We start from the raw sequence: 121,896 nt of genomic DNA on the forward strand, positions 1-121,896 counted from the left end.
AAAGAACTGCTAAAAGAATACAACTGCATCAGTAAATTTTCAACCATGGGTATTTTCAAAGACAGCCAACATTCAAATTTGTAATACCCTATTGCTTCAGGGCACAAATATGGTTATGTGAAAAGTTAAATTTGTCCTATTTTACATATGAATGGAATGGAAGGTGATTATTACCAGCAATTACCAGCTTAGCACCAGGAATTAGTATCTCTCAGAAGTGGAGGTAGTTATGCCTTCTCTAAGGAATGGAAGGAAGAATATATATATATTTATTAATCAATTTGATTTTTGATTAATCTGAGCATGGGATTGGCACAAGGTCACCTGGTTAGGTTAGTGTTTGAGAAGGAGAATTGGACATTTGTGAAGCAAATCAATTTGATTTTTGATTAATCAGAGGATAGGATTGGCACAAGAACACCTGGGAGTCCCTCGGGCTTGGCTACCATTATGCCTTGCTGTGATGGATGATAGGGTGAAGGGTGCTGGAGTCCAGCTACAGCTGGGGATGCAAAGGGAAATAATAGAATTTTAGATTCAAAAGGTATCAATGTGTTTATATAAATCTGAACATGGCCACATCCAGTCTTCAGAGCAGTGGGGAAAGAAAACATGTCCAAGTCTCCTTCTCAACCACTAAACTAACCAGGTGACCTTGTGCCAATTCTATGCTCAGATTAACAAATAAATAAATAAATAAATGATTTGCTTCATTTGCAATGAAGCCAAAGTGTGAGAATTCTTTGGAGAACATTCTAAGAATAATTGGATGTTCAGCAGGATAATCTTGGAATTTCTCACTTCACATATTTGCCATGAGAATAATTCAAGAATACTTTGTGGCATATTCGTCCAAAATCTAGGAAGAAACAAGTTATTCTATCCCCTGCTGCTGCAATCCTCACTGCAGATCACATGGTATCAGGAAAGCTTGGTACACTGTTGCACCACATTTTCTTCATGGAATATTAAACTGCATGCTGTCCCAACTTCTCCCTGCCTACTATGCCTCCTTTTACTCTCATTAGTGCTGCTCTTGTATTTCAAGGGAAAATGCCATTTACAGCATTACTAAAAGTTCTAGAATCAAGTAAATTTGCAAGGCTACCAGCTGTGCCCTGATCTCTCACAGTTCTATATAAACTACTTGCATAGATTTGCATATAAACTACTTGCATATAACTTAGGACATATGAGAGACACTTTCCAAAGTGGGTGCCTCTCTTATATTTATTAGGGGGATAGAAACCGTCCCTATTTAGTCTAGCATACTATCCCTCCAGTGGCTGTTGCTGGTGTGTACCTTGTGTTTCCTTTTAGACAGTGAGCCTCTTTGGGATAGAGAGCCATTTCCTTGTTCCTTTTGCTATGTAAACCATTTTGAAAATTTTTAGTGTTGAAAAATGCTATAAATATTTATCTTCATCATATATGTCACCTTAAGTGGTGCAATGGGGAAATGCTTGACTAACAAACAGAAGGTTGCCGGTTCTAATCCCCACTGGTATGTTTCGCAGACTATGGGAAACACCTATATTGGGCAGCAGCGATATAGGAAGATGCTGAAAGGCATCATCTCATACTGCATGGGAGGAGGCAATGGTAAGCCCCTCCTGTATTCTACCAAAAGACAACCACAGGGCTCTGTGGGCACCAGGAGTCGAAATCGACTTGATGGCACTCTATCTATCTATCTACACACACACACGCGCGCGCACCCACACACACACACCAAAGTTATATGTGGCAAGTCCCACCCTCGCCACAGCCACAACCAATGAAAATGTGGGGGGTGGAGCTTGCATGTACAACCTTCGTCCAAGGTGGGAATGGTGGCGGAGATGGTGACAACAGGGCACAACGCTGGTGGAGGATGGCCTGTGAAAGCTCCTTCCATGGGCCCACATTTCGGGGCTCTCTAAGTAGTAGTAGTCATCGTCATCGTCGTATAATATAACTTAGTCTCCTACATGTTTAGGACACTCTTCTTTTATTTCTTAATAAAAGAAGTCAATCAGCCAGTACAGAGTAGTGATTATCCAGGTTCAAATGTCTGCTCAGAAGTGAAGCTCATTATTGGTCGACCTTATCTATCTTACAGGGTTGATGTGAGAGTGAAACACTGGTCTGATCTCCAGTAAGTGAGATACAAAATGAATTCATACATACATACATACATGCATACATAATCACATACAAAACCAAGAACCTTTGTTTCCTGAACTCTGTCAGCATTGCATCCACCCACTTCAGTCCACTTAACTATTAATGGATCTCTTGCTTCTCTTTCCGAATGCAGAATGTTGAGGTCATTTGTGACATCCTGTCCACCCGACAGCCTCTCCACTATTCTGTTTTTCTCATTCACAATGAATCACTTCCTTAATATCTCATCGTCTAAGTCTTTCATCCTGTTGTATAGCTCATCTTCGTCTGCTCCTGACCACGAAAGATACAAGTTAAGGCCTACCTTATGGCCTTCCTATATCCTCTATTTATAGAGCATTTTAATAGTATTATTTAAGAAGCAAAGCAATTACAATGTATCTGTAAACATCTACACTTTGGGGGGGGAAACGGACTGAACACCGCTTTGACTGAAATTTTTTTGGAGTGTAAATAATCTTCTTCCTACAAGTGGGGGGATATTTCCGAGAAGCTTAAAAGAACTTAACTCTCACCTAAACAATTTAGGCTCAGAGTATTTAAGAGAATGCCTTCTTCACTATGAGCCCCATCACCCCATGGGATCGCCCAGAGAGGTCTGTCTGCAGTTGTCACCAGCTCGTCTGTTTCTTCTCTATTGCTGCCCCGAGACTCTGGAATATATTCCCTCCTGAAATAAGTGCCTCCCCATCACTGAAAACTTTAAAAAAGTCTCTAAAGACACATATATTCAATCAAGCTTTGTAACGAGACTTTTTAAGTTTTACGGTTTTAATTTCTGTTTTAATTTGTTTTATGTTGCTGTAAACTGCCCAGAGATGGAAGTTTGATTGGTGTACAAATACAATAAACAAACAAACAGATATTGGCTGACATCCTAACAAAATGTGTGCCTTTGGAGGCTCTACAGGGATGCATTAGAGGCCCACACACAACTCCCCCAGTACTCCTCTGTGTGCACTGTTGCACCTGAGGGCAAAACTTCCCAATTCTGCCAGTGTTCTGGAACTGGTCTGTAAGAGAGGGAACATGTTACTGAGAGTTAGGGGTGTGTCCGAACCGGTCTGGAGGCCATTCTAAAGGCCTCTGAACGGCCGGACCGGTTCGGACCTGGCCGGTTCGGGTCCGGGTGGGGGGTCTTCCTTTAAGGGTGGGAGGGCTTGCTTACCCCTCCTGCCTCTTTGCCCCTGCTAGAGGCCATATTGTACCTCGTAAATGGGGTGCTGGAAACCAGCCGCCCCCGCCGCCCCCCCGCGAGTGGATTAGGGCCAAAAATTAGTAAAGTACTGCCGCCGTCCCACCCTCGGCGGGGGCGGCTGGTTTCCAGCGGCCCATTTATGAGGTACAATATGGCCTCTGGTGGGGGCAAAGAGGCGGGAGGGGTAAGCAAGCCCTCCCGCCCTAAAAGAAAGGCCCCCCTTCGGTGCTGGTCCGGACTGCTCCAGACCATGCACATCCCTACTGAGAGTCAGCAATATATTTTCTTTCGTACAGAGCAGTTCCAGAACATGGGCCAAATGGGGAATTTTAGTCCTTGGGCACAACAGCATGTGTGGAAGAGGACTGAGATTCTTCCATATGTGCATGAGCCTCTGTCACATCCCCACAGAGCCTCCTAATGTGCATACTTTGTTAGTTAGAATGCCAGCCACTGATTTCATACAGGCTTGCACATCATGTGACCTACAAAGTCAAACACATCCCATCAGTCTCTTTTGAAGTCTTCTTGGGACTGCATAAATGGAGCAGGGAGTCCCAACCATCTGGCAGGCCACAAGGTGTAGCAGGTGATCTGCCTGCAGTTTGGAAGTTCATAGGGTGTGCTGAACTGACTTCAACAGCATAGTACTCTCATAAGTTGTTTTAGGAGTTTTAACCTTGGCCGACATCCAGACTCTGCATGCATGCAGCCAAAAGAACCATGGGTGTATCAGATGCACTCTCAGTTCTGGAATGGAGCCGCTCACATGTGAGGGAGGGCAGTTTTAGCCAATCTGCCCTTCCCCCAGAAGTGCTCTGTGCAATGCACAAACATGTCCCTGCAAATCATGAAGCCCTCAAAGACATATATATGCATTGCACAGAGCACTTCTGAGGGAAGAGGAGGCTGGCAAAAATCACATCCCATGCACATGAACCACTGTGCTTCAGAAGACAGAGTGCATCTGTCTTCTGAATACATGCAGTATTGGGATGTTGGCCCTTGAATTTGTAGTAACTAAAATGAGTAGAAAATGCAAATATTGCACACCAGTATAAAAATGAAATGAAATTTGTGTATGACAGTGAAAGTACCTTAAATAATCTAGCAATGATCCAGTATACACATGGTGTTTCCATCTTTTTTTAAAAAAGAAAGGCTTTACCATAATAAGACTATGTTGGGCTTCATTACTATCAGTTAAGGTTTTGCTGTCTTGAACAGATCAGCCCTCTGCTGTGAACCTGACCCAAGGGCAACTTGGAAGTCTCTTTACTGGAAAAACGGGTAGTCATTCAGACAGTCAACATGAGAAGTTGTAATCACTTTCATTTGCTCTATGAGAATGTTTTTCTCAAAGCTGACTAAAGCTGAAGTTAGCCAATCCTCTTGAATAATGATGTCACCCATTTTTGCTTGCTTCAAAATCACTATTAATAAAATAGGGGATTATTGCAGGAACTTAGCAGGCAAGAGTGACATCAACAGCAGCTGAGCAAACTGACTGAATTTGGTAGTGTATATGTGCATGGATTTTCCCCTCCTTGAATGATGACCTTGAAACTGGGAGGATCTCTTTTTTGAATGGAAGCCACCATTTTAATTCTTCTGATTAATTTTACAGTCCAATGATGTTTTTGTTGGCCATGAGACAATTCTGGCCCCTCCTTCATTAAAAATACTGCTCAAGAATTATTCTATGTCCTCTTCTGACATATTGTTTTTGCCTCTTAATCCCTTCTCATTTGCTTATATATTTTCTCCACTGCTAATTCACATTTGCCTTTACTAGAAGAACTGAATGTATCTTTGGAGTGTGGATTATTATAACAACGCTAACAAAAAAGTTAAACACAGAGTGCAGAATGACTCAAAGCTAATCTCCAGAAGAATGCTGGTTTTAATTACATTTTCTTTTTTCAAACTGATAGCGCCTTATAGAAATCCTGCCTGCTATTTAACCTTTGCAAACTTGACCTTCCAAAAATGAGAGCTGGCCACCTGGAAATATTTACCAATTCAACTAAAATGCATTTATGGACACACTGCCAGCACATTGAATTTTTAGCCCTGTCAAGAAACAGGACTTCCATTGTGTAGACCTGAACTTAACTCTGAGGTGTCTGACAGGTCAAATACTTTGGACTCTTGCTATCAGGTTAATGCCTGTACATGAGACAGGCACCAGTGACAGTGATAAAGAAAAAGACACCCTCAACTTCCATTGCTCCTCATTTCAATCTTGCTGTGAGGCAGTCAGTTAGGTACCATACTTCTAGCCAATAGAATGTGAGTGCTTTAAGAAGAGGTTCCCAGGCCAACCCCAATTTCATGAGATGGTTTTTCTAAATAAATGAAAAGCCAAATGGGGCACTTGCATTCTAAACTTTCAACATATTGAAAGCTTCAATAAATATCTCCATTGAAACTATGACAGTGGCAGCCTCCAGGGACTTTTTCACACCTGGCTTTTAGCTTGCATCTCCTCTGGAATGGAAGGTGTGCATTCACATATCAGCCAAATTTACTCAGCAGTCCTTGTGAGCTGTCAGGGAGCACTTCACACACAATTCGAGTTTTTCACTGTGCATATAAATCGAGTGTAGCTCAATTTATATCGGGGTAAAAAAGATCCACTTTTTGCATCGGTTTGGTTAATCCATTCATTGATCTAGGCCAGCTTTTGAGTGGTGCTTTCGTTACTTTTATTCTCCTGGAGTAGAGGCGGGGCTAACAAACAGCTAGCAGCAAGAGTCGTGATGGCAGATTGCACTTGCCTCTCTGTAAATAATAGATGTCTCATTAAACTGTTAATATTGCTGATTCAACTCCACTTCCTTGTCCTTGCATACCACAACTCTTTCCTCTGGATTCTACAGTACTGTGTCTCAGCTCTGGTATTCAGTAGCGGCCCATAACAAGCTGGAGGGGCAGAAAGCAAGTCCCAGCTTCTTGGCTATCGGCAGTCATTCCCTCACTGCTTTCTGGCCCCACCCCAGCTGTAACTGAACTATGTGGCCTGGTCCTTTGTCCAGTAGGGAAGGGAAATCCCCAATCCTGATCATTCACCCAGTTGGAGATTTCTTTCCTCTACTGGACAATATCCAGCCTGCAGATCTCAATTACAGCCAGGATAGGGCCAGAAGGCAGAGAAAGCAGCTGCCAGTACCCAAGCAGCTGGGGGCTTGTTTTCTGCCCCTCCAGTTTGTTAGTACAGGCTGATACTGCTGGTATTTCTTGCAAGGTAGGGGTGGTACTATTTATTTATTTATTTATTTATTTATTTTTACATTTATATTCCGCTCTTCCTCCAAGGAGCCCAGAGCGGTGTACTACATACTTGTGTTTCTCCTCATGACAACCCTGTGAAGTAGGTTAGGCTGGGAGAGAAGTGACTGGCCCAGAGTCACCCAGCTAGTCTCATGGCTGAATGGGGACTTGAACTCGGGTCTCCCCAGTCCTAGTCCAGCACTTTAACCCACTACACCACGCTGGCTCCACCACTAGAGGTGTGTCGATCCCTCTTCTCCAAGAAACTTCTCTGACCTCATTGAAAACCTTCCTTATTCGTGTTTCACTTGAGCTGAATCCACCCTCCAAATTCCCCATGAATCTCATAGTAATAATAAACATTTATATAGTGCTTTTAATGGATTTCACATATATTATCACAGAAATCCTTACAATAAGCCTATAAGGGAGAACATACTGCAGGTGCACCAAAAGCCAACTAGTTCCAATTTTAGTATATGTGTTCCAAAGCGAGCACAAGCCAACTAGTGAATACATGACATGGCAAGATTTGAACTTTGCACCAATGGCTGCTTCTCATCTGGGGCAGCTTGTGGGATGATTTTCATTGTGAAAATGGTGGCAGGGGGAAAAGATTAACTCCCCGACCAGTGCTGTGGCCCCGATATATATCACCTATGAATACTTTTTTTTAAAAAAATGTAGAAGATAGAAATATGTTAACACATTTAATACGTTGTCTAGTTTGACCATTAGTCACAACACTATATTAGCTCTCTAGTGTATGCTAAGTACTAAAGTATTAAATGGCATGGTTTAAGTGAAATTCCATGGCAACTACTGGAACTTTTAATTTAATTTAATTGATGCCAATTCCAATTAATTCTGAGTGGATGAGTATTAACCCTTGTCAAGAGGAGTGGTGGATAACACTGCAAGGCTTTATGACTCAAAGAAAGATGACTCCAATTAAATATTTAAGGATATAGTTGCAATCTAATACTGAAATGCTTAATCAGTTTAATCGTACTAAATCACAAGTGGAGCTGCTGAAATATATGGAACAGTTTATCTAGTACAGTTTATTCCTAGATGGGACAGATATTCTTAATTAAAATAATGGTCTTACCTAAGATCTTATTTTTATTTAGAATGTATTCCTTTGTTGTGAATGTTCTATTATTATGAAATGGCAGAAGATGATATCTGAGTTTATTTGAGGTGGGGGGATGACTGAGAGTTGCCAATCAGCCCTGGTAAAACAGAGGACATCTCCAAACTGTCAGCAGTATCTGACTGGTTTAACCCTAATACAACCATGGTAGAAGAGGTAAACTTTGTTATGGTTTAAAGATTTCTGTTTTTGCAAACAGAAATATTTAAAATAATTATAATGTAATGTAATATAATAAATGATTCCAACTCTTACAAAATGTAATGGATTGCAGGATCCAGAAGAACAAGCAACATCTTTCCATGATGTACAGGCATTTAACTCCTTAATAAGCATTGTGGATTTTGGAGACATTGTATTTTGCTACCTATCAGATTGCTGATTTAAATCACAGAAATCAAGTGACTTGGTAAGTTTTGCTAAATAAAGAAACTAAGCAGCTGAGTGAGGGGGAAAATGCTGGACTTGTGCATTAACATCATACCAATAAGGGAAGTAAAAAGTCACAGCAAATTCCTCCTTGGCCACTGATATTAACGATTACTTTTAAAACTGAATATAACAGCTACTCTGCAGTCATTATGCTGCATATAGGAATATTATCTTTTGGTTGTTACCGAAACTGACATTCATCCCAACATATTCTTACTAAGTAATATTTATCATTTATTTATTCATTTTTAAAGCATAAGTGTTACCATTCTATAGGGATGTGCATTTTGTTTTGGATACAAAACGTTTTGTGCCCCAAACAGGCCATTTCGGCTGTTTTGTAACTGAAACAAAACACCCAATGCTCAAAACAGAACATTTTGTAGCCAAAACAAAACATCCCTGTTTTGGATACAAAATGTTTGTTGTTTCGGCTGTTTCGGAACTCCATTTTGAAATCACGAAAAGTCTTTCTCCTTCAGTCTTCATTTTGAGTTTTGACATCTGTTTGAATTTCTGGCCCTTCCAGCCTGCAGACTGGCCAGCAAAAGCATGGACTGATCTGCTGGCAATTGCCTCCTTATTCCTTTTAAGCAAATTTAAAGGTAAATTTTACCCTCATTGGCCAGTGGGGCAGTGTGCATTTCATTGTTGATGTTTCACACCATTGTGTGTAGATCAAGTGCATGGGGGGGGTGTGTGTGGATGTGCATGACCTTTGGAAATCTGCCTGGTTCTTTGCAAAGCTCTGCTGTTGTTGATGTGTGATGTTCATGTTATCTGGGGTGGATTCAGGGCAGAAAGGGGGCTTTGGGGGCAGAAGAGTGGGCCAGGTGGTATCGCCCCAATGGGTGCCTGCTGCCACCAGATTCCAAAGGAATTGGGGAAAAGGCTGATTTTTAAAGATTTTCTGAAGTTTACATGTCTTTGGGGCAGATTGGGGGCCTGAGGGGCAAAACAGTGGGTTGGGTTAAAGTGCCCCAAGGGGTGCCTGCCACAACCCAGATTCCAAAGGAATAGGGCAAAGGACTGATTTCTTAGGAATTGTTGGAGTTTACACATCTTTAAGGTTCCCCCCCATAGGGAATGGAGGTTTCAGCAGACCCATAAGTCCACAGGGGGGGCCCACTGGGGTGGCCGGGAGCGAGTGGTGTTGTAGTGCACATTTTGTTGTTTCTGGGGTGTTCTGAATGTATATTATCTGGTAGCATATGAGATTTTCAACGACAAACCATGAATCTACTCTCATATGCTACCAGAGAATCTACACTCAAAACATCTCAGAAACAACAGAACCCAGTACCCTATGGGTTACCAACCCATGGGGGTGGTTGGCACTCTTGATGCTCTACACCACCACTTGCTCTGGGCAACCCCAGTGCCCCCCCCCCAAGTGCAGTTATGGGGCTGCTGAAACCTCCATCATTCCCTATGGGGAAGAATGTGTAAACTCCATTAAATATTTACAAATCAGCCCTCTGCCCAATTCCCTCAAAATAATTCTGGCAGCTTCCTTACCCCCACTGGGCACTACCACCCACCCAACTCTGCTCTGGGCCACCCCTTTCCCCTCAACATGAAGCTATACTTTTGCCGAAACCAACATTATTCCCTATGGGGAAAATCTTAAACTTCAAAAATTCACCAAAAACCAGCCCTTTGCCCAGTTCCTCTGAAATGTGGGTGGTAGCTTCCACCCATTGGGCACTACCACCCCCACCCACTAGTTTTGCCCTTGGGCCATTTTTTAAAATCCAAAACAACAAAGGACAAAATTGGGGTGTTTCAGATTGGCTGATTTCAAGCAAAGAACAAAATGGGGGTGTTTTGGATTCGGGCCAAATACAAAACAGAAAAAAACCAAAATGCACAGCTCTACCATTCTAGCACTTGCAGACTCTTAAATGAGGTTACAATAGAAATCTAGCAAAAAATGTCTTAGAAATTTACATAACAACATAACAAAAGAAAGGCAGCAGAAGTAGAAGATTAAAATCAGATGATCAGTTCATCTGAAAAGTCCTCTGAAATAGAAAACTTAATATTGTCCTAAAAGCCATGAGAGAATAGGTCTGGTCAACCATTCTAGGTAATAAATCCCTAGATTAACTGAGCACCTCAGAAGGCTGATGATGTAAGCATATGGAAAAGGTAAGGTAAGGGGAAGGCAATCCCAAAAGTATCCAGTGTTTTGAATCCAGTAATTCAAGGTGTTCCATATACATCATTTATATAAGCCTTACAACAACTCTACTAGATAGGCTAGTGTTGATATTTCCACATTGCAGATTTGTGGAATGTGGCCACATGCCCTCAGCTTGTCTGGGTGCTGGGCTCCTTGCCCCGGCCTCATAATGAGGTATGAAGCAAGATAGGGCCTCCCATTGGCCAGTGGGTCTGAGGGGGTGTGGTTAGCATGGCCATTGCTTTGGCTGTGCTCCAGCCCCTTCATTTGGCAAGGAGAGAAGAGCTGGTCTTGTGGTAGCAAGAATGACTTGTCTCCTTAGCTAAGCAGGGTCCGCCCTGGTTGCATATGAATGGGAGACTTGATGTGTGAACACTGTAAGATATTCCCCTCAGGGGATGGAACCACTCTGGTTTCATGTTCCCTCCTTGGCTTCTCCATAGGCTTCTCTGATAGGGCTGAGAGAGATTCCTGCCTGAAACCTTGGAGAAGCCACTGCCAGTCTGCAGCAAGTCTTTAGCTTCTACACTGTAGGGGGTGGAGTTCCAATTCTCCTTCTTTAATTGAATGTTAATCAATAAAGACTTCTGCCCTGACAATAAACCACCATGAGCCATTTTTGGAAGGGCAGTATAGATATCAAATTAATAATAATAATAATAATAATAATAATAATAATAATAGTTGTCTCGTGTCTTCATTGGGTCTGGGAACAATGAGGCTGTGCTTGAGAGATTGTGCCATGTCCATGCCCCACCCCCTACAAACAGACAAACATCTGCCACACAATACAGACAAACATCTGCCACACAATACACCAGATATAACTGTAGTCGAGAAGAAAGAAAAACAAGTTAAAATAATCGACCTAGCAATACCAGGGGATAGCAGAATAGAAGAAAAAGAAATAGAAAAAAATCACCAAATACAAAGATCTACAAATTGAAATAGAAAGGCTGTGGCAGAAAAAGACCAAAATAAACCCAGTGGTAATTGGCGCCCTGGGTGCAGTTCCAAAAGACCTTGAAGAGCAACTCAACACCATAGGGGCCACAGAAATCACCATCAGCCAATTACAAAAAGCAACTTTACTGGGAACAGCCTATATTTTGCGACAATATCTATAATAACCAACAGTAGCAATAGCAATAGCACTTACATTTATATACCGCTTTATAGCCGCAGCTCTCTAAGCGGTTTACAATGATTTAGCATATTGCCCCCAACATTCTGGGTACTCGATGTCTGGATGAAACAAACCAGTCAATAACACCTGTCTGACTGTGTAAACAAGAAATAATAATAATAATTGTATACTGAAATAATGTGGCCCATTTTACCCTATTGTAGTTGTCTCGTGTCTTCATTGGGTCTGGAAACAATGAGGCTGTGCTGGAGAGATTGTGCCATGTCCATGCCCCACCCCCTAATTATTTTAAGGCTGAGAAGAGAAATTAGAGACTTCTTGGATCATGGCTCAGTTATAGCACACCACACCAATGCTTTGAGCTTGCTTCTTTCAGCTCCAGCTAGCATTCTAAGCCACCTAAGAATAAGAATAATGCCTGCTTTCCCATCATATAATGAAAACTATCTTTCCAGAAGAGCAAAAATTATGCTCCTTCTGTATCTGAACTTCAGAAGTCTGCAATTGCCCTAGAGGATGAGACACATTTCTCAAATACTATGAGAACACAGTCTCAAATACCAAAAATAATAAAATAAAATAAAATATTTTCTAACTTTTCATCTTAACCAGAGTTTGATGTACATTTTTTTTTAAAAAAAAACCTAATGGTTGAGGAAATGTTTCCAATTGTCTGTGATCAAAGCTAACCAGTAATAATAACTATATTAATACTCAGCACTTACAAAGCACTTTAATCTTCAAAGCACTAACCAAGAATGACTGGCTGACTGAGATTAGTAATGAGGTACTCTGCTATGAACCTTACTTAGCCACATCTAGATCAGCAGTTCAAATCCAACTAGGGTCAAGAGTGACGAAAATGATGCATCCATGAGAATTTATGGGTGACCGTTTTGCGAACTGAGTCACCATCGCTTGCAATGAGCAGGTATCCAAATTATGAAGCCATAGTTGGCAACTCTGTTGGTTGTCTCAGAAAAGTGAATCAGCAGAGTGTGAACAAAGTTAACCTCTTAATGATTCAAAAATGGGAAAAGAGAGTTAACTTGATGTTCATTTAACTAGGGCATCCTTAAATTGACAGATAAGATAAATTGCTTTGTAAATGAATGTTGACACCAATCATACAAGATATATTGTCCCATTAAAAAGAGGGAGAACTCCCAAACAAAATTAATCAAGGAAAATCTGTTTTGTAAAGAACCCCTGAACATTGCATTTGCTGAATTTATTCCATGCAAGAGATACTGTACTTCCTGGATTCTTGGTCACTGTCCCTGCATGGACAGTTTCAAAGGAGCAATTAAAAGATTTGTGCATGGATACACTGATGAGTCCTGTTTGTGCACAAAAACTTTATTCTGAGCTACCTTATATCACCCCTCTCAGCAGGCCACCCCAGGAGTCATCATGAGGGCATAACACCAATAAGCAGACAATGAATAAAGAAAATAACTGTTTGTAAGTTCATGCTCAGAGCACAAAGGTTATTGAAGAAGAACCAATATACTATGCAAGAGACCATCATGGCTACACAGCCACCCTCCATTTTTCTAAGGAAACCTTAAAGCCCTAACATTTTAAAGCTATTTGTGCCTCTCAGTTAAGCATATTATTATTTTTGTACCTGCAAAGAAACTGCACCTACAATTTATGTTGAACACAACTGAAAATTTGGAAATAACTCTTTTTAAGAATCAATTTTAATGCCCAAATAGATACAGTATTTAAAATACAAATAGACCCACCCAGTCCAAAACTTTGCACTCAGGCCAAAAGAGTTTGTGATATTCACTCAGATCAGGTTCTTTTGCTAGACAGCTATTGAAATGCTACCATTTTTTCCGGCAATGATAAACAAGAGTAAAATGACACCCATAATATATGGAGTTCCTTTAGAAAGTCATAGAGATGGACACATGCCAAATCTCATAGCCAAACATCTTTGGACTTTGGGAAGGTTCATATGCAGATCTGGAATTGAACTTTGCAGCTGTCCCCTATATCTGTAATGGCAGTGCAAAACACCTGGGCCTAAACATTCCTGAACTTTAGAGGAATTTGGTTCTGCATTCAGATCTGCAGCTCACAAGACCTCTCTAGTTCCTGTTAATGAGGCTGTAGGGACACACAGTGCAGAAATACATTTTAACTAACATTTTGAGATCCTTTCCCTTCTCCTAGAAATCCTCTTAGCATTCCTTGCTCCACTGAACAAATTCCATTGTGTACATTCAGTAAAATCACTCTGTTTGGGCCAAAATGAGAATTCCAGAGCCAGATGCTAATCTATGTTACTGTATTCTGTATATCCACTGACTATCGTGAACCTACTCTGGATTCAAGCACTTGTAACAGTGATGGGAAGCCGTAACACAATTTACTCTGCCCTCTTTTAATGCCTCTGAACACTCTCTTAATCTGAACAGAACATACCTGGGTAAGTTCTATGTGTGTGATTAGGGGTCCTAGCTTTTCCTGAGCTGAAAGAGTGTATTAATGTACATCTTCTATGCACATATGCTTTCAGACTTCCAGTTGAATATGTTGCTGTCAGGAACAGAAATAGCAAGTGAAATCTTGATTCACACCTTCCCAGGCTTTCATTGACTAAATGAAAATAGCTTATTTTATTAGTTTTTAATTTTTATACTGCTTTTCATTCAGGTTCCAAATTAGCTCACAACACTATAGAACATGAGAAAAGTACAAAACAATAAAAAGTATGCTTTACAGCATTAAAAATTACCAGACATAAGAGAGTTAAAACAAGTTAGAAACAATTACTCAATTGGTAATGGTGGGGAATGCCTGCCAGGAAAAGTAGATTTGTAGAAGGCTCTGCAAAGTCAGTAGAAAGAGGGCCAACCAGATTTCTTAGGGCAGGGCATTCCACAGGGAGTGGGCCAACACAGAGAAGACACTATCCCATGTGGCTGCCAGATGGACCTCAGGTGGAGGAAGCACAAAAAGGATACTTTCCCTTGAAGTTCTCATAGGCTGGGCAGAGTCAAATGGGAGAAGTCAGCCCTTCAGGTACCTTATGCCTTTGCTGAAATTAGTGTAGTCCAAATAAATTTTAGTACATGTTTCAATAGGAGCAAAATTAGGCCAGTGTCCAAAAATACTCCCCCAAATAACTATGGCTAAAACTAGATTCATAGATTCCATCTGTCACAGGTTTCAGTGCTATCATCAACTTCAAAGAGGACAATTATCGCTAATTGTGATGGAGAAGAAAAAAGAACAGAAGAACAAGCAACATCTTTCCATGATGTATGGGTCCCTAACTCCTCGATAAGCATGGCACCAGACCAGGAGAACACAGAAGAGGTGCTGTGAATTCAAATGACTGGCAATACAGAGAGGAAGAAGAAAATGGATAAATTGGAATGAGAGACAATAGACATTTGATACACAGCACCAGGTCCTCAGAAAGACTGGCTCAGCAAACACTGGCAGTCAAGAGAGGCCCTGGAAGATGGGTGATACCCCCAAGGTTCAGCCAGTATTATAAAAGGAACCAAAAAGCTCCAGATTGTAGGGGAGAGTTCAGGATGGGACACAGCAAGACTAGAGGAGTCCTAACTGAACTGGTCTATCAAACCAACTATCAGATCTTCATTTTGAGATGGGAGAATTGGGCATTTCTGACATTCAGGGGATCAAAAGGAAACAGAAAAGTTTGAATAGTCAGGAGACAACAGTGGAATCCTTGCCCAACATCTTCATGTGACAGTGAGATGCATTCAGCTAACACTGCCCTTGTGTTTAGAATGTTGCCCATGTGCAACAATTTCCCCTGATCCTGCCTTCCCTCTGCTGCCACAGACGGAGAACATGGGGATGGAGGAGGAGCAGCAGAGGGAAGAGGGGTTTGAGATAATTAGTTGTATGTGGGCAACATTCTAGAGAGAGGACAGCTTTAGTCTGGATGCTGCTTAGTGTTCCTCAGTTTAGTGATGACTAGCTTAGATTCTTGGTGAGGAATATAGCACTTGTACCCTGCTCTTCCTCTGAAGTGTTTAAATGTATGATGTTTCTTTGTTACATTAAAAATGTCTTCTAAAGAGTTTCCAGTCTCCAATAATAAACTTTCTACCAAAACAGCAACTATCAGAATCTGCAGGATGACAGCCTCCCAGGAAATTTCACCAATTCAATGTGACCATTAGTCATGGTCTCTGGACATTTTTGAAGCAAATGTTAATTTGATCATTTTCTATTCTCTGATGGGTTTTCAAGGATAAAGAACAAGCAGAGTACTGTAATTTATTTTCCTTTTATGAGAATAAAACAGTTAACGTGAACACCTTAAGTTCTTTACATTCTACCCATGATTCATACATAATCCTATAAACTTTATACACTTTTAAAAATCCCTTTGTAAATAGATTTCATACCTCCCCCTCAGGACATCTTAAGCTCTATGACTGTAAACCACATTTGTGTCATTCCATTTAAATCAAATGCCATCTTCCATGTCACCTGCTTTATACATTCATATCTCCTAACTTCTCTTTCTTAGTGAAAAGAAAACAACAATATAAGGTAACAGAGAATGTTCTTTTAGAGGTATAACCTGTGTCCAGTAAGAGTCAATGTAGTGTGCTGCCTGAATGCCACACTTGGATGTAGTAGTACATTTAGATGTAAACCCCTGCGTAGTCATTTTGCTCAATGAATAATCCTGGGCCGGTCACTATCTCTTAGCCTAACATAGTCACATGGTTGTTGCTAGAAAAAAACATCATGTATGCTTCTCTAAGGACAGTTCTGGAGAAACTGGGTGGGATAAATAAATCTACAAAGTGAAGAGTCAGTAATGCTGCTCCTTTTCAAGCTGGAGCTAGCACCTCCCTCCTCACTGAGGCTATAGGACCACCAACTTTTTGTGCAAGGAAGAGGAGGAGCAGAGAGAGCCAGCTAGGTGAAGAGTCACTATTATCATCTCCATCAGCTGTTTTTATGATGTCTGTAAACTGCCTTGGGGTTACCAGACAAAGGCGAGTTTGTGTTCACATAACTTTTGGTGAGTCTGTACGTGGAGAACATGTTGGTAAAATATCAGCAACCGAGAGAGTGTGCTCCACATGGCATCTGAACTTGCCCAAGTTCAGTTCCCGAGCTTCTCTCTGTCTGACAGTCTGCCAACCTCTGCCCAACATCTGTAACCTAGTTATGAAGCTGGGCAGAAAATGTTGGGCAGTGAGCACGGGAACTGGGGCAGGTCTGGACGTCACAACCACTGGGAAGCATGCACTTTCAGTTGTTGACATTTTACTAACATGTTCCCCATTTACAGACTTGATGGCGGTTGTGTGAAGCTGCCCAAAAAGCAATATGTAATTTTAAAAAATAAAAATAACAGTTAGTGGTGATTGTCATTTCTTTAGCATTATCAGTGTACAAAGCACTTTACAGAGTAACGTACAGGGTAGGAAAATGACAAACCTCTCCCTTGAGAAGCTTTAAATGTACATGTTCATCACTTTCATTTGTTGTCAGAGGTTAAATACAAAGAAAACACATTGGAGTAAGTGGACAGCCAACTTGATCTCCAGGATATGTGCCCACAGACTTTACAAACCAAGGAAAGAAGAGGAAATCTGTTCTTTACCTCACCTCTGAACCAAGGCCTTATCCCTAAATGAACCTTTTTTTAACAACTTGCTAATTATGGCTGAAAACATGACCCTTGTAAGTCATCACGTAAGCATCACTTGCCACAGGACTAGCAAGACAAGCCCTAATTGGTCAATTTACATAAAAGTGAAAACACAGAACTTCTGACATTAAGTTTCTGGCTCATCTTTTTCATCGCAATTACTGTAAAAAAATAAGATACAATGGCGCGACATTCTAGTTGATTCCCATAATTATCCCTGCCAATGTATTTTCTAGTGACCTCTCTTCAAAGCGAAACTCGAAAAATACACACACGCACATGCCCTTGTCTTTTTTCATTTCAGGGTTCCAAAACATTCACCAACCCCTGCTGGGTGATTAGTGCAATGGCAATGGATCACTTTGCTGTTGAATAAAGGATAAAAAGAGATTGTTACCAAAAGCAAGACCACTTGTTGGCATATCTGCAATTCTAATTTGTGAATGTATTTAGTAAAGAACAGGAATATGCTTGAAAAATATTGGGTCGGGGGCAAAGCAAAGATGGAGTGGGCCCTGGGACAAGAAGTGGATGTGTGTCTGCCCCTCCTTTTTCTCTCTACCCTGTGTGAAAAACAAAACTTTCATTCTCTCTCTCTCTCTCTCTCTCTCTCTCTCTCTCTCTCTCACACACACACACACACACACACACACACACACCTCTCTCTCACGCACACACACTTTCCCACACACATCCCCCTGGCTCAGAAACATTTTTTAAACATATATATCTTCTACAATCACCTCATATTCATATTCTTACACCTTCAACAGTGAAGAGCAAAGAGTGAGCTGTCACCCTGCTGGTGGTCCCCCTCCCTCAGGGGCTCAGATATATTTGTCCCCTTTGTTCATTTATAGCTACTGTCCTGCTGTAAATCCAGTTGTATGTTTGTGTGTGGTTTCAATATTTGGACAATGGTGTTTGAATTACGAATCTCATGAACTATTATTATTTGGATTTCTACACTAACAAATGAATATCCCTATCTGTCAGTTTCAGGAATGGCCGTCTTTTCTAGCAGCAAGAGGTAAAAATAGAGGCAGCTCATTAGTATGGACATTTGACTTAATAGCAGCTGATGTTGAGGCTTGTTTAAGTGGGTCCTTCCGGCTCACTGCCAGCAGGTGCTGCTGTAGGTACAGGAGAAGAAGACAATGAAATCCATGAGAGAAAGATGATGAGAGAAAGACGGGGGTGGAGGGGGAAAAAAAACCCTGAAGAGAGAAAGAGAAGTGAACATGAAAAAAATTAGTCATCAGATTTAGCACTCATTAGGCATTTGGAAAAAGCTGTATTCCAGCTCCCTGAGAGAATAAAGAGCATGCTCTGAAATAAAAAATAATGTTTTTGTCTACCGTTAATCTCCCTCCAAAACCCATCATATATCTTGTTTCTGGGATTGCCTTAAAATCCCAAGGGTATACAACTGCAAGCATAGAAAGCTATCAAAACTCCAACTTGCCTAATCCCCTATCACAAAGCAGGACCATCTACCTTCCCCAACAAACTGGCTTGTGCAATCCAGACCACAGAGTATCATACACAGAGAGCAGGTATAGAACACAAGTAATTGACCAAGTGAAATGAGGCCTTTGGTTTAACTCAGGGTTCAGCATTCCCTCTGTAAGTTAGTTGATTTGTTTGCACAACACAAGATTGCACTGCAACACAATAACGCCCTTGAATCAGAATGAAAATAAATAAATAAATGTGATTTAGTGCACTCATTCAGGGTCCAATTCCATCTTTCAAATTCAAATACCTGTTTGACCCTCATACCTGTTTCATGAGGGATGAAAAATGCAAAATAAAGCATGATTGCTTCCTTGAAAATTGAAACATTGTCTGACATAGCCTGCAGCTTTATGAGGGCAGAGCAAGAGCTGTGCTCTTGCCAGTAGCCAGTTAACTATCTGCACACAAGGCTTGCTTTGCAACACAGAGTGCAGGGAGAGGGATGAAAAAGTGACTCTACACTTTTCCACTCTGCAGAAGACCTTTTTTGTGTTCAGGAATATGTCTGTGAGGGATGTGAACAAAAAGGTTTTTTTCAGGGATGGGAGAGAGAAGTGAAAATCACTTTTCCCTCTCCATCCCCATGTACTGTATTGCAAGGCAAGCCTCACACGCAGTTAGTTTACTGGCTTCTTGTGAGGACAGAGCTCTTACTCTATCCTCAAAAGGCTGAAAGGTATGAGAGATAGTATTCATAGTTGCAACTAACCAGTTTTTCAACTGCAAGTCCAATTTCACTCTCTCAGCCTTTTCAAAGTAGACCAAGAAGTTGCAATAACTGCTGTGGAGATTGAGAGCTCACACGTTTATGATAGAATTCTCTGTTCACACTTAAACACTGGCTTAGCCTTTACACACATTTTCAGAGATGAGGGAAGAGAAAATGAGAAGAGTAAGATAATATATCTTCAATTGGTGTGCATGTTCAGCATTTTAAACACACAACCATAGTCTGGAGCTTGTGTTCCAGACTGGTGTTGTTCAACCACGAGCATGTTTTCACTTGTTCAACAGCTGCACAACCTGCAGCATGTCTCTTTGCTTAAAAAGGAACTTTTTCATAAAAGCGATATTCTGCAATAGTGCCATTCCGCAAAGCACCGAGTTTTCACACAACTGTGCAATCTTCTTGCACTTGTGCACTTTTGCTCATTATGGAAGTGCTTCATGAGTCAGGATGTCAGCCAGTAAACAGTGAAAGAAGCAGTATACAATGAAGCACTGGTGTTGCTAAAGCTGTACTGGTGATAGGGGGGGTTGTTACTCTCCTTTTCCCTCTGCAGCCCATTGTGATTCCTGGAAATATGCACTGGAGGCCTGCATGACCCTCAGGGACATATGTACATTGTCCACCAGTGAGACAGTGCTACATGGAGGCTATTGCAAATGTGCACTAATTGTCAAAGTTAGACATCCATTGTGTTCTAAGTAAGTAACTCATTGTTGCAATGAACTTTTTAAACCATTGGGCAGTGGTTTTCAAACTGTGTTTTGAGGAACACAGTTTGAACAGCTTGGGGGCCTTGAAGGATATCAGGAGTTCCCCAATGAAAATTCAGCAATGACAGACAAGCTTCCCTGAGAACTTGCTCACCACTACCAATCTTCCACTGGAACAAGGCACAATTATAGTGGGATGCTTAAGGTTTACTCTCAATTAATGTAGAACAATAGCAAAACCCAACAGGACTAGCTATCTCCTGTGTGAACTTTGTATGCCCTTGAACACTTCCCAGAATCCTCTGCAACATATCTGTGGCAGATGTGCTGTCATTCCTCAGCAGACAACTCAATGTGGAATCTGAAGCTTAAAAATTTGAAAACTGCAGGCCTGGTTTACACAATAATTTCAGTCTAGGTTTAATGTGAGTTACTGGCATTAACATGATTGTGTGAACCCACACCAAGGTGGTTTATGGTCTGAAATGAATCTGAGTCTCACCTTGGCATGGGTTCACACAATCATGCTAATGTTGGTAACCCACATTAAACCTAGATTCATTTGAATGTGTGAACCAGGCCATAGTATTGTGGGAAAGAGCAAATTCAAAACCCACAGATTTTGTTGAAGAAAGAAGAAATTTATGTGCTGGGACAGTTCCCTCAATTTATTTTAAATTTTTAGAAGTTAAGAATTTATCTTGAGAATAAGATCTCATCTGTGAAGAAAATATCATCTTTCCTAGATGAAAAGATAATTTTTTAATCTTCATGAAAAAGGAAGAAACTTCCTTCTTTGTTAGCCTCTGAATTCTACTTCAAGCCACTCAGTTTTCCTGTATAAAGCATGTGGTGCTCTAAGATGCTTGTTATATGGGTATTTAACCTTGAAAACAAGACAACCTGTGTGGTCATATGTTTCCCATTAGCTCCCCAATTTTGCTCATTACACCAAACTTGTCATGAGAACATGGCTCATGATTCATCCCGCCCCCCCAACCACACCCAGATCTCTTCAGACAGTAGTCTAGGATGCTTTAAGCATTCCTTTTGTACTAAGGCAATAGGAATACTTTTCATATTCTTTCCTATTTCAAAAACAACTCATTCTTACACAAAACCCACCAGAACATTGGTGAAGTACAATGAGTTCAGGCTGAAGCATGAGAACCCATTCTCCCAGTCCCCTTGAAGTCAATGGTTATTCCAAATGAAAACGGATTGCAGGCTTTGGCCTTTTGTCAAAAGTAACATTTCCCTCTAAGTCAAGACATATCTGGTCCCAATTCAAATTCAATATTAATTTCATTCTGAGGCTTTCCTCTTTATTTAAAACATTTACATGCCATCTCTCCTGTTAGAGGCAGCTTGCAAAAATAAGTAAGGAAGTAAGTAAGCCACCTAATGGCGCAGTGTGGAAGTAACTTGCCTTGGGAGCAAGAGGTTGCTAGTTCAAATCCCCGGTGGTATGTTTCCCAGAATATGGGAAACACCTATATCGGGCAGCAGCGATAGAGGAAGATGCTGAAAGGCATCATCTCAACTGCGTGGGAGGTGGCAATGGTAAACCCCTCCTGTATTCTACCAAAGAAAATGACATGGCTCTGTGGTTGTAAGGAGTCGACATCAACTCGATGGCACAACTTTACCTGTAAGTAAGTAAATAAAATAAAACATCACTAAAAAAACAATACACTACTAAAATAAATTCTAAAAACAAGATACAGACTAAGGTTGCAATCCTATGCACTCTTATTTGGGACTAAGCCATTGAACTCATGCACATCAACTTGATTGACTTCAATAGAGTTACTGTTGAATTTTTCTGCACATACAGGTGGACCTTATTATCTGTGGGTTGCATTCTGCCCTACAACTGCGGATAACAAAACTGTAGATAATAAGTCATTAAGTGAATGGGTTAGGTTCCCATTCCTAATGGCCTTAGGTTCCTGGAGGGCAAAAAAGTCTGAAAAGGGCAGAAATAGGAGCAAAAAACTAATGTACAATGCTCTCCAGGTCTCCAGCAATGCCCCCCTCCAAACTCTCAATTTGGTCAATTTTCCATAAAAATTAGCGGGAATTTTTTTTTTAAACAGAAAAGCCACAATTTGGCTTCTTAATGCCAAATGGTGGCCAGAAATGACCACGGGAGTTATTTCTGGACAACTAGGAACCACAGATATGAGGATCTTAACCCTGTGTTTTACAGAGATCGGCTCTCCATTGCCCAACTATGGGCAATGGATACGCAAAACTGAAGGTGCCAGGACCACGTGTGAGGAGTACACGTGGTCCTGACACCCATATCCATATTTACCTGAATAGAAGGTGATTCTGAATTTACTGCCTTAAAAAGAGAGATTAAATATGGGTTATAGGTGTATTTTCCTGAAAATAAGAAGACTCTGAATTTAAGACAACCCCCACTGATTTCTAGCATCAAAGAACTTGGAAAACTAGATTTCTAGCATCAAAGAACTATTGGATTCAGGTAAAGACAGTATTGGATCAAATCCAATAAATCCTTTTTTATACAAGTATCTATTTTTATGTAGCTAGCAACTTTAAGAGCTGTTGAACATAATTGAATGATGAGTGCAATACGATTGAACCATACATAGAATGGTTCTTCTGTGCAGCCGCCATTATTCTTAAAATTCCTGTTTTCAACTGTTTTGGGGGAAAATCCCCGCATTTAGCGGGTTGGGGGGAATCACTCACAAAAGACCACCACTATTTTGAATTATTCTGAATCACTTGATTTTTCCCATTTTACATTTTCCAGACAGAATCTCCAGATACTTATCTGTAGAGTAGTATATACAAATCTTCTCCAACAATTTACTGTTCTGATGCCGCTGAGTATAGAAAAGTGTTTTATTAACAATATGAATTGACAAAGCTGTTTTTCATAAATGATGTATTAGATATCTATACAGAGGAATCTACAAACTCATTATGTTCTCATTTCTGCATCTCTATCTCTATCTCATAAAGAATTTTTGAAAACCAGTTCTTTCTCAATTAACCATTGCTTTTGAACTTCATCCCCCGCCCCCACCAAGCTGTATTCTTTAGAGAAAGTATCACTGATGAAAATTTACTCAGAAATAAGGTCTTCTGAGTAAAGATATGTCTCACAGGAAAAACCACTCATATGCTGATGATGTAATAAGGGACTAGCCAATCCAATGCAATGAGCATCCCACAGTACTTCATATGGGAAGTGCAGTATAAAGCTTTGAGGACTGAATCCTACTCAGAAGAACTTCAAGCATTCTTAAAGTGCCATGAGAAAGACCTCTGGGGGATATTAAGGCTCAGAAAGGTAAAATTTCTTTTATTTTGAAAACTCTGTAAGTTGTTTCTGAAAAGTTCATATGCACTATGTACCTTATCTTTAAAGTCATGTGAAATTTTATTTTGTATCTGCATTTAAATTAGATTTTAAAATTTTAAATGCCAAAATTAGGTGATTCAGTATTTTTAATGCCAGAATTAGGTGATTTATTCAAACAATGTCCACTATATGTTAATGTTTGGAAGAATGAGGAAGTAATGTGCAATTTACACCTAGCATATACATATAGCCATGGGCTTGCTGTTATCAGAAGAGAGATGATCCAAGAGCTAAATATGCAGTTGTCCCATCAACAGCTTAGCTATACATACTTATATGTTAAAGACTTGTTCAACAGCTTGCTACTTCAACCTATCTTAGATACTCAAATTTTCATCTTATACCAAGCTCATTTTAACCCATACAGCAATTATAGCTAATTGGGTATTGAAATAAAAGTCAAGATATTAGTATTATACCAAGGTTTGTGCTGCAAAAGATAGCACAAACATATGTAGCCAGGGATTCTAAAGGAAAAGAAGTTTCTTAAGGTACAACAGCATCAAATCTTAGGAGGTGTGATCTATAACAATCTACATAGGATATGCAAAGGAAAAGAAAGTCCCTTCCACAGTCAGAAAACATTTTTTGCAAAAACAGTGAAAGAAAAGAAAATGACAGTACACAACATTTATCAAACTTATCTGGCTTGCTCTATCTTTATCTTATCGGGCTTGCTCTATCTCTGGCTTGCTCTATCTTTCTATACAGAAAATGTATTTGTTTGTTTGTTATTATTCCTTCTCTAGTTGACCTATGGAAACTCAAACCATCTTTTCTGTACTTAACAGACTCTCATTCAGTTGAGATAGTCAGTTGTCATATAAGTAACTGAAGATGGGATAGTACCCTATGGTGGAGAGATAGGGTAGTACTCTATGAGCTTATAAGTAAATTAACTAAAAACTTAATTTAAGATGTTAGAAGAAAAAGCAAAAGAATTATGTGGCCCAAAATTCTGTTGGAAGCATGAAGTGTGTAACAAGGATTTTTGGAATACCAGACCAGAGGTTCCATCTCTGTAAATAAGCAGACAGAAACAAAAATTAATGGGAGTTCATTTTCCCTAGGGAGGCTCTGACCCATAACAGTGGTGTGTGTGTTTGATGTGCAATGAATGCTACTGAAAAAATAAATTCCATTAAATCAGAGACCACTTTCGGAAAAAGTTAAGCTGAAGTAAATAGTTGAGGGTTGTGACCTTAGGAATAGTTTACTCCATTTTTCTAAGGCAAAATTCTGTGTAGCAATAATCATGATTTTGTTTCAAGTAGTTAAAATTGAGAAAGGACTTTCAGGTTTGGCAGTAGTGCATAGATTTGGCAGTATCGCCTAATTCTCAATGTATTTGTTGGCAATCTTTGTAAAGAACTGTCGCACAGAACTTGAGAACAGAACACAAATAGGTTCAGTTTGGGCTTTTCAGTGCTGCTCTGTTTTCTGCAGCTCAGAAATACAGATTATAAGGCCCCAAACAGAAGTTTTGTTCCACCGTCTTCAGATCTCTTGCCAGTGTTGATAACCCATAGCAGAGAGAGACTGGACAAATAGGATCTCCTCTCTGCTTTATTCAGAACACAATAAGATATTTCCCCTAATGTTCTCCTTCTACTCAGGTCACACTCTACTCAGCATTTCGTCAGAGTCTATTTGGCATAGCCCATAATTCACAGGAAAGTGTTTTAAAGTTCTGACTTTTTCTTTCAGTTCATCCTCACCTTCTTCTGTTAACCTGAGGTACTTTGAAGAAACCAAGAGTAGAAAGAGAGCAAAGATGTTGAGACAGCAAAAAGAAAATCAGGACAAATGTTTCAAAAGAGAGAGAGTTAAAAGCAGAGGTGGGTAGGGCAGAAAACACAAGTAGCGATATTTAAACGAGAGGTGTGTGTTAGAGTGCAGTGAGCATAAGGAAGGCAGCCTGTCAGAATATGGGCAGTTCCTCCCCCTTCCTAATCATAGCTTTTACTCACAGACAAAACTCCCTCCCTCTCTCATTCACTCACTCACTTTAGGCCAATCCGTCCTCCTCTCTCTCTCTCTTTCTCAGTGTGTGTCTCTCCCACTCTGACAGAGTCAGAACTCCTCTCACTGACAGTCACAAACATCTACAGCACTTACTGAATTCAGAGAGGGAACCTGCAAACAAAACTTCACAGAAAACTTTTTGTTCTTGTTCCAGAGAATTTGCTGAAGAGGAAGAAAGGAAGAGGAAAAAACTGTGTGTGAAGTGGTGGGGGGGAAGCAGTGCCTTTTTTCAAAAAGGAATCACTACAACTTTTGCTGCCAGAATGCCTTTGCTTCTGAAGAGAGGATTTTTGTTGGTGCTTTGCTGGATTACAGTGAGGAGCTCCCCAACTCCAGGATCTGAGGGGCACAGTTCAGTCACCGACTGTCCATCATGTGCCCTTGCCACGCTCTCAAAGGATGTGCCTAGCTCCCAGCCTGAGATGGTAGAAGCAGTAAAGAAGCACATACTGAACATGTTGCACTTGAGGGACAGACCTAACATCACTCAGCCAGTTCCCAAAGCTGCACTTTTAAATGCTATCAAGAAACTTCATGTGGGAAAAGTGAGAGAGGATGGCTATGTGGAAATAGAGGATGACATTGGAAGAAGAACAGAAATGAATGAACTTGTGGAGCAAACTTCAGAGATCATAACATTTGCAGAATCAGGTGGGTGCACTGCTAAGGAGTGGGGGATTCATCATGAAGAGGTCAGAATTGCAATTAACTTTCCTACTATTTGCAACAGTAATACACTCTGAGAGGCTACAGGTAGAGAGAAAAGTGAGAGTGAATGCATGAAGGAATTTGGGTCTCTAGAATTTAGCCTTGCTACAGATGACTTGCTTACGCTTACTAAATCAGCCAGCCAAGGAGTGGGGAGCTATATGCCAATCTTAGGCTGAAATTTTGAGTAAATGGGTATTCTTCCTACTATATTTGTGAAAATAACATAATGATTATAGTAAATGCTAGCGTATGGAGGAAGATCAAAAGGAAAGGAAAACAAATAGAAGGGGCTCTCAGAAATACTCTGGGGGGGGGAAGAGAGAGACAGTGATGATCAATTTCTGAACCAATCCACTGTAAAACCTATTATGTAAAAAATGAAATATATATTTATTTCTCATTAATTGCAAAACCTTAGTGCAGTAAAAGTGTTAAAAGCTACTGTCAGAAAACCTCAGTAGTAACTGGGACAAATAGTTGTAGGCAATCCAAGTTATAATGCTGACTTCTGCACATGGGGGTGGGGGGAGAGAAAGATGGTGTTCCCAAGAATTCTTTGCCAAAGAATGCAACCTTGACAGGGTGTGTTTTAAACTGTTACACTATTCTTAAAAAAAACAGACATTGCCATATAGATTCTAGCTAACGGCTCAGAATTACATCAGGATGCCCAGAAAATAAGTACTGAGTTTGCCTTTAAATAATTAGGGTACATCTTCATCTCAAGATTCCAAATGTGTACTATGTTTAGTATTGAGCACTGGTGTGTGTGTGTACACACACAAACATATATTCAGATGTACCTGCTTATACCTTTAGCTATACAAACTATATCAATTCAAAGTCATTACAGAACACTTTCTAGAAATTAATTGTGTTGCCTACTCAAAGCACTTTTTTCCTGTTGCCAAGACAGCTTGCAAAGGATGTCATTGTTTTGCTCAGAACAGCATATGGTAGGCAAAGTATGCACAGGCACACTGAGCATTTTTGTTTAAAAGTTTGCTGAAGCAATATAAACAATTAAGGCAACTCTCAGAGTTTCCAGTCCTGAAAACCTGTTGACTCAGATGTTCTGTTTGCAAAAAAAAAGACATGCAGAGAAGCGTGAATGGTTTTAAGAGCAGACATTCCTGCTGCTAACTGCATGAGTTCCAACTGTACAAGAAGCCTTGGTGACTGGTTTCCTTGTCAGTGTAGCCCTCCTCATATCAGTTCTTTCACAGGGAAGGGGGGGGGTACTTATTACAAAATAAACAAATAAATCACAATCTTCATTTCAAAGGATGGTCACAATGTCTCCGCTCCTATCATATTCAGAAGTAGGGTGACACTATTCATTTAAGAAATGAACATTCATAAGCAAAGAAATGGCTAAACCATCTGATAGGCAGACCTCGCAGCCAGTTTACCACAGCACTCTCTCTTAAGCTGAGGGAAAGCACACATGGAATGAACTGTGGTTTCTAGACACTGTGTGAGTTCCAGCAGTCTGTACTGTTTCTGCTTAAACCAGGCTCCAAAGGCAACTGTGACATGCTTAAACTGTGACACTCAGTCCAATTGGCTTATAGGGTCACATGATTAATATTAGCTGTGCCATTGCCCAGAAAGTGGCCAATAGTCCAGCTACTCATTTCCCCCCCCCCAGTTACCAGCTACCAAATATTCAAAGAACTTCACCTTGCATATTGTAGAAACACCAGTACTGAGAACTATAGTACATATCATTCCTACTGTCAGCAGAGCACACTGAGGATCAATTTATTTGGGTTTTGTGTGTCCCACTGACGTACTTTCTTTTTGAAAACCCCTCTCAGACTAATAGTCACATCAAACCCCTGCCCTGTTTCTTCCCACTGATATCTGACAATCAAGGAAGCTTTTAAAAGTTATTTCACAAGGCATTTTAAAAAGTTATTTCACAAAACAGGTAAACAATACTATTTAGCTTAGGCTTGTAATTGGTCAAAGGGTCAGCAGCTTGAGGCCATGGCTGTTGGCTGATGATTGCAAAGGGCCAGTCCCTTGAAAATTGCTGTACAGCATTCTATAATATGTCCTTCTATAAACTCAAATATTTTTCTTCACCTCTATTAACAGTTTTTCTAGTGATATTAACCCTCTTAAATGCTTTTGCTTGGTAAAGGTAGATGTCAGGTTCTAAACCAGTACTGATATCCTTTTAGCACTCCTACAGACATGACAGGAAATCTAGCACTTCACCTAAGAGCAGGGAGAAAGTCTGTAGAAGTGCTGAGATCTGTAGAAGATCTTGCCTGGCCTTAGGATATTCCATCTCTAGTCAAGTAAAATGGTATGGTATTGCGGAGGGGGGAGGGGGGAACGGATTCCCCAGTAGAATTATATTCACACGGTTGTTACTCAAAACAGCCATCATCTAAAAGGGAGGCAGTAGAGAATCAATGAAAATGAATGGAAACATGATCCTAAGTTCTGTCAACTGAATACTAACAAAAATAGAAGCAATCTATTTTTGTTGGGTGCAAGAGGAGGGACTTGATCTAATTTAAGTGTCTCATTGTTCTCAGAAATCATGCAGTTGTACTCGCTAACATTAGAAAAACCATTTCACCCTTAATTCTAACACATCTTCCAAGATGCTGTATAAAGAGATCTGACAAATCTCTTTACAAGATAGGAGAAAAGATATGATAAGCATGTGTGTTCAGATCTCCACTTTGTATTTGGACGGATGCTGTTTAAAGGTGCGAGGTGCGGGGGCTAAACTGCAAAATTGTAGAAAATACAGTGAGTGGACACTGGGAGCAAGGAATCTGAATGCTAATAGACTGAATTCATCCCCATACACAGGTGTTCTCAGACCCAGGAGATCAGGCAAATTCTTGGCAGGTGGTGCTAGAATTCCAGTCAGAGTTTTGTGAAAGTAATAACTTCAAATATGGTTAAGAGATTTGCAGTGTTAGAGAAAATGGCATTCTAAAAAGCCATTAAAATTACACCACTAACAACAATACAATTAACAAAATACAATTATTAGTAAGGCAAAAGAACATAATCAGCTCAGTTTTGCTGTAAACCTACATCTGCCAAACTCTTGTGCTTACATGACTTTTGGGGGGAAATAAGGTATATGCCATGTTAAGAATAACAAATTATTGTTTATGGCTACAACAGCCAAAGATTATTAATTTCGTTGGTCGTTTTAAAAAATGTCTACGGAGCTTATTAGCCAATGGTAGCAATCCAGTGCCTACATTCATTGCCCAATGGGACTACACATAGATACAAAATTGTCTCCACTGAGATCTGCATGGAGACACTGGCAATTCAATGAGCAATGAAAAAGGTTGTTAATGCCAGTCAGTATTGAACAGAAATGACTATGGTGGAGACAATATTGACATTCCAATGATTATGATCAGTGGCTCATCAAGAATGAGTGGAAGTTGTACTCCAAGTGTATATCAGATGCAGCTTAAATCTAAGCAGGTTTGTTTGGAATCAAGTCCCATAGGTTACGGTGGGACTTCCTTCCAAATAAGCGTGTATAGGATAGCAGTCTCTTTTACATATTTGTTCTGCTTCATTAAGCCTTGCAGGCAAAAAAGAAAAAGATAAGAAGGCAATCTTTTTTAAATGAATGAACAGTAAAGTACTGAAACAGGGAAAAAGAGAATGATTGAATGCTTTTAAATGATTTTGTTCATTTCCCCACTAAAGATCTTTCTAGGGGTTTACCTTTCCATACTGAATGCAGAAGCAAATAGCCACAAGAGGGCATACTCCAAAGGCTTTCCTCCCCGGTATTGCATGCAACATAACCTTGATAAAAATTTCTTTTTTACCCAATTGGCTCTGGAGCACAAGGATTGTAGAGCTTCTTTGACAAACCTATTTCTCTTCATCTAACATAACTGGCAGAAATTCACTGGTGTGGTGAACTGCAGGAAACGTGATATAAAGAAACAGGGCAAAGAGGAAAAGCGGGGAGAAGATGAAGCTGATAAGCCTAGATGCTAAAAAACTAGAAATTTTTTAAGGTCAAAGTAATTTTTGTATAATAAAGACATTGGGAAATATGTCTATGGTTTATAGACTGGGCTGATTGGCTTTTGATCTATAAACTGAGCCTCCTTTGCTTTTCATCCTGGCATCTTTGAAAAAGCTTCCATATTATTTCCAATTTAGTTGGTGGTTTTTGGGGGGTGGGGGGGAATATTCTATAATATTTCTCTATATAGAAATATAACTTTAAACTGCTACAAAAATTGGTTTCTTTTCAAATCTGAGGAAGAGAGAGACTAGTGCTGTGACAGTGTCTGCAAGTACTATGCAAGTACCTATGAAAGGATATATCCCTGTGCATGCAACTGAAGGTGCATGTGCATGCTTGGGTATATGTATGCGTGCCAGTGCAGGTATATGTATGCAGCAATGGATGCTTGGAATTGTGAAAGAGGTCCAAGAACATTATATCTTGGGGAAAGCTCAATTAATGGGTTTTACTTCACTCTTGGCAAACTAATGTCACTTGATCACTTCATATATAGACTGGGAAGGTGTTTCTCTCAGGTGAGATTGGCTTGCAACACTGAAGGATTATTATTTTTTAATACCATTTATTCAGCTGTCAGGCACCTCTTGCATGGGCATTCTGCTCACGTTAATTACCAGTTTTGACACAGAACAATTATAATGCTGTCTAGCCTAAAGCCATCAGTTTATCCTGTCTGCGACCTGTAGCTCTGAGGGGGGGCATATCTACGGAAAATAGTGGCTAGGGCAAGCACTGGAATTGCCCCCCCGACCAAACATCTGACACCCATCTTTCAGATAACTTTACCATAATATAAGCTGAAAAATACAAGTCAAGCTCATTAATCTTTTAATTAACAAATTATGGCACTACGTAGGCTGAGAGGGAAGATTTGAACTCAGCTCTCCCCAGTCCTAGTCCAAACTCAAACCACTACACTATGCTCATGAAAGGGGGGGTGGGGAGGGGTGTTACTTGTTTTGCAGGACCTTCAGTGAATTATGACAAGCACTGATAGCTGCAGTCATTCGTTCTTGGGCATCTACAGCTAAACAGTTATTTTATTTCCTGGCTTGCATGGGGAAAGCCCTTTCTTTGCTATTTCTGAATCAGTTGTATTCCAAGTTCTAATATGATGGGAGGAGAAAAAGACTCCCTCTCTCTCTCTCTCTCTCTCTCTCTCCATTATGCATCATTCTATAAACTTCCTAACGCGGAGGGTTCCCTCTCGCCTTTGTTTTCCAAACAAACGTGTTATTTTCATTGTGCATTTAAATAAATAGTTGGTGGTTTGATTGTTTTTTAGTTGTATGCTGCTCAGGGAGAAGAACTCTCTGAAAGGTGGCTTAGAAATGTTTAAATTACTTATATTAAAACTGAGGGGGGGGGAACCCCAAACAATTCAGCCTTTCCTCTGGTGCTCGCCAGTGAAGGGGAGGCGCAGGGGGTTCAGTTAGTCCTGGTCAGTCTTTCGCTGCTTTGCTCAAATTTGGAGAGCATGCTCGCGCTGGGAAAAATCAAACCAGCGGGCCTCGTGCATTATTAGCCAATCAGCTTGGAGGGCGCTCTGCTTCCGCTACCGGTCAATGGGAGCGGAGCATTTGCAACTAAGTGTAGTAGCGAGTCAGGGCTGCTGAGGTCCGGCTATGGCACCGCAGCGTGGGGCGCCTGGAGGTGGCGGTGAGCAGCACTGGGTGCCCAGAGGCGACGGTGAGCAGTGCCTGCTGCACGTGGAACCAGCCGGCAGTAGCAGTAGCGGCGGCACCGAGTGGGGCTGCCCAGCCTGGGTTCCGTCGCTGGATTGGAAGCAGTGGCACTGGCTCCCCACTTAAAGTGGCGCCCAGGGCACGTGCCATGCCTGCCTTATCCTAGATATGCCTCTGGCTCTGAGGGGAAAAGGTAAGGACTGAACCTGGTCTAACTCCCTGTCTCTTTCACCATCCTTATCTGGCTTCTTCAAAAGCAAAATGGACACTGAAATGGTGCAGGTATGTCAGGCAAATTGAAGTCCGAAGCTGATTCCCCTGCTTCTGCTTACCATGCCAGTTTCAATTCTCTCATACCTCTGAGCAAGCCTTTCCAGACAGACTGAGGCCTGGTCCAAGATCTGGATTGCCCGCTTTCCTCTGTGGCAGATTTAGCCAAGCTAGTTCAAATCAGTTTGTATATCTCAGGTTCTGACTGTTTCTTCTTGGGTGTCATTGTCCTCTTTTAGGTCCAGATTTTAAGGAGACCCTTGTACCTTGAAATTGTTTCTTCTGTACAATTCTTAATTTAGGTTCGTTTCCCCAGAATAGTACTGCTATAAAACCATACATGTATGTCAAAAAGCATGGCAGCCACAGGAAGCAGTGGGGATGAGTGGTGGTGGAAGAAAACAGCAATGTCAGAAAATGACAAAAACCTGACACAGACTCACAGACCACCTGTGAGGACAGGGCTCTAAATAAACAAATGCATGAACCCATGAATGATTGAGCTATGTAAGGTCACGTGTGTCTATCTATCTGTGCAACAATATTAAAGCAGCCTCTGTATGAAGTTGTTATGCACACAAATGTATATAACCGTTCTTGTTTTAGATGCGTGTGCTTGTACCTTCAAACAGGGGTGTTGCTAAAGCTTTAAAAATGCGTATTACTTTGCTTGATATGGAACCCAAATTGAATTGTTTTAAAGTAATTCTCTCCTTTTTATGTCCACTTAGTGAGCTCAAGATTTGATATTCTGTAAATAAAAGGATTGACACTGACTGGAATCAATGTCATCCAACTTTGAGTGATTTACAATTGAATAAGACAGATACAAAGTACAGAAATAAGATGCAGTTATTTGCACTCAACCCCCCCCCCCCATTAATAGGAACGTTCATTGTAACTAACTTATTGAATATGAAATACGAGTGACTTTTTTAAATCAGTTTAAAAAACAAAAACAAAACCTTCCTTACTAATGAAGGAAGTGCCCATAATCATTTTCCTATGTAAGCTACAGGACTGTGCCAGCATCAACAGCTTTGGCTGTGATGTGATTATGTGGCATTTCCAAGGATGAAGAGTATACCCATTCAACACCCTGCTGTGGTTGCCTTTAAAATACATTGGGGCTATTCTTATGATCACAAAAATCGGGCTAGGAAATCCTAGCCCGATTTTTGTGATCGTAAGAACCACCGGGCTCGCAGCCGAGCCCAGTGGTTCTGGAGCGGCTAAACCGCTTATGTAGCCCGCCCCTTAGCCCGGGTTTGCGGAGCAAGCGCTCTGCAAACCCGGGCTATCTGCTCGTGAGTAGCCGTGGCGCGGCTCTGCACTGCGGCTATTTGTGAGTAGACCCCCGGCCGGGAGGCTTAAAAGCAGCCCCCCGGCTCAGGGGTCCCCCCAGTATGCCCTGCGCGGCCCCCGAGATCCCCAGCTGGCTCCGTCTCAGGGCCAGCCATCATGTGGGCGGCTGATCCGGCTGCCCAGGGCTCCCTGCCTGCTCAGCGCCCTAAACTGGGTCTCACTGATCGTGAGACCTGGTCCATTGAAGTGAAGATCTTTGGGGCTGCTTCTCTTTCACTAGCTGTAGAGTAGGGAGACAACATTTAGAATATTCAGAGGCGTGTCTAGGTAATCTTGGAGCCTGGACCTAAAGGCCTTTGGCAGCCCCCCTGCTGCAAGTTAAGCATCATTTTTCAACATGTAGGTTCTTGAGGGCACAAACCACACCACCCAGGACAGACTAAAGACTATTTGGGGGCCCCCGGGGGTGTGGAGGCCCTGGACTTCAGCCCTGAAGTCCAGGGGTAAGAGCGCCTCTGAGAATATTTATAGGCAACCTGGCTAGCAAGACAATGGGAACACTATTACAAAATATTTCAGGGGCAGGGCAGATGGGATGTATGGGAAGTGAAAGGGACTGTGCCTATGCATCGGCGTTTTTGCAGAGTTGAAATCGTAGCATATGAGTCAGAAATGTGAGAATCACATAATGAAGCTATTCTCATGAGCAGCAGGAACCGTGCTAAGGGCTTGGTTCCTGCTGCTCGTGTGCAACATTGGGAGCTGCGCGGCTCTCAACAGCAGCTCAGCGGCAAGCCTGCTTATGGAGCCCACCACTTAACCCAGGTTTTGGGTGTGCCCAAAATATGGTTTAAATGATTGTGTGTCTGCCAGGGCTGTAAGCAGCCACGGCGGACACACTCAGGGAGAGGGGGAGGAGAGGGGACCCCAGAAATGCACCACACCCTCGTGCAGTGCATTACTGGGGCTCTGGGGGTGGGGTGCCACTTCCCTTCACCTGATCTCCAGAGCTGCCGGGCGAGGTGCGGGCAGACAGCAGGAGAGCCGCCGCTTGTCTGTGCTGCTGATCCGCTCGCCCAGAACCCTGGCTGTAATTGTCTGCAGGGAGGTAAGTGCTTTGGGGCTTCCTCCCCGCAAAAGAGGGTAGGCTCCTCACACGATTGTGAGGATCGCTTTATGATGTTTCCGCTTCAGTTTCCATGTTCTCTGCTTTGCCATTGTACTTCCCTTGTAGCCTTCCCACTTATGAGCTGCTGCTTGGTATTTTAAGCTATACTAGGGAGAGAGAGAATGTTCATATGCTAGTTGCTCAAACTTGTGGGTGCATGATGTCTCCTATGAGCCTGTCAATAAGTGATATATATTAACTGCTGATTGTTCCTAAAAGTTGTTTGAGTCCAGCAGATGTCTCTTCCTTTATTTGATGTTTCTTCATAACCATGCATGCTAATGGAGCTTGGCTCCCAGGAACATTAAAGAAGTCAAGTGTCTGTGTCTGCTCAGAAACGTTTATAAAATACCTGACACGGACAGTTTGCAATACAGAGCTACAGCAAACTAATCAAGGAGCAGGAAAATAATGCATATGGTTTAGAGACCAATCATGGACCCATATGTATAATAGCAAGTCCCCAATATTCTTTCTTTTGGGGCTGATTCAGATATAACAAGAACTTATCTTGGCTTGACACAGCATCACTGAGCCTCAGGAGTGTGCACTTCCTCCTCCCCTGTCCATGCAAGGATGGGATCAATTCTGTTTAGAAACAAAGCAGGATCATTCATTACATCTGTCCTGACATACTCTTACTTGGCGTATTCTAACCACAGTTCCAAAATAAGCCAGGATCTGAACCCAAGATTCAGTCTTGTTCCTAACTAGCTTGTCCGTTAACAGAATCAGAAGCAGAACTCTTGCAGCTTTCATGCAGATGGAGCTGAGGGTGCTCGCAAGGCAGAGACATCATGCAAAGCCAGGATATCGTCCTGGTTCCATGTTGCATCTGAACCATCCTTTTGTGCATGATGATAAAACGGAACTCAGTATCTAGCATAATAATGAAATATAGCACAGTACGACTACGAAGATGTAGGGGCAGGGCCTTATCAATTACTCCCATTGAGTTCTATTGATGAAAGTATAGGAATTGCTGTTGGCAACAGTGCTTAGTAAAGTCTTTTACCAAGAAACTAGAATCATCAGGTTTCCCCCCACCCCAATGATGACTGTGAAGGGTCACATACATATCTAACATTTCCTGGATAATGGAACGGCTAATATTCACCCTTATGCCCCCCCCGCCAAGTCCTGCTTAATTTAAGGTTCAAAATCTGCTTTTCTGACACTGTGGGGAGGGGATATGACTGAGCTTATATGGTATCTCCAAGGTATCTCCTTAACAGAGAATGTTTCCTGCCAGAAAGTTTATGTTTATGGGATAGACAGCATGCTCCAGTCTATAAGGGCCCAAATGGTTATTTCACAATGACTCCTCTACCATGAGAAACTATGTAATAATCACACATATTTTCTTGTCTCCTGGTGAATTAAATCAGGAGGATTCTTTCTAATCCAGTTGCACGTGTGCACACACAAATGTGTGTGTGTGTGTGTCTAAACACAGACAAAAAGGAAGCTTGTTAAACTGGTAGCTTGCCTTATAGGGAGAAAAATCATATATTTACCATGCAAAATAGAACAACTGAGAATTAAACAAGAGTGAACAGAATTTTAAAGTAACAAGGAGCATTTAGTTTTAGACTAAATGGATTCTCCGTTAGCAAATATAATATGCACGTGTAAAGTGTATAAAGCGTAAGCTCTGAGAAAGGGAGAGGGAGAGATGGAAAGATGGATGGATGGATGGATAGATAGATAGATAGAAAGATAGATACTATCTAAGATAGACAGAACTAGTTGGAAACACAAGTGCTTCCATTTGGGAAAAGGCTATTATAACTGGCTAACACCTGGACTAGTTTTAATTATACCAGTTATTATTTCATTGTTTTAGAATTATACCCTACAATAAACAAAGGAGAATTCATTTTTCAGATTAAAGGCATCTGTAGATAAGTACAGGAACTCAACAAAATATGAGGAAAGAAACATAAAGGCTCTTCACACAACCATAACAGAGGTGGGTAGGGCGGGCAGGGTGTAAGGCAGGGATGAACCTGCCTTCTCCCCAGTTGAGCAAGGAGCTCCTTTTCGAATGCACTGTTGCAAGCCCACATGATCTGCACGGCTCCTGGTAGTGCAGATCTCTGAAGGCCAGGAAAACGAGTCCTGGCCTCCAGGAATCCCGTAATCCACCACACGACAAGCAGGGTACATTGGCGGATTCCCCTGGGGGTCAGGCACTCTAGGCACCCGGCTCTGTGCACTTGGGCTGCATGCAACCCAAGCACAAACACAACCCCAAAGTTGGGGTTGAGGGTGCAGGACCCTCTAACCCCGATTAAGGGCTAGGGTTGAAAGTTGGGCTAGTGGGGGTGGAAGTGCCAGGACTGGGAGTGATCCCAGGACTCCACACAGGCAGCTCAACCCAGGCTAAGCTACCCTGACCTGGGTTGGGCTGCTCATGTGAACAGCATCATAGAATGTAGGCCATATATACTAATACTTCCCATAAGCTTCAGAAGTAGTAGGAGTGAATTTGTTCAATTATCTGCTTTTAGAAAATGTATTGAGTCTACACTGGTTTAGCCTAGACCAGAGCTCCCCAATCTGGTGCCTTCCCGATGTTGTGGAACTACAACTCTCATCATTCCAAGCTACAATTTATTATGGCTGGGGATGATGGGAGTTGTCGCTCAGCAACATCTTGGGAACCAGTGGTCAAGACTAAAGGGTAAAGTAGAAAATGCTTACGAAGTAAGCAAAGAGTAACGAAATAGCACATTGTTGGTCTATAGTACCTTCACTTATTCTATACAAAATTGTGGTGTATGCAAATTTCAGCCTAGGATTAAATAATTAAAGACATGGCAAATATTAGGGATATTGAATCATGCTCCGGACCTCACAGTTCTGTGAGTCATTCATTCTTTTCCATGAACAAGCATACAGAGCTAGTGCCGATTGCACTTTGTTTTTACATGCTTGGCTGTGTCAAAACAGGGCTCTTTTTGGAATCATTTTTCCCAGCAGGTCCCTGCTAACAGAGCAGAGAGATACCCTTTAAAGTGGTGATTCTCAGATTTAGCAGGGGGAGAGCAACTGGCCCTATCCAACCCCAGCACAGTATCCTTCCAGTGGCTGTTGCTGGCATCTGCCTTATGTTTCTTTTTAGATTGTGAGCCCTTTGGGGACAGGGGACCATCTTAATTAATTATGTATTATTTATTTTTCCATGTAAACCACTTTGAGGACTTTGGTTGCAGAGTGGTACATAAATATTTGTAGTTGCAGTTGTATGATCCAATGAATGAAAAGTGAAATTGAGTGGGATTTAGGCATATTGACAATGATATGTAGTAGTAATGTACTGTTAACAATCCATGCCTGCATTTTTTAGTCCCCCCTCTATGGATTTTCAGAAAACTGAATTGGGATCTAGGTTTAAAAGATGGAAACATAACATTTGTTGACATTCCCCTGGGGAACTATGGAAAAAGGGGAGCTCCAAGAGTAATGGCTCTTAGTACTGCAGTTGTAGATCACAAGCATTTGGAGGCATCCACACTGTGTTAGATGGTGGGTCTTCCTACAAGGTTCAGACAGGAAAAACAGGGTGGCTGAAAATGAGCAATACTTCATCATATTATTTATTAGTTACACTGCTCACCAGGATGCAGTCTTGGAAGAGGAACAAAGCAGCTGCTTGGCACTGCCCCACCCATTGTTGTCCCTATAGTGTGGCATGCTCTCTGCCCCATGCGTGGTATGACTTCCAAAATACTCCATGTAAATAAAATAACACAGCATGGGGAAATGTTCCATGTGTTTAAAAGTTGATGCTAGGAAGTAGAGATGAAATAGAACAAGTAATTCACACAGGAATGTATTTTTCGCTGTTAACGTGCTTTCACACTGAAACAATGGCTCAGTTTATGCAGTATACGATAAGCATATGATGTAGGTGACATTCTTACATTCTGCAATCTTTTTCTTTTTGTGGGAGCAGAGTGGGGGGATATTTTTGATTCCATAACTTCAAACTGTTAAGAAATGGTTAGGCTGTGCATGAGAACCACCAGGATCAGGCTGAGCCCAGTGGGGCAGTGCTGCCTAGCCCATCTTCTTAGCCTGGCAGTTAGCCAAAGTTAAGGGGGTGAGTGCTCCTTTAATCTGGGCTATGGGCTTATGTGTGAGCTGGGCTGCTACTACTAGCCTGGCTGCACACAGAGACAAGCGCCTAGAGCACTCATCTCTTGGGGGAATCCCCCAATGCATCATGCATGTTGCGCGGTGCATTGTGGGATTCATGGAGGTTGGGGCAATGAGTCCCAGCCTCTGTTTACCTGCACTGCCAGGAGTAGCGTGGAGATTCATCCGTGCTGTTCTCAGCAGCGCTGGTCATGTGGGCACATGGCTTGTGTGCCACCCAGACTGTGAGTGGTCGTCTGGGGGAAGGTAGGTTGAACCCTGTCTTCCCCCCCTCCCCACCCAACCGTGCACGTAGTCATGTGAACAGCCCCATCTTCTGTAACAGAAAGATCCTGAAGCCCAGTTCATTCATATGATAACTGAATTTATTTTTATTTAACATTTATTTTTTGACATTTTATTTATTTTTTGTCTTCACTGAAATTTCTCTAAGTAGGAGACTGAGGTACCCATGGCCTTAGATTTCACTCGTATTGCTATTTCCTTCTGATCATATTCTGGATTTAAGAGACCAGTGGCAACATTTATACTCATACTGTTGAAATAACGCACCATAGTTTTTTCCTTGCAGTGCTGGAGCCAGGGTTGGCATTCTTGGGCTGCTAGCAACAGCCCAGTGCTCTCAGAAGTGCCTACTGCTGATCCCTGATACCACCTCTGTGTCCACAGCCTTTGTGCTGACCTAGCAGAGTGATTGTCTTGACCAAAAGAGTCCCTCCATTGTTGGCCCCTCCCATTTTAACCACCAAAGTAAGCCCCACTATCAACTTTAGGGAGGCCATGCTGGTAGAAGAGGGGCAATGAAGGGCAGTTTGCTGAGAGCTCTGTAAAACCTGGCCCTGGCCCTGTTTCCTTGCCACTACAAATTTCCAAAGGGAAAGCTTGAAATCTGTATGGAAAAAATCACTCTGTCCACATGGTGGGTCCCTGAACCTGCTGCATATGAATGGCTCACCACAACGTTATGATAGTCACCAAATGGAGTAATTTAAATGGGACTCTGTGCATCTAATCTGGCCCTCAGTCATAGCCACCTTGGAAAATGGTTGCCAGTATTTATCTGCAGAATAAACTGTCCTAGAATTGGGAAGATAGTAACCGAGAGTTAATAAGAACCAGATATTTATGCAACACTCAGTAAAAATATAAGAGCTTTCTTCACTGTGAACCTGCTTTCTGAAGTTAATTCATTCTACTTTGAAAGTTATACATGTCAAGCGTATCCCCCTTCTGTATCTTATCACAGCTTTCGGGATTAGGGGATTGGTAGGGTTCCTTCTCTTGTATAGAGTGGATATTTTATCTTTCTAAAAGAAAGACAATGGTGGCATTCCAAGAAGTCTAGTGCCATAGTCAAACAAAAAGAAAACCTTCCAAGGCAAAACACATGGAACATTCCCTTTAATTTTCTTTATGTTCTACTGATCAAATCAAATTGTAAAACAACCTTCATTACTCATATTTAGCAGTATGTTTTGAACCCCCACCCCCATTCAACCACCCCTTGAGCCATTTTTGGAAGGGTGGTATATAAGTTAAATAAATAATAAGATTTATAAAATGATCTACAAGAACCATTTAAGTTCAATTCCTGCAAGCAAGCTGAAGTCTAGATAAGAGATTTTTCTTCCACCATCATCTACTTCCTTTGCCAGTGTATATGTTTAGGTCAGAGAAACATACTTATAAATACGTAATTTTAAACGTAGAGCTAGCATTGCTGTAATAACAATGGGCATTGAATGTTAAATTAAGAGCAGAAGTTTTGATCCAGATTAACTGATCTGTATGTGGTTTGTATATATACAACCTGAGAGCTGGGTCTGATGAGAAATGCCGGTTCTGCTTGTAGAAAAATCTGCTTACACAAGTGGTATGCTCACATGAGCAGCATAATGTCAGAGCTGCAAATGTGAGCCACTTGTAAGCAAGATCACACCACCCCTTCTGTGAACTAGAAAATCAGCTGCAATTTTTCCAGTTTGTGAAAGAGGAGCAAGATAGCAGCTCTGATGTTACACTGTTCACACAAGCGGCCTTTACACATGGGAAAACTGGGAAACTCTGAACAAGTATTCACATAGTAGTGTAGCAAACATGCCCCTTCCCCATGCCACACATAGATACCAACATGTATGAGTTTAGTGTAAATGTTCAGTCATATGGATGGCTGATTTGCACGGTTTTCTGGAAATCATGGAAATCAGGCAGCCACATGGAATCCCTGCACCATAAGTGATTTCATTTGCATGGGGGAGGGGAAAGATGTGCCCACTCCTGTACCAAACCAAGACAGCATCCAGATAAGTGTCTGCACCAGACCTCTGCCTTACAGAGGCGTATCTAGGAAAAATAGCACCTAGGGCAAGAACTGAAATTGTGCCCCTGTCCAAACATCTGACACCCATCTTTCAGATAACTTTACCATAATATTAGCTCAAAAATACAAGTTCAGACACTTTCAGGAGAAACAGTTTGTAAGCAACAGACACATGCATACACAACCACGCATGTGGAACATATGTGCCAGTCGCCTTCCCAAGGAAACGCAGCACATCCATGTGCTGGGCATGCCTCCATAGAGCTAAGCAGTGAAAGCTCTCTTTAGGAAATGCTCTGCCACCTCAGCACACCTCACTACAGGTTGAGAATTAAACCTCCTGCGAGTGAATATTTTGATTTTATTCCTTGCCTCTCCCCCGCACCCTTCAGTTTTGCCAGCTTACAAGGAATTAAACCAACATTGTCTTTTTAAGGGATGTTTTGTCCACTTACTTTTGTGCTATTTATATCTGTTTTTTAAATGCTCGGGTCCCTTGCCAACAACTTTGCATTCTTCTGACTCCCTAGATCAGGGAAAAATCTAGACTTGGGTCTTGCAGAGGCCATTTGAGCATGTGCAGTGGCCTTTTTCATTTTCAGCAGCCTTTAAAAATTTTTTTTTAAATGGCTGCCGCACATGCTCAAATGGTCCCTGAGAGGTCCTATGCCTTGCCAGGCCTCTCAGAGGCCTTCTGAGCATGTGCGGTGACCTCCAAAATGATCTTTGTAGGCCCAAACAGGCCTAAAAATTAGCCTGAGACAGGCTGCGGCAGTGATCTAAGAGGCTGGCGGTGGGAGGGAGAACCTTTGTAGACCCCTCCCTGTGGCTTTTAGGAAGCCCCCTGAAGGGGCTACAGATTAAAAAAAGAATTTCATTTTTAAAAATCCACGAATTGGGGAGGGGGTGAGGGGCAGCATAGCATTGGCGCCCCCCCATGGCGCCTAGGGCACGTGCTCTGGCTGCCCGCCCCCCCCAGTTTTGCTTATGCCGCCTTATATCTATACTTTTGCGGAATATGTTGTTAAAACACTGCTATATAACCAATGTCTTCTTTTAATGACAGCTAGATTCCCACAGGAACCTTTTCAAAGACTGAGAAAGATAGAAGTTAATGGTAATTACCCTATAAATTGACAGGTCAGAAGTCCAGTCTTTCAAGACTCATATTCATACATTCAAGGGTTGTGGCTTTTTGAATACCCTGGCCTGGGAGTTATTCACACATAGCTTTATGCTGCGGGGTAAATGTTGAACGAATCCACTTCAAATTACACTTGCGGCATTGAGGGAAGCAGCCCCTCCCCTCTGCTCTTGGAGGGGTTTTTTTGTGCAGGTTCACATCATATGCCTCCGTGTTTGCCTTCTAGCCAATGGGAAGAAAGAGAGAGAGAGAGATTTCTAAAGTCTATATCTGCATTCCTAAAGAGGGTTTCCCTCTTATCATGTTAATGATTCTAGATCAGTGCCTCTCCCTATTTGCTCTAGCATTTTTAGAAAAAGTACATTAAAACCAGAATTTTAAAAACCCAGAAATACATTGAGATAAGCTAGAATTCGGAAGACAAAGCCTGATTTGTGTGTGGAGTGCATCCAAGAATCTTGAAGGGACTTCGGGATAAGTTTGGCTAGTGTGTAAACGCACACTCTCTTCCGGAGGAGATTCAGGGTAACAGCCCTGTCTGTAAAGCCTCCTGGTGACTAACCCAAGCTTACTACGTTGCATCAATAATTAAGAAAAATGATCCTTTGCCTAACCCTTGGGGATCTTGTGAAAAAGTACCATAGTTGTGGAATGGATTGTTTGGGGAACATTTCAAGACAGGGAATTCTAGAGCTATTTCTGAACCAAAGATGGCAAAAAATGTAACATGTAAAGAAGGATTTGTGAAATAAGTCTGCTCCCCAAAATGACAGTCTTGTCATTCATAGCTGCAGTGGCTTCTAATCATCCTATAGAAGAGAAATATTTTGCATTTGCGGAATGACTGTGGAAATAATTATAGGGTACCTATGGGGGGCGGGATATGTGCTTGAAACCATTGGGAACAGGTCCTTAATCTGATGTTGCTCCCAAGACAAAAAAGGAGGCTGATATGTTGTACTGTCCAGAAAACTGTAGATTTGCATGTAACCATCCAGAGCAGCCAACTAATCACACATCACTTCCAGCCACAGGCTGCACATACAACCCGAACAACCTCACTGCACAATTTCCTCTTTCATTGCAATGATCCTATTGTGTCAGCTGAAGTGCTTGTGCATTCAGCTGGGTGTATAGGGTAATCTTGCTGGAAGATTTGTTTGTTTGTTTGTTTGTTTGTTTGTTTACCTAATTCATATATCCTTTTCATGGACAGCTTACAAGGTTTAAGCATTCCAGCATGCTTAGAATGCTGACCCAGAGTAAGACAATTGAGGGCTAAATTAAATAAGATGCCAGATACGCAAAATAACATGTATTCCGGTAGGGTTAACACTGCCCAGCACCTTGCTAAGAGGGATCCTAATATGTGCACCAGACAACATTTGCATGCTTATTATCACAAGGGCAGATGACATGTGAATACTTGCATGGTATGGCTGACACAGGGATTAAGAAACCTTTTTAAAAGGGCCAAACTATGCATGGATACATCTGTCTTTTTTTGTACTAAAAGCAGCTCATCATTGCCCTATGTTGATTTCCCAATGCAAACTGAGCCCCTCTCCCAGCCCCCAGAACTACTAATAGCCCTAAAGGAGCTGCATTGTACTTGTATGTTTCCTCTCCATGCCTAATCCAAATCTTACCCATGAGGATACTTTCAGCATTCACACATGGCATCTAGTTTGGCCTTAAAATTCCAGGCGGTATGGAATTTGGCAGAAGTAGGTGCTTCTCCTGTGCTCAGTGTCTTGCTTTAATTGGTTCTTATATTCACACCCAGTGCCAAAGGCAGCAAAGCAGAAAATCAAACTATTGTTTTAACATAAGCAATAGCTTTGCAATAGTGTGATTTAAAGTTCTCTGTCATTACTAACTGGTATTCCCCATATCTATGTATTTTTCATATTGCAGGTCCTGCCAGGAAAATGCTTCATTTTGAAATTTCCAAGGAAGGCAGTGAGCTATCAGTAGTAGCACAAGCTGATGTGTGGCTCTTCCTGAAAGTCTCTAAAGCTAATCGGAGCAGGACAAAGGTGACCATCCGACTATACCAACAACAGAAACTGCCAAGACGCAGCTCCCAAGGAGTGGAAGAGGATGGAGGGCTAAAGGGAGAGAAAGGTGAAATTCTCATCTCCGAAAAGGCAGTGGACACCCGCAAAAGTACCTGGCACATCTTCCCAGTCTCCAGCAGTGTTCAGCACCTCCTGGACCAGGGAAGGAATGCCCTGGATGTACGGATTGCTTGTGATCAGTGTCAAGAAACTGGAGCCAGTCTAGTGTTGCTGGGTAAGAGGAAAAGAAAGGAAGAAGATGTAGAAGGGAAGGAGAAGGATGGTAGTGAAAGTACGGGGGAAGAGGAGAAGGAACAATCACACAGGCCTTTCCTGATGATGCTTGCCAGACATTCAGAGGATCGCCAGCACAGACGGCGGAGGAGAGGTCTTGAGTGTGATGGCAAAGTTAACATCTGCTGCAAGAAGAACTTCTTTGTTAGCTTCAAAGACATTGGCTGGAACGACTGGATCATTGCCCCACCAGGTTACCATGCCAACTACTGTGAAGGAGACTGCCCCAGCCATATCGCAGGCACATCTGGCTCAACCCTCTCTTTCCACTCCACTGTTATCAACCACTACCGTATGAGAGGCCACAGTCCTTTCTCCAACCTCAAGTCATGTTGTGTACCCACCAAGCTACGGCCCATGTCTATGCTCTACTATGATGATGGGCAGAACATAATCAAAAAGGACATCCAGAACATGATTGTGGAAGAGTGTGGGTGCTCATAGATGTGCATGGATATTGCACATCCACACCTGCATACATGCTTGGGATGGCCCCTCTATCTATTTCAAGAAGACTATTTAAAATATAAAGGAGGAAAAACCCAATGGGTTGGAAACAAAACAACCATATTTCTAAAGTAAAAGCATCCGATGTTCAAAAAGTGACTTAGAGATAAAGGAAAGAAGAATGGCATTGTTCACCAGGGCTTGGATGAGAAACATTCAAATGGTGTGGGCAAGGGCATTTCCTATCTTATATGCTCCATATTTTATTACACAGTATTTTCACACTTATCAGCAACATGGGAAGGTATGTTTCCTTTCCCTGTGTTACCTATGCATTCAAGCCCTGACAGCAGCTTGCCTAAAATGCAGCAATTTGGATGCTAAGTCCAAAATGGTATTAAAATTTCTAGAAAAGCCAAGTGTATGAACACTACATTCACTGGCACTTTTACTCCCATCAGTTTACCAAGGACGCAGTGAGTGTGCACAAACGTGTATGGGCAGATTTCTTATGGCATATGCATACAGAGTGCACACCTGTGTATACATATTGGTAAAGGGGACAATAATGCGCAGGTGTACTCACCTTTATCTTCTGCACTATTTTTGCAAAAAAAAGTTTAAAAAATATAAAGAAAGAAAGAAAGAAAATACAAAGTTACATTTCGTAAAGGTGCTTATGACATTAGAACTATGCAACCAAGTTGGTTTGAAACTGTTTACCTGAGAGAGAGAAAAAGAGAGAGAGAGAGAGAGAGAGAGAGAATACCCAGACTTAAAAAAAAAAAAATGGAAGTAACATGTTTAATTTTGTTCTTCAATGAGAGATACTTGAAAGGAACATGTTTCTCCAGCTACTGGAGCCAAACATTTCTATATTTTGTAAAAAAGAGAAAAAAAGAGAAAAAAGTTTAAATTGTTTACTATTTGCACTACAACAATGTTCAACCTGTCTAATCCTTATTTAACAAGTATTGCGGGGAGGGAATGTGGTTAGGGGTGGAAGGGAATCAAGAGCTGCACTTATTGTGAGCTATACAAGAACTGCTACAGCACACAAAAATAGTTATTTTATTATAATAATTATTATTTTATACCTTTAAAAATAGATATGTACACCAAAGACACTTATGTGAGCCTCTAAACAGTCGGTTTTTAGCTAGTGTCATTCATAGGTTAGGATCTGGCTTAAAGGGTCAACAGCGAGGCTGGTTGCATTTCAAATGATGTAATGCTTTCTCGATGAACCTGTTTAGTGAACACAAACCTGATTCCAGAATTGGCTGTGCATTTCAAACACTCCTAAACTGTTGGGGTGTTTCAAATCAAGGTTCTATATCAGGCCCACCAATAGTTCAGTTGTGAATCCTTTGTATGTACAGCAGCTGTATGCTGTTGGGGGAAAAAACAACTTCCTATAAGGGGGAATTATATTTGTATATGTATGTATATATACAGTTTAAGCACTTCAGGCTACACTTTTAATGTTCTTAAAAAACAAATGAATGTTTGTGTGCCAAGCACAGTATATTAAATGGTTTTTTTTTCCCCCAGTGGAAGAAACTTATTTAAGACCATACCACTTTGTATAAAAGGAATACGATCCACAGCATAAATGTAGAAAGGTCTGATCTAACCCAGTTTTGCACCCTTCTCCAGTCCCGTGTTTCAACTTCACCAGTAATTCTTGGGAAGCTTAATACTGTATGTATGTTGTAGTTAATGTGAGCTGAATGGAGATGCTTGTGCTTTGCATGCTTGTGCAAATTTCTTCAGAGATGTGGAGGATGTGCACCAATTGACAGCATGAACAGGATATTTTGTGCACTTCTGGGTCAATATGCATACTTTCCAAGTGTTGTTGGTCAATGTGCACAACCTAATGCCCAAACAATGGTGACTATGTTGGTGACTATGCATATTAATTGGGCAATATATGAAAGAATGTTTATAATTCATGCATATTCTCCAATATCCATTGTTGATTATCTTCTATACTGATAATTCAATGTATGAAATTATCAATGTGTGCACGTTCTCCATGCCTTTGTGTGAATGTGCACAATCACTGGTGTTTCTACATATTCATCACTCAACTAGCATTACCCCAACATATTATGACATCATCATATTTAAAAGAATTATAAAAGCAAAAGTATTTTCAATGTTAAAAATTCTAGAGAGAAAGAGATTTTTTTTGCCACTCCTGTGTTTTGACAAGGATTATAGGGAGAAGCCTGAGCCCAATCATATCAAGAGCACAAATCAAACTGATTTCAGTGGTAGCTTTGACCTGAAGAGCCAAATGCTGGAAAGCTTTACTCTCAAAAGCAATGCCACAAGTACAGCATATCACTTTTGCTTGTTTTAGGTAATTTCATGTCAGTGAGTGTTACTTACACAAGTAAAGTATGCAGTGTAGAATTTTGCAACAAATGTCTGCTCTGTTATCAGTTTTTGACGAGATGTGTTTAATGGAGCTTAGGCCAATAAAGCACTAATGTTTTCCCTATTTCTGGCAGCAGTCAAATTAAGTCATTGTAAAGCAGTGTTAGACCCCATCTGCATTGACAAGAATAGTATTTTAGCACCTTAAGGGCAAGAAAGGTGATGAAACTGTGTAGTCAGGGCCCATTTTTGTCAGCCAAAACTCAGCCACCATGATCCAAAGACAACATATGACAGGGCTGGCTCCAGATTTTATGGGGCCCTAAAAAAAACAAAAAAATAGCCCCTTTTGGACTCCCTCCTACCTGGGTGGGCTCAGAGAGTTGCTGTGCCCACCAGCACACAAAAATGATGGGCAAATGATGGTTGTCTAATTAGGGATCACTGGGGTCCTACTGAGAACCCTTGGCCCTCAGCAGCTGTTCAGCGATGACAACCCCTGACGCTGGTCCTAAGTGTGCAGCCAGAAACCTCTTTCTGCACATGAATTAGCTACACTGCCAGGATAAAAGCCTACTGGAGGGGGAGAGTGTTAGGACCCTATATCCAGCATGTGGAAGCTAACAGATGGTTAATGCTGCCAGGAGTGACTATGCTTGTCATCTCTTAGGCAGTGATTGCTTAAGGTGTAGAGATGTCCATGAATGTTTCAGTGGGGCAGGGAATGATACCATTAAGCATGAGTAAAGCAGGTCCTTACCTGCTCCTCTGCTGCCCTGCCACTTTTCAAGCGGTGGAACTATGCTGTTCAGAACTATGCCGCTCACACACAGCTGCGGGTCGTCACCCAGAAGCCTGCACATTTGCAGTGGCCATGTTTAGTCTGCCATCATGCTCAGGCTACTGGGTGAATTCCTGGCCACACGCGGAATTCTGAGCAGCACAGTGTCATACCTGGAAAAGCGGCGGGGTGGCAGAGGGGCGAATCAATTTACTCATGGTCAAAGGTACAACTTCCAGCCCCAAAATGATTCGACGGGCCACGCTAAATTGATTCATGCATATTCCTACTAAGATGTGACAAGCATGGTCATTCCTAGAAGTATGTATGAATCACCTGTTAGGTGGAGGGTGTGTGTGTGTTGCCCTTAATAGGTGGGGATGTGGGGAGAAATCCCCTTTTGCCTCTCATATGTCTAGTAAGGGATCAGCTCTGTCATCATAGGTGGTGAGGGAAAGTACCATTAATGCAGCAGCAAGTTTTCAGCCTTATGATGCATCTGTGGTTCCCTTGTTCAGCATCAAAATACAGAATGCTTTTGGGCACGTGCAAATACATGCATGTGCATGTATATCAAACAAGATACAAAATAAAGGGAATTTTTTTAAAAAAATAAAATCCATTGTTGAGTAAATATCAAAGCACTTGCTTATACTTAAATCTAATTTATTCCACAATATTTAGTCTCATAGTACAGCTATTTGGTTATACAGTATATTTATGTAGGGTGTGTGTGTGTGTTTTTAGCCACACTTTTTTTTTTACAATTTGTAAAAAAAAAAAAAAAAAGTATCTTAGAATGGTTGTAATTGGATTACATTAAAAGTATTCCATAAAATATAAAGGTTTTCAACTGTAAATTATTCATAGAATTTTTTAAAATTAATTAAGGAGGCACACAGGTATTGATGAAAAATGTATGCAGTGAGTGTTCTGAAACTTACAAAGGGCTTTCTCTTGATTTGTTGATGTACAGCACTTAGTAGTGATTTTGGAAGGCAAAGGAACCTTGGAATGGTGATGACTGAGTTGAAGTATTTGAAAGTCAGTGGAAACACTCAATAAATTGATTAAATTTTGATCTGGCCTATTAGTTACAAATGTAGTATCCAAGTTTGTCCTATAAAGGCCTTGAAAGAACTTGAGCACCTTCAAGGTTTTCACTGAAGGGAGATTTCAGCAGAGATTTTTCTTATCACAGTGCTTTAGTGACAGAAGAAGCCACATCTGACATAATTTCCCCTTTTGTGGAGCTCAGAAACATAGAGAAATAATCACAGAGACTAGACCTAGCATCCCTAGTAGTGTCCATGATGTTTTACTCATGTGAACAGCTAAAAGGTCTTTAATATGACTAAATATAATAGCAAAGGGTGTTCATATGAAGAAAAGGTGGAATGGAAAGTAGTCCAGACCAAGGGAAAAGAGGCCAACGCAGTGCAAATTGCAATAGTTAGTGTAATAAATTTGTGTATGGAAATTCAAATTCCTACCCAGCTTGCCTTGGGCAAGTCGCTATCCCTCAGCCTAACTTATTCACAGGGGATTGTGAGGTGAAATGAAATAAGAAATGTAAAGTTTTATAGGCATAATTATCAATAACCATACACAAAGCCACACCCAGTACTAACAAATGTCTCCTTTATTAGTTAATCACATGCTTATCACTGTCTCATTGTCATGGACAACAGCATTGGCAAGATCATGCTAGCAAATATTGTATATTTATATTAATTTTGCTAAAAAGAGAGTGGGGAAAATCCAATTCTGCTCTAATTAAATGCAGCCGCTCTATTAGCTGGGCTAACTATTTATGCCTCTGTGCCGTTCAATCGATTCCATCTAATCTTTCCATAATTTTCAAATGAATGGAAAAAATAAAAGTTTGGATGTGGTTGCTGATCTTATGATATACATATTGAAAAAAGTGGGAGGTATCTAAATTAACAAGCAACTGTTTCTTATCCCTATCCAGTAGCTTTCATACATATGTATAGCCTGTTTCCAACTTTTAAAGAGATTTCTCTCTTGTTCTTCATTTTCCGCAGTCATGGGCTTTTGATTTGCAGTTATTCAAAGCAGAGGGAGGTGAAAAAGGACATGAATAAATAAAATATGAAATTGGGACATTAATCAAGACTGACTGTGGCTCCAGGACAAAAAATATATAATTTGTTTTAATTAAATTGGTATGTCTTCAAAATAGAGGTTTAAATTGCTACCACATTTGACAAATTCTTAGAGGGTATACAGTCTTGGCAACAATTGCCCCTTTAAGGTAGCAATAAAAACAAAATAGGGGTTTAAATAGTAACACACTTGTTCAGTATTTGTGGCTAGCCTTGCTCAGGTGTCCTCCTCCAGGCCATCCAAGCTATCATGCCCCCACGTGTGGAGAAACATGAATATTATTACCTAAGAACTTGATATTTTGATAATAAGTACAATGTTGCCTTATGGGTTAGGATGGAAGAATGAACATATTTGTCTGCACTGTGGGCATTACAAAGGGTTGGTACAGATATAATGCTGTCCCATCTTCTAACACATGCTCCGTCTTATGTCTTGTGTGGGCATTCGCTTCTCCCTTTCTGGTTCAGAGTTCACTGTGGTTAATGTTACTTGCACTGCTCCTTTACACTAACCATGGTTCACTTAAAATCACAGTCCAGCTAGTCAAAAGGCTAGTGCAGAAATGATGCTAACCATCATCTGGAATTGAAATACCTTGAGAGTCTTGGGGCATTCCAAATTTCTGGCCATGATTAGCACTTAGCAGATTGGATAGCACTGCAACTGCATCAAACCAAAAGGGAAAATCTCGCAGAAGATTTCTGTGGCCTTAGATCTATGGATGGCCCAGTCCTGAATCTTTCAAAACAAGAGGGTGCCTAGCTCTTGACTTTAACAGGAGCAGTCCTGTAGCAATTATTATGTTACAGCACTGAAACGTATTTTAATTTTATTAGAACAGAACTGCTAAATTATTTGAATTCCATCAAGCTTCCAATCACTGAGTTTATTCAAATAGATCAGAGGAGATTGACAGCTTCCTGTCTTTGCTGGAGATACTTGTAAAATCATCAACAAGGGATTCTAAACTCTCAATTGCCATCGCTTAATTTTGCTCCTCATCCCACTGAAATCATTTGAACTAAATTAAAATTTACAGCAAATCTACAATGAAGATGATGAACTAGATTCTAATACCTTTACTTACACTCTTAGTAACTGGCCAATACGGGATTTTTAAAGACTGTGAGAGCCCAGAGGCTGAATACTGGAGCCTACTATTCCTTTTTCCCCTCAGTTGGAGGATACTGTTTGCCAGTGTTGATGTGGCCCCTCCCATGTGTGAGGCCTGGATCAATTGCCCCCACTCACCCCCAAGGGCATGGACCAACATCTTTAAAGTGCTATTCAGTATCAAGGCCAGAAACCCTTGTGATCTTCATGTTTCCATAAGCAGAAATAATCTACGTTTTAAGCATATCTCATTATTTATTTTTTTAATTCAGTGAGTTTTTGTTAATTTGCAATGGTTTTGTTTTGTATTTAAACTCTTTGTTGAAAGCAGATGGGTTGAAGATATATATATATGTATGTATACACTTGCCCTGATCCAACAAGGGAACAAGTTTGTGTGTGTAGATTGCCCCTCTGGATCTGATCCTGAATGTGCAGTGAGAGGACAAATTTACTTACATCCAACCTCCAGAGGTTTGCATTTTAGGTGCATGCACAGCTAAACAGCTGAGAGCATGTGTGAATCCATGCATTTCTTTATTCTCTGTCTCCCAGTTAGTGATCAGTGGTGTCAGAACTAATAGTGCTGACTACCTTTTGGGTGAAGGTAGAGGGGAAGAACCTTGCACACAGCAGCAGGCATGAAGTCACCTAATGCACAATTCTGCACATGAGGACCTCTGGATTGCAGATATTTTCATTCATATATATATATATATAAAAAAATATCTGTGTTTGTCTCTATTATATAGGCTATAATTTCTTGGAGATTATTATATATATATATATATATATATATATATATATATATATATATATATATATATATATATATATCCAAGATATTATGACACTTATTTTATAGAGAGTTTTTAAATTTTTGTTTTGTTTTTGTTTTGGCATACTACATGCAGTGCTTTAACCAATGTCCATTCGGCTAATGTAATTAAAGTTGTTAATTTATATGAGTACATTTCAACTATGTCATTGTTTTCTTAATATTTATTGTGTAGAAGGACTGGTAATTTTTTATTATTTACAGTATGTTTTAAGAAGTAACAGGTTGATATGTTCTCCTTCTTGTTTGTGTTAGAAGTTATTTATTTTCATAGCATTCCGTCTGATATTTTATACCTGGAAGGCATGCAATCTATACTTTGTACAGTTAGCAAAAAGTTTTCATCAGCTCCCGGTAGTTTCTTAAATAAATAAAAAAAACATGTTTGAAATTTTTTTTGACTGTATACTTTTTTTTAATAAATTGTTTTGACAGGAGTAACTCCATGCACTTATTGTCCCACCAATAAATTATTATTGTATTTACATTAGAAAGAGGACCAAATTTCTCCCTGGTCCAAATTAGCTAGTCTTCCAAACAAAGCTTCACCAGGGATGAGTTTGCTTCATTGAAAGTCCATGTGGCACAATGGAAGACCCAGAAAATATCAGGAACTGAATTGTGTGCATCTGCCCCTGTAATATAAACTCCAACACAACGGTAATACTGTTACTCTTTCCATTTTGAGTCAAATTGATATGTTCAAAATGTTTGGGGCAGCAACAGTTTTACCTTGTCCCCCACCCCCTTGATTATATTGCTTCCCCCTCTAAACAACAGCAGCAAAAATCCACAAGTGAAATAAAGGGAGTTTTGCCTAGTACAGTCCCTTCATACACACCCCTGACACAGAGATGGGGGAGGCCATATCTTAGAACACTGAGGATGTTCTAACATCTTAGAACATGGGAGGATGAAATGTTCTGATGATATGGATGTTAAAAACAGATCAGGAGGTGGGTCTCACCCTTCACCATTATTCACTAACGTAGAAGTACATTCAGGTTGGATTCCTGTGATCATTTACCCCTTCACTGTATGATTATTGTTTTCCTATCACCCTGTGGGGGTGATCTGTATGAATGAACGTAGTTTACATGAAGGATTCAACATGAATTTGGGTCATGGGCCAGTAATACAGATCATGTAAAAGTGATCATGTAAACAGGATTTTTAAGTGTTGTTGAGCTCTTGTTTCCCTGTAATCCAAACATGCATCGGACTTATAAACAACTTATGAACCAGTCCCACATGGATCTCACAACAGTGTGAAAGGCTAACACCTCACATTAACCTGTAGAACTGATTTATACTGAGTCAGCATTGTCTCCGGTCGGTGACAGCTGATTTCCAAAGCCTCAGGCAGAGACTTTCCTTTGCCCTTGAACCTGAGATCCTAAATAAATAAATAAATAAATAAATAAATAAATAAATAAATAAATAAATCAGACTGAATGTAGGAATATATGTATGATTCAGTCCTGAGCTATGGGCCCTCCCATTAACGTATATCCACCCTCTTCCTGGCAGAGCTTGTCCTTTGCTTGCAAATGGTTTCTTTACTGTTTCAGTTCACTGTTGCATTAGATAAGAAGATAAAGCACATAAGAAGAGCACTGCTGGGTCAGAGAAAGGTCATGGGTGTTCCACATAACTAATAGCCCGTGATAGGTCATAATTTTATTTGGGCCAATCACTTGTCTCTCAACCTTACCTATGTCACAGAACTTTTGTGAAAATAAAAAGAGCTTCAATATGTACACTGTCCCGAGCTCATTGATGGAAGAGTGTGGCATAAATGTCTAATCCCATTTTAAACCCATCTACGTTAGTGGCCATCAATGTATCCCATGGCAATAAATTTTAAGAAATTTCATGTTATGTGAAGAACTGCTTTCCTTTGCCTGTCATGACCTCCTATGGCTTTAAAAGTGGTTTGCCATGAAGTATAGGGAGCTACTGTTAGGAAACACAAGTCAAAGGGGCCCTTTTGGAAACATTAAGCTAGCTGTATGGTTCTTTGGAATCTGGCCAATGTCATGTTCTGTGATAGGATGCGGATGTTTGCAGCCAGTAGGTTCCTACCTTAAGAAATGAAATCAGTTATGGTACAGCACTTTTAGGAGTAGTTTCCTATTAGCAAACAAGAATGCATTTTTCTGCAGAAAATAGCAGATATTTTAAAGGAAGCTTGATTAAAGCCAATGATTAAAAAACAAAGAATTGTTGCTTGGTAGATATAAATTGCTTTGGTTTGAAATCATTCCTCAGCTTCAGCTCAGGCCTGCTTAACTAGTGAACCGCCAAGCCAAATGTAGCCCAACAGGCAGCAGCCATACATGGGGGGCTCAATAAAACTAATTTTGCTGTCGGCAAAACTTGGTCAAGCACCAAGCAGATCACAGTATGTGGGCTTCGTTCAGCTGAATGGGTCACCAGTCTGGCTTAGGCCAACCTGCTGTGTATAAGCCTGCTGGGCTCTACTGCATGAATTTAACGGAAGCAGAGATTGTGCTGTGTAGCTTATTATTCCTGGCCTGTCCTGCTTGGAAAGGGGAACATAAAACAAAAGATGAGTAATGAGACAAGGTTTTTTGGGGTGGAGAAATAAAAAATTGAGAACAGCCTGTAAGCCATTCTTGCATAAACACAAGTGTTAGACTTCAGTGCTTTCTTCAGGACAAGGAGGAAGTGAAATTCCAAAAGGAGACATAGATGTAACATCAAAGATATGAATGCCGCCTTGTTGGTAATAAATATTTATGAAATGAGACTTAAGGATTAGACCATTACTCTGCCACATATTCCTCCTATGCAGTGATATATGGCAGCCTCTGAGATAAAGAAAGGCAAAGGGAAGAAACACAGGATAGAAATTTAGACCCATTTAGATACCAGTATAGAAATGCAGCATTTTCAAGTGTGTTGAGGCCCACCATGTATAAAATCCACAGTGTATTAAGGAAAGTCCTTTCTCCCCACACCCCGGCACCTGCAACATCCATCATTCTTTCCTTTGTCTCACATGTTCTTATTCTCAATATGAAAAATAAGGTATCTGATACCAATTAAGAGAATATGGTTTCTAAAAAGAAAAGGCAATTGTGCAATGATATGAATGTTTGCTCATTTTCAGAATGCCCTCAAATGCCTTATCACCATTAAAACCTTCTTAACAGACTATTGCCCACACTCATTTCTGTCAAATAGGTGGTCTGAAGTGGCTCATAAACATAAACATATAGTTCAGATATCCATAAGATCAATAAAACACCTTCATAAAACACCTTCATAAAACATCAAGAAAGTGATGAAGCATGCTAATCTTTGGATAACTATCTTCTTGCAAAATCTGCAATCATATCTTCCATCTGCATCAAAAGATCATGCTCTCTTCTTTCCTTACAGTTATGAATCCATACCATCTGGTATCTAACTGGACCCCTCCATTGCCTGTTAAATACCACAATTTCATCCTGGTGTTACATTTATTTTGTAAATGATGTGTATCTCACCTTTACAACTTGCAATGGGCTCAACATAAGTTTAAAACAATCATATAATAAGCGAAAAACAGCAAAAACAAATCAAATAACCCAATAAAGATGGTGTCCACTGGTGTTCCACTGCCTGGGTTTGATGAAAGAGAAGGTGCTCTCCCAATTACTCACCAACTATACATCTCATGGTGGTAGAAGATGAAGCAGAGTCTTCCCTGAAGATCTGACTGGATGGCCAGGATCATGCAGAAGAGAGATGATCCTTCAAGCAACCTGGTCTCAAGCTGTTTAGAGCTTTAAAGGTAATAACCAACACTTTGAACTGAGCTTAGGAATGAACTGCTGCCAGTGCAGATAGAAAAGCAATGGAGTTTCGTGCTCCATGTCACATGTTTTTCCTAGTGCAGAGTTCTTCATCTTAAGGCCAGGGGCCAATGGTGGTGCTCATCAACCCTAAGTGTATCTCTCTGACTAATTATTAAATGGTCCTGCATGAAGCTTCAGCCAAAGCTGAATGCTCTGCACACTTCCCCTGCTATTACTACTCCCACCATGCAGTGCTGATCTTTGACCAGTGCTGGGGCTCTTTTAAGGGAACCTTGAGCCGCTGCACCATCTCAGAAAGCTTGCACGGAAAGACAGGAAACAAAGGGTAGGTATAAATGGAGAGTTTTCACAATGGAGGGAAGTAAGAAATGGGGTCCGCCAGCGTTCTGTACTCAGACTGGTGCTTTTTAATTTATTCATAAATGATCTAGAAATTGGGGTAAGCAGCGAGGTGGCCAAATTTGCAGATGACACCAAACTATTTAGGGTAGTGAAATCCAAAACAGATTGTGAGGAGCTCCAAAAGGATCTCTCCAAACTGGGTGAGTGGGTGAAAAAATAGCAAATGAGGTTCAGTGTTGGCAAGTGTAAAGTGATGCACATTGGGATGAAAAACCCCAACTTCAAGTATACGCTGATGGGATCTGAGCTGTCGGTGACTGACCAGGAGAGGGATCTTGGGGTCGTGGTGGACAGCTCGTTGAAAGTGTCGACTCAATGTGCATCAGCTGTGAAAAAGGCCAGTTCCATGCTACGGATCCAGGAGGAAGGGGATTGAAAATAAAACGACTAATATTATAATGCCCTTGTACAAAACTATGGTGCGGCCACACCTGGAGTACTGCGTACAGTTCTGGTCACCACATCTAAAAAAGGACATTGTAGAGCGGGAAAAGGTGCAGAAGAGGGCAACCAAGATTATCAGGGGCCTAGAGCACCTTTCTTATGAGGCAAGGCTATACCACCTAGGGCGTTTTAGTTTAGAAAAAAGATGACTACGGGGAGACCTGATAGAGGTCTATAAAATCATGCATGGTGTGGAGAACGTGGATAGAGAGAAATTCTTCTCCCTCTCACATAACACTAGAACCAGGGGCCATCCCATGAAATTGACTGCCAGGAAATTTAGGACCAACAAATGGAAGTACTTTTTCACACAACGCATAGTCAACTTGTGGAATTCTCTGACACAAGATGTGGTGACAGCCAATGATCTGGATGGCTTTAAGAAGGGTTTGGATAATTTCATGGAGGATAGGTCTATCAACGGCTACTAGTCGGAGGGCTATAGGCCACCTCCAACCTCAAAGGCAGGATGCCTCTGAATACCAGTTGCAGGGGAGTAACAGCAGGAGAGGGGGCATGCCCTCAACTCCTGCCTGTGGCTTTCAGTGGCATCTGATGGGTGGCATCTGTGTGAAACAGGATGCTGGACTAGATGGGCCTTTGGTTGGATCCAGCAGGGTTGTTCTTATGTTCTTATGTTCAAGATACAATAAAAGTAATAAAATTAACTAAATTAAACAAACAAAAGTTGTCAGATTAAAAACCACAATCATTATTAATTTCAAATTAAAACTGAAAATTATACAAAGCTAAAGCTCATATGTTCTCAGAATGAATTTGTAACTGGCAATGACCATTTGTGACACATCCACACAAGCCCACTCCCTGGCACATATGCCATGAGACATATGACCTCCCCTCCTCATTTCTCCAGGGACCTCTATTATTTTTCTCAACCTAGACCCCCATACCTATTCCGTGCATGAGTGATTATGGATGGATAGATAGGATGAGAGTGATAGGAAGAGGGCAAGATTACTTAGGATTTGTCTCTTTTGTATTTGGTAGTATTGCTCTTTTTTTTTTTTTTTTTTACAAGTTGGTAGGGGAAGGAGGGCCCAGCCCCTTCACCTAGGTGCAAGCACATTTGGTCTTGGCCAAACCTCATGACAAGAACTGTCCATCCAGAACAGGATTAAACATATAAGAGATTCCTCTTGTGTGATGGAGATATATCCTGCTTCCAAGTAGATCACTCTTTCTTGAGAGTGCCGGACCATAGAAATATACATGCAGGCTAGAAGGCTCTTACCATATGCCCTGGTTGACAGCTCCCACCAGGGTTCCATAGAATATCCTTTGCGGTCCCGGTGACTGCCAGGAACCAAGGATATAAGCACCTCTTTAAAAAGTCTGGTATCTCCACAATACATCTCCATGTTTGGTTTTGCTGCTTGTAGTCACCTGGCTGGCCAGGGACCATTCTAATCCATCCCAGAGTGCCTTGTGGTGGCTGATTTGAATTCACTGCAGAATCAGGCCCAGACAGTAGTGACACAATCCACTAATAGGACTTTTTTTAGAAGGTTTTTAAAAGTTTTTAAAATGTATTAAAAATCAGAGGATTGACCAATCGATTTCAAATCTAATATACAAAGTCCTTCAGCCCTGTTCTAGTTCCATGCCTGATTTCAAAGCCCCATGTCAAGCCAGTCCAGAGATATCAAAGGGATAAAGGGATATTAAAGATCACACACACACAGCATAGTCACACACATGCACATTCTCCATGATTCTTTCAGGCACAGCAGTGCTGATGACAGCAGGGCAGATGGTAGGCACACTGGGCAGCGGTGGTGATAAGGCACAGAGGATGTAGCAGGGCAGGACAGATGGCAGGCAAGCACAGAGACAGCAGCAAGGTTTTCCAGCCTCACACACTCCTCTGCCTCCAGAAGTCCCACTCACTCAACCTACAGCTGATCATCGGGTTGGGGCGGAAAAGCAACATGGCTTTCCCCTTCCTATGCAGAGTCTCCAAATGACTGCAGACCTGCGGGAAGAATTTTGCATTGGCTGGCACCAGCAGGCAATTTAAAAGTGTCTGCCCACCCCCACGCCAGCCCAAATACAGGGGAAATCGTATGCTGGATGGGGACTGTAGTGGGGGGGGGAGAGAAAAACGTAGCGGGGGGGGGAATGACACCCCTGGACACCCACTGGCTATGGGCCCCAATTAAGGCACCTCCAATCAAGGATCTGATTGGGACTAGTACTATTTAACATCTTCGTAAATTATCTGAAGTTAAAATGAGCAGAGAAGCAGCCAAGCTCATGGACAGCATCAGATTGGTCAGGATGATAAAATGATAAAACTGTGAAGAGATCCTGAACGATCTGGATCAATGAGCAACAAACTGGCAAATAAGGTTTAATGTGTCAGTGTAAAACGACACACATTGGGGCAAAAATTCTAAAATCACGTACACTGAAGGGGTCTGAGCTGACATGGATTAACCAGGAAAGAGATCTTGATCTATCTGTCATTAAGTGAGCGAGTGAATTAGGCCCAGGTGTCTTTTGTTCTATTTATTGAAAAATTAAAGATACTTCCACAAGACATAGAAAGTGTCCAAGATTTCGCCCATTTCCCCATTTCCCCCCATCATTGGAAATCACCGACAATAATTCAAGCATACTGGTATGAATAAGAGGTAGTGACAAACTCTGGTTTCACAAAAGGGCCTAGAGCATTTTCTTTACACATCTCATTGTGTGGCTCCTCTTTTCAGCATGGTATCAACCATCTAAAAGCACCTTTCACATGTGGTACATTGTTTTCTTTCCAGTAGTTCCAACTATAGTGAACTTAATGAAGAGGACCTTTGCACTGCAATCACGATACGGAAAGACTTTAATCTGCTTCCTCTGTCATTTCAAAATATGCAGCTGTAGCATTTAGTCAATTTTGGATGCCCACAACTATCACCACCAATTACCTGTGTGATTAGATCAGACTTAGTCATGGATACCCAGGGAGTACTTCTCTGTCAGTTGAAATGTCTCTTGATTCCTGTATTTCATGAATACTTGCTTGCTAGGCCTCTCAATCCCACCTTCTTAATTGTAGAAGCCCTGAACCAGAAGACATAAATCATTTGCTACAGATGTTGTACCTTTTTTCTGCATCGGGCTGTATTCGACATAAAGAAAGAAAAGGGAGAGGTTGGGTGTGACAAACCCACTCAAACAGATTTATCATGTTGCTTGGCCAATGGGCCAATTCATTTTTCAATGGAGGGAGTACTAAACATCTTGCTAATCCAAACTAATGTCAAATGTGAAGAATTTAGTCATAATATACATACTAGGAAGCTCTGATGTTGCATATTCAGCTGGGCCAACATGCTTTCTTGAGAACAAGGCATTGTAGGAGTCCACCTGTAGAAAAACAGTAGGATATGCATTTATTACAAGAGCAGACCTCTCAGATTTTGGTTTTTACTTTTTAATAGAAATGAGGATTTAGCAGTCTCAAGATCTGGTACTTAAGGCTCCAAAGAAATGCTTTAGACATGAGCTATCCCTGCCCCCCAAGCCCAAGCAGCTGTTCACTGTCTCTTAACGGGCATCTCATTTTCCTTAGTAATCACATTGTACAGGGGTTGTGTTTTTTTTAAAGTATCCTTTCCTTTTACTTAAAATAAACTAATCCAGAATAATTACTATCACTTGCATTCATACACAGGCACCACCATGGATTAGAACTCTACTACAAGGATGTACTGAAAGTGCAGGCCTATCCTTTTGCCATGTTTCCACCATCCTGACTATGAGTGCAAAAGGGTGATTAAAGTGTTTGAAAGCATAATGATAGACAATAACACTGCATTCACTTAACATATTAAAATGAATGAATGACAGCAGAAGTGAATAAAGTGACTAATTTAATAATATATAACTAGATTAAAGATCTAGAGTACCACACTGATGAAGCTACAGTTGAGAATGTGTGGAACTTGTCCAACCTCCATTTTTTGGGTGGAGTTTTCCATGGTTTTACCCCAAGATATCCATTTTGGATATACATGGAAACTCACATCTGTGGAGTTTTTGAACTCCTACCTGTGCATGCATGTTTCCATCTCCCTACTTGCTTATATCGTGGTTTCAGCATCCAGCCAGAGAATCAGAGAACTTTATCTGGTTCTCATGTAAAGGCTGCCAAGAGGAGCATTGAAACTGATCTTATCAAGTTTTCCTCTTATCAAGAGGTTTGATATTAATTCCATCTCTTCAGTGAATGAGCTGCTCCTGACTTGCTACAGAGCCTGGGGAATGCTCAACACGATCACCACTGCTCTTTGCAGCTTTTGTTCACAAAAGTCCAAACATGTGCAAGATATTCCACATACAATTGTTTCTCATGTTTTTTTCTTGGCGGTATACACAAGTGTCAATCTAATTGGAAAGAATTAGACATAAGAAGTTCTGGGATACTTGTTTGTACCAGGAGAACTATAATATCCACAACAGGAATTGAATTTGGTGGATCACTGCATCATCCCCTGCTACATTTAAGTTCTTCTACAAAGAAAAAGATATAAATCTTAAAGATCCACCTAGATACAGTAGTCTCTCTCTCTCTCTCTCTCTCTCTCTCTCTCTCTCTCACACACACACACACACACACTTGGATTTTAGCTGCATAGACTGTAAAAACAATTCTCTATCTTTCAATAAATGGACTTTTTATAATGACTGGAATTTTTGCTAAATCCAGATAAGACTGAATCCAGATAATCCAGATAAGAAGACAGAAGTGTTCTGGGTTGGTAGAACTGATCATCCAAGTAATTAGGTAAATCTGGTCTTGGATGTGGTCACACACCCTCTGAAAAACAAAGTCCGCAGCTTGGGGTTGCTTCTGAACCCGGCATTGTCCTTGGAGGTGCAGGTGGTGGCAGTTTGCAGAAGTGCCTTTTACCAACTATTACTGGTACGCCAGCTGCGACCCTACTTGGAGAAGTCAGATCTGACCTCAGTCACTCATGCGTTGGTAGCATACAGATTAGACTACTGCAATGCACTCTACATGGGGCAATGGAAAAATCAGAACAAGACCTTTGAGATTCATGATTAGAGAAATTCATGATTAGATTTTTTAAATGTATTTTCAAAAACTGGGCGTGGGGTTAAACCTTCACTCTCATTCCATTTTCTCAGCCCTAAATGACCACAGCTGCTATTTGTCCCATTAGGGAAAAATATAGAGATCACATTTGCAGGGAATAGTTAGTCGGCAGGATGAAGGGGCTTCACTCTCCCACTGCGTTTTATACCTCATTCACACAATCATTCACATTTAGGTTTAATGTGGGTTACCAACATTTGTGTGCTTGTGTGAAACCACACCAAGGTGGTTCTTGGCCCAAGATAAATCTAAGATTCCCACCTTAGCGTAGGTTCACACAATCACACTAATGCCGGTAACTCACTTTAAACCTAGATTTGTTGTGTAAATTAAACACTGTGTGATCTAACACAATGAGGCTATTCTCATGACCGCAGCAAAGCGAGCTAAGGGAGTCCAGCCCACTTAAGTTCCCTCCCTTTAATGAGGTTAGTGGAGCGACATTCTCCCCAGAATGCCCCGCAAACTCACATGGGGCATCCTGGGATTTCCAGGGGCCAGGCACCCCGATCCCCACTGCCTCTACCGGCCGGCAGTTGTGTGGGTGGCTGATCTGGCCACCCAGGGGGAGAGCAGGATAAGCCCACTCTCTCCTCAGAGCCCAGTAAGGCTCTCCACACTGTGTGAGAGCCTCAATGTATGAATTGTATGAACAATTGTGTGAACTAAACTAAACACTTTAGTGATTCACTCAGAATTGTGTGCACTAAACACCTTAGTGTGTTTAATTGATCAATGAGGTCAATGAATATTCCAGGTATTGTGGTATATCTTGGAGACTTTAAAGCATGAACCTAAGCAGTTCTTCTATTTTCCACTCATCTACCTGCCCTCAAATGCAGAATAAGTATAAATTCTTCAATGTACACACATGCAACACACAAATTGTAAGAATATAATGCAAGCCCAAAAGAAATGTAGCTGTTGCAGATACACAACCAGGAAATGATTTTGTGATGTAACAGTCTAATAATAATCTCAAAACAGGTTGTATATAATAAGGATTTGCAAATCTATTCAAATTTGAATCAATTTGACTCAAATCAGGGTGATTTGAGTGATTTGAATACTAATTGAATCACGTCTTAAAAGGACAATTCAATTCGAATACGAAATGAATTTTCAAAATTCAATTCAGATTCAATTCGAGGTACCAAACAGGGCTGAATCAATTCAAACTCAACTTTAATTTTTGGACCGAATTCAAATCTGTTTTGAATTCAAAATGAATTGAAATATTTGTTTTGTGCACATCTCTAGTATATGACCATGATATAAAATTGAGAGGAAGGGACAAAGGCTGAGTTAAATCCTATTTCAAATAATCGTGATATTGCCACCTGCTTACACATACCATAAAATATCTCTTTCTAAAGTAATTGCATACAGAGTCAAAGGTATTCTATAAAAACATATAGAATACCTCTGGCAAACAACCATTTATATGCGAACATCTAACACATATCTCTGGCTAACATCTTGTATAACTCCCTTGAGGCTAGCCTTTGCTCATGTTCATAATTTCTGCATTTATTGCATGTAGGAAACTGTCCCATTACTGTTTAATGTTTTAGCTTAGTATCACAGTACTTGTCAGGAGATATTTGTTTCTCTGAGTCCAGTTATTGTATAGTTTAGAATATAGTCTATTTTCCTTAGACCACATCTATGATCTGCTTCCAAGGAGTGAGTGCAGCTAAATGCCAACCCTTCAAGACAAAGCACTGTCTTAAGGCTCACAATGAGATCTGACTGTATTTGTTTAAAAATCAGTTTAATGTTAATCTTTTTTGCCAACTTCAGGGTCAGTGCATCTGTCAGAGCTATTTGGACAAACACAGTCCCAAATTATTTTTGAAGCAAACCTGGAAAGGCTTGAGGTCTTCCATCCTGGGAGGTAATTAAAAAGGTAGGTGCTTCAATAATTGCAGGTTTTCTCAACTTTGGTATGAATGTTTTTCAAATAAACTTGGATATTATGGCTGCAATCCAGAGGAATTGGTCCATGTACACAGCAGGTCTTTCCTGTTGTTAACTATGGGAAAGGAAAACCCACACAACCAGCAATGGGAGTGAAATCGATGTACAGGCCTTAGGCCTGCATGTGTGTCATGTGACCCATCTAGCTCTTCACTGCCTACCATAACACCACCACCCTGCACTTTTGCAGTCCTGAAAGCAGGTGGCAAAGACATAATGTTTGTTGGACCATGTTCGGCTTGGTGTGTCACAGGTTTTTCAGGCCTGACCTAGAGTTATATGAGTATGGTCTACGTCAGGGTTTCCCCAGATCTTGTTGACTACAGTCCCCATCATCTCCAGCCAAAGGGCCATGGCTGGGGATGATAGGAGTTGTAGTTGAACAACACCTGGGGACCCAAAGTTAAGAAACCCTGCTAGTCTATATGATGCTGCCCTTTGCTATCTCTCTCCTAAACACATTTACTTAACAGTAAGTCCCATTGATCTTAGCAGAACTAACTCCCATATTTAGGATGTTTAGGATCACTGTTGTAAAGCATCATGCACATGGATTGCACAATATAAATAAACAAATGAACAAAAAATCTAGTTGGGCAATCTGAGATTGGATATGGGTACAAATATCTAGTACACCAGCACTGACTCTGGTGTTTGCCTCTGCCCCACCTTGCTCCAGGTGTGTCATCTGTGGGCCTGCTCCAAAGAGCAGGCTGGGCCAAGGGTGCGAGCCTCTTGGTGCGAGCCGAAGGTCATGAGCACAAGGGCTCTTGTCCTTGTGGCTCTCAGCTGTGGGGTGAGCTGCCTGTGGTCTCAGAAGACCTTCCTTTCATTTTTTCCATCAAGACGCCAGCACAAGAGTTTGACTGCATGAGTCCTGGACCTGGTTTTTATCAAACAGAGGAGGTGTGGTTTGTCGGGCTGAGGAGACGTGTCTGGGAGAGCAGAAAAGTGGGGATGGTCTGCGGGCAGCAATATTACAGGTAGCTGGCAGAGGGAAGTATGGCAGTGGGAGTTGGGAAGGCCATTACATGTGAAAATGGTCCAGACAATTGAGGCCTGTCCTTTTTCCAGCTCTTCTCTCAACCCTGTGGCCCCAGGGAATGATGAGAACACTTCCTAAAGGATTAGGGTGCTGCTGTTAAATGCCAGGTTGGTCAACGCTAAAACATTTATCATTCACAATTTGATTGTGGATGAGCATGCTGACCTGTTATGTGTGATGGAGATCTGGTTGGATGAGCTGGGTGGGGTTGGTCTCTCTCAGCTCTGTCCTCCAGGTTTCCTGATCATGCAGCAGCCCCGCCTGGAGGGTTGGGGAGGGGGCATTGCAGTCATCTATTGAGAGATCCTCCCCATTTCCAGGTGCCCGGTCAGGCAATCTCAGAATTTTGAGTGTTTGTCCTTGAGGGTGGGCCTCCGAGATAGGCTGGGGATTCTGCTGGTGTACCGACCACCCCGCTGTACTTCAGTCTCCCTACCTGAGCTGGTGGGGGGTGGTCTCAGAGTGGCCTTGGACTCCCCCAAACTTATTGTCTTGGGGGATTTCAGTGTCCACACTGAGGCCACTCTAGTAGGTGCAGCTCAGGATTTCATGACCTCCAAGGCAACCATGGGCCTGCCTCAGCTGGTATTGGGCCCTACCCACATGGCAGAACATATTCTGGATCTGGTTTTTACCGACTGGGGAAGAAATGATCTGGAGGTGGGGGAGTTTGAGATAACTCCTTTGTCGTGGACAGATCATCATCGGGTGGGGTTTAGTTTGACTGCTCCGTCTGCCCTCTGCAGGGATAGTGGACTGCTTAGAATGGTCTGCCCCTGGAGGCTTATGGATCCGCTTGGTTTCCAGATGGCCCTTGGGAAGTTTCCAGTGTCCAGAGCTAGTGAACCTGTTGAGGCCCTGGTGAATCTCTGGAATGGAGAGACAACCCGGGCTATTGACACGGTTACTCCTAAATACCCTCTCTGGCTTGGTGGAGCCTATTCTGCTCCTTGATTTTCCTCGGAGCTTAGAGCTTAGATTAAACAACTTGGGTGATGGCTGGAAGGATGCTGGAGGAAGAGTCATGACGAATCTGACTGAACACGATCTAGAGCCCATTTTAGGGACTACTCCATGGCGGTGGGGGTGGCAAAGAAATGCTTTTTCTCCGCCTCCATTGCATCTGCTCAGTGCAGACCAGCGGAGCTGTTTCGTGTAGCTATGACATTGCTCCACACATCCCACCAGGGAATCATCTACAGCCCATTGAAGATAAAGTCACTCGCATCCATGCTGATTTGGACTCCAGAATATTGGCAGTTCTGGCAGATGTGCCTCTGGTACCATCTGGTCCTGTTGTGTTGGATTCTTTTCTGTTAGTGTGGCCTGAGGATGTGGACACGATCCTGGGCAGTGTGTGGGCAACATCATGTGCTCTTGACCCTTGCCATTCATGGCTAATAAAAGCTGCCAGGGAGGGTACAGGCATATGGTTGGAGGTGATCATTAATGCTTCATTAAGGATGCCATTGTGCCTCAAGGAGCTGATGGTAAGACCATTATTTAATGGTCCCTTTATCCCTCCAACCCAGACAACTATAGACCGGTCTCTAACCTTCCCTTTTTGGGCAAGGTAATAGAGTGTGTGGTGGTGTCCCAGCTGCCGAGGGTCTTGGATGATACAGATTATCTGGACAATTCTCAATATGGCTTCCACCCTGGATATGGGACTTAAACTGACTTGGTCACTCTAGTGGATGCCCTACACCAGGAACTAGTGTTCTGCTAGACCTCTCAGCGGCGTTCAAAACCATTGACTATGGTATCCTTCTGGACCGCCTCTTGAGTATGGGAATTGGAGGTACTGTGTTGGAGTGGCTCCATTCCTTTCTTGGGGGGAGAGTCCAGAGGTGGTGCTGGGGGACTATTGCTCAGCTCCATGGCCATTGGCCTGTGGGGTCCCCACAGGGTTAGGTTTTGTTACCCATGCTGTTTAACATCTACATTAAATCACTGGGAGAGTTCACTTGGAGACTTGGACTGAGTTGTCAGCAATATGCCGGTGACACTCAGCTCTATTTCTCCTTGTCACCTGATCCTAGGGAGGCAGTGGATGTCCTGAATCGGGGACTGGAGGCCGTGATGGATTGGATGTGGGCTAATAAACTGAGACTAAATCCAGACAAGATGGAGGTAATATTGGTCAGTAGGAGAGCCAATTGGGATGAGGAGATTTTATCAGTTCTGGATGGGGTTGCACTCCCCTTGAAGGAGCAAGTATGCAGCTTGGGGGGTATTACTGGATCCGGCTCTGCTTTTGGAAGCTCAGGTGGAGGCGGTGACCAGGGGGTGCCTTTGCACAGCTTCGGCTAGTGTACCAGCTGTGTCCCTTTCTTCAGAAGGCAGATCTGGCCACAGTTCCCCATGCCTTAGTCATGTCATGGCTGGATTACTGTTACGTGCTCTACCTGGGGCTGCCCTTGAAGAATATCCAGAAACTGCAGCTAGTGCAAAATGTGACAGCTAGGGTTTTATTTGGAGATGCTCGGTGGGATCATATCACCTACATTTTGAAAGAGCTGCGCTGGCTATCAGTTTGTTTCCAGGTTCAATTCAATCCTTTAAAGCTCTTTAATAGTTCAGGCCCAGGATACCTGAGGGACCGCTTGACAAGGTCATCTGAGGGGACTCTGCTCCATGTGCCAACAATGAGGGAGGCTTGGTTGTTGTGCATGCAGGACAGGGCCGTCTCTATTGCTGCCCCCAGACTCTGGAATGCTCTCCTGGTGGCTATTCACTCCTCGGTCTCCATCACAGTTTTTAGAAAGAGTATTAAATCTTGGCTTTTTGCTCAGGCTCTATCATCTCTCCTCTCGGTAGTCTTTTTTCTAAACGAAAAAGCCCCAGGTGTTGTAGCCTTGCCATGTAAGGAAGGTGTTCTGGGCCCCTGATAATCTTAGTTGTATGTAGTATGGAGATGCTTAACCACTTCTGTTTCCTACAACTGGACCCTGAGCTTTTGCCCTAAGTAGGAAAGGAGCCTGTTTAGTAAGGTTGTTCATGTGTTCCTGGGAGTTTCTGCTTTTCTTCTGAAATTCCCTTCTCCAGATTACCTGTGATGGCAAAATAAAGCTTTGGAAGAGGAGAACTGAGTTTTGTTTCAATGGATTAAGTTTCCAAGGGAGGTCATGGTCAGCATAGAAATAAGTTGGGCAATTGTTTGCGCTCAATTGTTGGATTTGAGTTCCATTTTAGGTGCGAAAGCTCCTGAAGGGAGCAAACAATATTTATTTGGTAGGAGAAAAAACGTTTGGAGCCAAGCATCAAAGCACTATCAAGGCAAAGTCTCCTGTTGTGTTGGACGCATCTCATAGAAACTGGAAAAGTCTGGGCAGAAGGAAACAAAACCAATGGAAACAGGCTTATGTCAGATGCAACTGAAGTTCTGGCAGGGTAGCCTCAGTGACTCAATGGTCAGCACATGGTACATGTAGGCCAGTGTAGGATGGTGTAATGTCAAGGTTGTGCATTCAAGCCTCATCTGGAGCAAAATCTTTAGTTCTTGAAGTGTCCTGAGGGTGTTTTCATCACGGAAGCTAAGGGCTTTCCCGAAGCTGCAGAAAGACAATACATGGGGAATGGAATAATGGGACCCAACCAATTCCATCTCCTATGACTGGAAGCTGAGCTTTTGTCTCAAGTAGGACGTTTGTCTCAAGTAGGACATTTTGCAAAGGGGCTGCTATTCTCTGCCCGAGAGCTTCTGCGTTTGAAGTCTCCTCTCCAACTCCTTTGGGATTGCCACAGCAGCAAAATAAAGTTTTAGGACCATGTTTTGGTTCAGCAGATGAGGCTTCCAAAGAAGGTCATGGTCTGCCTAGAATTCAGTTGCAGACTGCAACTCAAACAAATTCAAATTCTCCCAAAAAGCAGGGGGTCACATTTTATATGGACCATTTTGCCTCCCTATTTTGGCTCAGCATTAATCTATATATTTAATTCTCTTGAATGTACCTGTCACTAATCCCATGTGTGCCAGCTCTTGCGAGAGTTTGCGAGCAGCTGCTGGGGGCTAAGTGACGGGGACGGGGGAAGAAAACAGCCATGGCGGCTGGTAGAGCTGTGCTGGCAGGAGGAGGTGGCTGGCTGGCGGTGGAGCCATGCTGGCGAGAGAAGGCAGGCAGCTGGTGGAACCACACTGGCAGGCAAAACTGCACCGGTGGGAGGAGGCTGGTTGGTGGAGCTGTGCCGGTGGGGTGAAGCTGCACCAGCAGGAGGAGGAGGCTGGCCGACTGGAGGTGGTGGTGGCAGGCCGGCCTGCCAGCCAGCGGCGGCTGGCAGGCGGGCGGGCGGGAAGTTAGGCGCCGGTGGATGGGCGGCGCGAAAACGGTGGCAGTGAGTGGGAGAAAATGACTGAGTCAAGCTAGAGGCGCAGATGATCTGTGCCTGGCCCAGCTAGTCATGACTTATTATGCCACAGTGGTCCATAGGCTCTATGTTGTCTCCAATGCCCACACTTTCCATAAAATAATTGTCCATCATGAAGTCACAAAGCTGCCAATCAATTAGTCCCTTGATTAAGAGCAAGTGCTAGACTTAGAAAAGACAGCCATACAAACTAGCATGGACATACCCTGATGCACACAAGATACTATCAATGACAGCAGGTGCCTCTTGCTGTATTGCAAGTGCAAGTATTTCCCTTCTCCAGATGGTCAGCCATCAGTCCCTGAGAAACGAATAAGTGTTCACATAGTCCCCTAGCAAACATATACAACCCAGCACAATATCATTTCATGCAAAGTTCCACATTCCATCCCCACTCTTCTGCTCTCACTAGAGTCCTTGACACCTCCACTGCAATACGGATGAGATGAGCCATTGGTGATTCTACCCTCTTTCCTCTACTATTAAGCATCTCCTTCATGACGCTGAAGAGAGCTCCATTATTTGTGTGTGGAGAGATTGGTGTACTAGGGATTCAAAGGCCAAACTAGGGATTCAAAGGACCTCATCAGGTCTTCTCTAAGGCAACAAATGCATACATCTGTTTATGTAACCTAAGACTAACTTATTCAGTTGCTTGATTTCCTAAAACAAACATTAAAAGTTGAGGTACTTGGAATCATTCATACACACAGTGTGCGTGCAACACATTTTCCCAGCATTAATTGAGAAACACAAATTGGCCATTAGAGGATTCAGTTTGTCCTCATTTATGGTTTATTGTTTTAATTATAAGTAGAAGTGTAATGTAAGCTGTTCAGATGTATAAATGTGTAAAACATTGTCTTTTCATTAGGTGTTGCAGATTATACATTGTCAGAACTTAGTTTTTAATTTTTTTGTGAAAATCTGATTCTGTAAAGTCCTTTTTTTCCAGATTAGCAGACTTTCATTATAAAATGCCTTAATTAATTCAGACATTATGCTTTATACATCTTATTTATTTATTATTTCTCTATGTAAGCCACTTTGGACACTTTTTTTGAAAAGCAGTGTATATTGTTTATTATTATTATTGTTTACACAGTCAGACAGGTGTTATTGACTGGTTTGTTTTATACAGACATCGAGTCCTTCCCAAGGACCTGGGATGGCTGAATTTTATTGTCAGTGTTGTTGCTGTTGTTATAGATATCGTCGCAGAATATAGGCTGTTCCCAGTAAAGTTGCTTTTTGTAATTGGCTGATGGTGATTTCTGTGGCTCCTATGGTGTTGAGGTGCTCTTCAAGTTGTTTTGGGATTGCACCCAGGGCGCCAATGACCACTGGGATTATTTTGGTCTTTTTCTGCCACAGCCTTTCAATTTCAATTTGTAGATCTTTGTATTTGGTGATTTTTTCTATTTCTTTTTCTTCTATTCTGCTGTCCCCTGGTATTGCTATGTCGATTATTTTAACTTGTTTTTTGCACAGTCAAACAGGTGTTATTGACTGGTTTGTTTTATCCAGACATCGGGTCCATCCCACAGACCTGGGATGCCAAAATTTTGTTATCAATATTGTTGTTGTTATAGGTATTGCTGCAAAATGTAGGCTGTTCCTAGTAAAGTTGTTTTTTGTAGTTGGCCGATGGTGATTTCTGTGGCCCCTATGGTGTTGAGGAGCTCTTCAAGATGTTTTGGAATTGTACCTAGGGCTCTAATTACTACTGGGATTATTTTGGTCTTCTTCTGCCACAGCCTTTCAACTTCAATTTGTAGATCTTTGTATTTTGTTATTTTTTTCTTTTTCTTTTCTTCTATTCTGCTGTCACCTGGTATTCTTATGTTGATTATTTTGACTTGTTTTTCTTCCTTCTCGGCTGCAGTAATATCTGGTGTATTGTGTGGCAGATGTTTGTCTGTTTGTAGTCGAAAGTCCCATAATATTTTTATATCTTCATCTTCTACAACCTTTTCAATTTTGTTGTCCCACCAATTTTTGGCTGCAGGTAGCTTGTATTTTTTTCAGATGTTCCGGTGTATCATTGCTGCTACCTTGTTAGGCCTTTGTTTGTAGTCAGTCTGTGTGATCTTTTTACAACAGCTGATTAGGTGGTGGTGGTCCACGGTTTCATCTGCTTCTTTACAAAGGCGGCACTTGCTATTTGTTGTTGATTTTTCTACTTCTGCTCTTATTGCATTTGTTCTTAGTGCCTGTTCTTGTGCAGCCAGTATTAAACACTCTGTTTCTTTCTTCAAGTTGCCTGCCACTGCCAGGTCTTGGTGATGTTTGGTTTTCCGGTTATATCGTGCAAATATTGACCATGCAGTGGCTTGTTTTTCCATTTTTCTGCTCGGTTCTGTACTAGTTCTTTCTTGTAGGCCTGCTTTGTTTCATTAGAGTTTAATTTATTACTACTACTACTACTAGTAGTAGTAGTAGTAGTAGTAGTAGCAGTAGCAGTAGTAGTATTTATTTGATTTCTATACAGCCCTTCCAAAAATGGCTCAGGGTGGTTTACACAGAGAAATAATAAATAAATAAGATGGCTCCCTGTCCCCAAAGGGCTCACAATCTAAAAGAAACAAGACAGACACCAGTAACAGTCTCTTTATTTAGCAGGGGGAGAGTAACTGGCCCTATCCACCCCCAGCACAGTACAGGAGAGTGATTATCTTGTGGTTTTTTTTTTTAATGTGAGTCCTTTGGGGACAGGGAGCCATCTTATTTATTTATTATTTTTCTGTGTAAACTGCCCTGAGCCATTTTTGGAAGGGCGGTATAGAAATTGAATTAACAACAACAACAACAGTCACTGGAGGTACTGTGCTGGGGGTGAATAGAGCCAGTTACTCTCCCCCCTAAATAAAGAGAATCACCACGTTAAAAGATGCCTCTTTGCCAAGTTAGCAATAGCAATAGCAATAGCACTTACATTTATATACCGCTCTATAGCCGGAGCTCTCTAAGCGGTTTACAATGATTTAGCATATTGCCCCCAACATTCTGGGTACTCATTTTACCGACCTCGGAAGGATGGAAGGCTGAGTCAACCCAAGTTAGCAGGGGATATTATATTATACAAATATTATACATATTTGTTGTTGTTGTTGTTTATACGTGTACACTTGTACATGTTTTTACTACTTGTATGAATGATTATACCTGTGTGTACCTTGGAAAACCCCTTGGAAACAGTCAGATCATGGCTCTATATACAATGGGAAGTGGCCAGAAAGTGACCAAGTGTTCCTAGAGAAGTGTGTGCTGATGTTACTGTTGGCAGTTGGATGCACATCAAATCCAGCTTTAAATACCCATTATTATTATTATTATTATTATTATTATTATTATTATTATTATTGGGAGAAGTCATGCTTGCTACCACAAGACCAACTCTCTATCTATCAGGTAGACATTATCTTGTTCCCCTGTTTCTGCTATTTGACTTCAAGTGAACACATGGAGAATAATGGAGTCTGTTGATAAAATAATGTTTAGCTATATATTGTAGTATGAAAAGCAGATTCTCAACAGCTTGTCCTACATTAGGGGTTACAGTTCTCAACTTTTCGGTCAAAAATGGTTTGGCTTTGTCCACAGTTTTGGCTTTGAGTTGTGGAAAATGGAAGGATGCAAGATCTCTTCTGGGATGCTAACCCTGCACCTCACATCACATCACATCAGCTTCAAGATGTTTTCAGTCAGAACATTTCTTTCCTGCACCTGCTGCCCTTCCCCCCGTGTTCCTTAAGCACGGACATGGACACAGCGGGTGCTTGTTTATAATCTTGTCTGGCTGTTCAGCTTCTGCTGGACTCGACTCCAGTTCCTAAAGGCAGCTGTCATGGGTCAAATATGGGAGTGGTGCAGCTCATGTCAACTATGAGGTTTCAACAACAACAACAAAGGATTTGGGCAACTCCCAAAGGAATCTGCTCCTAGTGGTAGCTACGCAAATGCCATAAATGTGATCTCTCTTTTTTATGAGTTTACGATAGTGAATAAAACTACAACTATTTATGTTGTGCCACTGGGATTCCTCCTCCCCCACGAATATGCAAAGGAGGCCTTATAGTTCCAAACTGATAGCACCATAGCAATATGCTGATTAATTGCAGCATGTGAAGAACCTGAGGAAGCCTGGGAAGGCTTCAGGTAGTTGCAAAGAGGACTAGAGCTTCAAGCAACAAATGCTTGGATGAGCTCAAGCATTCTGGGTTTTCCTGTGCTTAATATGTTACATTGCTATTTCAATATGTAATAGTCACAGATGGCAATATTAGTCATGAAAGAACAAAGAAGCCAAGTCCATAGCCAAATTAAGTCTGAGGAAGGGGGAAAGAGGGAAATGAACTTGGGCAGAAGACAGGATTTACTTCCAAAGCTCCTTAGACACCACCGGACACCTTTACAAGATCCACATGTTGGTAGAAGTGATTTTTGAAGACTGTAAATCTTTAAACTGGCTGACATCCATTGCCAAATGCCAAAGCAAGAACTTCAGTGAAAAAAATGCTCAGAAGTGAATGGGATGATCTTAATTTAACAATGGGCACCAATCCCACAAATTCTCAAGCAAAACAGCAGCGGCTTCCCCTCTTTTATTAATTAACGGCACAGCCATTTCCAGAAGGAGGATTAAGGAAGTTTATATCTGTCTTCTTTGCATCATTGCAACAATCACATTAACCAATTGTGCACATGTTGCTGTTTCTTTCAGTATGAAAAACTCAAAAAAGGGACAATTTGTTTTATAAAGGAGAAATGTAAAAGACTCAAAGCAGTAAAACCTCTTCAGAAACAAATATCATTTGTGAGGGGATTCAGGCTTTGGGTCTGATTCAATGGCCAGATCCAAACCTAGTGTGATTTTAGCCTTCTATACAGCAGTTCACATGATCACTAATGGGGTAAAGCAAGCATCTTACTCAAGTTTGGGAGCTGTGTGCATTCCTGTTTTGCTATTGTGTGTAAGTAAAATCAAGGTAGGAGTGGGAGGAAGTGATCATGTGCAAGGCTCATGCTGGGTAGGACAGCATTTCCTCCTGCCTCATTAAACTGCTGGGCTCAGCTGCTGGGTAGGATGGAACCTTCCTACCCAGTGCAAGCTTTGGAAACAATCACTTTTCACTTTGCTTTTTACTTGCACACGATCATAGAATGGGAGCGAGCACAGCTCCTGAAAAGTGCTGCTCATGAGAACCAGCCTTTTTTCTCTGAACAACAGATTCCCATACCTTATCCCAAACTGTTTTCGAGACTCCTATCTATCTATCTATCTATCTATCTATCTATCTATCTATCTATCTATCTATCATATTTTTATACCACCTGATATGTAAATCTCTAAGTGGTGTACAAATTTTAATATTAAGAATCTCAGGTTAAAATACATAAAACACAGTAAAAGCAATATAAAACAAATTATTAAAATTATTAACATTCTAATTAAAAGCTTGTGAGAACAGGAAAGTCTTGAGGGTCTTCCTGAAGACAAACAGAGAAGGAGATGCTCTTTTTTCAGCAGGGAGCATATTCCAAAGCCCTGGGACAGCCGCAGAGAAAGAGTTGCCACCAGATGAGCTGGTGGCAAACGTAACCAGACCTCTCCAGAAGATCATAAAACGTTGTCATGAAAATGTTGTTCATGACAAAGGAGGCACTCTCTTAAATAGCCTGGACCCAAGCCATTAAGGGCTTTATAGGTAAGAACCAGCACTTTGTATTTCACCCAGAAACATATCAGCAACCAGTGCAGTTCTTTCAAAACCGCTGTTATATGGTCCTTTCATGTTGTCCCAGAAACCAATCTGGCTGCCACATTCTGTACCAATTGTAGTTTCCGTACTACATACAAAGGCAGCCCCACAAAGAGTGCATTACAATAGTCAAGCCTGGAGGTTACCAGCATATGTACCACTGTTTTAAGGTCATTCACCTCTAGAAACTTCTAGTTGACGCATCAGCCGAAGCTGATTAAAAAATGTTCCTGGCCACCACCTCAACCTGAGAAACCAAGGAGAGCTTTGGGTCCAGGAGCACTCCCAAGCTACATTCTTGATATTTCAGGGGGAGAGTAACCCCATCCACAACAGGCAGATCTAAACCATCTCTAGGGTCCTGATCCCCCACAGTCAGGACTTCCATCTTATTTGGATTCAACCTTAGTTTATTATCCATCATCCAGCCCATTATCGCCTCCAAGCAGGCATTTAGGGAAGATATGCCATTTCCTGATGAGGTTGACATAGAGAATCTGGGTGTCATCAGCATATTGATAACACCCAGCACCAAACCTCATGATGATCTCTCCCAGTGGTTTCATATAGATGTTAAGGAGCATTGGAGACAGTAAGGAACCTTGTGGAACTCCATACTTCAGTTCTTGCTTAGCGGAACAACAGTCTCCAAGTGCTACCACCTGGAATCTGCCAGAGAGGTAGGAGCATAACCACTGTAAAACAGTGCCACCCAATCCCACCTCCCTCAGGTGGCCCAGAAGGATACTTTGGTCGATGGTATTGAAAGTCGCAGAGAGATCCAAAAGGATCAACAGAGTCATATTTTAATGTAAACCGCCCTGAGCCTTTTGGAAGGGCGGTATAAAAGTTTTATTAATAAATAATAATAATAATAATAATATTCCCTCTGTTGAAAGCCAATTGGAGATCATCCATAAGGCTGATCAAAGCATATCTCAACCCCATAGCCCACATGAAAGCCAGTTTGAAATGGGTCTAGATAATCTGCATCATCCAGAACTGCCTTGAGCTGAGAGGCCACCACCCCCTCAATCACCTTGCCCAGTCATGGAAGGTTAGAAATAGGTCTGTAATTAGCTAACTCCAAGGGAGGCAATGCAGGTTTCTTCAAAAGTCGTCTTATAATAGCCTCCCTAAAACAAGGAGGCATCCTGCCCTCCCTCAGAGAAGCATTTATAATATTTGCCAGACCCTCTCTGATAATACAGTTACCAGATGAGATAAACCAAGTTGGGCAAGGATCAAGAGAATCGGTTGTAGGGTACACAGTCCGAAGCAGTTTGTCCACATCCTCAGGAGTCACAAATTGAAAATAATCCACTCTAATCCCATAAGAGGAGTTGCTGGACACCTCCACAGTAGACTCTGCAGTAAATGTGGAATCCAGCTTGGCTCCAATGAGAGAAATTTTATCCACAAAAAAGATTATTTATTTATTAGAAGTGTCAAAGTGAGTAACTGATGGTTCCAAGTTTAAATTCAAGAGGGAAAGGGTACATACAAGCCTCCTCACAACCCTAGATAACTCAGTTTGCAGAAACAATGTGTACAGAAAAAAACTGCTTCTTTGCTGCTCGCACTGCCAGAGCATATATCTTCAAATGTGCTCTGTGTTGTATCTAATCTAGTCCCCCACCACCAACAATCAGGGCCACTCAAATGCCAACTCAGCAACCAGGTCCATCAGCTCAATTAGGGACTCCACTGGGCAGTGGGGTGATCAGTACACCAGCAGAAGTTCCAATTTATCCCTGGTCCCTAGACTTAGGCACACACATTCAATACAGGCCAAATCCCTAACAGGGATCCTGGTATGGGAGATGGTATTCTTATAGAATACCACAGCCACCACACCTTCCCACCCTGATCCTCCCACCTACTCCACCATGGAGTAACACTCTGGGAGGAGCTGAGACCAAACCAGACCACTAGCCTCTGTGATGCATACCAAGTCAGCTCCTTCATCCATGATCAAGTCCTGCATTACCTCAGATTTATTTGTGAACCAATCTGGCATTACAGAGTAATAAGGTGAGGTTCTGTGGGTGGGTGGCATTGCTCTCCAAGGTCAAAGAGGTGGTAGGCCTGCCAGAAGGGGCAATAGATTTTAGAATTCCCTTCCCCTATAATGACCCACTATAATGACCAGTGCCATATTTTCTTCGATTACCCGCCACCACTGGTTTAGCTGCCCCATGGTCACTCCCCCCACCTCCCCATCTCTGTTCAGCCCAAGACACATATCTGTATCAAGCTTAGCTAAAAACTAGACAGCAATGAAGTGAGCAGGACTATTCCTTCCAATGATCCAAAACAATAAGTTGGCCCCTGCCCTCAGTTTCACCCCCAAAGGCTGCCATCCAAGGCCGTCCCGCTTTGGCAACCGGCTATGCCTCTAGCTAGCCCTGGACCCTATTTAAGTCAAAAAAGCCCCCAAACCCCCACCTCTCACATGGGCTTCTGGAATCTGCAGCTGAACAGCCTCCCCCCACCCCCAGCTGCAGCTCATCAGGACAATCCGACTGTGGCTGCAACCAGCACAGGATCAGCAGACGATACTCAGCTACTCAAGGCCAGAGGGAGGGAGGGTCAGCTCTGCAAACCTCTCAGCTCAAGCAAACAAGGGAACCTCTGCTGGTAAAAGAGCAGACCCCAGCCTTTCAGCAGCCATCTCCTCACTGCTTCTGGCTAGCCCTGGTCCTTAGTTAAACCAAAAAAGCTTCAAACACAATTTTATGTCTCTGGGTCCTAGTCAAATAGCAAGATCCTACTTCTACCCAAATCCAAAGCTCAGGTACTACAGAAGCATTTTTAAGGTTGGAGTGTGTGGGGTGAGGGTGTGTGTCCAGGTGGTCCAGACATGATCCATACTGCTTACTTTTCAGGCACATTTTTGCATCTGCTTATGTAATGGGCAGTTATAATAAAGTAATAATCTATCACATTCAGTATTATTAAAATGAGTTTATAATAATAGGTACACTTGAATTAGAAAAGGAAACAACCAGTAATTGATCAAATTAAACCTCATGGAATTCAGTTATGGAATATACTTTGTATGATAAAGCTAATCCATATAATTTTCAAAGGGAAGGTTGCAAAAAATGTACTCTTTTGTAGAAAGCTAGAATCTTTTCATTTATTATTGGAACATCAAGTGTTATTTTATTCATACTAGGATTTTTTTTTTTTTGTTTACTCCCCCCGTGTGTGTATGTGTGTGTGTGCGCACACACATGTGCTGAGGCCTACTTCCCTCCAACTACAGACAGCACAAATTAGCCTGCACTGGCAGAGAACAGCACAGCTATTTATTTAATTAGCTAATAGCCTATTCACACCTACCAGGCAGTAAGTTCCACTGAACTCAGTGGGACTTACTTCATTCATAGGTCTGGGCGGTCAGATTACAATCCTCCATGATTTCAAAAGGTGAAATAATTTTTAAAAAATTCTTTTCAATAGGAATCCCAAATGTACTGAAAATGCACAGTCCATGAATATTCTATACTAAAATTAACTAGAACCTCACTGTTCAAGGCCAGGTCGCTCTGCTCTAAACCTCAACTAACTCATTGTCAGATGATTCAGATGATACATCTGACAGACCAATCATGTGAGAAGGAACCAAATCATGTGAGAAGGAGCATGGACACTAAATGTCTCCTCCACCACTGTTGCATTGTCTGGCCACCGCATATTTGTTGCAGAACAACTGAACCACCGCTTGCTGTGTTTTTAAAATGCTGCTTTAAAATATATTTATATGATGTCTGAAGCGGGGTTTGGATATTGCCCCCCACCAATAATTATGTGGCAGTGAGTTGGCATGCTGCATTGGGAGGATATGTGCACACCCAGACTCCTTCCTAGGTGATATGACAGGGCAGGGGAGACATATGATTTAAAGCAGCCCTCTCTCTCCACACATTAGCTCTCCTCAACTCCTTAGTCCACAGCTAAGCTGTGCTCCAAAGGCACAGCAAATCAGACTCTGCATTTGGCTCTTGGATCCTAGAGGATGGACTTCACCCCTCCCTCTTCTTTATCAACCAGCCTTGACTACAACAGCAATCTTCCTGAGGAGGGGCTCAGTCTGCCAGTCTGTGGAGAGTTCCTATCCCCCTCTACGATTCTCTCCCAGAGTTCATGCTAAAACACTTACTTCTGTAGGTGGTTTTGAATTCTCTCAGTCAGGACTGTAATCTGAAAAAGAAATTATACCTTCAAGGGAAGATGTATCTCAATGTATAAGGATAGGAAATGTTTTACTCCTGAGAAGGGGAGGGTAAAGGGAAGTACTTGTCAGATAAATGCTCCAATTAAATCTTGCCCTCATGCTCAAAACCACAGTGAGGAAAGGAAAGGTGAGAATTCTCAAATATGATGAGTTACTCAAGTGAAATGAAGAAGGCATATGCAGATGGCATCCATATCATTCAAACAATTTCCACTCAGGAGGTAAAATAGCTGAGAGCGGGTCAAGTAGATATAAGTTGGCATGAAAGTAAGCAATGGACGTTTATGACTGTATGGAAAAATGGATTTTTTATTGGATTATGAAGTGTAAGGGAATGAACCCGTGTATCAGGCACAGAAACTATATTGGGCAGAGAAATCAATAATTTAACTATGAATTCTGATAACTGAAGGCAGAATTTTATATAACTCTGCTTTCTGGTTCTTAGGCTTAGTGTGGTCCCCTCTTCTGCACAGTGATAATGCCTAATGAGAAGCAGGCATTCCCTATGAACATCTGACCATGAAGGGGGCAGTTCAGGTGTTTCTTTTGCCCCGCTTAACAACAACAACAACAATTTATATACCGCTTTTCAACAGAAGTTTCCAAAGTGGTTTACATAGAGAAATAATAAATAAATAAATGGATCCTGGTCCCCCAAAGGGCTCACAATCTAAAAAGACACATGATAGACACCAGCAATAGCCACTGGAGGGATGCTGTGCTGGGCAGGGTGGTAGATAGGGGCAGTTAGGGAGGAGAGCTGGTCTTGTGGTAGCAAGCATGACTTGTCCCCTTAGTTAAGCAGGGTCCGCTCTGGTTGCATATGAATGGGAGACTTGATGTGTGAGCACTGTAAGAGATTCCCCTTAGGGGATGGAGCTGCTCTGAGAAGAGCATCTAGGCTCCAAGTTCCCTCCCTGGCATCTCCAAGATAGGGCTGAGAGAGATTCCTGCCTGCAACCTTGGAGAAGCCGCTGCCAGTCTGTGAAGACAATACTGAGCTAGATGGACCAATGGTCTGACTCAGTATATGGCAGCTTCTTATGTTCCTATGTTCCTAGTTACTCTCCCCCTTCTAAATAAAGAGAATCGCCATATTAAAATGGTGCCTATTTTGCCCAGTTAGCAGGGGTTAAACAAATGTTAATGGGGATATACAAATAATTCACAGTGTGCCTCCACATGATGTGACAGAATACAAGAATGCTATGTTAACATCATTTATTTATTTATTTATTATTTTTACAAGTATATCCTGCTTTTTCCTCCAAGGAGCTATAGTGGAGGAGCGGGGACGGGGACGTGCTGTTCCATCAAACAAGGACAGTGCTGTTCCTTGTTTCTGGGGTCCGTGCACTGGTTCTGTTCAATTCCAAAGACTGTCCACAATGTTAGCAAGCACAGAGAGGCTCCATGGCATCAGTGATTCTGGGATGATTTTCCTAGTGGGCAATTATTTCATTCCTAGTTGAAATAATGTCATTCCTAGTAAGAAGAGCACTGCAGCAGCACTGATGCATTTTAGTAGCCATGGAGACCCTCTACACTAACTAGCAGCATGGACAGGATTTGGAATAAAACAGAATCAGTGATGGGATCTTGGATCAATGGGGCATTGTGCAGTATGTAAGCCACTGGCTGTTTGCAATGGAACTTCAGCCACAATTAAGTAGTCCTTTAGAGTGGCCCCATTTGCCCATAATGGGAAACCTGAGATGGAGGGGCCTGAGGCTGAATTTCTTTTACGTTCAAAGGCATGCAATGGTAGTTCGGACGCAAACGTGACCTGAGGTTTCTCTCTCCAAACCCGTTTGATCCTTATGTTTGTAGTAAGTTTCACTGTTCCTACTTGAGTTTCCATTCCAGGATCATTACATCCAAATGCTGCATGCTGGAGTAACTGGAGTTGAGGGAGGAAGCTCCTCCCTTGCTCCGGCTGTAATTGGCTGCCTGGGATGTCCTTCATTCCAGAAGGGAGCCCACGCAGCCAGATCCCCCGCTTGCACCAGTTCCCCCTCCTCTCCGCAGTCTCCCTGAATGCAGTTAGGGTCCTACAGGTTATATCTGAATGTGGACAGGTAACCACAATCGGGGGGGGAGGGGACCGTGAGTCCATGGGACCCTCAGTTCTACGCTATGTGCCAGTGCGATCAGTAACTCCTGGATACTGTTGTGTGAGTTTGGTTGTCAGTCAGCATTTGTGCTACATTTAGAGGGAGGTTAAAATGAAAGGTATCTGTGTGCCTAGTCCTCAGAAGCAAGAATATAGAGTGAATCTGCTGAAGGTACTTCTGCTTAGACAAGGAATTCAGTTGCCCTCTACAGACCATGCAAATATAGTGGAAACTGCAAGGTTCCCCCCTCCCCCGCCCATCACCATCCAGTCCATTTTACATTCAGAGTGAATAGTTTACTTTCAGCTTCTCTTTGTTCCCAAAGGGGAAAACACTGGCAAAATAAGTTGCATTGTGTGCGTGGGTTTTGTAATTTCCCTCTATTTTTGGCATGTGTCAATCCCTTGGTTCACTGCATCAGAATTTTTAAAAGCATTTTACTAGTGCCACTACTCAGGAGGCCTGCTTTAATTTATAAAATGGTACATTTATTTTATGATGATTAATGGGTGGGAGTTACCAGCAAAAAGCTTCAGCCACCCAACAGATGTCCCAAGAGCTTGAGAACATACAAAGAGTTGATCACATAAAAGGTTTCAGTGAATATGAAATCTGGAGTGAGGATGTATTTTTTTCCCCAAGGTCTGGAAACTTTAACAGCATTTGGCAGCTGTTTGCTTTACAAAGATAACCAGAAACAGTAAGAGGATTATCATGCAAAGTATCACATGAGCTGCTCTGGCAGACTCATGTGGCATTTCTGAAGCTGGGAAGCATTGATCGGAAGATGGTTTGGCCAAAAAAGCCAGAGAAGGAATACAGAGCCTTGTTGAAATGGGGAGGATGTTGAGTGGAACTCACACATACCTACAGTGGGTATCGTTCAGGAGTAGCACAGCAATATCAGTGGCAGCCGTATGAATGTAAAACATCACAATAGCATTAAAACAGTCACAATATATAGACATTGGGTTATAAATGTGTCCTCTGGCAGCTTGAGAGCATCCAAAGTGTAAGTATAGCTTGAACTCAACTACTATATTGGCTTCAATTATACCAAGCATTACAAGAGTTTTTGTTACATAATTCTGCTTGGTTCGAAGAAAAGCAAGAATTACCTATCCATTCAATCCAACATTTTGTTTCCAGCAGCAGCTAGGCAAATAGCAGGACATCTCCTTTGTCATAGGTATCCAGTACTCAAGAGGTACTATACAATGCCTCTGGGTATGAAGGCTCTACTTAGCTATCATGATTCATAGCTAGTGACAGGTCCATCCTCTGTGAATTTAACTAATTATTTTTAAAAGTCATTTAAACGGGTGGCCATCATCTGACAGGACTGGCCCTGACCCTGGTCTGGAGGCCAGTTACTCCAAGGATGAGGGAGATGCTGCACCACTAAACGAGGCCACTCTGGCTATCAGGTCCCTGACGACACTGCTGTCAGAACTGCTGCAACTTGCCATTACCACAGAGACTCCATCACCACTTGAACCCACCACCAATGTCAGATTATCGGAGAGGCAGGGGAGGCATCTGCCTACGGCAGCAAAATCTGAGAAGTAGCAAATTTTGCTGCTCCTCAAATTTGTCTGCCCTGCTCTGGGGACAGCGGCAGCAGCTGCAGCAAGGTGGGGGCGAGGAGAAATGCCACCACCCCCATTTTTATTTTTATATTTTAAAAAACCATTGCTGTGCAGCAGCAGTAGCTGAGGCAAGGGGGGAGGGTGCCGGGCGGGGGAGGTGAGAGAGTTCCCCTTAACAAATCCTTTACTTTTTACCTGGGGGGGGAGGGTGGGATGGGGTGCAGCACTGGTGGCGGAGGCTGCAGGGAGGGGAGGGCGAGGAATGGAAAGTTCTCCTTTTACTGGGATGGGAGGTGGTGAACTCCTTCCATTTGCTCTCCTGCGACCCGCCTCTCTGCTTCCTCCATGTGGAGGGCGGCTGGAAACAGGCTGCTCAGCAGAGAGTCTCCTCAGGAGGAGGAGGAAGCCAAACCCCAAAGCATGGCTCTAAGGTTAGGGGGAAGCCTAACCCAAGAGCATGGCTACTCTCAATTTAGTCCTGGCCTTTGCTGGTTCAACAGCTTAGATTAACACAGCCCCTGGTTCTTTGCTTCCTTGCCTTATGATCTGACTTGCTGACTGACTTGTAGATACTTGCCTAGCTCCTGCATTGGTCTCCTATGTGTTGCTTCTGCTGCTAGGCTACCCTTTCCCCTCCTGGGTGCTTAAGGCTTGCGTTACTGCCTTGTCATCCTTGTGAGGTCTGGCTGCAGGACTAAACATCTCCACTTCTTATGGTAGTGAATCTTTCCAAGTGAAATTGGCAGATCCGAATAAAATGGACAGCAGGAGTGGCAAATAACAAGAAGTTCAGACATTCAAAAACCAAACAATTGATTTAACTGCCAAGTAGAGGTTGATGTCTAACATGATCAACTTTATGAATTCCCTATACCCTGCTCCATTCCTGCTAGGGTTGCTCTCTTACTGCTGAATTGCGACCAAGATCTCACTCCTGGAAGTTTTTGTATTTCTTCTTGTCATCAATGCCTAAAGGCCTACCTACAGGTAGTAATGGGCTGGATGAGGGATAATAAACTGAAGCTGAATCCAAGTAAGATGGAGGTGCTCATTTTGGGGGGTCATAATCCACAAGACGGGATAGAACTTCCTGTTCTGGATGAGGTTACACTCCCCCAGAAAGAACAGGTTCATAGCTTGGAAGTGTTCTTGGACACAGGTCTCACCCTGGTGCCTCAGGTTGAGGCTGTGGCCAGGTGCGATTTTTACCAGATGCAATTGATTCAACAACTCTGTCCATTCCTTGAGGAGAATGACCTGAAAGCAGTGGTACACCAACCGGTAACCTCCAGGTTGGACGACTGCAATGCAGTCTATGTAGGGCTGCCTTTGTACGTAGTTCAGAAACTTCAGCTAGTCCAAAATGCAGCAGCCAGATTGGTCTCTGGGGTACCCTGGAGAGACCACATGATGTCTGTTCTTAAACAGTTGCACTGGCTGCCAATATGTTTCCAGGCAAAATACAAAGTGTTGGTTATTACCTTTAAAGCCTTGAATGGCTTAGGTCTGGGTTAGCAATAGCAATAGCACTTACATTTATTTACCGCTCTATAGCCGGAGCTCTCTAAGCGGTTTACAATGATTTAGCATATTGCCCCCAACATTCTGGGTACTCATTTTACCGACCTCGGAAGGATGGAAGGCTGAGTCAACCTTGAGCCCCTGGTCAGGATCGAACTTGTAACCTTCTGGTTACAGGGCGGCAGTTTTACCACTGCGCCACCAGGGTTACCTGAAAGAGCGCCTTTCTCTACAAGATCCCCACCACTCATTAAGATCATCAGGAGGGGTCCATCTACGGGTGCCAACAGCATCTGGTGGCGACCTGGGATTGGGTCATCTTAGTTGTTGCCCTTAGGTTGTGGAACTCACTCCCTATGGATATAAGGGGATGATTTCCTTTTAGGCCTTCAGGAGAGCCTTTAAGACCCATCTTTTTAGCCTGGCTCTTAGTGATATCTAGTTTTAGTTTTAATTTTAATCGGGTTCAAACAAAAATTGTAATTAAAAAATATATATATATTTTATTTTAATGTAAACCGTGCTAAGCCGCTTTAGGAGGGATGGTATATAAATTGAAAATATAAATAAATAAATATAGTGAAAACAAAGAGATAACATACATGCTGCCCTGAACTAAAGGTAAAGTTGTGCCATTGAGTCGGTGTCGACTCCTGACAACTACAGAGCTATGTGATTTTCTTTGGTAGAATACATGAGGGGCTTACCATTGCCATCTCCCGCACAATATGAGATGATGCCTTTCAGCATCTTCCTGTATTGCTGCTGCCTGATATAGGTGTTTCCCATGGGAAACATATCAGAGGGGATTCGAACCAGCAACCTTTTGCTCTCCAGGCAAGTTACTCTGAACTAATCAGCAATTTTTAGTGTGAGCAGAACATATATGGAGAAAAATCAAACATTGGTTTGCAAATGATTTACAAAAGCAAACTGTTATTTTAACTTGGTGTTCAACAAAACAGTCAAGTACTTATAATGGAAACTTTATCCGAACCACCACTGAGGTTTGTATCATGTATGGGTGAAATCTATACTATATAATGAATAAGAATGTTAACCACAAGAAATAGATGCCAAAAGACATAAACAGCATAAAGCCAGGACAGTTTAGTATTCAATGGTTTAGTATTCAAAAAGTTTAGTATTCAAAAGTCACGATATGGGGTGGGAGTGGGGGTGAATATGAGCTGTTATATGCACATCACTTGATTTCTCTACACATTTGAATACCATACTTAGTGGCTGGCAGCTGATTGTGTGAATCCATTCAACTGAAATGCACGGAGATATGAATGTTGTATCTGTCATCGCCCATCCATACATGCAACTCATCACTTGACAAAGTCATGATGATGTGTGAACCAGGCCTTAGATCAGGCCTGCACAACATAAGGCTCGGAGACAAATTTAGTCTGCAGGGATTTTTTTGCTGGCCTATATCCTGCAGCAACATCAGGAACCATGAGAGCTCTTGCTGTGCCCAACTGATGAGCAGCAGCAGCTCAATGCAGTTGGCTGCTTGAGACCAAATGCCGCCCCCGCCCTGCCTGGCTGCCCCTGCCCCTGGGCTAGAGCCTATTGACGCCTTCCCTCATCCCTCTTTTTCCTCACCTTATCTCCTGACTCCAACCCTTTGCCCCCATGCTCTGCCCACCTGCTGCTGCTGTGGTTGGAGCAGTGACTCTCTCAACTGGTCCCTCACTCTAACCCTAACCCTCACTCTGTCACACACCCTCACTCTAACCCTAACCCTCACTCTGTCACACACTGCAGCAGAACAAACTGTTAATAGAACTGCTCCTGAGGAATTGGTGGGAACCCTGAGCTATGGTTTAGGCTTGTGACGGGGGGATTAGCTAGCTTGGAATGGAGCAGTCTCACTTTCAGAATAAATTTGTTCAAAGCTTCAGTCACAGAAAGAAGTGAATGGAGAGGTTAAAGTTCAAAAATGAAGTTTATGGAGGGGTTTGGGGGGTTCAGGAAGAGAAAATAATACTTAAACAGCAGCAATATTTAACTAGCAAGACTAGAAAAACCAACAATTTACAAAAGACTGTGTTACAGCCCACACAAAGGCAATTTGGCTTGAGTTTCCGAATTAGATTCACTCAAGGCTGGCGAGAGAGAAACGTATAGTTTTGGATTTTAGGAGAAATGAGGGGAAAGGGAAATAAAGTTCTGAGAATAGGGGTTATATACTACCTCGCTCCTTCCCATAGGAATGTTGTGAACCCTTGCAGCTCGGTCATTACCGAGAGGCTTCTCTCCTCCAAGGCAGGCAGGAAGGCAGGTGGTTGGGTGTGGGGAGCCAGGCAGAGGTCCAGGAGCCAGGGAATTTTTAATTTTTTTTTAAAAAAAGGACCAGAATGTTGCAGCCAGGAGTGCTGTGCAGACTAGGTTAGAAAAAGGGCCGATCTGGAGGTGAAAACTAACGCAGGAGCAAGAGTCAAGGCAGGGCAAAATGGAGGTGCCTGTGCCAAGAATTAGGGGAAAGATGGTGCATCCGAGGAAGAACCATTTGGTGAATGTGAGGTATGGATACAAGTGATGCAGGAGATACAGGGGACAGAGAAAATACACGGATTGATGGTGTCTTGATCTCTTATAAGAAAATTCTTGCCTGAGGGCATTATGCTGATTGCACCTTGCAAAGGTGGACAATAGGTGGACAATAGAGATACAACATTGTTGTATTCAAAAGTGAAGAGTGGACTTCTTCTTGGACAAAGGCTGGAGTAGCTTTAAAGAACCATGTAGGAAGAAGTAAAATGAACGCTTCAGGGATGATCTCTCGTGTCTTTTAGAATATCTGGGGATGGCTAAAATGTAAACAAGCTAACTTCCTTCACTTTGAGCCAGCCATTAACATACTGGTTAGCAAAGGAGATGACCTGTTGCTTTCTTATCACTCTTTCCTGAGGAGGTGCTATCTTGACCTGATCCGCTGTGCCAACATAGGGAAAATGCTTGGCTGATTCTTTAAAGAATAGCTCTTGATTAAATCATGTCTACTCCAGCTTGCCACCTGTGAGTAATCAGGGGGTTGACAGCATGGGGATGTTCTCCTGGACTTTTGAACCTGACCTAAGAGTTATTTCTCCCAGGCTACAAGCCAAAGTGTCATGCCCTTTGAGTCAGCTACAGGTAAAGCAAAATGGAGATCTCATGGTCCCGTAAGATCCAGAGTGCAAACAGAAGTAACTACAGGCTTGTAGTTCCAAATATACAGGGGTGCTCATTGAGGGAGCCCCCAAACAGGCCCTATTTGTAACAAAACTTGATAGCAGGCCCATAGCCAGCCCAAAACACTTGGGGTCACAAAAGTGGGGGTGGGCCAGGTTATATGGCAACAGCTGAGAGCATCAGCCGTGCCATTGTACATTCTGTACAGTGTCTCTTTTGCATGTCAGGACAAAGATTACATTAATGAATGGCAGGGGGGGCGGGGAGGCAAGGCCATGGAACACTACTAGAACCCCACTGAACTGAACCACTGTATACTGGCAGATTCTACAATATTTAAATACACATAAATAAAGGCAACACCCACCTCCTTTCATGCCTATAGATATATCGTTCAGCTTTAACCAAAGGCTGAATTTATTTTTCATTGAGACAGGAATAGCCCTCATAGGAGTTTCCTATGACTTTCCACCCCTCCCCTGGATGCCCTGGTGCTGCGCATCTGTCATTTTTGTGCTATTTTGAACAATTTAAAGACCTTTTAAATTAAAGAACAATTAAAGTAGGCAAAGAACCCCACTGAACTGAATCAGTGACAGTCATTCTCCAATATTTAAATACATATAAATAAAAGTTACTGGACTACAACTTCCACCTTCCTGACTCCAACCACAACAGTCTTTGAGGATGAGGGGAGTTGTAGTATCTATCTGAGGACCCAAATTTGAGGACCCAGCAATAAGCTTTATGATGAGCAGAAATCGAAACCTAAGTTTTCCATACACAAGCCTCACATTGGAATCACTATAAAACTGGCTCTAAAGTGATACAAAAAGCATTGGTAACCATTAGAAAAATCCAAAAGCAACAGTCTGGTTATATCCTTTTAAAGGATCAAATGACACACAACTCTGAGAAGCAAGCTTCTGAAATCTCCAGAAAGTTTCATCAGGCTGGATGTTCATGCTTAGCAAAGCAAGCAAACAAGCAAAAGGGGGCAGGGGAGGAACTGGGCATGCAGTATAGTAGGAGCCCCATAAGATTCTGGACAGAATACGCGGTGGGGAAGGGAAACCAAACCCTCAGACGCTTGCCCCACTGCCAGGCTTGTGCCACCACGAAGCTGCTGTGCTATGCTAGTTGTGTCAGGCCTATGGGGGAGGAGCAGGGCTCCCCTCGAGCATGGGAGTGCCTCTGATTGGGCTTCTGGCGCATGCACAGCAGTAGCCTGATTTTGGGGGGAAAGTTGCATGGAGCATGCAGCTCTAAAAACAGGTTGACCAAGGCTGGAGGAGAAAAAGACAAATTCTGGGCAGGAAAGGGCACCCCCTGGCTGTGGGCCTGCTTAATAGTCATGTGACAAGAGGCCGGTTGTTTTATGGATTGATAACTGAATCAGGAGCAGAATTTGGTATAACATGGAATGCTAGGGCCCCTTCCAGAGAAGGGGATGCTAAGCCAATAGTATCGTATTCTGTATGTTGGGAATTCTCTCTGGTAAGGGAAACTGGGCAAGAGCTCCCTAAGACATCTAGTTGCCATCCCCACCTTCCCCCCCATTTCTGTTTCAGAAATCTAACATGTGGCACACTGCTTGACCACCCAGAAATGCACTTTGCCCTTCTGTGGACCCTCAGTTTTTTTTCAGGTGCCACCACTGGTGGATCCTACAAAAGTGGAGGGGGTCTGACGTTCTTGTTGTTTATTCAAAAACTGCCAAACCAAGCTGCCATTTATCATGCACATATTTACAGAGCACTAGCCTCAGACATCCATCCTTGCAGGTGAATTGCCTTTATAGAAAACATCCACAGCCATTAAAGGAAATTAGCATCCTTTTGTGAAGTCCCTGATTCCCATCAGGCAACACTTTAAGCAAAACCATACTAAGAGATCCGTGTGCCATACCCACAACAGAGGAATTGCTAGCGGTTAGGTTTTCATTATTTTAGCCCTCTATGATTCTAAGCTTCTCTTTGAGTATCTGTTTTTCATATACATTTTACAATATGCCCTCTTGTTGTATTTGCACCCCTGAGGCCTTGTCATGCAGTACATTTTTGTAAAAAAATTAACAGTGATTCTTCATCATCACCACCATTTTTGTTATCAACTGCTCTAAGTTATTTTAAATTAAACCTCTTTATGCCTTCAGTTTTCATATTTTCACACCAAAGGTACTGTCAAAAAGAAACCAGATGACCACTTGTGTACAATATTTCAGAACTGCAGCTAAAATAAGTAAGCAAAATGACAAAATTGCACCTAACCATATTTATTGTTCGATTTCTATACCACTTTTCATTTAAATAATCTCAAAGCAGTTCACACTATTAAACCAATTCACAATTAAAATACAAAAAGTACATTTTAAAAATATAAATATAATATATCTCTATTTACCAGTTTTAAAACCTATATAAAACAGTAATGCACAAAACACAAAGCAGCAACAGTAAAACCTTACTCTCATATAAAAACCTGGGTGGAGGACACCATTATAACTTGTTTTCTAAAAACTGTGATGAGGCTGAGGAACAGATGCCAGCAAGGAGAGCACTCCAAAGCCTATGGGCAATGACTGAGAAGGTCCTGTTCTGCATTCCCAACGTTGGCCTGCAGAGCAGGACCCCCTCCAATGATCTTTTCAAGCAGGCAGAGATCCTTGAGAACAGGCAGTCCTTCAAATAGCCAGGGCCCAAATTGTTAAGTGCTTTAAAGGTGAAAAACAGCACCTTAAATTAGACCCAGAAACAAATTGGTAGCCAATACAGTTCTTTCAGAATGGGTCTATGTCCCATATGCCCTTTTACCTAGATCTTTGCTTAGGGAAAGCATAGAATTTTCTTTAGGGGTAGAAAATGCAAATATGAATGCGGCAAATATTTATATACAAGTTATGCCAAAACCTTCTACACATAGCTGAAGGCCTTCACAAAGCAAGTTGTGATCACAGCATATATTAAATCTGCAATCTCAAATAGGTATTTTTATTGGGCAAAGTGAATATATAAACTTTAGGAAAACATACATCAATCACTCCAGTGATTATTAGCTTCACAGGGTTACCCCACCCTCATTAAAAGCAACAGAAGCTTTTTATCCCATATTAATTTATCCCTCAAAGCAAATGGTGCAATCAACCACAAAAAAGATCAGGTGGAATAAATAAGTATTCTCAGATGCCAAAAAAGGACATTTGAGTTTATTGAATCTCACAGCAGTGCTCTACTGATATGTTTAGACTGGGAAAGATCTCTATCCTTGCCTTCTTCCAAGGAGCTTAGTGGGGCATTGTAGGTATACAAAATCATTGTGATTGAGATAAGATAGGCTAAGAGATAGTGAACTTGCCCAAGGCCATTCAAAAATCTTCATAAGTAAGCAAGGATTCAGTCACATCCAAATCCACCACACAACAAAGCAACATTCAGAGGATATTTCCCCCTGCACCTTTTCTTTCTGCATGGGCACAACAGAAAAGTCAAACACCAGCCAACTTGCAATAACCTCTCACGTGATTGGTTCAAGGATCAAATTTGCTGGTCTGTTAAGCCTGGCTTCTTGCAGTGGTAGAGCAAGTACTGCTGTGCTAAGGATACAATGGACAAGTTCTCCTAATTTGGCTATGTTAGTTATGCTGCTGAATCTCAGGTGGTGGAGAGAGGACAAGGCTCACATGCTCCTGATTCCTGGTCATCTGCACTGTGAAAAATATGGGGCAAAGAAAGTGTGGGGGCAGTCCATCATGATTACTTTACAAGGGCAACTGACACCAGCAACCATAGTTCACATCTGAGCTCACCAATGGTGGTTGCTCATGCCAAGCAATAATGATTTACCCCTCCCACATGATCACTTCATGGTTGTTGGAGGAGAACTGCTCTTGTGGTAGCAAGCATGCATTGTCCCCTGTGCTAAGCAGGGTCTGCCCTGGCTTGTATTTGAATGTGAAACTACATGTCAGAGCACTGCCAGATATTCCCCTTAGGGGGTGGGGCTGCTTTGGGAAAAGCACCTGTATGCTTGCATGTGGAAAGTTTCCAGTTCCCTCCCTGGTATGTCCAAGATATGGCTGAGAGAGACTCCTGCCTATAGCCTTGGAGAAGCCGCTGCCAGTCTGTGTAGACAATACTGAGTGAGATGAACCAATGGTCTGACTCTGTATATGGCAGCTTCCTATGTTCCTATGTTCCTTTTCACTGCACAAACAACTGGGAATTGGGAGTGGTGTGCTTTCTTCTCTCTTCACCAATCAACATTCAGCAGCATAACTAACATAGTCAGATCATGAGAACTGGTCCTGAGGGATGGTGGGTGTGGGTGGGTAGGAGCAGAGGATGCAATCGCGTAACCAAAATCCAAATTAAGCCAGATCCTAAACATTTGTTGTGGTGTGCCTGTCTGCCAAGTATTAATGAATTACCTACAATAAAGTAGCATCCTTGCTGGCATGGCACCATGACCTTTGACACTGCACTCAGGCACCAATCAGCAAGCTTCCAACTTAATAAATCATTTACCAAACCCACAACAAAGCTGTTCAATTCTTGGACTCATAGGGCACAATCCATAGAAAGTCAGGTGCACATATGTCTCACTAAAATCAATAAAACCAATGCATTAAAGCCCCAGTGATTTCAGTTGGACTTTATCATTCTCTAAATTCTGCCTTTTGTATTTAATCCTACTAATTACAGTACCTACATGCATCTAACTTCATGTGGATTGTGTAAATAGTCTGCAGTGGTGACAACTTCATGCTTACAATGTTTAAAGCACTTTCAGTCACTAGAGATATGCAAAATGTTTCGAAGTTGAAACGTTTCAACTTGAAAAGGGCTGTTTTGAGTGTTTCGAACTCGAAACAAAATACCCTTTAAATAAAGGCCCTCCATTTTGCTAGGAACAAAACAATCCTATTTTGATCGAAACAGTAGATGTAGATGTTAAACAACATCAGAGACAATATGGAGCCCTGAGGGACACCATACAAAAGTTAAGATTTTGAAGAACAGCAGTCTCCAAGGAACACCATCTGGAACCTGCCCGAGAGGTAGGAGTGGAACCACTGCAAAGCAGTGCCCCTCACTCCCAACCCCCTCAGAGGCTCCGGAAGGATATTATGGTCGATAGTATCGAAAGCCGCCGAGAGGTCCAAAAGGACCAACAGAGTCACACTTCCTCTGTCAATTCCCAACTGGAGATCATTCATCAGGCCGACCAAGGCAGTCTCCACCCCATAGCCAGCCCACATAGCCAGGGTGTTTTAAGCACCCTGTTCCTCCTCCTGCCTGGGAGAGGGAACGGCTTGCTTCTCCCTGGGAGCCCATGCAGGTAGCCACCCTCCATCTCCACTGGCCTCCTCATCACTGGCTTCAAGCCCATTATATTTGTTCACAGGGTCAGCCGCCACCCCTCTTAGCCCCTCCCCTGTCTTCCATTCCCTGTATTCTGCCTGTTATCCCTTAAAGGGGCCACCTTACAGGACTCCATTTCCTCTCTCTGCATCATCTCCCAGGATCTCTGCAGAGAGAGGGACCTGCTAGCTCCTGGATGCACCCAGGCAACAGTTTGTCAGGCCATTCTGGCCCAGTCAAGGAGAGCCATCCTCCCAGCTTCCTCACCCTCCCCTGCCTCCCAGCACAGTTGCTGTTGGCTTCATGTGCGGTTGGGCAACCCCCGGCTGTTGATCTGCTCGCCACCTGAGCAGGTGAGTGTCCTGCCCCACTGGGCATTGGGGGAGAGACCTGACACAGAGGAAACAAAAGGAAAAATATGACTGTAGAAGGCACCCATTGTCTAATACCCATGCTGTAAGCGACACACACCCCCTCCCAATTTCCAGAGCACTTTTATAACTCTTTTTGAAAATATGATATGATGAGGTAATAAATGTACAGATACTGCTTTAAAGGTATTAAAATGGTGGACAGTCCACCTGAGGAATAAGACTAATGGCTGAACCAGCATCCCAATTTAGCCATAGGCCCTCAGGGCAGGAATCTGTCTAAAGTGCCATATACATTATTGTGCCATCAGTAGCATAATAATAGTAATAATAATAAATAGATCTGTCATGCAAATTGGAAGCTGTACTCATGCCACAGGTGGAGAACCCTCTGTCTATCTTCATGCTCTTTTCCATCAGTAAAATTATGAGAGCACCAGGCCCAAAGCACAAAAAGGATATATTTCCATTTCGTGAGCTAATAACAATTCATCTTAGATCAACTCCAAACCATACAAAACCCCTCTCTCTTATTCTTCATAATTGCTCCCCATACATTCTAACAACTCTCCCCAGGAAACTTTGTCTGAGGCTACAATCAGATACTAAAATGTGCACTGTATTATACTAATGGGTATCCACGAGTCTGTTTAATTTCACAGAACTGAACTAGTAGAATTACAATGTGGTGACATGACTCATCAGGAGAATTTATTTCTATTATTTTGGGGCCTATGACCTATGAATTGGAAAATATTTGCTTATGTCTTCTGTTTAAGCTCTAAATTAAAATGACATCTTTTAATAAAACGTTAGATTTACATGTAGGAACATATGGGTTGTAACCAACGCATGTTTCACAGCAAGGTCTTAATACGTATGTTCGATAAGCTCATGCACAGTACTGGTCCCCCCCCCGCCCCATCCCCCATGTATAAAAATTGTTCTAAGCAATGACAATCAGTTAATTTTCTGTTACATTTTCAGTGTCTAAGTGCAGGATGGAATGAAATGTTAGAGACAAACAGGAGAAAACTTGAATGGTCACTTTTGTTAAATGAAAACCACTGGGGGAGGGGAGCGAGGTTTGAATAGAAAAGTTGAGGGAAGAGAAGGACGCCCCGCTGCAGAGTTTCAGATATCTTTGCCCTTGTGGAGATTTGAAATTCCACAAGCATGAGGGGATCGGAGAGTTTGCAACAGAAAATCAGTGGGCAGAGAAAGAGGTAAGCATTCCCTTCCTGTTCTCATCCTTAAGCAATTCCAGCATGAAGTGCCTGCAGTTTCCTTCTCCATCTAGCAGTTCTGGTGGAGTGGAGAGTAGGGGCCACCACCTGACTTAGGAGGCCCCCATTTTGAGTCCACTGGGCTCAAACAGTCTGCACTAACTGGAGAAAGAACCACATTGCCACAGCAACTATGCATTGCGACCCATCTCTGATACCTCTGATATGGAAGCGATTTGTAGAAGGAAGGTGTCAAAATCCAGCACAACAAATATTAACTTCACATTTGTTACACTACCAATTAATCATTTTGAAAAGTCCAGAGACTGTTTTTCTTTCTAGCAGTACACAGACAAAAATCAAGAGCGCCTCTTAAATTGAATAGCACAATGAACATTCAGACTCGATCTCTGGAGCAACTGAGAAAGGAGTCTTCCTCTGGAGGAAGGAAACCTTTGGATGCAGCCCATAGATTTCTAAATGGCTTGTTCTGTGCCTTCAGGCTTGAGGGAATATTATTTACTCTCAACCAGAATCTGAAGTGGTTTCTGGAAGACTGTAATCTTCTAAGTGAATCATCACAAAGACTATTTTTAAAAGAGCAACTATAACAACAGGTATTACAACCTTCCTACTGAGGCTAAAAATATTCCTCATTAAGTGCAGCTACCTCAACAGCTTCTTCCTCCTCCTTTTTTTGTTACATTTGGTGTCAGAGCTATATAATCCCAATTAACGATGACTCAGTCAAAAAAGATTAAAATATTGTTATGAAAACTGCATTGTGTGAGGGGCGGGGGCGGGAAATACCAACTACTTGTGCATTCAAAATGTATTTAGATAACAATATTGATTCATGGGTTCCTCATCAGTAGATGATGTATTGAAATTAATAGGGTTATTTAATGTGGATTTTGAAAGGCAAATCACATCTTTTCTTAAGTGTTCAAGTGGCATTTTCTGAGAACTAGGTGAGGTGGGTGGTTAAGGATGGAGTGTAATATGGGCTTAAGATTCCCTACAGCTCTTTCTGTGCTCTTCCCGTTATGAATATCATAACAATATCAATATAATATCATTAATATAAAATGGTTACCTTACAACAAACATGGATGCAGTTAAGACAAAGGAAACATGATTAAGCATACCTGCAAGAACAGAAGTAAAAGCACTAGGTGAAAACAGTTCTCTCCACCAGGGCACTTTCCAGCCTAGCTGCTCAACAGCAGCAAAATGCCTCCATTCAGGCAAGTCACATTTGAAACATAAACAGCAGGGGGAACAGTCTCATGGAAATTAACAACTGAAAAAAACCAGCAACTTTTTTACACTGGATATACGATGTTCTAGCTCTATGTGTCTATACGTTAGACTAAATCCTTTTGGACAGCTAGCAGCTGATGTTGCCATGCGGGAAAAGAAAATCCAAAGCTACAAAGACAGAATTACAATGGGGATGTGGAATGTAAGAAGCATGAATATGGGAAAGCTCGACACAGTAAAAGATGAAATAAATCAACTACAGATTGACATCTTGGGCATCAGTGAATTAAAATGGACTGGAATGGGACACTTTCAACCAGAAAATCATACTGTTTACTACTCAGGACATGAAAACCAAGGAGCACTGTGACAAAATGGGACTACAACTATATGTACAGAAGAGAAGACTAAATGAATGACAACGGGTACAACAACCAGCCTCTGAATTGACAATGAAGACATTGAAGTGGTGGTTAGCTTCTGCCTTTTCAGATTGACCATCAACAGCAAAGGATCCAGCAATCAAGAAATACGCCACAGGCTAGCACTTGGTAGGCTTGCAATGAAGGCCTTGGAAAGGATATTTAGATGGAGTGACATGTCTATACCTACAAAGATTAGAATTGTTCAGACCATTTTTTCCTCGTGACACTCTATGGATAAGAAAGCTGGACGTTGAAGAAGCAAGACAGAAAAAGCATTGACACTTTTGAAGTTTGGTGCTGGAGAAGACTTTTGAGGATACCACGGACAGCCAGGAAAACAAACAAATGGATCATGGAACAAATCAATGCAGAATTTTCACTCAAGGCACAAATGACTAGGCTCAAACTATCATACTTTAGACACATTATGCGAAGATCCAGCTCCCTTGAGAAGTCCAAAATGCTGGGGAAAGTTGAAGGAAAGAGGACAACCAGCAGCAAGGTGGATGGACTCAATTATAACAGCAATGAATGCATCACTGAGAGACCTTAAAGGCCAAGTTGAAGACAGATCATCCTGGAGAGACTCTATCTATGTGGTCGCGATGAGTTGACACTGACTTGACAGCACTTAATCAATCAATCCGCTCTATATCACTGAGACTGAATATGAAACAAGGCATTGGAAATGTGAATGGCACCCTGCTGTCCGTGTAGGTACTGCAGTGTCACAATGCAGGAAGTGTGGAAGCACAATTCCGAGATATGACATGACTCAGTTGCAGGGTCTAATCTGGAAAGCACGCTGGTCTTTTAATAGATAGCAATGTGATTTTGCTGCTTTTAGGGGATGACATCCAAACTAACACTGTGTGCACTGAAAAATGTTCCTCGTGTACAGTGGGGGAGGGGCAATTTTCAATATCTCAGCTTCTTTGCAGCCCACAGTGCTTTCTGAAAATATGTATCTGAAGGTCCTGCAACTTTCAGGGACATATTTTCAGGAGGCACAATAGACTGCAGAGTGACAGGGAGACTGCCAAAAATTACTTCCCTCCACCCCCGTGTATAGGAATGTTTTTTAGTGCATGCAGCATTTCCTTAGATGTCAGCCAGGGGATTTTATTGCTCAGTGGTTCTATTGTTATGTTAGGCTGCTTTTGTCAGTTTATCCTCTGTCAGTTTTCTTTTTGAAACTTTGGTAATTGCCATATGCTTTCTTTGTATTTCATTTTAATTTGAAAGCCATCCTGGGGAAGACTGAAAGATGGGATAAAAATATCTTAAGGAAATACATTATATAAATAAATGTTTACATTTATTCCATTACAGGAGAAGGGAACATAGAAATTTATTAACGGTTTCCCCTTCTGGCTGTCCTGCCAGCTCTTTGACCGTAGGAAGCAGTGCCGACCACCAATGGAACCTCACCTTGCTCCTCTGTAATTCCAGGTCATTCCAGAACAAATCAGAAACAAATAAGAAACCATCCATGATTTGATTTTGGATAAAGGTGCCGACATGGTACATATTACAGAGACCTGGTTGGAGGAGGCTGGGGGCCCAGTGTGGCCCCAGCTTCTCCCTCCAGGGTACTCTGTTGAGGAGCAGGTGAGGGACCGGGGGCAGGGAGGTGGAGTGGCTGTGGTCTACAAGAAAAATATCCCCCTTAACAGGATCCCTGTTAGAGTGTCAGACCATATTGAATGTGTGTACTTAACGTCTGGGGACCAGGGATAGACTGGGGCTTCTATTGGTGTACCGATCGCCCCACTGCTCAACAGAGTCCCTAACTGAGCTGGCAGACTTGGTCTCGGGTTTGGTGTTGGAGTCACCCAGGCTTGTGGTGTTGGGTGACTTCAATGTTCATTTCGGGACCAATTTATCCGGGGCAGCTCAGGAGTTCATAGTGGCCATGACGACTATGGGCCTATCTCAGGAGGTCTCGGGATCGACACACATTGCAGGTCACATGCTTGATTTGGTCTTTCACTCTGATCGGGGTGGTGTTCCGTGGTTGGGGACTCCTGTGATTTCCCTATTGTCATGGATAGACCACCATCTGGTTAAGGTTGGACTCACAATCACACCCCACCTTCGCAGGGGCAAGGGACCTATTAGGATGGTCCGCCAAGAAGGATCCCATAGGTTTTCAAGAAGCCTTGGAAGGATTCAGTGTTAGCCCTGCCAGAAAGCCTGTTAATGTTCTGGTGGAGAATTGGAACAGCAAACTCACCGGGGCGGTAGACATGATCACTCCTAAGCATCTGACCCACTTCAAAACTGCCCCCTTGGTATACGGAAGAACTACGGGGGCTGAAGCGGCGAGGTAGACGACTGGAGCACAGGTGGAGAAAGACTCAGCTTGAATCCGACAGATTGCAACATAGAGCTCATTTGAAGACCTATGCTCAGGCCATGCGTGCGGCAAAGAAGCGATTCTTTTCTGCCCGTGTTGCATCTGCAAGTTCACGTCCAGCGGAGTTGTTCAGGGTTGTGAGAGGGCTAGTATGTGCCCCTCCTTCCTTGAATCAGAATTTGGAACCATCTATTACCCGCTGTGATGTGTTTAATGAATTCTTTGTGGGGGAAATCTCTCGTATTCGGGCTAACTTGGATTTCGTCTCCACACTTACTTCAGTATCTCATGTGGAGGTATCCAGCGACTCCTCTTATGTGGTTAGGTTGGATCAGTTCCAGTTTGTGACTCCTGAGGATGTGGACAAGCTGATTGGGATGGTGCAGCCCACCACCTGTCCTCTTGACCCTTGCCCGACATGGCTTATACTATCTGGCAGTGGGGGTTGTTGTAGAAGGCCTGGCAGAGATCATAAATGCATCTCTGAGGGAAGGTAGGATGCCTCCTAGTCTTAAGGAGGCAATTATTAGACCGCTTCTAAAGAAGCCTGCCTTGGATCCCTCAGAGCTGAGTAACTACAGGCCTGTCTCCAACCTTCTGTGGCTGGGCAAGGTAATTGAGAGTGTGGTGGCCTCCCAGCTCCAGATGGTCTTGGAGGAAACTGATTATCTAGACCCATTTCTAACTGGCTCCCAGGCTGGCTATGGGGTGGAGACTGCCTTGGTTGGCCTGATGGTTGATTTCCAATTGGGAAATGACAGAGGAAGTGTGACTCTGTTGGTCCCTTTGGACCTCTCAGCAGCTTTCGATACTATCGACCATAGTATCCTTCTGGAGCGGCTGAGGAGGCTGGGGGTGGGAGGCACTGCTCTGCTGTGGTTCCGCTCCTACCTCTCGGGCAGATTCCAGATGGTGTCCCTTGGAGACTGCTGTTCTTCTAAATCTGAACTTTTGTATGGTGTCCCTCAGGGCTCCGTGTTGTCTCCGATGTTGTTTAACATCTACATGAAACCGCTGGGAAAGATCATCAGGAGATTTGGTGCAGGGTGCTATCGGTATGCTGATGACACCCAAATCTATTTCTTCATGTCAGCATCATCGGGTGAAGGCATAAACTCCCTAAATGCCTGCCTGGAGGCGGTAATTGGCTGGATGAGGGATAACAAACTGAGACTGAATCCAGATAAGATGGAGGTACTCATTGTGCTGGGTCAGAACTCGAGAGATAATTTTGATCTGCCTGTTCTGGATGGGGTCACACTTCCCCAGAAGGAACAGGTACGCAGTCTAGGGGTGCTTCTGGATCCAAGTCTCTCTTTGGTGTCCCAGGCTGAGGCAGTGGCCAGAAGTGCCTTCTATCAGCTTCAGCTGATATGCCAGCTGTGTCTGTTTCTTGAGATAGACAACCTCAAAACAGTGGTACATCTGACGGTAACCTCCAGACTGGATTACTGCAATGCGCTCTATGTGGGGCTGCCCTTGTACGTAGTCCGGAAACTACAGCTGGTCCAGAATGCGGCAGCCAGGCTGGTCTCTGGGTCATCTAGGAGAGACCATATTACTCCCATATTGAAGGAGTTACTCTGGCTACTGATATGTTTCTGGGCAAAATACAAGGTGTTGGTCATAACCTATAAAGCCCTAAACAGCTTGGGCCCTGGGTATTTAAGAGAACGTCTTATTCGTTATGAACCCCACTGCCCATTGAGCAGAGGCGTATCTAGGGAAAATAGCGCCTAGGGCAAGCACTGAAATTGTGTCCCCTGTCCAAACATCTGACACCCATCTTTCAGATAACTTTACCATAATATCAGCTCAAAAATACAAGTCAAGCTCATTAATCTTTTAATATTTCAAAAACTATTTAGCAGTGGACGTAGCCAGACCAAAAAATGCTCGAAAACTACAAATTTCAGTATGCTGGGGCTCATAAAATACCCAAATACTATGTGGAGGTGTACTTGGAAAACTAAACAGAAGTACCTGTCTAATTCTCTACTATGCATTGTAGCACCACTATTACATAAAATTTAAAAATAAATGGAGAATTTGACTTTTCCCAGATACTACGGCCTTGCAGAGGCCATTTGAGCATGCGTGGTGGCCATTTTGTTTTCGGTAGCCATTAAAACTTTTTTTTTCATTTTAAAAAATGGCGCCCCCCTTCAAGTGGCGCCCAGGGCATGTGCCCTGCCTGCCCTAACCTAGATACGCCCCTGCTATTGAGATCATCAAGAGAGGTCCGTCTGCATTTGCCACCGGCTCGTCTGGTGGCTACTCAGGGACAGGCCTTCTCCATTGCTGCCCTGAGGCTTTGGAATGTGCTCCCTAGTGAAATAAGAGCCTCCCCATCTCTAACAACTTTTAAAAAGTCTTTAAAGACGCATCTGTTCACCCAGACTTTTAACTGATATAGTTTTAATGTTGTTTTTAGAATATTGTTTTAACATTTTAAATTGTGTTTTAAATTTCTTGCTTTTAAATTTTTGTTTTTGTTTTTAATTAATGTTTTACTTTTTAATCTTGTTGTAAACTGCCCAGAGACATAAGTTTTGGGCGGTATAAAAATATGTCAAATAAATAAACAAACAAACAAATAATAGTTGCAGTCCATGTGAAGCATATGCTGCACTTAATGTCTGTATCCACCATTCATACCTCCTTATATCCTTCATTCCTTTACATACATAATCCCTACCTTGTTTGCACACATACACACACATACACACTTTGAGGCTTTTCTCACAAGCAGTGAGAAAGGCCTACCCAGTTTGCAGGGAAGAAACACAAAAGTGCTGACCCCTCTGCAGACGATTGTTCTGCCATCCCTTGGTGGGCAGATTGCCTGCATCTGCTGCTGCCGGCAGCTCCAAGGGTTGGCGTGCTGGAATGCGCTGCCGCATGTCACCCTACCCTTGGAGCTCCAATAATGAACTGCACAAGTGTGCAGTGCATTATGAGGATTCCCTCTCTCCTCCCCGAGTCTGCCATCCGCAGCTGCAAGCAGCCGCAGCTGACACACGAGCAGGGAAACAGGGTTTAGGGAAGCCCCCCCCCCCGCCTGCCCCTTTACTGGTAGAGGGGAATCCTCACCAGATTCCCCTTTACCAGTAGAGCTCCAAACTAGCTCGGTTCAAGCCAAGCCTGGTTTGGCTCAAACTCAGGCTGGCTGAGGCTGGTCCGGTTCAACCCTGAACATGTCGAGCTGAGCCAGCTTGCACACCCCTACAGGGAAGTAGGGATGTGCACAAAGCATTTTGTACCCTGGAGGGCAATGGCGGAGAGTGGGTGCTTAAAAATGACTGAGTAAGGCGGGTCTTATCTGCCCTTCTGTCACTCCTCCACCGCCCCCTGCAACCCCACTGTGGTGTTGTCTGTATCAAACAGCCACACTGTCTGTTCTGAAAAGCCTCGCTGTGGCTGATTTCCTGCTTGGGAGCAGGAAGTTCCCTGTTCGCTGCAGCCCATGGGCATCATCATAATGTAAATGGAGTCTGTGCATGCATCTTGAATTAGAGGCACCAAAACACTTCATACACACCCCTACAGGGATGGCTGTTAAAGAGAAAAGTGGCAGTGGGTGGCTGTGTGGGGAGGGAGATGGAGTCTAGCACATATGTATTGTGGCCTTATCCGTAAGAATATTTTGTTATATGTGTGGCTTTTAGGAGCTTTGGCTATATTACTAAATATAACATGCCCTTTTCCTAGCTGTTCAGCCAACTGCAATGAGTGAAGTAATATTACATTGCCTTCCATATGAGACATGTCCCTTACACCTTTACACCACACTGTTTATAACTTTTGTAACAATCCTGGTTTTTAAGATAATGCTTTTTTCTTTCTTTCAAGGGACAATGTGTGCTGAGAGGAAGACACAATAAAATGTGGGAATTCTGGCAATTTAGCCATGCAGAATAAGCTACAGCTGGTCTACACCTGTATTCCAAAGCTGTGTGGATGCCAGATATAAAGGTCTTTCAAAACGGGCCCCATCACACACACAGAGAGAATGAGGATGAGGAAAGTCATTACATGCCCCATTGTACTATGAGGCTGTACTTGCATAAGATAAAGCAATGTAATTGTTCATTTGTACATATAATTGTGGTTAAAAGCATGCATGTTTAAAAATTGCCCAGGCGTTATAGGTGCAAGGGAAAGTTGGAGTGAGCCCAGGGACCACCCAGCCCGTGGGTCCCTCTCCCTCAGGGGCTCAGGGACATTTGTCTCCCCACTGTTCAATTGTAGCTACACCCTATTATATAGTCTTGTCCTATAATATAATCAGTAGTGGTGGACATGTTCGGCATGTCCACCACATGTCTATATTAGGACCATGCCCTTGTATTGCAATATTAAAAACACTGGGAGATTAATTTACCTACTATTATTTCTCTGGACCATCATATAATGAACATCAGTGAATACTGTTGTAGAAAAGTACTGCTAAGGTTTTGCACTGAAACATGTTCAGGATATGTTACATATCTGATCAATTTTCTTTTCAAACTTAGCAAATTATCTGTCTGAAAAAACTGAAAACTAGCAAATCGCCAGGGCCAGATGGCATCCATCCAATAGTCCTCAAAGAACTCAAATGTGAAATTGCCAACCTCTTTGCTAAAATATATAACTTATCCCTGCAATCAGGCTCTGTACCAGAGGAATGGAAAGTAGCAAATGTAACACCAGTTTTCAAAAGATGTAAGTTTATTCAGTCATTGACCAGCAAACATTTACAATAAACCAGTACGTAATCTTAAACCAGCTAAGTACTTTGATGTGGTGCTTGTCCCTAAATTTAGACGAGCCCTCATTTTAGCGCGTTTAAATGTTCTTCCTACAGCAGTATTGGATGGCAGGTTTAAGGGATTTCTGCCATTTTTATGACTTTGCCCATGTGGCAAAGGGGTTATAGAATCCAGCTCGCATGTTATTCTTTATTGTGATTTTTATAGTGAACCCCGTTTAAGACTTATATCTCCTATGTTAGATAATTTGCCTGGCCGGTCTGATGAATTTTATTTAAATTATCTTTTAACTAATGTGGACACTGATATTATCTCTGTTATGGCCAGGTTATTTTATTTGGCCAGGTTATATTATCTGTAAAATACGTACTGGTTAATTGTAAATGTTTGCTGGTCAATGACCGAATAAATTTATATCTATCCAATTTTTAAAAAGGGATCCAGGCATGATCCAGGAAATTACAGGCTGGTTAGCTTAACATGCGTTCCAGGAAAACTGATGGAAAGCATCCTCAAGGATAAAACTGTAAAGAACATAGAAAAACAGGCCCTGCTGGGGAGAGAACCAGCATGGCTTCTGCAAAGGTAAATCTTGCCTCACAAACCTTTTGGAGTTCTTTGAAAGTGTCAATAAGTGTGTGGATAAGGGTGATCCAGTTGACATAGTATACCTGGACTTCCAAAAAGCTTCCCACAAAGTTCCTCATCATAAGTTTCCACTCCTGAGGAAACTTAGCGGCCATGGGATGAGGGGACAGGTACATGTGTGGATTGCTAACTGGTTGAAAGACAGGAAACAAAGGGTAGGTTGAAGAGTTTTCACAATGGAGGGAAGTAAGAAGTGGGATCCCCCCGAGATCTGTACTGGGACCGGTGCTTTTTAATTTATTCATAAATGATCTAGAGGCAGGGGTAAGCAGTGAGGTGGCTAAATTTGCAGATGATACCAAACTCTTCCGGGTAGTGAAATCCAAAACTGATTGTGAGGAGCTCCAAAAGGATCGCTCCAAACTGGGGGAGTGGGCGACAAAGTGGCCAATGCGGTTCAGTGTTGGCAAGTGTAAGGTGATACACATTGGGACGAAAAACCCCAACTTCAAGTATATGCTGATGGGATCTGAGCCGTTGGTGACTGACCAGGAGAGGGACCTTGGTGGACAGCTTGTTGAAAGTGTCAACTCAATGAGGCGGATCTCATGATCCGTGAGACCCGCTTTTGCTGAAACTGCAGGGAGATTGGGCTTAGCCGACCACCGGATCAGCCGCCCACACGATTGCCGGCTCCGTAATGGAGCCGGCCGGGGCTGGGGGGAGCGCGAGCGCGTAGAGCATACTGGGGAGACCCCTGGAATTGGGAGGCAGCTTTTCGCCTCCCGGTCAGGGGTCTACTCACGAGTAGCCATGGCATGGAGCCATGCCACAGCTACTCACAAGCAGATGGCCTGGGTTTGCGGAGCACTCACTCTGCAAACCCGGGCTAAGGGGCGGGCTACTTGAGTGGGTTAGCCGCTCAAGAACCACTGGGCTCGCTTGCGAGCCCAGTGGTTCTTACGATTAACAAAAATCGTGAGAACAGCCCCAATGTGCAGCAGCTGTGAAAAAGGCCAATTCCATGTTAGGGATCATTAGGAAGGGGACTGAAAATAAAACTGCTACTATTATAATGCCCTTATACAAAATGATGGTGCAGTCACACCTGGAGTACTGCATACAATTCTGGTTACCACATCTAAAAAAAAGACACTGTAGAACTGGAAAAGGTTCTTTTCCAGAAGAGGGCAGCCAAGATGATCAGGGGCCAAGGAAATTGGTTCTAGTGTTATGTGAGAGGGAGAAGAATTTCTCTCTATCTGCTTTCTCCACACCATGCATGATTTTTTAGACCTCTATCATGTCTCCCTGCAGTCATTTTTTTCTAAAGTAAATAGCCCCAGGTGTTGTAGCCTTGCCTCATAAGAAAGGTGCTCTAGGCCCCTGATCATCTTGGCTGCCCTCTTCTGGAAAAGAACCTTTTCCAATTCTACAGTGTCTAGGAAATTGTTTGCTAGGAAATTTAGGACCAACAAATGGAAGCACTTTTTCACACAACACATAATCCACTTGTGGAATTCTCTGCCACAAGATGTGGTGACAGCCAACAACCTGGGTGGCTTTAAGAGGGGTTTAGATAACTTCATGGATAAGAGGTCTATCAACAGCTATTAGCTGGAGGGCTATAGACCACCTCCAGCCTCAGAGGCAGGATGCCTCTGAGTACCAGTTGCAGGGGAGTAACAGCAGGAGAGAGAGCATGCCCTCAACTCCTGCCTATAGGCTTCCAGTGGCATCTGGTTGGCCACTGTGTGGAACAGGATGCTGGACTAGATGGGTCTTGGGCCTGATCCAGCAGGGCTGTTCTCATGTTCAACTACAGGTTCAGGGAGGCTTGTATACATGTAAAGTACAGTGTGCTGTAGAGTCGGTGTCCACTCCTGGTGCCCACAGAGCCCTGTGGTTGTCTTTGGTAGAATACAGGAGGGGTTTACCATTGCCTTCTCCCATGCAGTATGAGCTGATGCCTTTCAGCATCTTCCTATATCACTGCTGCGTGATATAGGTGTCTGGGAAACATACCAGCAGGGATTCAAACCGGCAACCTCTGGCTTGCTAGTCCAGTCATTTCCCTGCTGTGTCATCAGGTGGCTTTGTATACATGTAGTACATCATTAAGTTGTTAAGGTCTTTATGCATTTGAAATTCATTCTTTATAAATTGGAGATGAAGGTAGGGTTGTACAGGAGTGGTTCTATTCTAAGCTGGTTCTAATAGAACCAGTCTGGTTCAGACTCAAACTGAAATGGACCCCCCAAAAGGGGTGCTGGTTCAAGTTTGAGCCAAACTGGCTCTGGTTCTAACAAACCGGTTCAGAACCAGTTCGGCAGTTTGGAGGCATGCCTGTAAAGGGGAATCCTTACCAGCAAAAGTGGGGGACCCTGCTTACTTTAAAAAAAAAAAAAACCCCTAATGGGCCAAGCAAGAGGGGTTACTACTAACACCTGCAGTCTGAGGAGGGCAGCAGTGCGACTCCTCCTCTCCAGACTAGGCCTGGTGCTCCAGCATGGCCTGGTTCTGGACTCCGCGAAAACATGGCCTCTGCACATGCATGGAGGCCAAAACCAGACCACACCTTTTCGTCAGTTCTGGTCCAGAGAGGAGCAGCACCGCCGCCCTCCTCAGAGTACAGGTGCCCTCTCGTCCTCCCCATTAAGATTTTTTTTTTTTTAAGTAGGGTGGGTTCACTCCTTGTTTGTAACCCTCACCAGATTCCCCTTTACGGGCATGCCCCCTTGAACTGCTGAACTAGTCCAAAATCAGTTTGGCCTGGTTCAACTCCCAGACTGAACTGGGGGCCAGTTCAAATGGAACTTCATGATCCAGCAGTATGGTTTGAATTTGGCTTGAACTCAAACCGAAATTGCACACCCCTAGATGGAGGGAAACTTGATTTATAGCCCATGATTTCTTATCCAACATTTCCAATACATGCAGCAATTTTTTAAAAAGTTGGCTTGAATTAGCTTGATTTGTTACAGTTGTCATAGTTTATTTTTCAGACTTAAAATACTAGTGTATAAATTTGAGTAGACTTCAGAGGGTTGAACATGTACATTTGAATAGTGATTTCTTTTAAAAGCCCTATAATTTTCACTTCATTTTTTCATTCTCGTGAAGTAGAGAAGGTATGCCACCACAGAGATGGAAAACCCTGTTTTGAAGATTTAGGTCAGTGTGCAGTAGTTAGCCACCAGTTTTGCAAACAAGGCCATTTTCTCATATTTTGGCAGAATTTATTTATGTGGTCAGTCAAACATGTAAATCAACATGGTGTAGGGAAGGATCTAATTATAATAGTGGCTGGACCATGTTTTTTCACACTCCTTCAAACAACATGCATGCAAAATGAGTTACCATGCTATGAGCAAGCAAGTGTGCAGAGGATACATTTTCATGTTCATTTTCATAGCACATTGACTACTAGGCTTTCGTATACATCTGTATTAAAGTATCCAACCACAGCTCCCAGGGCAAGAGAGCCTCTCACTGCTTTTAAAGTTGAGATTGATTAGATTTATAAAAATTACTGTATGAACCTCAAGTTTAGCTCATGGTATGACTCATCAGGACTCACCCTGGCACTTGCATTAAATGTTAGACCTGAAAGTTGTTATAATAATAAAATGTATCCAAGCATGTTCAAAGTATGTTTCTCTCAGCACTGAGTACATAACCACAGCTATTGGGAACATGGGCTTCTAGGCCACACTCTCAGGGAGGTCATTCTGGGTTTTGAAGGCAAGGTCTTAAATCCTGTGACTGTCACACCTGCCATCTGCTAGCTGAAGCAATTAGCTTAATCTAGATGCCCCCTCCCAAGGAAAGGCTATGAACTACTTTTATGACATCTCTCAAACAGAAGGGCTTACATACTGCACAGCCAACCAAGCATCCAAGAAGGATGCAATCTCATAGTGTGTGGGGACTCACTAGCGCATGGATGCTCCCACCAATGGCAGGGGAGGATCTGTGTATCCTAAGCACTGTGCCAGACTCCCACTGCACCCATGGATAGCTGCTATGTGCAGCAGCTTGCTATATAGTTGTTCCTGCAGTGAGGAAAATGCTGTTTCTGCTGCCTCCTAGTCTCTCCATTGCTGGTCCAGGTGTGATCCAAGCTTCTTACCCCCACTGCACTGTACAGCTGCCCCAGTCACCTCCACTTCTGGTGATGTTGCGCAAGGCATAGTGCTACATGGTCTCAATGGCAGTGATAGCCACATGTGTAGAGTAATTGACATGCTCAAGTACCATCTGCCATAGCATGAAGTACCACAAGTGGTATACATTCTACTGATTGCAAACTGCTCTAGAGTGAGAGTAAGAGCATTGTCTTTGCTCTGCTTTGATTTCAGACATAATCTCAGGGCATTGCCATGACACTAAACCAGCATGAGAATGTGAAGGCCATGCTTCCTGTCCTCACTCTGGAGTCTTGTGGATAAAAAAAGAAAGAAAAAGACCAGTGCCCCATACTTCACCCTTTTCGCAAAGCTATAGGCTACTACAGCTAATAGAGTCTCTCTATTAGAGTGGTTATTGTAAGCATTTTTGTTCATCATGTCATACCATCCATTCTCAGAAGAGACAATGGGCCACATGTTACCAGGGCAGCATTTGAATGTTTCACAGACAACTTTGCTTTCCAGCATGTCACCAATAGTCCATGATGGTGAGGCAGAATGTACAACTCACCCTGTGAAAGCTCTATTCAAGAAGAATGGAGACATCCATACAGCCCTCACTGTCTCTCATATATCTGTCTCTCAACTCCCTTGAAAGTCATGACTTGATAACTCCATACCTCTCTGCTAATGTCAGAAGCTGAGCCGGCTCCTAAACTTGAGGACAGACAAGAGTTTCATCAGAAAGAACCTAACCAAGCCTTCCAGAGGTGCAACCTCAGCACCCTACATGCCAGCCAAACTGTTCCACCCTTCCCCTCCATCAGGATGCATGGGCTATAGATATGGGCATGCAAGGCAACATTCAGGCTGCAACAGACACACCCTCCTCTTAGATGGTAAAGGCACAAAAAGGACTCCTTTAGCAAAATCAGGAACACCTTCATGTTATCCCTCTAGTCTACCATACCCCATCTGGGTGTGCATCAGTTCTATCAGAGATACTAGATTTGTAACATTACCAGTCCTGAGAGAAACAGGAGGTCAGCATGGAAATAGGGAGTTCTGGCTCTCATGCAATTCCTATTTTTATTCTAAAGTAAACCACAAACAAGACTAATGTATTTAATGCCAAATGGAGATTGGCTCTGAGGGATATATATAACAGCAACACTATACATTACAATTGTTTTGGGAAATCCCATTGTTCCCTACATCAAACATATTAAGAATAGACGTCATAGACTTATAGATGTATAATCACTTATTGGGCTTGAGTGTCCTGATAGGTATCTATACAAAAGTGTTTAAGGATGCCTGAACACATACAGTATATGAAGTCAGCACTATGAGGCTCTACACACGATCCATGTGTAGAGCCTAGACGGGCTCTGCGGGGATCGTCATGGAGCCAGTAGGGGAGGCAGGGATCAGGGGCCGCTTGGCCCCCTGGAAGTCCCAGGATGCCTCATGCAAGTGTGCAGGGCATCCTGGGGAGATGCTTGAGGCTGGGAGGCTTGTTCTAGCCTCCTAGTCAAGGATCTACTTGTGTGTTGGCATGGCGTGGACACCGGCACATGATCAACTAAATGAGGTTAGCGGGCACTCACTTCACTAACCTCATTTAAGGGGAGGAGTATTTTGTGAGGTTTGCTGCCGGGACCTGTGTGGCTCCCATGGCAGCACACAACCAAGCGGAACTGGGCTAGGCTCCCTTAGCCCGGTTCCTCTTGGTCATGAGAATAGCCTCTCTGTGAAGCTATTCACATGTGTGAATAGGGAGCCCAGCCTGGTTTTGCACGTCCGTGTGTTACCACCGGAATTGGGCCAATCCCAGCAGCACAACACCAGCAAACCCACCTATGAAGCCTCCCTTGACCTCATTTTTACAATCGTCTGTCAGCCGTGGCTGCAAGCAGCTGTGGCAAGCAGACTCGGGGAGGGGGATCCCCGTAATGCACCATGCACTCGCCCATCCAGGGAAGGCGGAATGTTCATCTGCAGGAAGTATGCTCTTTAAGGTTTCCTTCCCACAAACCCCGTAGCCCTTTCTCACTGCTCATGAGAAAGGGCTCAGAATGTGTTTTAAATATTTCTACCCCAGCCCTCCAACATACTGCTGCTTGGGGTGGTTCACCATAAAATACAATAAAAACACACAAAAACAAATAGCAACAAAAATTAAAAATAATAACAAGGGCTAAAATGGCTTAAAATAGGAAAATAATGGAAAAGCCCAACTTACAGCACCTCTGGAAAGAGGAAGGGCTTTGAGCTCTTTTTAATCTCAACAGGGAGGAAGACTGGCAAAGCTTTTCTGAGAGGGTAGTCCAAAGACAGAGGGCCACTACTGAAAGGGCCCTGTCTCTTGTCCCTGCCAGCTGGATTTGTGTCAGTGGCAGGGCCAAGTGCAGGGTCTGAGAGGGAGGGCAGACCTGGCAGATTCATATGGGCAAATAGGACTTGACCGGTAATGCCATCCCAAGCAGTGTAGGGCTTTGGAAGTCAGAGCTAGCACTTTGAATCTGGTTTGGAAGCAAAACTGGCAACCAATGAAGCTGCAGCCGGATAGGGCTAATCCTTGTATAATGACTAGCACCCACAAGCATCCTTGCGGCAGTATTCTGAACCAGCTGAAGTTTCCAAAAGCAGCCCCATGTAAAGTGAATCACAGTAAGCCAAGTAGTGCATGACAAGCTAGTCTGATCCGGTTTCTCCAGGTAAGATCACAGCTAGGTAAAAGGCATCCCTGGACAATGCTGCCACTGGACCTCCAGGGACATCATAGAGCCAGCATAGTGTAGTCGTTAGGAGTGTTGGACTGGGATCAGGAAGACCTGAGTTTGAATCCCCATTCAACCATGAAACTCACTGGGTAACTCTGGGCCAGTCAGGTATCTCTCAGCCTAACGTACCTCACAGGGCTATTGTGGCGATAAAAATAACCCCTGAGCTCCTTCGAGGAAGAGCAGGATATAAGTGTTAGATAGATAGATAGATAGATAGATAGATAGATAGATAGATAGATAGATAGATAGATAGATAGATAGATATCAGTTCCAGGAGAATCCTCAAGCTACAAATGGGATATTTCAGAAGAAGTCTGACCCCATTCAGCACATTTACGTCACCATTTTGACTACCTGCTTTATTAACAAGAGCACCTCCATGCTTTATGGATTCTTCCAGTGGGAAACACCAGCAGAATACCAGTAACTGTAATGTGTATTCCTACACTACTTGATCCCAACTGCAGTTATCAAGAGATGAGCTTCTGCATATTATGAATTCAGCCCAGATCAGCTCCATTTTTAGTGAAGGGACCACTAACTAGAGCAAATAATCTGATAACAGCTGACAGCACACTCAATTGTTCCCATTCACACTGCAAACTCATGGGTGGCATAGCTGGAAATAAAAGCTTGAGTCCTAATTTCCTTTGTTTATCCCATTCTTGCTATTGTGCACTGCTCAGCTTGTATGAAAATAAATAATGAAGTTTACACTACAGAAAAACTGGATAACTATGTTTGACATAATTATCCATTATGCGTTTAAAAATAATTAAACCAGGTCACTCAATGTTTTCCAACAGTGAGCATATATTGCTATATGCTGTTTATAAAAGTACTAGCTTTTTATCTGTTCATGCCACTAATGACTTCAGGATTTGTCAAATGGAACACAATTCAAAATATATTAGATAGGCAAAAAATCTGCCAGTTTCAGACCAGAGTTTCAGATGGCAGTTGTCTCTCAGTGGCAACATCATGTCAATGCAGCATCAGGATGTGACCCCGTTCACTATGTGCCCCCTGATTGGGTGCAATTATCCATGTGACTAATTTAGGAAAGAGGAAGTGGGATTATAGTGAAGAAGTCCCACCCAGACCAAACAATGGCACTTACAAATGTTTTAAAAGGTAAGTATTTGTACAATCTATGTGAAGTAATTTGTAACCTGTCAAAATTACTAGTTTCTATTAAAAAGAAATAAAATTGGATAATATTCTGTATAAACCTAGTTTTTATTCTTTCTCCCAGAAAAGATGATCTGAAAAATAGCTCAGACATCCATTTTATACTACTGAGTAAGACAACAAAAGGGTATGGGGAACCCATACTACCTGAGATCTGATTTACATGCATGCTTTTATCTAATGGATTTTGCAGGAACAGAAATGGGTTCTGAAGTCTACATAAACACATAAAAAGCATTAACATATAGATCTCTCTAGAAGACAACCCTAGAGTTTCAGAATTATAAAACAGATTCTTGAAGAACAGACCCATATGCATGTTATACCGACATTTTACTGCTTCACACATTATATTTGTCCCATGCTTGCAAATAAATATGTGAATGAATTGTACTTTCACATCTGAATAAATTGTGAGCTGCAGTTTCAAGAGATGCATAAAAACTTGCAGTTAAACACATTCTGTTGCTGTCAAAGTCTCCAGACTAGGGATGTGCCTGATCCCGTGCGGCACCTTCTTAGGGAAGAGGTGAACTGGCTCGGGCGCCTGCATTCAAAACAGTTTGGCGAGGTGGGGATTGGTTCCTTTAAAAACCATGTAAGCAGATCCTTGCCTGCTCCTCTGCTGCCCCATCGCTTTTCCGGCCGCAGCGCTTGCTTTCCAAAAGGCCATGAGCGGTTTCAGTGCTGCTCCCAGAAGCCTGAACGTGGCATCAGCACACACATGCCCACTGCACATGAGTGGTGGCCATGTGAATGTGAATGCTGCACACAGGCTGCTGAGAGCAGCACCACAGCTACGCATAGTTCCCCAGATGTTGTTTGTCCACAACTCCCATCATTCCCAACAACAATGTCCCCTCTTTTATTCTTATCCATTCAATCTCCTAGAAGCTTTTGATACAGTTGATAATCTTTGTTTACAAACAGTAAGGCAGTTCACACAATTGTTAAGAGGGTAGGACAAGCATCCTACCCAGCTTTGGAAGCTTGGCATACTCCCAATTTTCAATTGCTTGTTACCAAACTAGGTGGGGGGAGGAGGGGGAGATTGTTTGTGGGATAGGAGCGTGGAAGGATGGTGCCATCCTAACCAGTACTTTAATGAGGTAGGAGGAATTGTCATCTTACCCAGTATCTGCCTCACAGATGATCACCCCCACTCCTACCTATTTGTTTGCTAATGGACAGTTGAAAATCAGGAGGATGCACATGCTCATAACCCTCTTAATGATCATGAGAACTGGCTGTGTGCTCTTTTAGGTATCTTGTTCTCAGTTGTTTCTCCTATTTTGCTGACCAGCATACAATGGTATGCTGCATACAATGGTATACTATGTTGCTGACCAGCATAAAATCAGTTCAGATGTAACACCAACCATGGTTTGACGCTATAGAATCAGGCCACGTGCTCGCATATTCGCTCCTTCCCTCACATGTGTGAATTTACCCACAGCTTTCCTTGCCAGTTCTACCCATACTTCCTTCCCTCTTTCTGCCAGTGGATCCCAAGGCTGTTTTTAGTCTTCTCGTTTTCCCTTGCTGCATGGTGGTGTTTTTTTTTTTTTACAAACTCACTGAGGGTGAAGACAGATTACACATTTTACATTTTGAAGTGGTCTGAACATACACTTGCTGCATTCTGGCATTTGTTTCCAAGACAGCAAATGTGTGTTTAAACCACCTCCATCACACGGGCCTAGTTGACACAATCATTTGAATCTAGGTTTAATTTAGGGATCTCAGATTCATCTCAGATTACAAACCACTTTGGCATGGGTTCACACAAGCATGCTAATATTGGTAACCCACATTAAACCTAGAGTTTAGTGATTATGTGAACCAGGCCACTTAAAATATTACACCTCTTTTTACCCTGCGTCCCACAGCTTTGACTATCACATCATGAAAATGATATTCACCTGTATCTGTCCATTCCTGCTCTCAGTCCTATAATTATCCAATCTCATATAGATAACTATACTTCAGGAATATTCGCCTGGATGATCAGTACATCCAATTTTAACTCTGTATGTTGCAAAATGAGCTCCTTATTTATCCTGATATTACTATTCACTCTGTCTGCTAGGTACCTCCCAGTCAAATACTGCAAGTCTGTGGTGCCCTATTTCACTCATCACAAGGTACAGGTCTGGCTGGACCTTCAATACTAGTTGTACAATTGTTCTCAGCCTTTATGTTCCTAAGTATACCTGAGACTTGTTGAGGCTTTTGCTAGAGAGGAGAGAGAATTACACCAGCACCACACAGTTGGGCTGAGGATTATATTCTATAACAACAACAACAACGACGCCATGACATAAATCCATCTTTATTACAATTTCTGTTTGTGTCTAGGTACATTAAAATGATGGAGCATGTGTGGGAGGAAGGATATTATTGGCAGTTTCTCCTAACTTAGCTCACACTACTTCCATTTACCATGTTAGGTTCTTATGTTAAGTAACAAAAACTGATAATAATAGTTATAATAATAAAAAAGGCATCACAAATTTCTGGACATAAGTAAAGTGCCTGAAGCTAATTCTTGGATTGACACCACATAATCCTTTACTAACAAATATGGGAAATATAGCTAAAGTAGCTATTATGTACAAATTGGTCTTCCAAATTCCCAGGAACAAATCCAGGGTGTACTTGGGAACCCACATCTCATACAAGATTTTGACACATCCGCACATTGCATTTTTTTAAAGTTATATCAATTATTAGTGTTTTTTAGAGAGCACCTTCTTTGTCATGAATCCTGCCACCTGTTATGATCTTCTGGAGAGATCCGGCTCATCTGGTGGCAAGTCAGGACCCATGTTCCCTCTAACAGGGATTCCCTGATGCTGTTGACTACAACTCCCATAATCTCCAAACAAAAGCCATTGCAGTTGGGGATTCTGGGAGTTGTAGTCAACAATATCTGGGAATCCCTGTTAGAGGGAACACTGCTCAGGACCGAGCTTTTTCTGTGTCTTTGGAATATGCTCCCCGCTGAAATAAGAGCATCTTCTTTTCTGTTTGTTATCAGGAAGGCCCTCACGACTCACCTGTTCTCCCAGGCTTTCAATTAGAATTAGTTTTAATAATTGTTTTATACTTTTTTGACACATGCTTTTTGTGTCACGTATTTTAATCTGTATTGACTTTTAAATATTTTAAATTTTGTACACCGCCTAGAGGTGTATATATCAGGCGGTATTAAAATTTGACAAACAAACAAATAAATAATAAATTATCTACAATCCAAAGCAGTATACCTTGATCAGTATACTTGATCATGGGAGCAAGCAGAAGGGGATGGCTATTTCCATTTTGCTCTCCCTGAGAGCCTTCCATGGCCCTATAGTTAGCCACTGTTGGAGAAAAGAGTGCTTAACTTGCTCTGATCTGGCATAGGCTATTGCTTATGTACTGTGTGCCTCAGATATTTTGCTTCCTATGCACATAAGTAACTTCTTCTCATTATAAAATCCAGAGATACTATGGATAACTATATGTGGGTATAGTCTATCATTCACAATAGATATCTTAAGTTAACAAATAGTATGTACAATATTGTAACGTGACACCGAACCAACACTAAATTGAAAGAATGGGACATTTTACAAGGTGATGGAGTGTTAGGTTTACATGTTGATAAAAAGAGAGGATGGGCACTAGCTAAAGCAATTTTTAAAAAAAATATATTACTTGAAAATGCAAGTGTATCGTGCCCACATTTGCAGGGAAACAGCAGGAGTTAGTGAATCATACAGCATTTAAATTAACACACACCCCAGAAACAAGATTATTCAGCATCAACGTGGGTATCTCCAGAGGGCTCTCACAGCTCTGATGACGAGTGGCATGGGTTACTCATTCCTATCTTTCCCTATCATGCAGCCGTTGTCATTTAGTAAGCATCTAAAGAGAGGCACAGATAGTTTTTGATGAATCATCCTAAACCCCGAGTCTCCAGACTATTTGTCATTATAGAATCTCCTCTATTAACAACACTTTTGAAAAGGGCTTTTGGGGACAGTATTTTGCTGATACTGTCCCGTAAGTAAACTGCCAAAAAAGAATTGTGAACCGAGGGATCATAGGCAAAGGACTTCCTGCTTTCAGAAGAGTGATGATCTGAAGTCCCTTCTTTTGCCACCCCTCTTGCAGATGGTGAAATGAGGAGGTTTTTTGGTCATTTCATGGAGGCTTTTGCAAAATCTCAATGCAGTGTGAAGAAAGAGAGGCAGATCAATGTTACTCTTTTCCCCAGTAAAAAATGTTGTACACAGCAGTGGCAGCAAAGTGTTTCAAATGCTGCTGCTCCTCCTAGCAGCTGGCTCCTTCCAAATGTCATTTCTTTCCCCCAGGAGGCACTGGGCAAAGACATGCCTTCTTCAATGACACTCACAGGGCCAGTTTGAACAATAATCTGCCAACCTCTCCCAAGTGTGTGAGAGAGGAGAATTGGTGCACATGTCTTGGCAGCCCTGGGCTGGGTGTGGCGGCAGGTCACCCGCCGAGTGTGGCGGCGTGCGTGCGGTGGCAATTTGGCGGTGGCGTGCGGCGGCGGCGGGTTGCCCGCGGCCTGCCGAGTGCGGCGGTGGCTGGTGGCTGGCGTGGCGGCGATGGGCTGTAGCACGGCCCGAGCGGCGGTGGCGGATCACCGGCCAAGGACGGAGTGCAGGCCGCAGAGTGATGCCGAGCCTGCCTCCTGGCCTGGAGTCGCTTCCCAACTGCGCACAGTTGGGAAGCGACGCCAGGCCAGGAGGCAGGCTCGGCGTCTCTCTGCGGCCTGCACTCCGTCCTCGGCGGGCGATCCACTGCCGCTGCTCGGGCCATGATCCGGGCCATGATCCACTTTTTGGTGCCCCCCTGCCCCCCTATCGTTACGCCCCTGGCTGCTGCAGCTGCAGGGGATCTCTGGCAGCTTCTCCTCCATCTGCCGGTCCCCTCCGGTGTCAAAAGGGCCAGTTTGGCCCATTTCAGGACTGTTTCAGCCCTTACTGTGTCCACAGTGTCTATTTTGGAGGATGTGGGGGGGTGTCTCTGGCTTCCCTCCATCTCTGAAGGGTTGGTTCAGCCCATTTTGAGGCCATTTTGGCCCTCTCTGAGCTTGCGGTGGCCATTTTGGAGGCCACTGCACATATGCCCTGGCCATTCGCATGGCCCGGTCACAACTTTGGCTGCCAAGGCAGTAAGTTAAAAACTTTTTTTTTTTTGCTGTAGAACCCCCAAACTAGCTGGTTCAACAGGGTTCAGCTTGACCTCGGTCTCCAAAGTGTTGGTTTGGTCTGTTTTGGGGCATTTCAGCCCTCTCTGAGCTTGCAGTGGCCATTTTGGAGGCCATTGCTCATGTGCCCTAGCCATTTGCTTGGCCAGTTCATAACGTAGCCACACAAATGGCCAGCATGAATGTGTGGCGGCCTCCAAAATGGCTACCACAAGGTCAGAAAGGGTCAAAATGCCCCCCAAATGGCCCTTTGGAGATCAGGGTAGGCCGGCAGGGGGAGGGGAAGACGCCACAGACCTCCCTGAGCCGGTTTGGGGGGGTTCAGCTTGACCTTGAACCAAACAGGGCCCAGTTCAACTTGAGGCCGAGCCCTTGAACTAGGCCAGTTCAGTGTCGGACTGGCTTGAGGTCAAGCTGGTTCGCACATCTCTAGTTTCTACAGTGGAAGCTTCTAATCTCCTCCTTTGACATGTAGAGGGGAGGGGAGGGGAGGGGAGGGGAAGGGAAGGGAAGAAAGGGAAGGGAAGGATGTAAACCTGTGGGTCTCCTGGGCTCATACACAAGAATATCAACCATGGTTGGGATGATTATCTGAATTCACCCACTTTCTTGTCTGTCAATTGGTGGCATGCTTGTAAAACATGTGGAGTAATCCTGAGCTATAAGTAGTTTAGCCTCTTACAGTGTATTGCATCCTGCATTCACAGTCTGATCAATTGTTCTGTTGGTCAATCCTCAGGCAAAAAACAAAAGGAACAGAAATAAAACTATGCCTGAAAAGACAGGTAACTGGAACAATTAAAAGGGCAGAACATATATGTTGCCCTTTACAGTTAAGGACCCCATGATACATCACAGTTTTCAACAAGGTGATTAATCATTGTATGGGGAGATATCTTAGAGAGCGCCTTCTTTTACATGATCCCCACCGCACGTTAAGGTCATCTGGGGAGGTCCGTCTTCAGTTACCACCGGTTCGTCTGGTGGCAACTCAGAGGCGGGCCTTCTCTGTGACTGCTCCTGGACTGTGGAATGCACTCCCGGCAGAAATTCGTAATCTTAATTCTTTGCTGTCCTTCAAGAGAGCCCTTAAAACCTATCTGTTTGGCCAGACCTTTCAGGGTTTTTAATTTAGTTTTAACTGTTTTAATCTTAACCTGTTTTCAGGGTTTTAATTGTTTTGATAGTTTAATTGTTTTATAAGATGTTCTTAAATTTGATGTTTATATTTGTATTTCTATTTTAATTGTTTTTATTGATTTCTGTTTTTTAATTGTAAACCGCCCTGAGCCAGCTTGGAAGGGCGGTATAAAAATCGAATAAAACAAACAAAGAAACAAACAAACAAACAAAGAAACAAACAAACAAATAAAATATTGTAATACAAGGCTCCCCAGGCTTCAGCCCCCAGGTGTTGTTGGGCTCCTTTCATGGCCAAAGGCCATTGTAACTGGGGATACATGGGAACTGTAGTCCATCAACATATGGGGATCCAAGGTTGGAGAGCCTCTCTTGTAACATATAAAGAACAGTTACAGTGTTTCTTCATTGGAACCCAATATATGCAACAGTTCCCTGCCTGTGAACTGGCAGCAATGGAGAAATGTGCTTCATGCACTTTATTTGTTAGATGCTGTGCAGTTTTCATATCTAGGCATTCTGAACCCAAACACTGTTACATTTCAATGCTGACTTTGCTCCTAACTGCCAGACAGATTTATGTTCCTAAACTGGCAATCCTAAGCATGCTTACTTGGGAGTAAGCCCCTTTGAACTCCATGACTGACTTCTGAGCATAGAAGTAAGCATATAACACAATGCTGTCAAATACTGAAGGTACAAGATGTCCTTATCCAGATACATTTGGAATGCATTTATTTTCAAGTCAAAATTTCTTCTTTTTCATTACCCTGACCCTTACCTTTCCCATATTTGTTCAGACACACATTCCACAACTGTGATATACGCAATTCATCTCCCACAGCACTGGAGAGAAACTGTCCCTTACAGAACCATTCACCATAGTAAACTGAGATGTAATCCTGAAATTTTGTGGGGAAGATAAGTGGCAGTTACAAGCTGTAGGACCAGCCCTTGGGTTTTTGGGGCCCTAGGCAAGTTTGGGTTTGGCACCCCACCCTCAATAGAGAAATGCAGAGCTCTGGCTTTAACTTGAGCCTCGCAGCTAGGGTGGAGCTATAATTGAGCGGACGTGTTCAAAGAACTGTTAGAAGTGAGAATGCAGTAACATCTTCTGGCCACTAGAGGCAAGATGAGTTATGTTAATAGGTCTGTCTTGACCAGTTAAGAGTCAGTCAGAATAGTTCTGTTGCTGAAGGCTAGTGCCTATTTGTGTATGTTGTTCAATGACTCTCTCTCAGTATGTGATGTTTTAATTTATTAATAAATCTTAATTTGTTTTTGAACTCAGCCTATTGTCTCCAGATGATCTTTTGGGCTAAACTTCTTTATCACCCAAACATATTCTGCTTGTGTGAGGACTTTAATGTTTCTCCTCACACCCCTCAATAGGGTTATGAGTCCAGAGCTCTGAGACTAGTGAAGAAAGTAAATCACTTGAATAAGAAGACGAGGTTTTCTCAAAGATGGAAAAAGGACACGTGCTACAGATGATGATGTAGCACTTCTCACAAGGTCCAGAGATAACCGGGAATTTGTGAGAAGTTACAGGGTCCAGATTATGAGCTGTGGTCTTTCAAAATGGAGATGCTCCTAAAAAAATATCATGGAATCATCAGGTTTTTACACACAGAGCACCCTGTCAGAGACAGAGAAAAAGAAAAAAAAAGCTTGGAACAGTGCCGTTGATAAAGCCAGAGGGATAATTTGTGTGAGGAGAAACATTCCCCTGCTAACTGGGAAAAGAGGCACATTTTACCATGGTGATTCTCTTTATTTAGCAGGGGGAGAGTAACTGGCCCTATCCACCCCCAGCACAGTACCTCCAGTGACTGTTGCTGGTGTCTATCTTGTGTGTTTTTTTAGAATGTGAGCCCTTTGGGGACAGGGAGCCATCTTATTTATTTATTATTTCTCTGTGTAAACCGCCCTGAGCAATTTTTGGAAGGGCGGTATAGAAATCGAATAATAATAATAATTATTATTATTATTATTAATTTGTTTATTGATGAGTGGCTCGAAATTGGTGCATTTACGAAATAAACAGCCTTCACAGACTTAGATTTTAACCACTGAAAGCTTTTATAGTTCTTAATCTCAGAGATTTGATTGTTTTTATAATCTCTATAATTTTTATTCATTTTGAATTAATTGTAAATGTCATTTCTAAAGCTACTCAGTTTAACAGTTTTGAGATGGCTTACCATAACTTAACAGTAGCTGTACAGCAGTGAATAGCTTTTAGCTTTTATACTACCACCTACTCATCAGTTACTATCTTCACAGTTCCAGGCATAGCCTGTTTCAATGCTGCTTCAATGTTGTTTTAATGTACTCTACCTTATGTTGGTCACAATCTCACCAGAAACCGACACCCCGCAGTGGTCCTTCTTCTCGTTCCTCACAGTGCCCTCCATTGCCCCTGAGTCTGTGAGAGACTCTCACCAATGCAGAGTTCCAGTTCTGAAGGTGGAGTGCTTGCTTAGCTGCTCAGGGCCTCCCTCTCAATGAGCCTACTTGGGGAGAGGGGGAGGATGACTCTGCTTCCTCCTGAGGAGTAGAGCTGAACTTAGAAACCAGGAAGGGGCAAGGCTCGCACTGACTACAGAAGTCCACACCAGCCTTCTGATGGTCCACCAGAGAGTTTGTGATCCTTAGCTGCCTTGCCTGACACAGTTAAAGACACATAATAATGTTACTGTCCCTGCCTATGCTCCCCCTCCTATCCTGGATACTACATAGGAGGAATCTCTTCCCACTCACACTTTGTCCCCCTCACAACCTACTCAGTTAATAAGGGGGAAAACTCAGCATTAGACCCCCTCAGGCTGGGAAGTGAATCCTCAGCTGCCATCCATGAGCCTATACTGACCATCTTCCTGCCCTGCCACTCTCAAGGAGGCAGCTGGTTGATCTCCTCAGTTCTTCCTCTCCTGCTCAAAAGCAGATGCCAGACACATGAAGTACAGGAAAGGGCT

The 121,896-nt window shown here is 42.5% G+C and overlaps 1 protein-coding gene and 2 long non-coding RNA genes across 4 annotated transcripts; 1 reads left to right on the forward strand and 2 right to left on the reverse strand.

Moving 5' to 3' along the window:
- The first annotated feature begins 23,450 nt into the window (after positions 1-23,450).
- Positions 23,451-46,777, forward strand: INHBA (inhibin subunit beta A). Of its 2 annotated transcripts, none has more exons than XM_053264077.1 (3): positions 23,451-23,517; positions 25,769-26,265; positions 44,341-46,777. In XM_053264077.1, exons 2-3 carry the CDS (start codon positions 25,878-25,880, stop codon positions 45,219-45,221), a joined length of 1,269 nt encoding a protein of 422 aa, XP_053120052.1. In that variant the 5' UTR covers positions 23,451-23,517; positions 25,769-25,877; the 3' UTR covers positions 45,222-46,777. The 2 variants fall into 2 exon arrangements, with proteins under 2 accessions (XP_053120052.1, XP_053120053.1); XM_053264078.1 differs by lacking the exon at positions 23,451-23,517 and adding an exon at positions 25,295-25,427.
- LOC128330765 (uncharacterized) lies at positions 35,120-41,873 on the reverse strand. Its single transcript, XR_008310245.1, has 2 exons — positions 41,735-41,873; positions 35,120-35,383 (listed from the first exon to the last, which is right to left on the reverse strand). It is a non-coding gene; the product is annotated as an uncharacterized LOC128330765 (long non-coding RNA).
- A 12,933-nt stretch (positions 46,778-59,710) lies between the features above and the next one.
- LOC128331973 (uncharacterized) lies at positions 59,711-121,660 on the reverse strand. Its single transcript, XR_008310495.1, has 3 exons — positions 121,259-121,660; positions 60,459-60,531; positions 59,711-60,283 (listed from the first exon to the last, which is right to left on the reverse strand). It is a non-coding gene; the product is annotated as an uncharacterized LOC128331973 (long non-coding RNA).
- Between the last annotated feature and the right edge of the window lie 236 nt (positions 121,661-121,896).

The sequence above is a fragment of the Hemicordylus capensis genome, chromosome 6, assembly GCF_027244095.1.
Source record: "Hemicordylus capensis ecotype Gifberg chromosome 6, rHemCap1.1.pri, whole genome shotgun sequence".
NCBI classification, from domain to species: Eukaryota; Metazoa; Chordata; class Lepidosauria; order Squamata; family Cordylidae; genus Hemicordylus; species Hemicordylus capensis.

What these genes read in the sequence shown, in the direction of transcription:
- INHBA (XM_053264077.1), top strand. Translation starts at nt 25,878, where the DNA reads ATGCCTTTGCTTCTGAAGAGAGGATTTTTGTTGGTGCTTTGCTGGATT. An exon ending in CATAACATTTGCAGAATCAG is followed by an intron (nt 26,266 to 44,340) that starts GTGGGTGCACTG and finishes TTCATATTGCAG; the next exon opens with GTCCTGCCAGGAAAATGCTT.